Raw genomic sequence first — 144179 nt, 5'->3', positions numbered from 1 at the left:
GACACCGAGAACAACGACACCCAGAAAAACAACACCCAGAACAACGACACCCGGGACAACGACACCCAGAACAACGACACCCGGAACAACGACACCCGGAACAACGACACCCAGAACAACGACACCCAGAAAAACAACACCCAGAACAACGACACCCGGAACAACGACACCGAGTACAACGACACCGAGTACAACGACACCCAGAACAACGACACCCAGAACAACGACACCGAGTACAACGACACCGAGTACAACGACACCCAGAACAACGACACCCAGAACAACGACACCGAGTACAACGACACCGAGTACAACGACACCCAGAACAACGACACCCAGAAAAACAACACCCAGAACAACGACACCCAGAACAACGACACCCGGAACAACGACACCCAGAACAACGACACCCGGAACAACGACACCCAGAACAACGACACCCAGAACAACAACACCCAGAACAACGACACCCAGAACAACGACACCCAGAAAAACGACACCCAGAACAACGACACCCAGAACAACGACACCGAGAACAACGACACCCAGAACAACGACACCCAGAACAACGACACCCAGAACAACGACACCCGGAACAACGACACCCAGAACAACGACACCCAGAACAACGACACCCGGAACAACGACACCCAGAACAACGACACCCAGAACAACGTCACCCAGAACAACGACACCCAGAACAACGACACCCGGAACAACGACACCCAGAACAACGACACCCAGAAAAACAACACCGGGAACAACGACACCCAGATCAACGACACCCAGAAAAACAACACCCGGAACAACTTCACCCAGAAAAACAACACCCAGAACAACGACACCCAGAACAACGACACCCAGAACAACGACACCCAGAACAACGACACACAGAACAACGACACCCAGAACAACAACTCCCGGAACAACGACACCCAAAAAAACGACACCCGGAACAACGACACCCAGAACAACGACACCCAGAACGACACCCAGAACAACGACACCCAGAACAACAACACCCGGAACAACGACACCCAGAACAACGACACCCAGAACAACGACACCCAGAACATCAACACCCGGAACAACGACACCCAGAACAACGACACCCAGAACAACGACACCCAGAACAACGACACCCGGAACAACGACACCCAGAACAACGACACCCGGAACAACGACACCCAAAACAACGACACCCAGAACAACGACACCCAGAACAACGACACCCAGAACAACGACACCCGGAACAACGACACCCAGAACAACGACACCCAGAACAACGACACCCAGAACAACGACACCCGGAACAACGACACCCAGAACAACGACACCCAGAACAACGACACCCAGAACAACGACACCCGGAACAACGACACCCAGAACAACGACACCCGGAACAACGACACCCAAAACAACGACACCCAGAACAACGACACCCAGAACAACGACACCCAGAACAACGACACCCAGAACAACGACACCCAGAACAACGACACCCGGAACAACGACACCCGGAACAACGACACCCGGAACAACGAAACCCGGAACAACGACACCCGGAACAACAACACTCAGATAAACGACACCCGGAACAACGACACCCGGAACAACGACACCCGGAACAACGATACCCAGAACAACGACACCCGGAACTACGACACCCGGAACAACGACACCCGGAACAACGACACCCGGAACTACGACACCCAGAACAACAACACCGAGAACAACGACACCCGGAACAACGACACCCAGAACAACGACACCCGGAACAACGACACCCGGAACAACGACACCCAGAACAGCGACACCGGGAACAACGACACCCAGAAAAACAACACCCAGAACAACGACACCCAGAACAACGACACCCAGAACAACGACACCCAGAAAAACAACACCCAGATCAACGACACCCGGAACAACGACACCCAGAACAACGACACCCAGAACAACAACACCCAGAACAACGACACCCAGAACAACGACACCCAGAACAACGACACCCGGAACAACGACACCCGGAACAACGACACCCAGAACAACGACACCCAGAACAACGACACCCAGAACAACGACACCCAGAACAACGACACCGGGAACAACGACACCCAGAACAACGACACCCAGAACAACGACACCCGGAACAACGACACCCGGAACAACGACACCCTGAACAACGACACCCAGAACAACGACACCCAGAACAACGACACCCGGAACAACGACACCCGGAACAACGACACCCGGAACAACGACACCCGGAACAACGACACCCAGAAAAACGACACCCGGAACAACGACACCCGGAACAACGACGCCCGGAACAACGACACCCAGAACAACAACACCCGGAACAACAACACCCGGAACAACGACACCCGGAACAACGACACCCAGAACAACGACACCGAGAACAACGACACCCAGAAAAACAACACCCAGAACAACGACACCCGGGACAACGACACCCAGAACAACGACACCCGGAACAACGACACCCGGAACAACGACACCCAGAACAACGACACCCAGAAAAACAACACCGAGTACAACGACACCCAGAACAACGACACCCGGAACAACGACACCGAGTACAACGACACCGAGTACAACGACACCCAGAACAACGACACCCAGAACAACGACACCGAGTACAACGACACCGAGTACAACGACACCCAGAACAACGACACCCAGAACAACGACACCGAGTACAACGACACCGAGTACAACGACACCCAGAACAACGACACCCAGAAAAACAACACCCAGAACAACGACACCCAGAACAACGACACCCGGAACAACGACACCCAGAACAACGACACCCGGAACAACGACACCCAGAACAACGACACCGAGTACAACGACACCGAGTACAACGACACCCAGAACAACGACACCCGGAACAACGACACCCAGAACAACAACACCCAGAACAACGACACCCAGAACAACGACACCCAGAAAAACAACACCCAGAACAACGACACCCAGAACAACGACACCGAGAACAACGACACCCGGAACAACGACACCCAGAACAACGACACCCAGAACAACGACACCCAGAACAACGACACCCGGAACAACGACACCCGGAACAACGACACCCAGAACAACGACACCCGGAACAACGACACCCAGAACAACGACACCCAGAACAACGACACCGAGAACAATGACACCCAGAACAACGACACCCAGAACAACGACACCCAGAAAAACAACACCCGGAACAACGACGCCTGGAACAACGACACCCAGAACAACGACACCCAGAACAACGACACCCGGAACAACAACACCTGGAACAACGACACCCAGAACAACGACACCCAGGACAACGACACCCAGAACAACGACACCCGGAACAACGACACCCAGAACAACAACACCCAGAACAACAACACCTGGAACAACGACACCCAGAACAACGACACCCAGAACAACGACACCCGGAACAACGACACCCGGAACAACGACACCCGGAACAACGACACCCGGAACAACGACACCCGGAAAAACGACACCCGGAACAACGACACCCGGAACAACGACGCCCGGAACAACGACACCCAGAACAACAACACCCGGAACAACAACACCCGGAACAACGACACCCGGAACAACGACACCCAGAACAACGACACCGAGAACAACGACACCCAGAAAAACAACACCCAGAACAACGACACCCGGGACAACGACACCCAGAACAACGACACCCGGAACAACGACACCCGGAACAACGACACCCGGAACAACGACACCCAGGACAACGACACCCGGAACAACGACACCCGGAACAACGACACCCGGAACAACGACACCCGGAACAACGACACCCAGAAAAACAACACCCAGAACAACGACACCCGGAACAACGACATCGAGTACAACGACACCGAGTACAACGACACCCAGAACAACGACACCCAGAACAACGACACCGAGTACAACGACACCGAGTACAACGACACCCAGAACAACGACACCCAGAACAACGACACCGAGTACAACGACACCGAGTACAACGACACCCAGAACAACGACACCCAGAAAAACAACACCCAGAACAACGACACCCGGAACAACGACACCCGGAACAACGACACCCAGAACAACGACACCCGGAACAACGACACCCAGAACAACGACACCCAGAACAACAACACCCAGAACAACGACACCCAGAACAACGACACCCAGAAAAACAACACCCAGAACAACGACACCCAGAACAACGACACCGAGAACAATGACACCCAGAACAACGACACCCAGAACAACGACACCCAGAACAACGACACCCGGAACAACGACACCCAGAACAACGACACCCAGAACAACGACACCCGGAACAACGACACCCAGAACAACGACACCCAGAACAACGACACCCAGAACAACGACACCCAGAACAACGACACCCGGAACAACGACACCCAGAACAACGACACCCAGAACAACGACACCGAGAACAATGACACCCGGAACAACGACACCCAGAACAACGACACCCAGAACAACGACACCCAGAACAACGACACCCAGAACAACGACACCCAGAACAACGACACCCGGAACAACGACACCCAGAACAACGACACCCGGAACAACGACACCCAGAACAACGACACCCAGAACAACGACACCGAGAACAATGACACCCAGAACAACGACACCCAGAACAACGACACCCAGAAAAACAACACCCGGAACAACGACGCCTGGAACAACGACACCCAGAACAACGACACCCAGAACAACGACACCCGGAACAACAACACCTGGAACAACGACACCCAGAACAACGACACCCAGGACAACGACACCCAGAACAACGACACCCGGAACAACGACACCCAGAACAACAACACCCGGAACAACGACACCCAGAACAACGACAACCAGAACAACGACACCCAGAACAACGACACCCAGAACAACGACACCCAGAACAACGACACCCAGAACAACGACACCCGGAACAACGACACCCAGAACAACGACACCCAGAACAACGACACCCGGAACAACGACACCCAGAACGACGACACGCAGAACAACGACACCCAGAACAACGACACCCGGAACAACGACACCCAAAACTACGACACCCGGAACAACGACACCCAGAACAACAACACCCAGAACAACAACACCCGGAACGACGACACCCAGAACGACGACACCCGGAACGACGACACCCAGAACGACGACACGCAGAACAACGACACCCAGAACAACGACACCCAGAACAACGACACCCAGAACAACGACACCCGGAACAACGACACCCAGAAAAGCAACACCCGAAAAAACGACACCCAGAACAACGACACCCAGGACAACGACACCCAGAACAACGACACCCAGAACAACGACACCCAGAACGACAACACCCAGAACAACGACACCCAGAACGACAACACCCAGAACAACGACACCCAGAACAACGACACCCAGAACAACGACACCCAGAACAACGACACCCAGAACGACAACACCCAGAACAACGACACCCAGAAAAACGACACCCAGAACAACGACACCCGGAACAACGACACCCAGAACAACGACACCCGGAACAACGACACCCAGAACAACGACACCCGGAACGACGACACCCAGAACGACGACACCCAGAACAACAACAGCCAAAAATAAAACCCGGGGCAAAAAAACATCCAAAGATACAACACCCGGAAAAACAAACTTAAAAAACAACACTCAAAAGGTAACACTCGGAAAAACAACACCCAATAAGCAACTGGAAAAACAACACACAAAAGAAAATCCAGAAAAACAACACCAAATCAACACCCGGAAAAACAACAGCTGGAAAAATAACCAGAAAAGCAACAACCGGAAAAACAATACCCATCAATTACCAAAAGCCAGAATAGAGCCTCAATAAGTGTTGATGGCTGTTGATGCTAAACTGATGAGTGACTCAGCTCAGTTCTATTTAAGAAAGGGACTGTTTGTGTGCGAATCCTACTCATCATGTGCTTTAACCAGCCCCTTTCTGTTGGGAGAGAACTCATTCTGGGTGAGATACAGCCAGAGTGAGTGAGCATATTTGGCAATTTGGAACAAAGTGGAAATTCAGTGCAGGGGGTGGGGGGACGGGGAAGAGGGGCTCTTCTGCTTTCTAACATTTCCATCTTCAGAAAATGGTCTTACCCTGCTGCAGGAGTAGAGGTTCTTAGCATCCTTCCTTTGTATTCCCTCATTTCCTTTTTTATTTGGCCGTTATCACTTAAAAAAAAAAAATTTGGAGCATCCAATTTTTTTTTCCAATTAAGGGCAAATTTAGTGTGGCCAATCCACCTAACCTGCACATCTTTGGGTTGTGGGGGCGAAACCCACGCAGACAGGAGAATGTGCAAACCCCACGCGGACAGTTACCGGGGCCAGGATCGAACCTGGCACCTCAGTGCCGTGAGGCAGCAGTGCTAACCATTGCGCCACCTTTCTGCCCATTTTTGATCAATGGATGATTATGAACATGTATCTTTAAGTCAACAGCAGACAGAATGAGGAATACAGAAGTTATAGGAGAGAACACTCTGCTAGTCTGAACAGGAGTTTCATACTTTTCGGCACCAGACAGAAAGGTAGGTTGGACTCAGTTTCATTGATTAGACGGGGCCCACAACATTGGCCTAAAAGGTCGTACTTTTCCGGTTCCAGGTGCTGATTGGATCCTGTCCCACTGGAATGATTTTCAAAGTTCCAAGGAGTTTCAGTTCCTGGACACAGAAAGACAAGGACCTGTTTTCTCTCCTTCACCGACAAACCAATACACACTCACAGACACATCAACAAACCAATACACACTCACAGACACATCAACAAACCAATACACGCTCAGACACATCAACAAACCAATACACACTCACAGACACATTGACAAACCAATACACACTCACAGACACATCAACAAAACAATACACGCTCACAGACACATCAACAAACCAATACACACTCACAGACACATCAACAAACCAATACACGCTCACAGAGACATCAACAAACCAATACACACTCGCAGACACATCAACAAACCAATACACACTCACAGACACATCAACAAAACAATACACGCTCACAGACACATCAACAAACCAATACACACTCACAGACACATCAACAAACCAATACACACTCGCAGACACATCAACAAACCAATACACGCTCACAGACACATCAACAAACCAATACACACTCACAGACACATCAACAAACCAATACACACTCACAGACACATCAACAAACCAATACACACTCACAGACACATCAACAAACCAATACACACTCACAGACACATCAACAAACCAATACACACTCACAGACACATCAACAAACCAATACACACTCACAGACACATCAACAAACCAATACACACTCACAGACACATCAACAAACCAATACACACTCACAGACACATCAACAAACCAATACACACTCACAGACACATCAACAAACCAATACACACTCACAGACACATCAACAAACCAATACACACTCACAGACACATCAACAAACCAATACACACTCACAGACACATCAACAAACCAATACAGTCATAAACACATCAACAAACCAATTCACACTCACAGACACATCAACAAACCAATTCACACTCACAGACACATCAACAAACCAATACACTCATAAACACATCAACAAACCAATACACACTCACAGACACATCAAAAAACCAATACACTCATAAACACATCAACAAACCAATTCACACTCACAGACATCAACAAACCAATACACTCATAAACACATCAACAAACCAATACACACTCACAGACACATCAACAAACCAATTCACACTCACAGACACATCAACAAACCAATACACTCATAAACACATCAACAAACCAATACACACTCACAGACACATCAACAAACCAATTCACACTCACAGACACATCAACAAACCAATACACTCATAAACACATCAACAAACCAATTCACACTCACAGACACATCAACAAACCAATACACACTCACAGACGCATCAACAAACCAATACACACTCACAGCCACATCAACAAACCAATACACACTCACAGACGCATCAACAAACCAATACACACTCATAAACACATCAACAAACCAATAAAAACTCACAGACACATCAACAAACCAATACACACTCACAGGCGCATCAACAAACCAATACACACTCATAAACACATCAACAAATCAATACACACTCACAGACGCATCAACAAACCAATACACACTCACAGACACATCAACAAACCAATACACGCTCACAGACACATCAACAAACCAATACACTCATAAACACATCAACAAACCAATACACACTCACAGACGCATCAACGAACCAATACACACTCATAAACACATCAACAAACCAATACACACTCACAGACACATCAACAAACCAATACACACTCACAGACACATCAACAAATCAATACACACTCACAGACACATCAACAAACCAATACACGCTCACAGACACACCAACAAACCAATACACACGCACAGACACATCAACAAACCTATACACACTCACAGACACATCAACAAACCAATACACACTCATAAACACATCAACAAACCAATACACACAGACACATCAACAAACCAATACACACTCATAAGCACATCAACAAACCAATACACACTCATAAACACATCAACATAACAATACACACAGACACATCAACAAACCAATACACACTCACAGACACATCAACAAACCAATACACTCATAAACACATCAACAAACCAATACACACTCACAGACACATCAACAAACCAATACACATAAGCACATCAACAAACCAATACACGCTCACAGACACATCAACAAACCAATACACTCATAAACACATCAATAAACCAATACACACTCACAGACACATCAACAAACCAATACACTCATAAACACATCAACAAACCAATACACACTCACAGACACATCAACAAACCAATACACACTCACAGACACATCAACAAACCAATACACTCATAAACACATCAACAAACCAATACACACTCACAGACACATCAACAAACCAATACACTCATAAACACATCAACAAACCAATACACACTCACAGACACATCAACAAACCAATACACACTCATAAGCACATCAACAAACCAATACACACTCACAGACACATCAACATAACAATACACACAGACACATCAACAAACCAATACACACTCACAGACACATCAACAAACCAATACACTCATAAACATATCAACAAACCAATTCACACTCACAGACACATCAACAAACCAATACACACTCACAGACACATCAACAAACCAATACACACTCACAGACACATCAACAAACCAATACACTCATAAACACATCAACAAACCAATTCACACTCACAGACACATCAACAAACCAATTCACACTCACAGACACATCAACAAACCAATACACACTCATAAGCACATCAACAAACCAATACACACTCACAGACACATCAACATAACAATACACACAGACACATCAACAAACCAATACACACTCACAGACACATCAACAAACCAATACACTCATAAACATATCAACAAACCAATTCACACTCACAGACACATCAACAAACCAATTCACACTCACAGACACATCAACAAACCAATACACACTCACAGACACATCAACAAACCAATACACACTCACAGACTCATCAACAAACCAATACACTCATAAACATATCAACAAACCAATTCACACTCACAGACACATCAACAAACCAATACACACTCACAGACACATCTAAACAACCAATACACACTCACAGACACATCAACAAACCAATTCACACTCACAGACACATCAACAAACCAATACACGCTCACAGACACATCAACAAACCAATACACACTCACAGACACATCAACAAACCAAGACACACTCACAGACACATCAACAAACCAATACACACTCACAGACACATCAACAAACCAATACACACTCACAGACACATCAACAAACCAATACACTCATAAACACATCAACAAACCAATACACACTCACAGACACATCAACTAACCAATACACACTCATAAGCACATCAACAAACCAATACACACTCACAGACACATCAACATAACAATACACACAGACACATCAACAAACCAATACACACTCACAGACACATCAACAAACCAATACACACTCACAGACACATCAACAAACCAATACACACTCACAGACACATCAACATAACAATACACACTCACAGACACATCAACAAACCAATACACACTCACAGACACATCAACAAACCAATACACACTCACAGACACATCAACAAACCAATACACACTCACAGACACATCAACAAACCAATACACACTCACAGACACATAAACAAACCAATACACACTCACAGACACATCAACAAACCAATACACACTCACAGACACATCAACAAACCAATACACACTCATAAACACATCAACATAACAATACACACAGACACATCAACAAACCAATACACACTCACAGACGCATCAACAAACCAATACACTCATAAACACATCAACAAACCAATACACACTCACAGACACATCAACAAACCAATACACACTCATAAGCACATCAACAAACCAATACACACTCACAGACACATCAACATAACAATACACACAGACACATCAACAAACCAATACACACTCACAGACTCATCAACAAACCAATACACTCATAAACATATCAACAAACCAATTCACACTCACAGACACATCAACAAACCAATACACACTCACAGACACATCTAAACAACCAATACACACTCACAGACACATCAACAAACCAATTCACACTCACAGACACATCAACAAACCAATACACGCTCACAGGCACATCAACAAACCAATACACACTCACAGACACATCAACAAACCAAGACACACTCACAGACACATCAACAAACCAATACACACTCACAGACACATCAACAAACCAATACACACTCACAGACACATCAACAAACCAATACACTCATAAACACATCAACAAACCAATACACACTCACAGACACATCAACAAACCAATACACACTCATAAGCACATCAACAAACCAATACACACTCACAGACACATCAACATAACAATACACACAGACACATCAACAAACCAATACACACTCACAGACACATCAACAAACCAATACACACTCACAGACACATCAACAAACCAATACACACTCACAGACACATCAACATAACAATACACACTCACAGACACATCAACAAACCAATACACACTCACAGACACATCAACAAACCAATACACACTCACAGACACATCAACAAACCAATACACACTCACAGACACATCAGCAAACCAATACACACTCACAGACACATCAACAAACCAATACACACTCACAGACACATCAACAAACCAATACACACTCACAGACACATCAACAAACCAATACACACTCATAAACACATCAACATAACAATACACACAGACACATCAACAAACCAATACACACTCACAGACACATCAACAAACCAATACACTCATAAACATATCAACAAACCAATTCACACTCACAGACACATCTAAACAACCAATACACACTCACAGACACATCAACAAACCAATTCACACTCACAGACACATCTAAACAACCAATACACACTCACAGACACATCAACAAACCAATACACGCTCACAGACACATCAACAAACCAATACACACTCACAGACACATCAACAAACCAATACACACTCACAGACACATCAACAAACCAATACACACTCACAGACGCATCAACAAACCTATACACACAGACACATCAACAAACCAATACACACAGACACATCAACAAACCAATACACACAGACACATCAACAAACCAATACACACTCATAAACACATCAACACACAAACACATCAACAAACCAATACACACAGACACATCAACAAACCAATACACACTCACAGACATATCAACAAACGAATACACACTCACAGACGCATCAACAAACCAATACACACAGACACATCAACAAACCTATACACACTCACAGACACATCGACAAACCAATACACACTCACAGACACATCAACAAACCAATACAGTCATAAACACATCAACAAACCAATTCACACTCACAGACACATCAACAAACCAATTCACACTCACAGACACATCAACAAACCAATACACTCATAAACACATCAACAAACCAATACACACTCACAGACACATCAAAAAACCAATACACTCATAAACACATCAACAAACCAATTCACACTCACAGACATCAACAAACCAATACACTCATAAACACATCAACAAACCAATACACACTCACAGACACATCAACAAACCAATTCACACTCACAGACACATCAACAAACCAATACACTCATAAACACATCAACAAACCAATACACACTCACAGACACATCAACAAACCAATTCACACTCACAGACACATCAACAAACCAATACACTCATAAACACATCAACAAACCAATTCACACTCACAGACACATCAACAAACCAATACACACTCACAGACGCATCAACAAACCAATACACACTCACAGCCACATCAACAAACCAATACACACTCACAGACGCATCAACAAACCAATACACACTCATAAACACATCAACAAACCAATAAAAACTCACAGACACATCAACAAACCAATACACACTCACAGGCGCATCAACAAACCAATACACACTCATAAACACATCAACAAATCAATACACACTCACAGACGCATCAACAAACCAATACACACTCACAGACACATCAACAAACCAATACACGCTCACAGACACATCAACAAACCAATACACTCATAAACACATCAACAAACCAATACACACTCACAGACGCATCAACGAACCAATACACACTCATAAACACATCAACAAACCAATACACACTCACAGACACATCAACAAACCAATACACACTCACAGACACATCAACAAATCAATACACACTCACAGACACATCAACAAACCAATACACGCTCACAGACACACCAACAAACCAATACACACGCACAGACACATCAACAAACCTATACACACTCACAGACACATCAACAAACCAATACACACTCATAAACACATCAACAAACCAATACACACAGACACATCAACAAACCAATACACACTCATAAGCACATCAACAAACCAATACACACTCATAAACACATCAACATAACAATACACACAGACACATCAACAAACCAATACACACTCACAGACACATCAACAAACCAATACACTCATAAACACATCAACAAACCAATACACACTCACAGACACATCAACAAACCAATACACATAAGCACATCAACAAACCAATACACGCTCACAGACACATCAACAAACCAATACACTCATAAACACATCAATAAACCAATACACACTCACAGACACATCAACAAACCAATACACTCATAAACACATCAACAAACCAATACACACTCACAGACACATCAACAAACCAATACACACTCACAGACACATCAACAAACCAATACACTCATAAACACATCAACAAACCAATACACACTCACAGACACATCAACAAACCAATACACTCATAAACACATCAACAAACCAATACACACTCACAGACACATCAACAAACCAATACACACTCATAAGCACATCAACAAACCAATACACACTCACAGACACATCAACATAACAATACACACAGACACATCAACAAACCAATACACACTCACAGACACATCAACAAACCAATACACTCATAAACATATCAACAAACCAATTCACACTCACAGACACATCAACAAACCAATACACACTCACAGACACATCAACAAACCAATACACACTCACAGACACATCAACAAACCAATACACTCATAAACACATCAACAAACCAATTCACACTCACAGACACATCAACAAACCAATTCACACTCACAGACACATCAACAAACCAATACACACTCATAAGCACATCAACAAACCAATACACACTCACAGACACATCAACATAACAATACACACAGACACATCAACAAACCAATACACACTCACAGACACATCAACAAACCAATACACTCATAAACATATCAACAAACCAATTCACACTCACAGACACATCAACAAACCAATTCACACTCACAGACACATCAACAAACCAATACACACTCACAGACACATCAACAAACCAATTCACACTCACAGACACATCAACAAACCAATACACACTCACAGACACATCTAAACAACCAATACACACTCACAGACACATCAACAAACCAATTCACACTCACAGACACATCAACAAACCAATACACGCTCACAGACACATCAACAAACCAATACACACTCACAGACACATCAACAAACCAAGACACACTCACAGACACATCAACAAACCAATACACACTCACAGACACATCAACAAACCAATACACACTCACAGACACATCAACAAACCAATACACTCATAAACACATCAACAAACCAATACACACTCACAGACACATCAACTAACCAATACACACTCATAAGCACATCAACAAACCAATACACACTCACAGACACATCAACATAACAATACACACAGACACATCAACAAACCAATACACACTCACAGACACATCAACAAACCAATACACACTCACAGACACATCAACAAACCAATACACACTCACAGACACATCAACATAACAATACACACTCACAGACACATCAACAAACCAATACACACTCACAGACACATCAACAAACCAATACACACTCACAGACACATCAACAAACCAATACACACTCACAGACACATCAACAAACCAATACACACTCACAGACACATAAACAAACCAATACACACTCACAGACACATCAACAAACCAATACACACTCACAGACACATCAACAAACCAATACACACTCATAAACACATCAACATAACAATACACACAGACACATCAACAAACCAATACACACTCACAGACGCATCAACAAACCAATACACTCATAAACACATCAACAAACCAATACACACTCACAGACACATCAACAAACCAATACACACTCATAAGCACATCAACAAACCAATACACACTCACAGACACATCAACATAACAATACACACAGACACATCAACAAACCAATACACACTCACAGACTCATCAACAAACCAATACACTCATAAACATATCAACAAACCAATTCACACTCACAGACACATCAACAAACCAATACACACTCACAGACACATCTAAACAACCAATACACACTCACAGACACATCAACAAACCAATTCACACTCACAGACACATCAACAAACCAATACACGCTCACAGGCACATCAACAAACCAATACACACTCACAGACACATCAACAAACCAAGACACACTCACAGACACATCAACAAACCAATACACACTCACAGACACATCAACAAACCAATACACACTCACAGACACATCAACAAACCAATACACTCATAAACACATCAACAAACCAATACACACTCACAGACACATCAACAAACCAATACACACTCATAAGCACATCAACAAACCAATACACACTCACAGACACATCAACATAACAATACACACAGACACATCAACAAACCAATACACACTCACAGACACATCAACAAACCAATACACACTCACAGACACATCAACAAACCAATACACACTCACAGACACATCAACATAACAATACACACTCACAGACACATCAACAAACCAATACACACTCACAGACACATCAACAAACCAATACACACTCACAGACACATCAACAAACCAATACACACTCACAGACACATCAGCAAACCAATACACACTCACAGACACATCAACAAACCAATACACACTCACAGACACATCAACAAACCAATACACACTCACAGACACATCAACAAACCAATACACACTCATAAACACATCAACATAACAATACACACAGACACATCAACAAACCAATACACACTCACAGACACATCAACAAACCAATACACTCATAAACATATCAACAAACCAATTCACACTCACAGACACATCTAAACAACCAATACACACTCACAGACACATCAACAAACCAATTCACACTCACAGACACATCTAAACAACCAATACACACTCACAGACACATCAACAAACCAATACACGCTCACAGACACATCAACAAACCAATACACACTCACAGACACATCAACAAACCAATACACACTCACAGACACATCAACAAACCAATACACACTCACAGACGCATCAACAAACCAATACACACAGACACATCAACAAACCAATACACACAGACACATCAACAAACCAATACACACAGACACATCAACAAACCAATACACACTCATAAACACATCAACACACAAACACATCAACAAACCAATACACACAGACACATCAACAAACCAATACACACTCACAGACATATCAACAAACGAATACACACTCACAGACGCATCAACAAACCAATACACACAGACACATCAACAAACCTATACACACTCACAGACACATCGACAAACCAATACACACTCACAGACACATCAACAAACCAATACACATTCATAAACACATCAACAAACCAATACACACAGACACATCAACAAACCAATACACACTCATAAGCACATCAACAAACCAATACACGCTCACAGACACATCAACAAACCAATACACACTCACAGCCACATCAACAAACCAATACACTCATAAACACATCAACAAACCAATACACACTCACAGACACATCTAAACAACCAATACACACAGACACATCAACAAACCAATACACGCTCACAGACACATCAACAAACCAATACACTCATAAACACATCAACAAACCAATACACACTCACAGACACATCTAAACAACCAATACACACAGACACATCAACAAACCAATACACACAGACACATCAACAAACCAATACACACTCATAAACACATCAACACACTAATACAGACAAACACATCAACAAACCAATACACACTCAGACACATCAATAAACCAATACACACTCACAGACACATCAACAAACCAATACACACAGGCACATCAACAAACCAATACACGCTCACAGACACATCAACAAACCAATACACACAGACACATCAACAAACCAATACACACTCACAGACGCATCAACAAACCAATACACACTCACAGACACATCAACAAACCAATACACACAGACACATCAACAAACCAATACACACTCATAAACACATCAACACCCTAATACACACAAACACATCAACAAACCAATACACACTCACAGGCACATCAACAAACCAATACACACTCACAGACACATCAACAAACCAATACACACTCATAAGCACATCAACAAACCAATACACACTCACAGACACATCAACAAACCAATACACACTCACAGACACATCAACAAACCAATACACACAGACACATCAACAAACCAATACACACTCACAGACACAACGACAAACCAATACACACTCACAGACACATCAACAAACCAATACACATTCATAAACACATCAACACACCAATACACACAGACACATCAACAAAGCAATACACACTCACAGACACATCAACAAAGCAATACACACTCACAGACGCATCAACAAACCAATACACACACACATCAACAAACCAATACACACTCACAGACACGACAACAAACCAATACACACTCACAGACACATCAACAAACCAATACACACTCATAAACACATCAACAAACCAATACACACAGACACATCAACAAACCAATACACACTCATAAGCACATCAATAAACCAATACGCACTGACAGACACATCAACAAACCAATACACACTCACAGACGCATCAACAAACCAATACACACTCATAAACACATCAACAAACCAATACACACTCACACACATCAACAAACCAATACACACTCACACACATCAACAAACCAATACACACTCACAGACATATCAACACACCAATACACACTCATAAACACATCAACAAACCAATACATACAGACACATCAACAAACCAATACACACTCACAGACACATCAACAAACCAATACACACTCACAGACATATCAACAAACCAATACACTCATAAACACATCAACAAACCAATACACACTCACAGACACATCAACAAACGAATACACACTCAGACACATCAACAAACCAATACACATTCATAAACGCATCAACAAACCAATACACACTCACAGACACATCAACAAACCAATACACACTCATAAACACATCAACAAACCAATACACACAGACACATCAACAAACCAATACACACTCACAGACACATCAACAAACCAATTCACACTCACAGACACATCAACCAACCAATACACACTCACAGACACATCAACAAACCAATACACACTCACAGACACATCAACAAACCAATACACACTCACAGACGCATCAACAATCCAATACACACAGACACATCAACAAACCAATACACACAGACACATCAACAAACCAATACACACAGACACATCAACAAACCAATACACTCATAAACACATCAACACACTAATACACACAAACACATCAACAAACCAATACACTCAGACACATCAACAAACCAATACACACTCACAGACACATCAACAAACCGATACAGACTCACAGACGCATCAACAAACCAATACACACAGACACATCAACAAACCAATACACACTCACAGACACATCGACAAACCAATACACACTCACAGACTCATCAACAAACCAATACACATTCATAAACACATCAACAAACCAATACACACAGACACATCAACAAACCAATACACACTCATAAGCACATCAACAAACCAATACACACTCACAGACTCATCAACAAACCAATACACATTCATAAACACATCAACAAACCAATACATTCATAAACACATCAACAAACCAATACACACTCACAGACTCATCAACAAACCAATACACATTCATAAACACATCAACAAACCAATACACACTCACACACACATTAACAAACCAATACACACTCACAGCCACATCAACAAACCAATACACTCATAAACAAATCAACAAACCAATACACACTCACAGACACATCTAAACAACCAATACACACAGACACATCAACAAACCAATACACGCTCACAGACACATCAACAAACCAATACACACTCACAGACACATCTAAACAACCAATACACACAGACACATCAACAAACCAATACACACAGACACATCAACAAACCAATACACACTCATAAACACATCAACACACTAATACACACTCACAGACACATCAACAAACCAATACACACAGACACATCAACAAACCAATACACGCTCACAGACACATCAACAAACCAATACACACAGACACATCAACAAACCAATACACACTCACAGATGCATCAACAAACCAATACACACTCACAGACACATCAACAAACCAATACACACAGACACATCAACAAACCAATACACACTCATAAACACATCAACAAACCAATACACACTCACAGACACATCAACAAACCAATACACACTCATAAACACATCAACAAACCAATACACACTCACAGACACATCAACAAACCAATACACACTCATAAACACATCAATAAACCAATACGCACTCACAGACACATCAACAAACCAATACACACTCACAGACGCATCAAAAAACCAATACACACTCACAGACACATCAACAAACCAATACACACAGACACATCAACAAACCAATACACACTCACAGGCGCATCAACAAACCAATACACACAGACACATCAACAAACCAATACACACTCACAGACACATCGACAAACCAATACACACTCACAGACACATCAACAAACCAATACACATTCATAAACACATCAACAAACCAATACACACAGACACATCAACAAAGCAATACACACTCACAGACACATCAACAAAGCAATACACACTCACAGACCCATCAACAAACCAATACACACACACATCAACAAACCAATACACACTCACAGACACATCAACAAACCAATACACACTCACAGACACATCAACAAACCAATACACACTCATAAACACATCAACAAACCAATACACACAGACACATCAACAAACCAATACACACTCATAAGCACATCAATAAACCAACACGAACTCACAGACACATCAACAAACCAATACACACTCACAGACGCATCAACAAACCAATACACACTCATAAACACATCAACAAACCAATACACACTCACACACATCAACAAACCAATACACACTCACACACATCAACAAACCAATACACACTCACAGACATATCAACAAACCAATACACACTCATAAACACATCAACAAACCAATACATACAGACACATCAACCAACCAATACACACTCACAGACACATCAACAAACCAATACACACAGACACATCAACAAACCAATACACACTCACAGACACATCAACAAACCAATACACATTCATAAACGCATCAACAAACCAATACACACTCACAGACACATCAACAAACCAATACACACTCACAGACACATCGACAAACCAATACACACTCACAGACACATCAACAAACCAATACACATTCATAAACGCATCAACAAACCAATACACACTCACAGACACATCAACAAACCAATACACACTCACAGACACATCAACAAACCAATACACACTCACAGACACATCAACAAACCAATACACACTCACAGACACATCAACAAACCAATACACACTCATAAACACATCAACATAACAATACACACAGACACATCAACAAACCAATACACACTCACAGACGCATCAACAAACCAATACACTCATAAACACATCAACAAACCAATACACACTCACAGACACATCAACAAACCAATACACACTCATAAGCACATCAACAAACCAATACACACTCACAGACACATCAACATAACAATACACACAGACACATCAACAAACCAATACACACTCACAGACTCATCAACAAACCAATACACTCATAAACATATCAACAAACCAATTCACACTCACAGACACATCAACAAACCAATACACACTCACAGACACATCTAAACAACCAATACACACTCACAGACACATCAACAAACCAATTCACACTCACAGACACATCAACAAACCAATACACGCTCACAGACACATCAACAAACCAATACACACTCACAGACACATCAACAAACCAAGACACACTCACAGACACATCAACAAACCAATACACACTCACAGACACATCAACAAACCAATACACACTCACAGACACATCAACAAACCAATACACTCATAAACACATCAACAAACCAATACACACTCACAGACACATCAACAAACCAATACACACTCATAAGCACATCAACAAACCAATACACACTCACAGACACATCAACATAACAATACACACAGACACATCAACAAACCAATACACACTCACAGACACATCAACAAACCAATACACACTCACAGACACATCAACAAACCAATACACACTCACAGACACATCAACATAACAATACACACTCACAGACACATCAACAAACCAATACACACTCACAGACACATCAACAAACCAATACACACTCACAGACACATCAACAAACCAATACACACTCACAGACACATCAACAAACCAATACACACTCACAGACACATCAACAAACCAATACACACTCACAGACACATCAACAAACCAATACACACTCACAGACACATCAACAAACCAATACACACTCATAAACACATCAACATAACAATACACACAGACACATCAACAAACCAATACACACTCACAGACACATCAACAAACCAATACACTCATAAACATATCAACAAACCAATTCACACTCACAGACACATCAACAAACCAATACACACTCACAGACACATCAACAAACCAATTCACACTCACAGACACATCTAAACAACCAATACACACTCACAGACACATCAACAAACCAATACACGCTCACAGACACATCAACAAACCAATACACACTCACAGACACATCAACAAACCAATACACACTCACAGACACATCAACAAACCAATACACACTCACAGACGCATCAACAAACCAATACACACAGACACATCAACAAACCAATACACACAGACACATCAACAAACCAATACACACAGACACATCAACAAACCAATACACACTCATAAACACATCAACACACAAACACATCAACAAACCAATACACACAGACACATCAACAAACCAATACACACTCACAGACACATCAACAAACCAATACACACTCACAGACACATCAACAAACCAATACACACTCACAGACACATCAACAAACCAATACACACTCACAGACGCATCAACAAACCAATACACACAGACACATCAACAAACCAATACACACAGACACATCAACAAACCAATACACACAGACACATCAACAAACCAATACACACTCATAAACACATCAACACACAAACACATCAACAAACCAATACACACAGACACATCAACAAACCAATACACACTCACAGACATATCAACAAACGAATACACACTCACAGACGCATCAACAAACCAATACACACAGACACATCAACAAACCTATACACACTCACAGACACATCGACAAACCAATACACACTCACAGACACATCAACAAACCAATACACATTCATAAACACATCAACAAACCAATACACACAGACACATCAACAAACCAATACACACTCATAAGCACATCAACAAACCAATACACACTCACAGACACATCAACAAACCAATACACACTCACAGCCACATCAACAAACCAATACACTCATAAACACATCAACAAACCAATACACACTCACAGACACATCTAAACAACCAATACACACAGACACATCAACAAACCAATACACGCTCACAGACACATCAACAAACCAATACACTCATAAACACATCAACAAACCAATACACACTCACAGACACATCTAAACAACCAATACACACAGACACATCAACAAACCAATACACACAGACACATCAACAAACCAATACACACTCATAAACACATCAACACACTAATACAGACAAACACATCAACAAACCAATACACACTCAGACACATCAACAAACCAATACACACTCACAGACACATCAACAAACCAATACACACAGGCACATCAACAAACCAATACACGCTCACAGACACATCAACAAACCAATACACACAGACACATCAACAAACCAATACACACTCACAGACGCATCAACAAACCAATACACACTCACAGACACATCAACAAACCAATACACACAGACACATCAACAAACCAATACACACTCATAAACACATCAACACCCTAATACACACAAACACATCAACAAACCAATACACACTCACAGGCACATCAACAAACCAATACACACTCACAGACACATCAACAAACCAATACACACTCATAAGCACATCAACAAACCAATACACACTCACAGACACATCAACAAACCAATACACACTCACAGACACATCAACAAACCAATACACACAGACACATCAACAAACCAATACACACTCACAGACACAACGACAAACCAATACACACTCACAGACACATCAACAAACCAATACACATTCATAAACACATCAACACACCAATACACACAGACACATCAACAAAGCAATACACACTCACAGACACATCAACAAAGCAATACACACTCACAGACGCATCAACAAACCAATACACACACACATCAACAAACCAATACACACTCACAGACACGACAACAAACCAATACACACTCACAGACACATCAACAAACCAATACACACTCATAAACACATCAACAAACCAATACACACAGACACATCAACAAACCAATACACACTCATAAGCACATCAATAAACCAATACGCACTGACAGACACATCAACAAACCAATACACACTCACAGACGCATCAACAAACCAATACACACTCATAAACACATCAACAAACCAATACACACTCACACACATCAACAAACCAATACACACTCACACACATCAACAAACCAATACACACTCACAGACATATCAACACACCAATACACACTCATAAACACATCAACAAACCAATACATACAGACACATCAACAAACCAATACACACTCACAGACACATCAACAAACCAATACACACTCACAGACATATCAACAAACCAATACACTCATAAACACATCAACAAACCAATACACACTCACAGACACATCAACAAACGAATACACACTCAGACACATCAACAAACCAATACACATTCATAAACGCATCAACAAACCAATACACACTCACAGACACATCAACAAACCAATACACACTCATAAACACATCAACAAACCAATACACACAGACACATCAACAAACCAATACACACTCACAGACACATCAACAAACCAATTCACACTCACAGACACATCAACCAACCAATACACACTCACAGACACATCAACAAACCAATACACACTCACAGACACATCAACAAACCAATACACACTCACAGACGCATCAACAATCCAATACACACAGACACATCAACAAACCAATACACACAGACACATCAACAAACCAATACACACAGACACATCAACAAACCAATACACTCATAAACACATCAACACACTAATACACACAAACACATCAACAAACCAATACACTCAGACACATCAACAAACCAATACAGACTCACAGACACATCAACAAACCGATACAGACTCACAGACGCATCAACAAACCAATACACACAGACACATCAACAAACCAATACACACTCACAGACACATCGACAAACCAATACACACTCACAGACTCATCAACAAACCAATACACATTCATAAACACATCAACAAACCAATACACACAGACACATCAACAAACCAATACACACTCATAAGCACATCAACAAACCAATACACACTCACAGACTCATCAACAAACCAATACACATTCATAAACACATCAACAAACCAATACATTCATAAACACATCAACAAACCAATACACACTCACAGACTCATCAACAAACCAATACACATTCATAAACACATCAACAAACCAATACACACTCACACACACATTAACAAACCAATACACACTCACAGCCACATCAACAAACCAATACACTCATAAACAAATCAACAAACCAATACACACTCACAGACACATCTAAACAACCAATACACACAGACACATCAACAAACCAATACACGCTCACAGACACATCAACAAACCAATACACACTCACAGACACATCTAAACAACCAATACACACAGACACATCAACAAACCAATACACACAGACACATCAACAAACCAATACACACTCATAAACACATCAACACACTAATACACACTCACAGACACATCAACAAACCAATACACACAGACACATCAACAAACCAATACACGCTCACAGACACATCAACAAACCAATACACACAGACACATCAACAAACCAATACACACTCACAGATGCATCAACAAACCAATACACACTCACAGACACATCAACAAACCAATACACACAGACACATCAACAAACCAATACACACTCATAAACACATCAACAAACCAATACACACTCACAGACACATCAACAAACCAATACACACTCATAAACACATCAACAAACCAATACACACTCACAGACACATCAACAAACCAATACACACTCATAAACACATCAATAAACCAATACGCACTCACAGACACATCAACAAACCAATACACACTCACAGACGCATCAAAAAACCAATACACACTCACAGACACATCAACAAACCAATACACACAGACACATCAACAAACCAATACACACTCACAGGCGCATCAACAAACCAATACACACAGACACATCAACAAACCAATACACACTCACAGACACATCGACAAACCAATACACACTCACAGACACATCAACAAACCAATACACATTCATAAACACATCAACAAACCAATACACACAGACACATCAACAAAGCAATACACACTCACAGACACATCAACAAACCAATACACACTCACAGACGCATCAACAAACCAATACACACAGACACATCAACAAACCAATACACACTCACAGACACATCGACAAACCAATACACACTCACAGACTCATCAACAAACCAATACACATTCATAAACACATCAACAAACCAATACACACAGACACATCAACAAACCAATACACACTCATAAGCACATCAACAAACCAATACACACTCACAGACTCATCAACAAACCAATACACATTCATAAACACATCAACAAACCAATACATTCATAAACACATCAACAAACCAATACACACTCACAGACTCATCAACAAACCAATACACATTCATAAACACATCAACAAACCAATACACACTCACACACACATTAACAAACCAATACACACTCACAGCCACATCAACAAACCAATACACTCATAAACAAATCAACAAACCAATACACACTCACAGACACATCTAAACAACCAATACACACAGACACATCAACAAACCAATACACGCTCACAGACACATCAACAAACCAATACACACTCACAGACACATCTAAACAACCAATACACACAGACACATCAACAAACCAATACACACAGACACATCAACAAACCAATACACACTCATAAACACATCAACACACTAATACACACTCACAGACACATCAACAAACCAATACACACAGACACATCAACAAACCAATACACGCTCACAGACACATCAACAAACCAATACACACAGACACATCAACAAACCAATACACACTCACAGATGCATCAACAAACCAATACACACTCACAGACACATCAACAAACCAATACACACAGACACATCAACAAACCAATACACACTCATAAACACATCAACAAACCAATACACACTCACAGACACATCAACAAACCAATACACACTCATAAACACATCAACAAACCAATACACACTCACAGACACATCAACAAACCAATACACACTCATAAACACATCAATAAACCAATACGCACTCACAGACACATCAACAAACCAATACACACTCACAGACGCATCAAAAAACCAATACACACTCACAGACACATCAACAAACCAATACACACAGACACATCAACAAACCAATACACACTCACAGGCGCATCAACAAACCAATACACACAGACACATCAACAAACCAATACACACTCACAGACACATCGACAAACCAATACACACTCACAGACACATCAACAAACCAATACACATTCATAAACACATCAACAAACCAATACACACAGACACATCAACAAAGCAATACACACTCACAGACACATCAACAAAGCAATACACACTCACAGACCCATCAACAAACCAATACACACACACATCAACAAACCAATACACACTCACAGACACATCAACAAACCAATACACACTCACAGACACATCAACAAACCAATACACACTCATAAACACATCAACAAACCAATACACACAGACACATCAACAAACCAATACACACTCATAAGCACATCAATAAACCAACACGAACTCACAGACACATCAACAAACCAATACACACTCACAGACGCATCAACAAACCAATACACACTCATAAACACATCAACAAACCAATACACACTCACACACATCAACAAACCAATACACACTCACACACATCAACAAACCAATACACACTCACAGACATATCAACAAACCAATACACACTCATAAACACATCAACAAACCAATACATACAGACACATCAACCAACCAATACACACTCACAGACACATCAACAAACCAATACACACAGACACATCAACAAACCAATACACACTCACAGACACATCAACAAACCAATACACATTCATAAACGCATCAACAAACCAATACACACTCACAGACACATCAACAAACCAATACACACTCACAGACACATCGACAAACCAATACACACTCACAGACACATCAACAAACCAATACACATTCATAAACGCATCAACAAACCAATACACACTCACAGACACATCAACAAACCAATACACACTCACAGACACATCAACAAACCAATACACACTCATAAACACATCAACAAACCAATACACACTCACAGACACATCAACAAACCAATACACACTCATAAACACATCAATAAACCAATACGCACTCACAGACACATCAACAAACCAATACACACTCACAGACGCATCAACAAACCAATACACACTCACAGACACATCAACAAAGCAATACACACTCACAGACACATCAACAAACCAATACACACAGACACATCAACAAACCAATACACACTCACAGACGCATCAACAAACCAATACACACAGACACATCAACAAACCAATACACACTCACACACATCAACAAACCAATACACATTCACAGACACATCAACAAACCAATACACACGCATAAGCACATCAACAAACCAATACACACAGACACATCAACAAACCAATACACACTCACAGGCGCATCAACAAACCAATACACACAGCCACATCAACAAACCAATACACACAGACACATCAACAAACCAATACACACAGACACATCAACAAACCAATACACACTCACAGACACATCAACAAACCAATACACACAGACACATCAACAAACCAATACACACTCACAGACTCATCAACAAACCAATACACACAGACACATCAACAAACCAATACACACTCATAAGCACATCAACAAACCAATACACTCATAAACATATCAACAAACCAATACACACTCACAGACACATCAACAAACCAATACACACTCACAGACACATCAACAAAATCATCGTGAATGACTATGATTTAGTGGCCATTACTGAAACATAGTTAAAGGATGGTCACGACTGGGCGTTAAATATCCGAGGGTATCAAACTATTCGGAAGGACAGAGTGGATGGTATGGGAGGTGGTGTAGCTCTGTTATTTAAGGATGACATCCGGGCATCAGTAAGGGGTGACATCGGTGCTATGGAGGATAAGGGTGGAATTCCATTTGGGTGGAAATCAGGCAAAAAAGTCACTGATAGGAGTAGTCTATAGGCCACCAAATAGTAACATTATGGTGGGGCAGGCATCAAACAAAGAAATAACTGATGCATGTAGAAATGGTACAGCAGTTATCATGGGGGATTTTAGTCTACATGCCGATTGGTTTAACCAGGTCGGTCATGGCAGCCTTGAGGAGGAATTTATAGAATGTATCCGCGATAGTTTCCTAGAACAGTATGTAATGGAACCTACGAGGGAACAAGCGGTCCTAGAACTGGTCCTGTGTAATGAGACAGGATTGATTCAGGATCTCATAGTTAGGGATCCTCTCGGAAGGAGCGATCACAGTATGGTGGAATTTAAAATACAGATTGAGGGTGAGAAGGTAAAATCAAGCACTAGTGTCTTGTGCATAAACAAAGGAGATTACAATGGGATGAGAGAAGAACTAGCTAAGGTAGACTGGGAGCAAAGACTTTATGGTGAAACAGTTGAGGAACAGTAGAGAACCTTCCAAGCGATTTTTCACAGTGCTCAGCAAAGGTTTATACCAACAAAAAGGAAGGACGGTAGAAAGAGGGAAAATCGACCGTGGATATCTAAGGAAATAAGGGAGAGTATCAAATTGAAGGAAAAAACATACAAAGTAGCAAAGATTAGTGGGAGACTAGAGGACTGGGAAATCTTTAGGGGGCAACAGAAAGCTACTAAAAAAGCTATAAAGAAGAGTAAGATAGATTATGAGAGTAAACTTGCTCAGAATATAAAAACAGATAGTAAAAGTTTCTACAAATATATAAAACAAAAAAGAGTGGCTAAGGTAAATATTGGTCCTTTAGAAGATGAGAAGGGAGATTTAATAATGGGAGATGAGGAAATGGCTGAGGAAATGAACAGGTTTTTTGGGTCGGTCTTCACAGTGGAAGACACAAATAACATGCCAGTGACTGATGGAAATGAGGCTATGACAGATGAGGACCTTGAGAGGATTGTTATCACCAAGGAGGTAGTGATGGGCAAGCTAATGGGGCTAAAGGTAGACAAGTCTCCTGGCCCTGATGGAATGCATCCCAGAGTGCTAAAAGAGATGGCTAGGGAAATTGCAAATGCACTAGTGATAATTTACCAAAATTCACTAGACTCTGGGGTGGTCCCGGCGGATTGGAAATTAGCAAACGTGACACCACTGTTTAAAAAAGGAGGTAGGCTGAAAGTGGGTAATTATAGGCCAGTGAGCTTAACTTCGGTAGTAGGGACGATGCTGGAATCTATCATCAAGGAAGAAATAGCGAGGCATCTGGATGGAAATTGTCCCATTGGGCAGACACAGCATGGGTTCATAAAGGGCAGGTCGTGCCTAACTAATTTAGTGGAATTTTTTGAGGACATTACCAGTGGTAGATAACGGGGAGCCAATGGATGTGGTATATCTGGATTTCCAGAAAGCCTTTGACAAGGTGCCACACAAAAAGTTGCTGCATAAGATAAAGATGTATGGCATTAAGGGAAAGTAGTAGCATGGATAGAGGATTGGTTAATTAATAGAAAGCAAACAGTGGGGATTAATGGGTGTTTCTCTGGTTGGCAATCAGTAGCTAGTGGTGTCCCTCAGGGATCAGTGTTGGGCCCACAACTGTTCACAATTTACATAGATGATTTGGAGTTGGGGACCAAGGGTAATGTGTCCAAGTTTGCAGACGACACTAAGATGAGTGGTAAAGCAAAAAGTGCAGAGGATACCGGAAGTCTGCAGAGGGATTTGGATAGGCTAAATGAATGGGCTAGGGTCTGGCAGATGGAATACAATGTTGACAAATGTGAGGTTATCCATTTTGGTAGGAAATACAGCAAAAGAGATTATTATTTAAATGATAAAATATTAAAACATGCTGCTGTGCAGAGAGACCTGGGTATGCTAGTGCATGAGTCGCATAAAGTTGGTTTACAGGTGCAACAGGTGATTAAGAAGGCAAAATTGAATTTTGTCCTTCATTGCTAGAGGGATGGAGTTTAAGACTAGGGAGGTTATGCTGCAATTGTATAAGGTGTTAGTGAGGCCACACCTGGAGTATTGTGTTCAGTTTTGGTCTCCTTATTCGAGAAAGGACGTACTGGCACTGGAGGGTGTGCAGAGGAGATTCACTAGGTTAATCCCAGAGCTGAAGGGGTTGGATTACGAGGAGAGGTTAAGTAGACTGGGGCTGTACTCGTTAGAATTTAGAAGGATATTGTGGAAGGAGGCGAAGCCCCCTAGCCTGGAGGCCTGGATTAACGACATGGTGGGGTTCATAAAATTGGAGAGAATTGAGTTCGCTTTGAGAGAGTCTGCACAGGGGTTTTACAGGCGGTTGCAACCGTTCCTAGAATATTTCGCGGAGCGTTGGAGGAAGGTCGGTCAGCAGCAGCAGCAACCCTGGGGGGGAGGGGAGGGGGGAACGAGAGATTGTATGAGGGGATGGACGAGCGGGAGATGGCATGGAGGGTGGGGGGAAACGGTACGTGCGGCCAAGAGCCAGTGTATAAAGCTATGTAAATATACCATCTTGCCATGTATATATCTTGCTCACGAAGATTTTGTGTTATTTTGTTACGGGGGGGGGGGTTACTGTTTGTAAGGGGAAAAAATTGTGTTGTTAAAAAACCTTAATAAAAAATATTTTTTTAAAAAAAGAATTTAGAAGGATGAGGGGGGATCTTATAGAAACATACAAAATAATGAAGGGAATAGATAGGATAGATGCGGGCAGGTTGTTTCCACTGGTGGGTGAAAGCAGAACTAGGGGGCATCGCCTCAAAATAAGGGGAAGTAGATTTAGGACTGAGTTTAGGAGGAACTTCTTCACCCAAAGGGTTGTGAATCTATGGAATTCCTTGACCAGTGGAGCAGTAGAGGCTCCTTCATTAAATGTTTTTAAGATAAAGATAGATAGTTTTTTGAAGAATAAAGGGATTAAGGGTTATGGTGTTCGGGCCGGAAAGTGGAGCTGAGTCCACAAAAGATCAGCCATGATCTCATTGAATGGTGGAGCAGGCTCAAGGGGCCAGATGGCCTACTCCTGCTCCTAGTTCTTATGTTCTAACAAACCAATACACTCATAAACACATCAACAAACCAATACACACTCATAGGCACATCGACAAACCAATACACACTCACAGACACATCAACAAACCAATACACACTCAGACGCATTATCAAACCAATACACTCATAAACACATCAACAAACCAATACACACTCATAGACACATCGACAAACCAATACACACTCACAGACACATCAACAAACCAATACACACTCAGACGCATTATCAAACCAATACACTCATAAACACATCAACAAACCAATACGCACTCATAGACACATCGACAAACCAATACACACTCACAGACACATCAACAAACCAATACACACTCACAGACACATCAACAAACCAATACACACTCACAGACACATCAACAAACCAATACACACTCACAGACACATCAACAAACCAATACACAGTCATAGACACATCAACAAACCAATACACACTCATAGACACATCGACAAACCAGAGTTGAAGGAAATTAATATAAGTAAGAAGGTTTTATTGGATGAATAATGAGCCTGGAAACTGTGTAGTCCCTGGTACCTGATATTATGCATTTGAGAGTGTTTAAAGAGGTTACTACAGAGAAAGTGGATGCATTGGTGATGATCTGCCAAAGCTGTAAAGATTCTGGCCTGGTTCCTGATGATCAGAAGGTTGAAAATACCACCATACTATTCAAAAATAGAGGGAGAGAGAAAACAGGAACCACTGAACTGTTAACCTCACATCAGCAGTAGGGAAAATTCTAGAATCTATTCGAATGTATGTGATAAACAAATCCTTGGATAATCTCGATCTGCGTTTGGCATAGTCAGCATTGATTTACAAACGGGTAAACATTGTGGGAGGTGTTTTGGGATGTTATAACAAAACTGATAAAGGAGAGTCGATGGACACAATGGATAAATTTTCCCACTAAACGGCAAAAGTGAGATTTTCCATGAACACCCCCCCCCCCCCCGCCATGTTTTGCAGTGGCGCGAGACAGCCACCCATTGGCCAGATCTTTTGGTCCTGCCACTGTCATTGGGAACCACAGATTTCCTGGCGGCAGGGGTTCACTCTCAGTGGGAAAGGAAGATCCCACTGTCGGCCAGAAAATCCTTCTGAGTGAATACTGGAGTGTTCCTCCCTAAAGGAACGGCCAGGTTTTCTCTTCTGACAAAAAAGATCAGGTGGGCGTGGCTCTGATGGGGCAGAGCCTCGTATGTTCTGTGGAGATCGAGGTGCCCTCTCAAAGTGAAAATGAAGGCCCTCCCCCACAACATCGCTGGCATCAGCGCTTCCCTGTCCCCACCCCCACCACCATTACTTTAAAAAAATAAATTTAGAGAACCCAATACTTTTTCCAATCAAGGTGCAATTTAGCATGGCCAATTCAACTATCCTGCGCATCTTTCTTTGGGTTGTGGGGGTGAGACCCACGCAGACATCGGGAGAATGTGCAAACTCCACCCAGACTGTGACCCAGGGCCGGGATCGAACCTGGGACCTCAGCGGCATGAGAATGCAGTGCTAACCACTGCGCCACCGTGCTGCCCTCACCATTACCCCAATATGGTTCCCTGGAGGCCCCACCCCTGTCACTGCCAACCTGGTCCCACCCCTATCACTTTCAACCTGCCTTGTCCATGACCACCCGGGAGTATACTGGCCTCCGCACCGCACCCCCCCCCCCCCCCCCCCGGCAGATGGAATATAAAGTGGAAAAATGTGAGGTGATCCACTTTAGTAGAATATTTCCTAAATGGTAATAGATTAGAAAGTGTAGATAAACACAGGAACCTGGGGTTATTGACCATGAGTCACTGAAGGTTAACATGCTGATGCAGCAAGCTTTAGGAAGACTAATGGAATGTTAGCCTTTATTGCGAGAGGATTTCAGTACAGCAATCGTGAGGTCTTGCTTCAGTTGTATAGAAGCTTGGTTAGATCGCACCTGGGTACTTTGTGCAGTTTAGTTCCCTTACCTCAGAAAGGATATTATTACCATAGAGGGATCACAACTCGGGTTCACCAGACTTGTTCCGGGGATGGTGGGACTGTCTAATGAAGTGAGATTGAAGAAACTGGGCCTGTATTCGCTAGAGTTTCAAAGAGGTAATCTCATTGAAACCTGCAAAATACTTAAAGGAACAGACAGGGTAGGTACAGGTAAGATGTTCTCCTTGGTTGGAGAGTCTAGAACCAGAGGACACAATTTCATAATAAGGGTAATGTCACTTAGGACCGAGATGAGAAGAAATTCCTTTACCCAGATGGTTGTGAATCTTTGCAATTCTCTACCCCAGAGGCGGTAGAAGCTCAGTCACTGAGTATGTTTAAAGCAGAGATTGATAGATTTCTAAATACCAATGAGTGAAAGGGTTAAGGGGATGCTGGGGGTAAAAGGCATTGAATTGACCGATCAGCAATGAGCAGGCTCGATGGGCTGAATGGTCCTATTCCCATTCCTATGTTCCTAACACACTCACCTACAAGCCAGTGCAAACACAGAAATGAATACACACATACTCATCTTGAAACCAATGCATATGCACTCATTTAAAACAAGTACACCAACATATTGACAAACCAATACACACAGGTATATAAATTATCTGTATGTGAATGGCTCGGACAGAAAACTCACCAGCAAGCACAGTAATTCCTTCACCGATCAACAAACACACATCTCAAACATTACCATCCTGGAGTACACACAAACAAGCACACACCCAGAGACTAACTTTGACACAATTGCACAGACGTTAAATCCATCTCTGATGTATCTATTAACATCTTTGTATCACAAGTAAATAATTTTTCATTACTGAACAAAGGTATATGACTCTGAGAAATACATTTTTCATGAGAATACCCCACCCCCGGTTAACTGAGGAAGTTTTCATAGAATTTACAGTGCAGAAGGAGGCCATTTGGCCCATCGAGTCTGCACCGGCTCTTGGAAAGAGCACCCAACCCAAGGTCAACACCTCCGCCCTATCCCTTAACCCAGCAACCCCATCCAACACTAAGGGCAATTTTGGACACAAAGGGCAATTTATCATGGCCAATCCACCTAACCTGCACATCTTTGGACTGTGGGAGGAAACCGGAGCACCCGGAGGAAACCCACGCAGACACGGGGAGAACGTGCAGACTCCGCACAGACAGTGACCCAAGCCGGAATCGAACCTGGGACCCTGGAGCTGTGAAGCAATTGTGCTATCCGCAATGCTACCGTGCTGCCCTAGTTAAAGATGGTATGAAATTTAAAGGTGAGATGTACAGTGCTGCAAGGATTAGTGGAAGGGCAGAGGATTGGAAAATCCTCAGAAACCAGTGAAGGATGACTAGATAAAGAGGGAGTAATTGGATTTTGAGAGAAGGTTTGTAAGAAATATAAAAATGGACTGTCAAATATTCTGCAAGTATAGAAAAAGGAGTAGAGCCGATGAGGGTGAGACTGAGGAACCAATAATGGGAAATAAAGAAACGTCGGAGACTTTGAAGGAGTATTTTGTATCTGTGTTCACAATAGAAGACACAGAAGCAGCCCCAGAATAGCAGAAAAACAAGAGACAAAAGGAAGGAGCTTTAAGTAGCCATGATCATGAGATTAAAAGCTGACAAGTCTCCTGGACCGGATGACCTGTGTCCTGGGATTTTAAAAGGAGTGGCTGCAGAGGTGCATTGGTGGTAATCTTCCAAAATTACATTGATTCTGGAAAGCTCCCAGTGGATCGGAAAACCACAAACATAACACCTCTCTTCAGGAAAGCATGGAGGCCAGTTACCCGAATGTCTGCTGTTTGGAAAATTTGAGGATCCATTGTTAAGAAGGGAGCATTAGTACATTTGGAAAGTCATAATACAATTAGGTAGAGTCAACATGGTTTTGTTAAATGGAAATTATATGTGAAAAAATTATTAAGAGTTATTTGGGGATGTGAAAAGGAGGGTAGATAAAGGGGAACCAGTAGATTTAATCTATTTGAATTTCCAAAAGTCATTCAGTAAGGTGCCACACAACAGGTCACTGCACAGTAGAAGAACTCATGCTTTTAAGATGAGGCAGAAACCCTCAGCTCATTTAAAAGGTACCTGGATCTACCTGCAAGGCTATGGAGCTGGTGCTAGAAGGTCAGATTAGAATGGGTGGCATCATGGACTAAATGGCCTCTTTCTGAGCTTTAGCTTTTCTCTGCTTCTGTATGTTAGCACGGACATGGTAATTAACAGAAAATAGAGGGTCAGGAAAAAGGGTCACGTTCAGGTTGGTAAACTGTATTGAGTGGAATTCAACATGGATCTCAACTATTGACGATCTATATTAATGAGTTGAATGAAGGGATTGAGTGTTCTGGAGCCAACTTTGCTGATGATACAAAGATGGCTAGGAAAGCAAATTGTGAGGAAGATACAATAGAGTCTCCAAAGAGATAGAGGTTCAGAGAGTGGGAAAATGTGTCCACTTGGGCAGAAAGACTAGAGAACAAAGAATAAAGACAGGTCCAGCACAGGAATTGGCCCTTTAGCCCTCCAAGTCTGCACCAACCATGCTGTCCGTCGAACCTAAAACTTTCTACATTTCCGGGTCCGTATCCCTCTATTCCCACCCTATTGGTGTATTTGTCAAGACTCCCCTTAAACATCACACTCCTACCTGCTTCCACCACCTCTTCTGGCAGAGTTCAAGGCACTCACCACCCTTGGTGTAAAAACTTCCCTCACTCATCTCCTCTGAACTTTGCCCCTTGCACCTTAAACCTATGTCCCCTAGTAATTAACTCTTCCATCCTGGGGAAAAAAATTCTGACTATCCACTCTGCCCATGCCCCTCATGCTTTTGTAGACTTCTATCGGGTCACCCTCAACCTCCATTATTCCAATGAGAACAAACCAAGTTTATCCAACCTCTCCTCTTACCTAATACCCTCCAGACCTGGCAACATCCTGGTAAACATCCTGTACCCTCTCCAAAGCCTCCACATCCTTCTGGTAGTGTGGCGACCAGAATTGAACACTATATTCCAAGTGTAGTCCATACAGCTGCAGAATGACGTGCTAATTTTTAAACTTAATGCATCGGCCGATGAAGGCAAGCATGCCCTATGCCTTCTTGACTACTTCCTACACCTTGGTGCCACTTCCAGTGACCTGTGGACCTGTACACCCAGATCCCTTTGCCTGTCAATACTCTTAAGGGTTCTGCCATTTACTTGTATTAGACCTTCCAAAATGCGAGGCGGGCATCCTGCCAATGGCTATGGTCTTCACATATTATTTTTATTCATTATCGGGATGTAGGCATCGCTGGCTAGACCATCACTAATTGCCCTTGAGAAGGTGGTGGTGAGTTGCCTTGTTGAACCATTGCTGTCCCTGAGATGTAGGACACCCATCATGCTGTTAGGGAGTGAATTCCAGGATTTTGATCCAGCGACAGTGAAGGAACGGCGATATATTTCCAAGTCGGGGTGGTGAGTGACTTGGAGGGGAACCTCCAGGTGGTGGCGTTCCCAGATATCTGCTGCTCTTGTCCTTCTAGATGGTAGTGATCATCCCATTCAAAGAATTTGAAAATACCAGGCAAGTATTTGTATAGAAAATCACACGTATGCACACAGTCACATGTAAATATACATCGCGATCACATGAACATATATGGTCTGATCATACAAACACAAACTTATGCAGACATACCCATGTAAAGATCCACTTGCCAACAAAATCATAGTTACATACATGGAGATATACACAGCACGCAAACACACATGTGCACAATCTGATATATCACACGGTGACCAAGTGAACCTGAAATATCATTTTTTAATTTCTGCTCTCATGATAACCACCAATTACAGAGATCCTGAAAGTTGTGACAGAGCAAAAGAAATGAGGCACCCAGGAGCAGAACCGGAACCAGAAGCTGACGAGGACCAGAACTGGGTTCATGATCAGAAGTAATTCCAGAGTTAAAACCAGGACCAGAACTAGGATCACAACCAGAATCAGGAGCAGAATCAAAAGCCAACTGCATCACTCAAATCAAAATTATAGTCCACAAATTACTTTCTGTTGTCTGTCTGGTTTCCCCCTCATCCCTGAAGATGCAGATCCTCATCATGTCCAGAATCAATGGCCTTTTTAACTGCAATCAGTGGCTGGTTTAACCTGCATCACTGGCTAATTTGTCCTGAATTATTGGCTGATTTAACTGGGATCACTGGCTGATTTATCCAAATCACTGGATGATTTAAGTGGAATCACTGGTTGATTTATCTTGAGACCACTGGCTGATTTTACTGGGATCACTGGTCGATGTATCCAGAATCACTGGATGATTTAACTGGAATCACTGGTGGATTCATCCTGGATCACTGACCGACTTACCTGGGAATACTGGCAGATTTAACCTGAATTATTGGGTGATTTACTGGTATCACTGGCTGACCTATCCAGTATCACTGGATGATTTAACTGGAATCACTGGTTGGCTTTTCTGAGATCACTGGTTTATTTAATTGGGATCATTGGCTTGTTTAAGCGGGATCACTGGCTGCTTTATCCACAATCACTGCATGAAAGGGCTGGTTTAGCTCAGTGGGCGAGACAGCTGGTTCGTAATGCAGAACAAGGCCAGCAGCAATTCCCATACCGGCTGAGAATTCTGAATTCTCCCTCAGTGTACCAAACAGGTGCCGGAATGTGGCGACTAGGGGTTTTTCACAGTAACTTCATTGCAGTGTTAATGTAAGCCTACTTGTGACAATAAAATTATTATTATATTATGATTTAACTGGATTCAAAGCTGATTCAACTGGGATCACAGGCTGAATTAACTGAGATTGTGGGATGATTTTCCAGAATCACTGGATGATTTAATGGAATCACTGGCTGATTTAACTGGACCACTCGCTGGTTTTCAGGTCCCTAACACAAGCACCAAGGCCAAGCTGTAACATCAATTTGTCAATCAGGGAGAGAATAAATTCAGCACAATTGCCTTTCCAGTTGTGATTCTAGTGGTCGAATAATTCACTCCTGGTGTGCAAGATGAAGGACCAGATCTGAGAATCCGCAGTCAACATTCTCCGTCATTTTAAAATACCGTACAGATCATGAACGCAACATAACAACAACATCCCATAAACATCTGAAGCTGAATATTAAGTTAGAAATCGAGATCAAGAAATTTGAGGAGGGATAGGGGGAGTCAGGCAGAGAGAAGGAGGCAGGAGGAGCAGGGTGTGGGGGGGAATGTTGGTTAAAGGAGGTGGAGGGAGAGAGTGAGGGCAGGACAGGAACAGCTGCAGGGAGGCACTGGGAGTGGAGAGGGAGGATGAGCAATTGAGAAAGGGGTGGAGTAGGTGAGAGAGGGGAGGACAGGGAGAAGAGGAAAGAGCTGGGGGAGGATGAGGGAGAGGACAGAGGTGGGAGTGAAGAGGAGAGGAGGTTGATAATGGGAGGGAGAGGAGAGAAGAGTGGGTGTGGCGAAGATGCTCAGGGTGGGAGAAAAGGGATGCCGAGGAAGAGGGTGAAGATTCCCTGACACAATGAGGGGCTGACTGTTCCACTCACCGTGTAGGTTGGAGGGAGGAGCTGCAGCCACACTCACAGCATGGGATGCCAGTATTGCCAGCCCCCCGCCCAAAACTGTGAGAGGTGCTGCCCAGGGAGAGATCCCCACTGGCTGAGACATCAGACTGTCACCCACCCCTTCATTCTGTCTCCGCATCACAGTCCTTCTGAAAGGCACCAATTTCACTCGACAGTCCACTGTAGATCAGCTTAAAGAAGACTCGCTGGAGAGCTATGCGTCCAAGTCTCACCCCAGAGATTTCAGCACATCATCCAGGCTGGTGCCTTGGGCTGGAGTCAATGGGAGTGACTGAGTTGCCAGCGAGTGGCTTGATAGCCAGCAGGAGCCCCGTGCCGCCACTTTATTGAGACGGCCACCAAATTAAATCCTATTCAGGCACTTGACAGACCAGTGGCGAGTCCTCCCTGGGATCAGGTATGCCAGGGGTGAACACGCCACCTACCGAGAGCTGCTAGCCAATCAGAGACTGGCTACAACAAGTATCTACCTGAGTCCAGAGATCGAGGGGGAGCACGACTCAGGTAAGTGAGGGTAAGATAGGGATTGGGTGGTGGAAGTCATGGGAGGGTCATCAGAGGGCAGCACGGTGGCACAGTGGATAGCATTGCTAGGACGTGATTAGATACAAATTTAAGCTCTATCTACTCTGTCCCCATCAAACACTTCCAGGCCAGATACAGCACAGAGTTAGATACAGAGTAATGCTCCCTCTACACTGACTCCATCAAACACTCCCAGGGCAGGTACAGGATAGGGTTAGATACAGAGTGAAGCTCCCTCTATGCTAAATATCTGAATGTGAAAGTACAGTGAATGACCCACTGTCCCATAGTATGAAAGGACAGTGTGTGACCCACTGTCCAACAGTGTGAAAGGACAGTGTGTGACCCACTGTCCCAGAGTGTGAAAGGACAGCGTGTGACCCACTGTCCCAGAGTGTGAAAGGACAGTGTCCCAGAGTATGAAAGGACAGTGTGTCCCACTGTTCCACAGTGTGAAAGGACAGTGTATGACCCACTGTCCCAGAGTGTGAAAGGACTGTGTGAGACCCACTATCCCAGAGTGTGAAAGGACAGTGTGTGACCCACTGTCCCAGAGTGTGAAAGGACAGTGTGTGACCCACTGTCCCAGAATGTGAAAGGACAGTGTGTGACCCACTGTCCCAGAGTGTGAAAGGACAGTGTGAGACCCACTGTCCCAGAATGTGAAAGGACAGTGTGAGACCCACTGTCCCAGAGTGTGAAAGGACAGTGTGTGACCCACTGTCCCAGAATGTTAAAGGACAGTGTGAGACCCACTGTCCTAGAATGTTAAAGGACAGTGTGTGACCACTGTTCCAGAGTGTGAAAGGACAGTGTGTGACCCACTGTCCCAGAGTGTGAAAGGACAGTGTGAGACCCACTGTCCCAGAGTGTGAAAGGACCGTGTGTGACCCACTGTCCCAGAGTGTGAAAGGACTGTGTGTGACCCACTATCCCAGCGTGTGAAAGGACAGTGTGAGACCCACTGTCCCAGAGTGTGAAAGGAAAATGTGTGACCCACCGTCCCAGAGTGTGAAAGGACAGTGTACGATCCAGTGTCCCAGAGTGTGAAAGGACAGTGTGCGATCCAGTGTCCCAGAGTGTGAAAGGACAGTGTGTGACCCACTGTCCCAGAGTGTGAAAGGACAGTGTGTGACCCACTTTCCCAGAGTGTGAAAGGACAGTGTGTGACCCACTGTTCCACAGTGTGAAAGGACAGTGTATGACCCACTGTCCCAGAGTGTGAAAGGACAGTGTGTGACCCGCTGTCCCAGAGTGTGAAAGGACAGTGTGTGACCCACTGTCCCAGAGTGTGAAAGGACAGTGTGTGACCCACTGTCCCAGAGTGTGAAAGGACAGTGTGTGACCCACTGTCCCAGAGTGTGAAAGGACAGTGTGACCCACTGTCCAAGACTGTGAAAGGACAGTGTATGACCCACTGTCCCAGAGTGTGAAAGGACAGTGTGTGACCCGCTGTCCCAGAGTGTGAAAGGACAGTGTGTGACCCACTGTCCCAGAGTGTGAAAGGACAGTGTGTGACCCACTGTCCCAGAGTGTGAAAGGACAGTGTGTGACCCACTGTCCCAGAGTGTGAAAGGACAGTGTGACCCACTGTCCAAGACTGTGAAAGGACAGTGAGACCCACTGTCCTAGAGTGTGAAAGGACAGTGCGTGACCCACTTTCCCAGAGTGTGAAAGGACAGTGTGTGACCCACTGTCCCAGAGTGTGAAAGGACAGTGTGTGATCCCTGTACCAGAGTGTGAAAGGACAGTGTGTGACCACTGTTCCAGAGTGTGAAAGGACAGTGTGTGACCCACTGTCCCAGAGTGTGAAAGGACAGTGTGAGACCCACTGTCCCAGAGTGTGAAAGGACAGTGTGTGACCACTGTTCCAGAGTGTGAAAGGACAGTGTGTGACCACTGTTCCAGTGTGTGAAAGGACAGTGTGCGATCCAGTGTCCCAGAGTGTGAAAGGACAGTGTGTGACCCACTGTCCCAGCGTGTGAAAGGACAGTGTGAGACCCACTGTCCCAGAGTGTGAAAGGAAAATGTGTGACCCACTGTCCCAGAGTGTGAAAGGACAGTGTGAGACCCACAGTCCCAGAGTGTGAATGGACAGTGTGTGACCCACTGTCCCAGAGTGTGAAAAGACCGTGTGAGACCCACTGTACCAGAGTGTGAAAGGACAGTGTGTGACCCACTTTCCCAGAGTGTGAAAGGACAGTGTGTGACCCACTGTCCCAGAGTGTGAAAGGACAGTGTACGATCCAGTGTCCCAGAGTGTGAAAGGACAGTGTGCGATCCAGTGTCCCAGAGTGTGAAAGGACAGTGTGTCCCACTGTCCCACAGTGTGAAAGGACAGTGTGTGACCCACTGTCCCAGAGTGTGAAAGGACAGTGTGTGACCCACTGTCCCAGAGTGTGAAAGGACAGTGTGTGACCCACTGTCCCAGAGTGTGAAAGGACAGTGTGTGACCACTGTTCCAGAGTGTGAAAGGACAGTGTGTGACCCACTGTCCCAGAGTGTGAAAGGACAGTGTGAGACCCACTGTCCCAGAGTGTGAAAAGACCGTGTGTGACCCACTGTCCTAGAGTGTGAAAGGACAGTGTGAGACCCACTGTCCCAGAGTGTGAAAGGACTGTGTGTGACCCACTATCCCAGCGTGTGAAAGGACAATGTGAGACCCACTGTCCCAGAGTGTGAAAGGACAGTGTGTGACCCACTGTCCCAGAGTGTGAAAGGACAGTGTGAGACCCACTGTCCCAGAGTGTGAATGGACAGTGTGTGACCCACTGTCCCAGAGTGTGAAAGGACAGTGTGTGACCCACTGTCCCAGAGTGTGAAAAGACCGTGTGAGACCCACTGTACCAGAGTGTGAAAGGACAGTGTGTGACCCACTGTCCTAGAGTGTGAAAGGACAGTGTGAGACCTACTGTCCCACAGTGTGAAAGGACAGTGTGTGACCCACTGTCCCAGAATGTGAAAGGACAGTGTGAGACCCACTGTCCCAGAGTGTGAAAGGACAGTGTGTGACCCACTGTCCCAGAATGTGAAAGGACAGTGTCCCAGAGTGTGAAAGGACAGTGTGTCCCACTGTTCCACAGTGTGAAAGGACAGTGTATGACCCACTGTCCCAGAGTGTGAAAGGACTGTGTGAGACCCACTATCCCAGAGTGTGAAAGGACAGTGTGTGACCCACTGTCCCAGAATGTGAAAGGACAGTGTGAGACCCATTGTCCCAGAGTGTGTAAGGACAGTTTGTGACCCACTGTCCCAGAGTGTGAAAGGACAGTGTGTGACCCACTGTCCCAGAATGTGAAAGGACAGTGTGTGACCCACTGTCCCAGAGTGTGAAAGGACAGTGTGAGACCCACTGTCCCAGAATGTGAAAGGACAGTGTGTGACCCACTGTCCCAGAGTGTGAAAGGACAGTGTGAGACCCACTGTCCCAGAATGTGAAAGGACAGTGTGAGACCCACTGTCCCAGAGTGTGAAAGGACAGTGTGTGACCCACTGTCCTAGAATGTTAAAGGACAGTGTGTGACCACTGTTCCAGAGTGTGAAAGGACAGTGTGTGACCCACTGTCCCAGAGTGTGAAAGGACAGTGTGAGACCCACTGTCCCAGAGTGTGAAAGGACCGTGTGTGACCCACTGTCCCAGAGTGTGAAAGGACTGTGTGTGACCCACTATCCCAGCGTGTGAAAGGACAGTGTGAGACCCACTGTCCCAGAGTGTGAAAGGAAAATGTGTGACCCACCGTCCCAGAGTGTGAAAGGACAGTGTACGATCCAGTGTCCCAGAGTGTGAAAGGACAGTGTGCGATCCAGTGTCCCAGAGTGTGAAAGGACAGTGTGTGACCCACTGTCCCAGAGTGTGAAAGGACAGTGTGTGACCCACTTTCCCAGAGTGTGAAAGGACAGTGTGCGATCCAGTGTCCCAGAGTGTGAAAGGACAGTGTGTGACCCACTGACCCAGAGTGTGAAAGGACAGTGTGTGACCCACTGACCCAGAGTGTGAAAGGACAGTGTATGACCCACTGTCCCAGAGTGTGAAAGGACAGTGTATGACCCACTGTCCCAGAGTGTGAAAGGACAGTGTGTGACCCACTGTCCCAGAGTGTGAAAGGACAGTGTGTGACCCACTGTTCCAGAGTGTGAAAGGACAGTGTATGACCCACTGTCCCAGAGTGTGAAAGGACAGTGTGTGACCCACTGTCCCAGAGTGTGAAAGGACAGTGTGTGACCCACTGTCCCAGAGTGTGAAAGGACAGTGTGTGACCCACTGTCCCAGAGTGTGAAAGGACAGTGTGTGACCCACTGTCCCAGAGTGTGAAAGGACAGTGTGACCCACTGTCCAAGACTGTGAAAGGACAGTGAGACCCACTGTCCTAGAGTGTGAAAGGACAGTGCGTGACCCACTTTCCCAGAGTGTGAAAGGACAGTGTGTGACCCACTGTCCCAGAGTGTGAAAGGACAGTGTGTGATCCCTGTACCAGAGTGTGAAAGGACAGTGTGTGACCACTGTTCCAGAGTGTGAAAGGACAGTGTGTGACCCACTGTCCCAGAGTGTGAAAGGACAGTGTGAGACCCACTGTCCCAGAGTGTGAAAGGACAGTGTGTGACCACTGTTCCAGAGTGTGAAAGGACAGTGTGTGACCACTGTTCCAGTGTGTGAAAGGACAGTGTGCGATCCAGTGTCCCAGAGTGTGAAAGGACAGTGTGTGACCCACTGTCCCAGCGTGTGAAAGGACAGTGGGAGACCCACTGTCCCAGAGTGTGAAAGGAAAATGTGTGACCCACTGTCCCAGAGTGTGAAAGGACAGTGTGAGACCCACAGTCCCAGAGTGTGAATGGACAGTGTGTGACCCACTGTCCCAGAGTGTGAAAAGACCGTGTGAGACCCACTGTACCAGAGTGTGAAAGGACAGTGTGTGACTCACTTTCCCAGAGTGTGAAAGGACAGTGTGTGACCCACTGTCCCAGAGTGTGAAAGGACAGTGTACGATCCAGTGTCCCAGAGTGTGAAAGGACAGTGTGCGATCCAGTGTCCCAGAGTGTGAAAGGACAGTGTGTCCCACTGTCCCACAGTGTGAAAGGACAGTGTGTGACCCACTGTCCCAGAGTGTGAAAGGACAGTGTGTGACCCACTGTCCCAGAGTGTGAAAGGACAGTGTGTGACCACTGTTCCAGAGTGTGAAAGGACAGTGTGTGACCCACTGTCCCAGAGTGTGAAAGGACAGTGTGACCCACTGTCCAAGACTGTGAAAGGACAGTGAGACCCACTGTCCCAGAGTGTGAAAGGACAGTGCGTGACCCACTTTCCCAGAGTGTGAAAGGACAGTGTGTGACCCACTGTCCCAGAGTGTGAAAGGACAGTGTGTGACCACTGTTCCAGAGTGTGAAAGGACAGTGTGTGACCCACTGTCCCAGAGTGTGAAAGGACAGTGTGAGACCCACTGTCCCAGAGTGTGAAAAGACCGTGTGTGACCCACTGTCCTAGAGTGTGAAAGGACAGTGTGAGACCCACTGTCCCAGAGTGTGAAAGGACTGTGTGTGACGCACTATCCCAGCGTGTGAAAGGACAGTGTGAGACCCACTGTCCCAGAGTGTGAAAGGACAGTGTGTGACCCACTGTCCCAGAGTGTGAAAGGACAGTGTGAGACCCACTGTCCCAGAGTGTGAATGGACAGTGTGTGACCCACTGTCCCAGAGTGTGAAAGGACAGTGTGTGACCCACTGTCCCAGAGTGTGAAAAGACCGTGTGAGACCCACTGTACCAGAGTGTGAAAGGACAGTGTGTGACCCACTGTCCTAGAGTGTGAAAGGACAGTGTGAGACCTACTGTCCCACAGTGTGAAAGGACAGTGTGTGACCCACTGTCCCAGAATGTGAAAGGACAGTGTGAGACCCACTGTCCCAGAGTGTGAAAGGACAGTGTGACCCACTGTCCCAGAGTGTGAAAGGACAGTGTGTGACTCACTGTCCCAGAGTGTGAAATGACAGTGTCTCAGAGGCTTAGTTTCAGTGAGTAAATGTGTTCAATCCTGACTTCTACCAAATTCCAAGCACACGTTCACTTTACCAGATGTACTGGCAAATGTGTGGGGCTGAGAATCTTGGCTGAATTTCCCTGTCTTAATCTGCAATGCTGAAGTTCGTAGTAATGTTTCAAATGTTAGGCTCAGTACCAGCTGAATAGGGCTACATTTAAAATATGTGCCCATAGTGCCTAAGAAGTCAGAGATTGCGAAGATCATAACATCTCTTTGAAACACCTCTGGCACGTTACCTCCCCCACTGAGGCCCCTTGCTTTTCTGACTCTCCCAGAATGCTGAGGGATTTTGTGTCTGACTGGCTGTTTCTGTTGTTGCTCTGTCAGCCCATGGGCTGTTCCTCCTGTTGATCGCTGTACTGAGACCTTTAAATGTTTCATATTTTCATACTCGATGGGCTGAATGACCCCCTTTTGCACTATAGGGATTCTAAGTGTGGCAGGGACAGCTGCGGGAAGAATCAGAATCTGCAGAATTATTGCGGTGCAGAAGGTGGCCATTTTGTCTGCACCAGCATCAAGCAATCCTATGGCCCACAAGCCCAGTGCCTTATTGGGACACCATTCGCAATCCCACCATCCCCCCCCCCCCCCCCCCTCCCGCCCCCCGCCCCCCTCACATTGGCTCCAAGCTGGCACTCGTGTTACAGAGAAACAGGAGGAGGCCATTCAACCCCTAGATGGAAGCATGGCAGGTCTTTCTCTCAATATCATTTACCCGCCTTACTGGCAATATCACTTAATTTGCTAACCCAACAAAACAATTGACCAATCTTCCTTTGAAACAAATTTTCTATTTGCCCTCAGTCTCCGCAACATCTTGGAGAGAAGCCAATTCTCACCAGTCTACATCTGGCTTGAGTTGTATTAAACCGTTGCCTCTCCCCCTCCCCTTCCCTAGTCACGGAATCTCATTCATATTCTAAAATCATTAGAAATCATAAAATGTCAGCTCCCCTGCAATCTTCGATTGGGCCCTACGATTGAAGCTAAACCTCACACTTATCCACTGATGCGGAAAAATAAACAGCTATTTTAAAGCTTTTCCACCTATATTATAATTTTGAATCGCTTCAAAAGACTTCTTTATTGTAAAAATACTGGTGGTCTCCCTGTGCTCCTTCTGCTATCCCTGTTGCTATGCGAGCAGTGCAGGCTTCCTGCCAACCCTCCAATAGCTAGGCCCATTTGGGGTTCAGTGGGGGTTGTGGGACATCAATGTGTAAAACCGCTCCTCCATTTCAAATAATACCTACCCAGCAGCGGACTGCAATAGATTCCTCATATCCTTATATAAAATACATTATCTACAAATATATTAAATAAGCTTTAAAACATTCAGTTGCAAGGACAAAAAAATGGTGCGTGTGATCACATCATGTCCTCCAGTAGGTTGGGTTTGCGGACCCACTCGAGTGTCAATGGCTCGGAGGCAGCCATTATCATACACATGAACTGCTTGCCCGTTCTCTTATCAATGGGGTAAATGGTAGTTGGTGTAAATCTCTTATTGCTCTCTACAAACTCGCAGAGGTCTTGGTAGATTTTGGGATACTCGTGGCGCAGGAAGACCCCTCGGATGCGAAGCTCTCGCTGTACGTTGATGAAGCACACCTCACGGGCTTTACGTCCCGACTCGTCCTCTTTAGCGATGTCAGTTGTCCCAGGAGGTGGGGTCAGTATCAAGGTCTCCATCTCTTCATCGCCCTTGAAGATCTTTTTCTCAGGGCTGGTCGAAGCCAGGGCAATCTTTGCAAACCTTCGAACTGTTGGCGTTTGGAGGCGGGGTGAAGGGTTCTCAGGCACTTTCTGCCCCAGAGCTATTGATACATTCAAGAGGAAACATTCCTCGGGGTCATACTGCTTCCCAGCCTCCCTGATCTCCTTCAGGTACTCCCCGAGGTGATCGGCATAGCCTTCCAGCTCTCGGACCGACAGGTAGGTGGGAGTGAGGAGCAGACTCTCTAATCCGTACTGGAGGAAATTCTCGGCAGATCCAGGATTGGGAAAACCCTGGAAGAGAACTCCCTTCCCCCTCGATAAGTAGCCCATCCTGGCGATGCGGGAGAAAGCCTTATGTGCGGCCTGGTTTTCCCGGCAGCTCCTTAGCACACGTTTGCAGGTGCTGCTGACACGGCCATAGACACAGGCCTCTTTGTGCATCTCCCAGTCATCCTTCCGGCAGTTCCTGGAGCAGTAATAGGTGTAGCAGCTGTGGCAGGATTTGAAATAAAGGCGGGCATTGAAGAGTGTCTCCGTGAGGCCACACTTCAGGTTTGAGCACATCATGGTATCCACATCGTCCGAGCTGCGGTTTTGTGGAGGCCCATCACATGGACTTGGGTAGCTGGGGCTTCTCGACATGCCCAAGGCGTGAGGGTCAGTGCCTGGGCCAACAGACAAGGGATGGACCTTCATCTTCTGTGGCTCTGTGGTGTGTACCAACACTGTCCTCACACCATGTTCTCCGGGAAGGTCCTCCCCAGCGATGAGCTTTCTCAGCTGGTCTACTAGAGTTTCCGAGTCACTGGGTTTCTGAGCGGCTGGTGTTTTGCATGTGTCGATGACAAGGTCAGCCAGGGCATCGTCCAGCTGCTGCTTACCCGGCCGGTGCAGACAGCTACCACTCAGGGAGGTGACACCTGTCTCCTTAGCATTGTCCAAATTGCAGGACAGCAAATCATTGAAGGAGGCACTGAGGCCATTGCCCCCGTCGAGAGCCTGCCTGCTTCGAGACCTCCCGCTAGCCTTGCCAGGCCCATTGGCTCTGAGGTCATTATCGGTGATGGTGATCTCAGGCGTGATGTACCATGACCTCCCCTGGGTGCCCCTCCCTCCGTCCCCTTGCAGTTTGTCTGTGATGGAGCTCTCGGAGAGGGAAAGAGCAGCATAACGCTGGGGAGAGCGTGACAGATTAACCACGGTGGGCTGGCGTCTCGTCTCTGTGCACTGGCCATGTCCCTCCTGCAGGGGAAGGGTCTCATAGCTGCGGCAGTTTGAGGAGGGGAATTCTCTGCGTCCACTGGGGGACAGGATATTATCCCAGGACTTGGAGTAGTGCCGTGTGTCTGAGCCAAGCCGCTGCTGGTCAGCGCCGTAATAGAAACCATGAGGGGAGAGAGATCCAACTCTGCCATCCCAGTATGATGGGCATTGAGATATGTAACCTTGGTGACCATGGGCAGCTCGGTAGGTCCCCCACCAGTCATGGTAATGCATTGGCGAAGTGTGTCGGTGCGGTGAAGGCCTTGCCCGGTCCTCCGTGTAGTAGATATTAGGCTGGGCAGCTTGGCGCGAGAGTCTCCTGATGTCAGGGTAAGATTGTTCACTGAAGGGCGGTGTTGTCTGGATGAGCTGAGGAAGGCCCCTCCGGCTCTCATCCCTGTAGTATTGATGGGGCGAGCAGTTGTTGTGAGCTGCAAGTGTCCAGTAATCCCCGCTGTACGACTCACTGGGAGAGTGACTCCTCACTACCCGCCGGTTGGCGGGTACAGTTAGGCTGCGTCCTGGTTGCGACTGCCAGCTTGCCACACTGCTCTGCTTCTGTGGTGTCTTCCAGGTGCGAGAGGAAGACCTCAGTGCTGGGTCCTCAGGCTTCATGTCCACTCGGTACCGCACATGTGCCCCTGGGCCAGGCTTGACACCATGGCACTCGTCATAGCTTTCGTAGCTATCACTGACAAAGAGAGGGGAGTACAGACTGGCATCGCCCCGCTGTGGTTGCAGTTTGATCGGGTGCACCTCGTTCATCCTGGTCCTCACCATGTGAGGCGGGTCCCTCCTGGGCGAGGCCTCTGTCCTCTTGTGTGAGTCCCGGTGCGCACGTGAGGCTTCACGACCCCGGCGGGACAGCTCAGGTGAGCCCACCTCCACGGGGACGGGGCGGTAGGTTGTCTTCACCCTGGGGGCACTCTTAGATCTTCCTTTCTTTTTTGTCTCGGGCCTGGAGGCCTCTCGAGGTTCCCCGGTGTGAGCACACAGTCTGCTGGCAACAAGTTCTGGGGCCGAGGATCGGAGGTAGACTTGCCTCCCCAGAGAATCCCAGGCCAGCTCGGGGCTGGTGGGCCGCCTATCAGCCCGGTGGTGTGAGTACTCCTCCATGGGGGCTCCGGAGTCCCCCTGGCTGTCTAGTGACTGCAGGAAGTCAAAACTTCTACACTGTCTCTTGTTAATGTATTGCTGGGTGTCCTGTTCAGTGCTGGTCCTGGAGGCATCACACTGGTGCTGGGTTTGATAGACTTTGGGCTCGCCTGGCATTGGGCTGACTTTAATCTCTCGATACACGGTTGATACCAGTATGTCCGGTGGGTCTGTCCGTGTCATCTTAAAGGAACTGAATTCTTTGCTGAACTCCCTCAGACCCTTTCACAATGAATCGGCCCTGCAACAACAGAAACACAATTACCCGTTCAATAGTAAATTGCTGGTTCTTATTGTAGTATAATAGCAAATAGCCTAGCCTCCTTCACTGAACTGCCCCTCTCGGAGTTCATCAGGAATGATGGCGTTCATAGGGCCTGTTTTAGTGGTGCCTTTTGCAGGGGTCTGTAGGGGGTTCTTGATGTCCAGGGACCTGATGCAGTGTGGGTGCTGTCAGCAATACCTGGGCCAATTGTAATGTGTGGACCTGTTGCAGTGTGTTGGACCTGCTTTTAGTAAATGGGGCTGTTTGCCATAGGTGGGGGTCTCCCAGGGGATCGGAGACCCCCAGGGTGGTAACCAGGCACTGCTGGTGCCACCTGGGCACTCTGGCATTCCAGCCTGGCACCATGGTAGTGCCACAGGGGTGCCAACCTGGCACTGCCAGTGGGGGGGCGGGGCCTCCCCACTCCTCCCATAGTGCGTTGGGGATTGGAGGGGTGTCGGGGATCGCTTTGGGGGCCTTGGAGTTCGGGATGCTATTTTTAAATGCCGTCCCGATCTCTCGCTGCACTGAGGAGTTCCAGCAAACGGAGCTCCTCGGTGTACAAAATCGGCTGCGTGGTTCCCGCTAAGGCCCCTTCTCAAAGGCAAGTCACTTTTTACACCTGCGGCTTGCACGGGACTAAACGTGCTCGTTATGGGACTTTGTTGCCATTTGGTAAAATTGCACCCATTACTTTTGTTTGCAGAGAGAATAAGACCATAAGACATAGGAGTGGAAGTAAGGCCATTCGGCCCATCGAGTCCACTCCACCATCATGGCTGATTTCAACTCCATTTACCCGCTCTCTCTCCATAGCCCTTAATTCCTCGAGAAATCAAGAATTTATCAACTTCTGTCTTAAAGAATGAATGTATGTCACTCCTAGCAAACATATGCAAGCTCAACTGATCATCTTAAATTGGATAATAAGACCACAAGACATAGGAGCAGAAGTAGAAGTAGGCCATTCATAGATTTCATAGAATTTACAGTGAAGGAGACCATTCGGCCCATCGAGCCTGCGCCGACTCTTAGAAAGAGCACCCTACTCAACCCCACACCTCCCATAACCCAGTAACCCCACCCAACAATAAGGGCAATTTTGGACACTAAGGGAAATTTAGCATGGCCAATCCACCTAACCTGCACATCTTTGGACTGTGGGAGGAAACTGGAGCACCCGGAGGAAACCGACGCACACACAGGGAGAACGTGCAGACTCCGACACAGATAGTGACCCAAGCCAGGAATCGAACCTAGGACTCTGGAGCTATGAAGCAATTGTGCTAACCACTATGCTACCGTGCTGCCCATTGACTCTGCTTCACTATTCAATGAGATCATGACTGACCTGATGTAATAATCGTGTCGCTATTGGCACATTCAGGATTATTCAACAAGTGCTGCTCAATCACAGAATCATATCCAACTGTGGGCATTTTGTTTTGAGTTTTGCAATTATAGGTTGGTTGGCTGCGGTCTGTACTCTGCCTGTTATGAACAGCCAAATGTACATTCTGCTTGATTCAAATAATTGTTGGGACATGATTTACTGAATGCGACATGGCTCTCCAAACAAGAGGGATATATCCCAGCTTCAGCACCATGTTTCTCTTTTTAACAAGACATTCCCCTTTGTTCCCCCGCCTCCGCCTGGCTCATTCTGAACTTCTCTCTGTTCCAATACAATAATTCTGTTTCTCTACACTGAAACTAACGGATCTGCTGAGTACTTCTGGCATTTTCTATTTTTTATTTCAGATTTCAGCGTCTGCAGTATTTTGCTTCAGTGAATTAGAATTCACCAGGAGATGGAGACAGAGCGAACAGCATGAGCACAGACCAGTCACTCCAACTGAGAGAGATAATTCTCCAAATCAACACATCACCAACTCAACCACAATTCAGACAGTTACAGATATCATCAGAAACAAGACTAACTAATATCGCCAGAGAGTAGCTTTCTGAATAGAATCTCAGCCACCACCCCTATTTTCCAGTTGGTATAGTCCCGAGTTCCTGCTGCTTCTGATCATCCCTACCAGAGCAAACCAATCCAATTGGTGGAGGAAGGGGAGAGAGGGATCAAAATCGGCCGAAACCCAAAGTAATCCTACTGCCCGCTCTCTCCCCATAGCCCTGTATCAATCCCAAAATAAATCCACTGCCCCGCGCTCTCCCATAGCCCTGTATCAATCGCAAACTAATCCCACTGCCCCGCTCTCTCCCCATAGCTCTGTATCAATCGCAAACTAAGCCCACTGCCCCGCTCTCCCCATAGCCCTGTATCAATCCCAAACTAATCCCACTGCCCCGCTCTCTCCCCATAGCCCTGTATCAATCGCAAACTAATCCCACTGCCCCGCTCTCTCCCCATAGCCCTGTATCAATCTCAAACTAATCCCACTGCCCCACTCTCTCCCATAGCCCTGTATCAATCCCAAACAAATTCCTCTGCCCCAATCTCTCCCCATAGCCCTGTATCAATGCCAAACTAAATCCACCGACTGCTCTCCCATAGCCCTGTATCAATCGCAAACTAAGCCCACTGCCCCGCTCTCCCCATAGCCTGTATCAATCCCAAACTAATCCCACTGCCCCACTCTCTCCCCATAGCCCTGTATCAATCGCAAACTAAACCCACTACCCCACTCTCTCCCCATAGCCCTGTATCAATCCCAAACTAACCCCACTGCCCCACACTCTCCCCATAGCCCTGTATCAATCCCAAACTAATCCCACTGCCCCACTCTCTCCCCATAGCCCTGTATCAATCCCAAACTAAATCCACTGCCCCACTCTCTCCCAATAGCCCTGTATCAATCCCAAACTAATCCCACTGCCCCACTCACTCCCCATAGCCCTGTATCAATTGCAAACGAATCCCACTGCCCCACTCTCTCCCATAGCCCTGTATCAATCCCAAACTAAATCCACTGCCCCGCTCTCTCCCCATAGCCCTGTATCAATCGCAAACTAATCCCACTGCCCCGCTCTCTCCCCATAGCCCTGTATCAATCTCAAACTAATCCCACTGCCCCACTCTCTCCCATAGTCCTGTATCAATCAACAAAATAAATCCACTGCCCCACTCTCTCCCATAGCCCTGTATCAATCCCAAACAAATTCCTCTGCCCCAATCTCTCCCCATAGCCCTGTATCAATGCCAAACTAAATCCACCGACCGCTCTCCCATAGCCCTGTATCAATCGCAAACTAAGCCCACTGCCCCGCTCTCCCCATAGCCTGTATCAATCCCAAACTGATCCCACTGCCCCACTCTCTCCCCATAGCCCTGTATCAATCGCAAACTAAACCCACTACCCCACTCTCTCCCCATAGCCCTGTATCAATCCCAAACTAACCCCACTGCCCCACTCTCTCCCCATAGCCCTGTATCAATCCCAAACTAATCCCACTGCCCCACTCTCTCCCCATAGCCCTGTATCAATCCCAAACTAATCCCACTGCCCCACTCTCTCCCCTTAGCCCTGTATCAATCCCAAACTAAATCCACTGCCCCACTCTCTCCCAATAGCCCTGTATCAATCCCAAACTAATCCCACTGCCCCACTCACTCCCCATAGCCCTGTATCAATTGCAAACGAATCCCACTGCCCCATTCTCTCCCATAGCCCTGTATCAATCCCAAACTAAATCCACTGCCCCGCTCTCTCCCATAGTCCTGTATCAATGCCAAACTAATCCCACAGCCACACTCTCTCCCCATAGCCCTGTATCAATTGCAAACTAATCCCACTGCCTCACTCTCTCCCATAGTCCTGTATCAATCAACAAAATAAATCCACTGCCCCACTATCTCCCATAGCCCTGTATCAATCCCAAACAAATTCCACTGCCTTGCTCTCTCCTATAGTCCTGTATCAATCCCAAAATAAATCCACTGCCCCGCTCTCTCCCATAGTCCTGCATCAATCCCAAACGAATTCCACTGCCTTGCTCTCTCCTATAGTCCTGTATCAATCCCAAAATAAATCCACTGCCCCACTCTCTCCCATAGCCCTGTATCAATCCCAAACTAAATCCACTGTCTCGCTCTCTCCCATAGTCCTGTATCAATCCCAAACTAATCCCACTGCCCCACTCTCTCCCATAGTCCTGTATCATTCCCAAACTAATCCCAATGCCCCACTCTCTCCCATAGTCCTGTATCAATCCCAAACTAATCCCACTGCCCCTCTCTCCCATAGTCCTGTATCAATCCCAAACTTACCCCAATGCCCCACTCTCTCCCCATAGCCCTGTATCAATCGCAAACTAATCCCACTGCCCCACTTTCTCCCCATAGCCCTGTATCAATCGCAAACTAATCCCACTGCCCCATTCTCTCCCACAGTCCTGGATCAATCCCAAACTAATCCCACTGCCCCACTCTCGCCCCATAGCCCTGCATCAATCCCAAACTAGCCCCACTCTCCCCCATAGCCCTGTATCAATCCCAAACTAATCCCAATGCCCTGCTCTCTCCCCATAGTCCTGTATCAATCTCAAACTAATCCCACTGACCTGTTCTCTCCCCATAGCCCTGAATCAATCACAAACAAATCCTACTGACCTGCTCTCTCCCATTAGCTCTGTATCAATCCCAAACTAGCCCCCTCTCTCCCCATAGCCCTGTATCAATTCCAAACGAATCCCACTGCCCTGCTCTCTCCCCATAGTCCTGTATCAATCCCAACTATCCCCCTCCCCATAGCCCTGTATCAATCCCAAACCCATCCCACTGCCCTGCTCTCTTCCCATAGCCCTATATAGAACATAGAACGATACAGCGCAGTACAGGCCCTTTGGCCTACGATGTTGCACCGAAACAAAAGCCATCTAACCTACACTATGCCATTATCATCCATATGCTTATCCAATAAACTTTTAAATGCCCTCAATGTTGGCGAGTTCATTACTGTTGCAGGTAGGGCATTCCACGGCCTCACCACTCTTTGCGTAAACAACCTACCTCTGACCTCTGTCCTATATCTATTAGCCCTCAGTTTAAAGCTATGTCCCCTCGTGCCAGCCATTTCCATCCGCGGGAGAAGGCTCTCACTGTCCACCCTATCTAACCCCCTGATCATTTTGTATGCCTCTATTAAGTCTCCTCTTAACCTTCTTCTCTCCAACGAAAACAACCTCAAGTCCATCAGCCTTTCCTCATAAGATTTTCCCTCCATACCAGGCAACATCCTGGTAAATCTCCTCTGCACCCGCTCCAAAGCCTCCACGTCCTTCCTATAATGCGGTGACCAGAACTGTACGCAATACTCCAAATGCGGCCGTACCAGAATTTTGTACAGCTGCAACATGACCTCCTGACTCCGGAACTCAATCCCTCTACCAATAAAGGCCAACACTCCATAGGCCTTCTTCACAACCCTATCAACCTGGGTGGCAACTTTCAGGGATCTATGTACATGGACACCTAGATCCCTCTGCTCATCCACACTTCCAAGAACTTTACAATTAGCCAAATATTCCGCATTCCTGTTATTCCTTCCAAAGTGAATCACCTCACACTTCTCTACATTAAACTCCATTTGCCATCTCTCAGCCCAGCTCTGCAGCTTATCTATGTCCCTCTGTAACCTGCTACATCCTTCCACACTGTCGACAACACCACCGACTTTAGTGTCGTCTGCAAATTTACTCACCCACCCTTCTGCGCCTTCCTCTAGGTCATTGATAAAAATGACAAACAGCAACGGCCCCAGAACAGATCCTTGTGGTACGCCACTTGTAACTGAACTCCATTCTGAACATTTCCCATCAACCACCACCCTCTATATCAATCCCAAACTAATCCCATTGTCCTACTCACTCCCCCTAGCCTTGTATCAATCCCCCCTGTATCAATCCCAAACAAATCCGACTGACACACTCTCTCCCCATAGCCCTGTATCAATCCAAGCTAATCTCACTGATCCACACTCTCCCCATAGGAGGGCCAGAAGGGGTCACGAAAAGTCATTGGCAGAGTTAAGGAAAATCCCAAAGGCTTTTTACACGCACATAAAAAGCAAGAGGGTAGCCAGGGGTTGGTCCACTGAAGGATAGGCAAAGGAATCTATGTGTGGAGCCAGAGGAAATGGGCGAGGTACTAAATGAATACTTTGCATCAGTATTCACCAAAGAGAAGGAATTGGTGGATGTTGAGTCTGGAGAAGGGTGTGTAGATAGCCTGGGTCACATTGAGATCCAAAAAGAAGAGGTGTTGGGCGTCTTGAAAAATATTAAGGTAGATAAGTCCCCAGGGCCTGATGGGATCTACCCCAGAATACTGAAGGAGGCTAGAGAGGAAATTGCTGAGGCCTTGACAGAAATCTTTGGATCCTCGCTGTCTTCAGGTGATGTCCCGGAGGACCTGAGTATAGCCAATGTTGTTCCTTTGTTTAAGAAGGGTAGCAAGGATAATCCAGGGAACTACAGGTCAGTGAGCCTTACGTCAGTGGTAGGGAAATTACTGGAGAGAATTCTTCGAGACAGGATCTACTCCCATTTGGAAGCAAATGGACATATTAGTGAGAGGCAGCATGGTTTTGTGAAGGGGAGGTCGTGTCTCACTAACTTGATAAGAGTTTTTCGAAGTGGTCACAAATATGATTGATGCAGGTAGGGCAGTGGATGTTGTCTATATGGACTTCAGTAAGGCCTTTGACAAGGTCCCTCATGGTAGACTAGTACAAAAGGTGAAGTCACACGGGATCAGGGGTGAGCTGGCAAGGTGGATACAGAACTGGCTAGGTCATAGAAGGCAGAGAGTAGCAATGGAAGGATGCTTTTCTAATTGGAGGGCTGTGACTAGTGGTGTTCCGCAGGGATCAGTGCTGGGCCCTTTGCTGTTTGTAGTATATATAAATGATTTGGAGGAAAATGTAACTGGTCTGATTAGTAAGTTTGCAGACGACACATAGGTTGGTGGAATTGCGGATAGCGATGAGGACTGTCAGAGGATACAGCAGGATTTAGATTGTTTGGAGACTTGGGCGGAGAGATGGCAGATGGAGTTTAATCCGGACAAATGTGAGGTAATGCATTTTGGAAGGTCTAATGCAGGTAGGGAATATACAGTGAATGGTAGAACCCTCAAGAGTATTGAAAGTCAGAGAGATCTAGGTGTACAGGTACACAGGTCACTGAAAGGGGCAACATAGGTGGAGAAGGTAGTCAAGAGGGCATACGGCATGCTTGCCTTCATTGGCCGGGGCATTGAGTATAAGAATTGGCAACTCATGTTGCAGCTGTATAGAACCTTAGTTAGGCCACACTTGGAGTATAGTGTTCAATTCTGGTCGCCACACTACCAGAAGGATGTGGAGGCTTTAGAGAGGGTGCAGAAGAGATTTACCAGAATGTTGCCTGGTATGGAGGGGATTAGTTATAAGGAGCGGTTGAATAAACTCAGTTTGTTCTCACTGGAACGACGGAGGTTGAGGGGCGACCTGATAGAGGTCTACAAAATTATGAGGGGCATAGACAGAGTGGATAGTCAGAGGCTTTTCCCCAGGGTAGAGGGGTCAATTACTAGGGGGCATAGGTTTAAGGTGCGAGGGACAAAGTTTAGAGTAGATGTACGAGGCATGTTTTTTACACAGAGGGTAGTGGGTGTCTGGAACTCGCTGCCGGAGGAGGTGGTGGAAGCAGGGACGATAGTGACATTTAAGGGGCATCTTGACAAATACATGAATAGGATGGGAATAGAGGGATACGGACCCAGGAAGTGTAGAAGATTGTAGTTTAGTCAGGCAGCATGGTCGGCACGGGCTTGGAGGGCCGAAGGGCCTGTTCCTGTGCTGTACTTTGTTCTTTGTTCATAGCTCTGTATCAATCCCAAATTAATCCCACTGACCTCTCTCCCATAGCCCTGTATCAATCCCAAACTAATCCCACTGACCTTCTCTCTCCCATAACCCTGTATCAATCCCAAATTAATCCCACTGACCCACTCTCTCCCATAGCCCTGTATCAATCCCAAACTAATCCCACTGACCTTCTCTCTCCCATAACCCTGTATCAATCCCAAATTAATCCCACTGACCCACTCTCTCCCATAGCCCTGTATCAGTCCCAAACTAATGCCACTGACCCACTCTCTCCCATAGCCCTGTATCAATACCAACTAAATCCATTACTCTGCAAGGGGGTGTGGGGAGGGGTTGTGACGAGTGAGCAGGGTTGGGATTAATGGTGTTGAGAGTGGGTTCTGGGTGTGGCTAAATTAAAGATGAGGGTGGGATTAATGGTGACCAGAAGAACCTAAGAAAGAGGAGGATTAGGTTGTTCAGCCACCGAGCCTGCTCCACTGCCACTCAATACAATCATATCTTGACCGGATTGTGGACTCATCTCCACTTTCCTGTGTGACCTCCATAAACCTCTCGTCAGTCAAAAATCTGCCTAACTCAGCCTTGAATATATTCAATGACGCAGCCCCCACTGTTGTCTCAGGAAGGGAATGCCAAACACTGAAATGCCTCTACGTAATTCCTCGTAATTACCATCTTAAATTGGAGATCCCTTATTTTTAAAACTTCCATATTTTCCCATAAGGGGAAACACTCTGGCCGGGTCGGAGAATCGCCGGGGGGAGCGCATGAATCCCGCCACTCCGCTCCGTGCTGCCGATTCTCCAGCGACCAGAGAAGCGGCGACACTTGCGCCGGCGCGGTCATCGCGGTGCCGGTCGGGGGGCATTGAAGGCAGCCCCCACAGCGATTCTCCGCGCTCGACGGGCCGAGTCCCGCCAGCATCGTTCGCGTATGATCCTACCCGGCGGGACCTCGGCATTCAGGCTGCAGGGGCCATCCTGGTGGAGGGGGAAGGAGAGCCAACTCCGGGGGGGGGGGGGGGGGGGGCCAGACCCTCGATCGGTGGGCGCACTCATTCCGGCGCGCTATGTTCGTCGAGGCCAGACCCCTGTAGGGCTTTGCCATGTTGGCCGGGGGTTGGTGCGGAGATGACCTGCGGTGCGCATTAACCGACCCGCGCCGGCCGTGGCGCGCATTAACCGACCCACGCCGGCCGTGGCGCGCATTAACCGACCCGCGCCGGCCGTGGCGCGCATTAACCGACCCGCGCCGGCCGGGGCGCGCATTAACCGACCCACGCCGGCCGTGGCGCGCATTAACCGACCCGCGCCGGCCGTGGCGCGCATTAACCGACCCACGCCGGCCGTGGCGCGCATTAACCGACCCGCGCCGGCCGTGGCGCGCATTAACCGACCCACGCCGGCCGTGGCGCGCATTAACCGACCTGCGCCGGCCATGGCGCGCATTAACCGACCCACGCCGGCCGTGGCGCGCATTAACCGACCCACGCCGGCCGTGGCGCGCATTAGCCGACCCGTGCCGGCCGTGGCACGCATTAACCGACTCGCGCCGGCCGTGGCGCGCATTAACCGACCCGCGCCGGCCGTGGCGCGCATTAACCGACCCGCGCCGGCCGTGGCGCGCATTAACCGACCCGCGCCGGCCGTGGCGCACATTAACCAACCCGCGCCGGCCGTGGCGCGCATTAACCGACCCGCGCCGGCCGTGGCACGCATTAACCGACCCGCGCCGGCCGTGGCGCGCATTAACCGACCCGCGCCGGCCGTGGCGCGCATTAACCGACCCGCGCCGGCCGTGGCGCGCATTAACCGACCCGCGCCGGCCGTGGCGCGCATTAACCGACCCGTGGCGGCCGTGGCGCACATTAACCGACCCGCGCCGGCCGTGGCGCGCATTAACCGACCCGTGCCGGCCGTGGCGCGCATTAACCGACCCGCGCCGGCCGTGGCGCGCATTAACCGACCCGCGCCGGCCGTGGCGCGCATTAACCGACCCGCGCCGGCCGTGGCGCGCATTAACCGACCCGCGCCGGCCGTGGCGCGCATTAACCGACCCGCGCCGGCCGTGGCGCGCATTAACCGACCCGCGCCGGCCGTGGCGCGCATTAACCGACCCGCGCCGGCCGTGGCGCGCATTAACCGACCCGCGCCGGCCGTGGCGCGCATTAACCGACCCACGCCGGCCGTGGCGCGCATTAACCGACCCACGCCGGCCGTGGCGCGCATTAACCGACCCACGCCGGCCGTGGCGCGCATTAACCGACCCGCGCCGGCCGTGGCACGCATTAACCGACCCGCGCCGGCCGTGGCGCGCATTAACCGACCCACGCCGGCCGTGGCGCGCATTAACCGACCCACGCCGGCCGTGGCGCGCATTAACCGACCCGCGCCGGCGGTGGCGCGCATTAACCGACCCACGCCGGCCGTGGCGCGCATTAACCGACCCACGCCGGCCGTGGCGCGCATTAACCGACCCGCGCCGGCCGTGGCGCGCATTAACCGACCCGCGCCAGCCGTGGCGCGCATTAACCGACTCGCGCCGGCCGTGGCGCGCATTAACCGACCCGCGCCAGCCGTGGCGCGCATTAACCGACCCGCGCCGGACGTGGCGCGCATTAACCAACCCGCGCCGGCCATGGCGCGCATTAACCGACTCGCGCCGGCCGTGGCGCGCATTAACCGACCCGTGCCGGCCGTGGCGCGCATTAACCAACCCGCGCCGGCCATGGCGCGCATTAACCGACCCGCACCGGCCATGGCGCGCATTAACCGACCCGCGCCGGACGTGGCGCGCATTAACCGACCCGCGCCAGCCGTGGCGCGCATTAACCAACCCGCGCCGGCCATGGCGCGCATTAACCGACCCGCGCCGGCCATGGCGCGCATTAACCGACCCGCGCCGGCCATGGCGCGCATTAACCGACCCGCGCCGGCCGTGGCGCGCATTAACCAACCCGCGCCGGCCATGGCGCGCATTAACCGACTCGCGCCGGCCATGGCGCGCATTAACCGACCCGCGCCGGCCATGGCGCGCATTAACCGACCCGCGCCGGCCATGGCGCGCATTAACCAACCCGCGCCGGCCATGGCGCGCATTAACCAACCCGCGCCGGCCATGGCGCGCATTAACCGACCCGCGCCGGCCATGGCGCGCATTAACCGACCCGCGCCGGCCGTGGCGCGCATTAACCAACCCGCGCCGGCCATGGCGCGCATTAACCGACTCGCGCCGGCCATGGCGCGCATTAACCGACCCGCGCCGGACGTGGCGCGCATTAACCAACCCGCGCCGGCCATGGCGCGCATTAACCGACCCGCGCCGGCCGTGGCACGCATTAACCGACCCGCACCGGACGTGGCGCGCATTAACCAACCCGCGCCGGCCGTGGCGCGCATTAACCGACCCGCGCCGGCCGTGGCACGCATTAACCGACCCGCACCGGACGTGGCGCGCATTAACCAACCCGCGCCGGACGTGGCGCGCATTAACCAACCCGCGCCGGCCGTGGCACGCATTAACCGACCCGCACCGGCCGTGGCGCGCATTAACCGACCCGCGCCGGCCGTGGCACGCATTAACCGACCCGCACCGGCCGTGGCGCGAATTAACCGACCCGCGCCGGACGTGGCGCGCATTAACCAACCCGCGCCGGCCATGGCGCGCATTAACCGACTCGCGCCGGCCTTGGCGCGCATTAACCGACCCGCGCCGGCCGTGGCGCGCATTAACCGACCCACGCCGGCCGTGGCGCGCATTAACCGACCCACGCCGGCCATGGCGCGCATTAACCGACCCACGCCGGCCGTGGCGCGCATTAACCGACCCACGCCGGCCGTGGCGCGCATTAACCGACCCACGCCGGCCGTGGCGCGCATTAACCGACCCGCGCCGGCCGTGGCGCGCATTAACCGACCCACGCCGGCCGTGGCGCGCATTAACCGACCCACGCCGGCCGTGGCGCGCATTAACCGACCCACGCCGGCCGTGGCGCGCATTAACCGACCCACGCCGGCCGTGGCGCGCATTAACCGACCCACGCCGGCCGTGGCGCGCATTAACCGACCCACGCCGGCCGTGGCGCGCATTAACTGACCCACGCCGGCCGTGGCGCGCATTAACCGACCCACGCCGGCCGTGGCGCGCATTAACCGACCCGCGCCGGCCATGGCGCGCATTAACCGACCCACGCCGGCCGTGGCGCGCATTAACCGACCCGCGCCGGCCATGGCGCGCATTAACCGACCCACGCCGGCCGTGGCGCGCATTAACCGACCCACGCCGGCCGTGGCGCGCATTAACCGACCCACGCCGGCCATGGCGCGCATTAACCGACCCACGCCGGCCGTGGCGCGCATTAACCGACCCACGCCGGCCATGGCGCGCATTAACCGACCCACGCCGGCCATGGCGCGCATTAACCGACCCGCGCCGGCCGTGGCGCGCATTAACCGACCCACGCCGGCCGTGGCGCGCATTAACCGACCCACGCCGGCCATGGCGCGCATTAACCGACCCGCACCGGCCGTGGCGCGCATTAACCGACCCACGCCGGCCGTGGCGCGCATTAACCGACCCACGCCGGCCATGGCGCGCATTAACCGACCCGCACCGGCCGTGGCGCGCATTAACCGACCCACGCCGGCCGTGGCGCGCATTAACCGACCCACGCCGGCCGTGGGGCGCATTAACCGACCCACGCCGGCCATGGCGCGCATTAACCGACCCACGCCGGCCGTGGCGCGCATTAACCGACCCGCGCCGGCCATGGCGCGCATTAACCGACCCACGCCGGCCATGGCGCGCATTAACCGACCCGCGCCGGCCGTGGCGCGCATTAACCGACCCACGCCGGCCATGGCGCGCATTAACCGACCCGCGCCGGCCATGGCGCGCATTAACCGACCCACGCCGGCCATGGCGCGCATTAACCGAACCACGCCGGCCGTGGCGCGCATTAACCGACCCACGCCGGCCGTGGCGCGCATTAACCGACCCACGCCGGCCATGGCGCGCATTAACCGACCCACGCCGGCCGTGGCGCGCATTAACCGACCCACGCCGGCCATGGCGCGCATTAACCGACCCACGCCGGCCGTGGCGCGCATTAACCGACCCGCGCCGGCCATGGCGCGCATTAACCGACCCACGCCGGCCGTGGCGCGCATTAACCGACCCACGCCGGCCATGGCGCGCATTAACCGACCCGCGCCGGCCATGGCGCGCATTAACCGACCCACGCCGGCCGTGGCGCGCATTAACCGACCCACGCCGGCCGTGGCGCGCATTAACCGACCTGCGCCAGCCGTGGCGCGCATTAACCGACCCGCGCCGGCCGTGGCGCGCATTAACCAACCCGCGCCGGCCGTGTCGCGCATTAACCGACCCACGCCGGCCGTGGCGCGCATTAACCGACCCGCGCCGGCCGTGGCACGCATTAACCGACCCGCGCCGGCCGTGGCACGCATTAACCGACCCGCGCCGGCCGTGGCGCGCATTAACCAACCCGCGCCGGCCGTGTCGCGCATTAACCAACCCGCGCCGGCCGTGGCGCGCATTAACCGACCCGCGCCGGCCGTGGCACGCATTAACCGACCCGCGCCGGCCGTGGCGCGCATTAACCGACCCGCGCCGGCCGTGGCACGCATTAACCGACCCGCGCCGGCCGTGGCGCGCATTAACCGACTCGTGCCGGCCGTGGCGCGCATTAACCGACCCGCGCCGGCCGTGGTGGGCATTAACCAACCCGCGCCGGCCGTGGCACGCATTAACTGACCCGCGCCGGCCGTGGCGCGCATTAACCGACCCGCGCCGGCCGTGGCGCGCATTAACCGACCCGCGCCGGCCGTGGTGGGCATTAACCGACCCGCGCCGGCCGTGGCGCGCATTAACCGACCCGTGCCGGCCGTGGCACGCATTAACCGACCCGTGCCAGCCGTGGCACGCATTAACCGACCCGCGCCGGCCGTGGTGGGCATTAACCGACCCGTGCCGGCCGTGGCGCGCATTAACCGACCCGCGCCGGCCGTGGCGCGCATTAACCGACCCGCGCCGGCCGTGGCGCGCATTAACCGACCCGCGCCAGCCGTGGCGCGCATTAACCGACCCACGCCGGCCGTGGCGCGCATTAACCGACCCGTGCCGGCCGTGGCACGCATTAACCGACCCGCGCCGGCCGTGGCACGCATTAACCGACCCGCGCCGGCCGTGGCGCGCATTAACCGACCCACGCCGGCCGTGGCGCGCAGTAACCGACCCGTGCCGGCCGTGGCACGCATTAACCGACCCGCGCCGGCCGTGGCACGCATTAACCGACCCGCGCCGGCCGTGGCACGCATTAACCGACCCGCACCGGCCGTGGTGTGCATTAACCGACCCGCGCCGGCCGTGGCGCGCATTAACCGACCCGCGCCGGCCGTGGTGGGCATTAACCGACCCGCGCCGGCCGTGGCGCGCATTAACCGACCCGCGCCGGCCGTGGTGGGCATTAACCGACCCGTGCCGGCCGTGGCGCGCATTAACCGACCCGCGCCGGTCGTGGCGCGCATTAACCGACCCGCGCCGGCCGTGTAGGGCCGGCTTTCGGCGCTGGAGCAGTGCACAGCACTCCGGCGCCATGCTAGCCCCCGAGAAAAGGGCGAATGACTGGGCCTGGAGGCCCGTTGTCGCCGACTTCGCTCGCACCTGTTTTGACGCCAGCGTCAACACTTGGCCGGGATTTCAGAGAATCCCGGCCTCTGTATTTGTCCTGTCAAATATCCTCAGAATCTCACGCGTTTCAACCAGATCACCTCATTTTTCTAAACTCCTATGAGGACAGGGACAACCTGCTGAACCGTTCCTCTTACGTCAACCCTTTCACCCTAAGAATCAATCTAGTGACCTTTCTGTAAACTGCTTCCAACACGAGGACGTCCCGACTTAAGTAAGACCAGAATTGTACACAGCCTCCAGATGTGGTCTCACCAATGTACACTTGTAGCAAGACTTCTCTTCTTGTATACTCCATCCCCTTGCAATAAATACAACACTCCATTTCCCTTGCTAATTACTTGCTGTATCTGCATGCTGTTTGTGTTTCATGTGCAAGGACACCCAGATCCCTCTATGCAGCAACATTCTGCACTCTCTCTGCATTTAAATAACACTCTGAAATTCCATTCTTTCTCCCAAAGTGGGCAACCTTAAATATTCCCCAGTATATTCCATCTGCCAATTTCCCCCCACACAATGAACCTGTCTACATCTTTTTGCAGACTCTTTGTATCCCCCTCACAGCTTACTCTCCTACCTATCTATCTAAAGATGTGCGGGTTAGGCGGATTGGCCATGCTAAATTGCCCCTTAGTTTCAATAAGGTTTGTGGGGTTACTGGGATAGGGTGGAGGTGATGCCTTAAATAGGGTGCACTTTCCAAGGGCTGGTGCAGATGGGCCAAATGGTATCCTTATGCATTGTAGGGATTATATTATTCTATATTTGTATCACCAGCCAATCTGGCGACAATACACTCAGCTCCTTCATCCAAGTCATTAATGTAGATTGGAAATAGTTGAAGCCCCAGCACCGATTCTTATGGCACTGCGTTCCTTACAGTTTGTCTACCTGAAAATGACCGATTGCGACTCTGTTTCCTGTTAGCCAATCCTCTGACCACGCTAATATATCATTCCCAACACCATAAGCTCTTACCTTGTAAACATGGCCCTTATCAAATGCCTTTCTGAAATTCATCTACAGGTTCCCCTTTATCCACAGTTTGTTACGTCCGCCAGGCATGCTGATACCTGATTTAGGACAAACGCAAGACAGGCAGGAGCCAACCATTCGGCCCATCGAACCTGCTCCGTCATTCAAACAGATCATCATCGATTTGTTTCCCTTTCGCAAACCCAGGTTGACCTTTGAGGATTACACGAGGATTTTACAAATGCCCTGCTGCTACCTCCTGACTCTCGCTTTTTCCCAATGACAGGTTTAAGGCTAACAGGCCTATAATTTCCTGTCTGTTTCTCCTCTGCAGTCATTTCCTCGGAGACCCCAGGATGCAGGCTGTCAGCTCCAGGGGGTTTGTCAGTCTTTTGTCTCATTACTTTACCCAGTATGTTTCCTCCAGTTCATCTGCTGGTTTTAATTCCCTCCCTCACTTCGCTGCTTGATTTTTTTCCACCATTCTTGGGAAGGTTTTTGAGTCCCCTGTGATGACAGAAATACAATACTTGTTCAAAATCTCTGCCATTTCTTTGTTTCTTCTGATTAATTCCACTGTTACACCTTCTTAAAGGACGAATGCTCAGTTTTAACCACTCTTTTCCCTTTTTCTATACTTGTCGAAGCTTTCACTTTTTTAAAACAATTTTTGCTAGTTTTCTCTCAGACTCCAATTTTTCTCTCTTTATTCTTTTAGTCATTCTTTGCTGGTTTTTAAAAATTTTACTAGCATAGAACATAGAACATTACAGCGCAGTACAGGCCCTTCGGCCCTCGATGTTGTGCCGACCTGTGAAACCACTCTAAAGTCCATCTACACTTTTCCCTTATCATCCATATGTCTATCCAATGACCATTTGAATGCCCTTAGTGTTGGCGAGTCCACTACTGTTGCAGGCAGGGCATTCCACTCCCTTACTACTCTCTGAGTAAAGAACCTACCTCTGACATCTGTCTTATATCTATCTCCCCTCAATTTAAAGCTATGTCCCCTCGTGCTAGACATCACCATCCGAGGAAAAAGGCTCTCACTTTCCACCCTATCCAATCCTCTGATCATCTTGTATGCCTCAATTAAGTCACCTCTTAACCTTCTCTCTAACGAAAACAGCCTCAAGTCCCTCAGCCTTTCCTCATAAGATCTTCCCTCCATACCAGGCAACATTCTGGTAAATCTCCTCATCAGCTTTGCAGCATTGTACATCTAGAACGCGATTCTCCAGCCACATTGCACCCGCCGCGGATCCCGCTACGTCGGGGAATTCCGGGAGAGGCCCTAATTTGCACCTGGCTCCAAACTGTTTCCGATGCTCCCGGCCCACTCCAGCTGATGTGATCTGGATCCCGCCCTCGCTGGGCAGATTAGCATATTTGAACCCTCATTTATCTGTTTATAACTGGAATTGTCCCACCCGGCACAAAAAACTATTGGGGAGGGGGTTCCCTGGCTGCATCCTCCCGGTGACCGGTGAATCTGCCTCTCGCCCGCGGCATTCTTGCGGCGGGCGGGGCGGAAGAATCCAGCCCCTGGTCTCCACAAACGGAGACCAGATGAGAAGGCCGGGGGAGGGGGGGAGCAGGTTGGCACTGCCAAGGGGCAAGGCCTGAAGGAGGACTTTGGTGACCTCTCGGGGGACCGGTGATTGGTGAGGCCTAATGCCAGCGATGGGGAGGTGTGGGCAGATGGTTAGTCTGAGATCAGGATGTCCTCAATATGTTATTCTCTAAGTCTGAATAAAGAATGTAGACTTCCAGTTAACACAAATACTTTATTCAGTGGGTGTGTTCTGTTTCCAGAGCTTAACTAGATATAATACAGTCAAGACCAGTGAAGCTAAGGTAAGCTGCCTATGCTGAGCTGTCTCTGTCTGCTGCTGCTCACTAGCCCTGTGCTTCTGAAAGAGGCAGATCCTCCCTTGGGCTGGACCCTTTATAGCCGCCTCTGATGCTGCCCTCTAGTGATGCTGTGGCTGTAGTCCCCGGTGCATGTGCAGATGTACGTACAGATGTGCAGGTCACTACACTCAAAGAATGGCGCCTGGATCTCTGAAAGACGGAATGAAGAATAAGAGGTGACTGGCGGTGTCTTCAGGTTCTGCACACTTGATTCTCAGTGCGGTTCACCCCAATCTCCAATCAATATTTCTAAGCCTGGGTGGATTGCGATCGGAATCTCGCTGAACCATCCGGTGGGAATTGCACTTCGTTTCCCACCAAAGACCATGGGCTGGGTTCCCCGGTCCACCAGCCATGTGCTTCTCGGCGGCGCGCCGTTCCCTGGCAGCGGGATTCTCTATTCCCACCGCTTGTCAATGGGATTTCCCATTGAAACCACCCCCCCCCCCCACACCGCTGGGAAACCCGTGGGCAGGGGTGCGCTGCCGGCGGGAAAAGAGAATCTCAACGGCCAGAGGATTCCGGTCCACACTTAGAAACCTATTGGGAGAATTGCGCCGCTAATCATTCAATTTAATACCCCAGGATGGAGGTGAGGGTAGGAATTGAGAGCTGATGGTGCTGGTGGGGTGGGAAATGAGGAGTGAGGGTGGGGAAATGAGGAGTGAGGGTGGGAAATGAGGGGTGAGGGTGGTGAAATGAGGGGTGAAGGTGGAGTTGAGGGTGGGGGTAGGGTTGAGAATGAAGAATAAGAGGTGACGGTGGAATTGGGGGTGAAGAATGAGGGGTGAGAAATTAGAGGTGACTGGGATTGAGGGTGGAGAATGAGGGTGATGTTTGGAATGAGGGTCTGGTTGCGGGTGGGGGTAGTGATGAGGGTGGGGAATGAGGGTAGTGGGGAATGAGGGTGGGGGTGACGGTGAGGAATAGAGGTGGGGAGTGAGGGTGGGGTGGGGGTGATTGTGGGAAATGAGGGTGAGGTAGGGAATGTGGGTGAGGTGGGGAATGAGGGTGGGGTGGGGAATGAGGGTGGGGTGGAGAATGAGGGTGGGGTGGGGAATGAGCGTGGTGCTGGGAATGAGGGTAGGGTGGGGTGGGAGTGGGGAATGAGGGTGGGGTGGGAGTGCGGAATGAGGGTGGGGTGGGGAATGAGAGGGGAGTGGGAGTGGGGGGTGGGAGTGGAGAATGAGGGTGGGGTGGGGAATGAGAGTGAGGGTGGGTGGGAGTGGGAATGAGGGTGGGGTGGAAGTGATTGTGGGGAATGAGGGTGAGATAGGGAATGTGGGTGAGGTGGGTGTCCATCACGGTGACAATGGTGGGTGTGGGAGGTGGGCATTGGGCAGTGTCACGCTGCACTGACGCTGTGATCTCATTAACCTGAAGCCTTCCCCGCTCAGAGTTATTTATAAAACTGTACCCGTGAGGACTGGTGGTTGCTATAACAACAGCTGCTCCTCTACAGGAGTGATGTCATCATGTGCGCTGCTCAGCATTATCCCGGAATTCCCAAATAAACATCGGCCTCAGCTCAGGGAGCTGGGTATAAACTGAAGTCAGCGTGTGCCATGACCGTGGCAGTTCAACCTGTTCAACTCACTGTCGGATCAGAGCAGCTCACTGAGTTCAGAGGTCAGGCCGTATAGGCCGAGCATCCCCTGGTGACATGGAACTCCTAGACTCTGGGTTTCCAATGCAGTACCAAACACACGAGTGGACAGAGATCCTTCACTGTGATATCAGATATCTCTCTGTGCTGACAGTCTGCCTGCTCACAGGGAAAATCACACATCTCATTTCCCAATGTGCGACAAGGAAGCGAATATGGGCCCGAGAAATGGAAGATGGTGCATTTGTGTAGCACCCCTTTATATTCCCAAGATGCCTCACAGTATTTCATGGCCAATTTGCACACAGCCAGATCCTTTTGACACAGAGTCATCCAGACTCGAAACATTAGCTCCGTTCTCCCTCCGACTTGCTGAGATTGTCCAATATTTTCTCCTTTTGTTTCAGATTCCAGTATCCGCAGTAATTTGGTTTTATCTTTTTTATATTATTTCATGGGATGTGGCCATCATCGGCTGAGCCAGCATTTGTTACCCATCCTGAGTTGCCCATGAACTGGCGAGACCATTTCCAATAGACTTGCAATTCCAGATCTTTTAGTGAATTCAGAATCATAGAATTATCATAGAATTTACAGTGCAGAAGGAGGCCATTCGGCCCAGCGAGTCTGCACCGGCTCTTGGAAAGAGCACCCTACCCAAGGTCAACACCTCCACCCTATCCCCATAACCCAGTAACCCCACCCAACACTAAGGGCAATTTATCTTGGCTGATCCACCTAACCTGCACATCTTTGGACTGTGGGAGGAAACCGGAGCACCCGGAGGAAACCCACGCACACACGGGGAGGATATGCAGACTCCGCAGAGACAGTGACCCAAGCCGGAATCGAACCTGGGACCCTAGCCACCTGTTGTGGGATTCGAACCCGGGTCCCCAGAGGATCAGCCACGGTCACTGGACTACTAGTCCAGTGACAGTACCACAATGTTACCCTCTCTCCAAAAGCCAATGAGATGGACGAGCAATTCATCCGTTTTGGTTCATGTATTTTGAGCAATAAACATCGGCCAGGACACCCAGGAGAATTCACCAGCTCTGGGAACAAAGCCTTGAGGAACACAGCCTCGCTGGTGATACCTTCTCTGATCCCATTAAGTCACACACTCAGCATCTTGTGTTTGGTATGATGGACTTGTACTATCCATTCTGGCTCTCTAAAAATGTAACTCTGCTTGTTCCACTCTCAAAGAACAAACAAAGAACAAAGAAATGTACAGCACAGGAACAGGCCCTTCGGCCCTCCAAGCCCGTGCCGACCATGCTGCCCGACTAAACTACAATCTTCTACACTTCCTGGGTCCGTATCCCTCTATTCCCATCCGATTCATGTATTTGTCAAGATGCCCCTTAAATGTCACTATCGTCCCTGCTTCCACCACCTCCTCCGGTAGCGTGTTCCAGGCACCCACTACCCTCTGCGTAAAAAACTTGCCTCGTACATCTACTCTAAACCTTGCCCCTCTCACCTTAAACCTATGCCCCATAGTAATTGACCCCTCTACCCCGGGGAAAAGCCTCTGACTATCCACTCTGTCTATGCCCCTCATAATTTTGTAGACCTCTATCAGGTCGCCCCTCAACCTCCTTCGTTCCAGTGAGAACAAACCGAGTTTATTCAACCGCTCCTCTTAGCTAATGCCCTCCATACCAGGCAACATTCTGGTAAATCTCTTCTGCACCCTCTCTAAAGCCTCCACATCCTTCTGGTAGTGTGGCGACCAGAATTGAACACTATACTCCAAGTGTGGCCTAACTAAGGTTCTATACAGCTGCAACATGACTTGCCAATTCTTATACTCAATGCCCCGGCCAATGAAGGCAAGCATGCCGTATGCCTTCTTGACTACCTTCTCCACCTGTGTTGCCCCTTTCAGTGACCTGTGGACCTGTACTCCTAGATCTCTTTGACTTTCAATACTCTTGAGGGTTCTACCATTCATTGTATATGCTCTACCTGCATTAGACCTTCCAAAATGCATTACCTCACATTTGTCCGGATTAAACTCCATCTGCCATCTCTCCGCCCAAGTCTCCAAACAATCTAAATCCTGCTGTATCCTCCGACAGTCCTCATCGCTATCCGCAATTCCACCAACCTTTGTGTCGTCTGCAAACTTACTAATCAGACCAGTTACATTTTCCTCCAAATCATTTATATATACTACAAACAGCAAAGGCCCCAGCACTGATCCCTGTGGAACACCACTGGTCACAGCCCTCCAATTAGAAAATCACCTCTCCATTGCTACTCTCTGCCTTCTATGACCTAGCCAGTTCTGTATCCACCTTGCCAGCTCACCCCTGATCCCGTGTGACTTCACTTTTTGTACTAGTCTACCATGAGGGACCTTGTCAAAGGCCTTACTGAAGTCCATATAGACAACATCCACTGCCCTACCTGCATCAATCATCTTAGTGACCTCCTCGAAAAACTCTATCAAGTTAGTGAGACACGACCTCCCCTTCACAAAACCGTGCTGCCTCTCACTAATACTACACTCTCCTACACTTTCCCTGTAGTTCCTCCATTTTGTTTCTTATCAGGCACTTGTTCAATTCCTTTTTAAAAGTCACCATTGACCCCTGCTCCCCCCATGTCCATATAGGGTGGCATGGTGGCACAGTGGTTAGCACTGTTGCCTCACAGCGCCAAGGACTTGGCTTCAATTCCGGCCTTGGGTGACTGTGTGGAGTTTGCACATTCTCCCCCCTGCCTACGTGGGTATCCTCCGGGTGTTCTGGTTTCCTCCCACAGTCCGAAAGTGTACAGGTTCGGTGGATTGGCCATGATAAATTGCCCCTTGGTGTCCAAACGATGGGTTGGGTGGCATTACAGGGATGGGGTGCTCCTTCGGAGGGTCTGTGCAGACTTGATGGCCTCCTTCTGCACTGTAGGGATTCTATGATTCAACCAACCTGTCTCCATCTTCTGGAAGTACATCTCCTCATGGTTCACCACGTTCCCAAGTTGATGACATCTACAAATTCTCCAGCCATTGGGATTCACTTTTCCTGACGGCAGCAACCCTCCCCCCCTCCCCCGCCCACAGGTTTCCGGCGGCGTGAGGGTGGCTTCAATGGGAAATCCCACTGCCAAGCGGCGGGAGCAGAGACTCCCGCTGCCACAGAATGGTGCACCGCCGAAAAACACGTGGCTGGGGGATCAGAGAATGCAGCCCTTTGTTCCCAAGTTGAGGTCATTAATATAGATCAAGAAATGATGTGGAGATGCCGGCGTTGGACTGGGGTGAGCACAGTAAGAAGTCTTACAACACCAGGTTAAAGTCCAACAGGTTTGTTTCAAATCACTAGCTTTTGGAGCACTGCTCCTTCCTCAGGTGAATGAAGAGATGGGTTCCAGAAACACATATATAGACAAAGTCAAAGATGCAAGACGACACTTTGAATGCGAGTCTTTGCAGGTAATTAAGTCTTTACAGGTCCAGACTGAGCAACTGGAGAGAGGGATAACCACAGGTTAAAGAGGCGTGAATTGTCTCAAGCCAGGACAGTTGGTAGGATTTCACAAGCCCAGGTGGGGGGTGAATGTAATGCGACATGAATCCAAGGTCCCGGTTGAGGCCGTATTCATGTGTGCAGAACTTGGCTATAAGTTTCTGCTTGGCGATTCCGTGTTGTCGCGCGCCCTGAAGGCCGCAGATGTTTCTGGAACCCACCTCTTCATTCTTGTTGTAAGACTTCTCACTAGATCAAGAAATGCAGTGGTCTGAAAACCAACTCGCTCTCTACTACTCACAGTCCTTAAGCCAATTTCATATCCATGTTCCATTTTATTTCAAGAGCTCTCAGATTGCTCACAGTCTGTTGTGTGGCACTGTATCAAATGCCTTTTGAAAGTCCATGTACACCACATCAACAGCATTACCCTCATCAACCCCCTCTGTCACCTCTTCAAAAAAAAACTACAGCAAGTTAGTTGAACAAGAATTGCCGTTAACAAATCCATACTGGATTTCCTTAATTAACCCACACTCATCCAGGAGACTTAGTTTTGACCCAAATCATTGCGTCTAGACATTTCCCCACCACTGGGGTTAAACTGACTGGGCTAATTTTACACCTTTTTTTGAACAACAATTTAATATTTGCAATTCTCCTGAGTCTAAGGCTGAAAAATTATAGACAACCCCCTGTGATTTTCATTCTCACTTCCTTCCGTATCCTTGGATGCATCTTTTCCGGTCCTGGTGCCTTTTCAACTTTACGTCCAGCCAGCCTATCTAATATTTGCTCTTCATCCATTTTTAGACCATCTCAACTACCTCCTCATTCACTCTGAGTGAGCAGTGCCCTCTTCCTGGGCGAACACAGATGTAGCGTATTCATTTTGTACCTCATACCTTCTGCAGCCATGTGTAGATTTCCTTTTTAATCCCTAATCTGACATTCCTCCTTTTACCATCTTTTTACTATTTAAATGCCAATATTGGATTCACTTTTATGTTAGCTGCCAGCCTCTTCTCGTACCCTCTCTTTGTCTCTCAGATTTCTTTTTTCACTTCCCCTTAGACCTGACATCGGTCATGTTCATCTATTTTTCTGCTTCACCAGGGAGAGTTTGTCCTACCTTCCCCTTCCTGGGAATGTATGTGGTTATCCTGCCTGCCCCTTCCTGGGAATGTATGTGGTTATCCTGCCTTCCCCTTCCTGGGAATGTATGTGGTTATCCTGCCTGCCCCTTCCTGGGAATGTATGTGGTTATCCTGCCTTCCCCTTCCTGGGAATGTATGTGGTTATCCTGCCTGCCCCTTCCTGGGAATGTATGTGGTTATCCTGCCTGCCCCTTCCTGGGAATGTATGTGGTTATCCTGCCTGCCCCTTCCTGGGAATGTATGTGGTTATCCTGCCTGCCCCTTCCTGGGAATGTATGTGGTTATCCTGCCTGCCCCTTCCTGGGAATGTATGTGGTCTGCACCTGGACTATTTTCCTTTTCAAGGCAGCCTTTCATTCACAGGATTTCCTGCGAGTTTTTCATTCCAATTTACCTGGGATAGATCTTTATTATCACCATGACATCATATTCCCATGTGACTAAGTGCACCTGTACCTTACCCACCTTATTGATCACACCTCACGCACTCACACGTCTGCAATGTAAACACCCATTGCATCTGATTGTGTTTCCATTTGGTCTGGCACCACCTAATGCTTCATTTGATTAGTAAGTTTGCAGACGACACAAAGGTTGGTGGAATTGCGGATAGCGATGAGGACTGTCTGAGGATACAGCAGGATTTAGATTGTCTGGAGACTTGGGCGGAGAGATGGCAGATGGAGTTTAATCCGGACAAATGTGAGGTTTTGGAAGGGCTAATAGGGAATATACAGTGAATGGTAGAACCCTCAAGAGTATTGAAAGTCAAAGAGATCTAGGAGTACAGGTCCACAGGTCACTGAAAGGGGCAACACAGGTGGAGAAGGTAGTCAAGAAGGCATACGGCATGCTTGCCTTCATTGGCCGGGGCATTGAGTATAAGAATTGGCAAGTCATGTTGCAACTGTATAGAACCTTAGTTAGGCCACACTTGGATTAGTGTCCAATTCTGGTCGCCACACTACCAGAAGGATGTGGAGGCTTTAGAGAGGGTGCAGAAGAGAATTACCAGGATGTTGCCTGGTATGGAGGGCGTTAGCTATGAGGAGCGATTGAATAAACTCGGTTTGTTCTCACTGGAACGAAGGAGGTTGAGGGGCGACCTGATAGAGGTCTACAAAATTATGAGGGGCATAGACCGAGTGGATAGTCAGAGGCTTTTCCCCAGGGTAGAGGGGTCAATTACTAGGGGGCATAGGTTTAAGGTGAGAGGGGCAAGGTTTAGAGTAGATGTACGAGGCAAGTTTTTTACGCAGAGGGTAGTGGGTGCCTGGAACTCACTACCGGAGGAGGTAGTGGAAGCAGGGACGATAGGGACATTTAAGGGGCATCTTGACAAATATATGAATAGGATGGGAATAGAAGGATACGGACCCAGGAAGTGTAGAAGATTGTAGTTTAGTCGGGCAGTATGGTCGGCACGGGCTTGGAGGGCCGAAGGGCCTGTTCCTGTGCTGTACATTTCTTTGTTCTTTGTTCTTTGTATTATTTCTGAGTCTCTTTGCTTCTGTCTCTTCAAGAGTCTTTCTCATTTCTAATGCTACCTCCTCCTTCACAGCCCCTGCCAAGTTAGTTTAGTCACTCCCTCCATCCCTCACCATCACTGCCGAACCACCGTGAGACCATCAGTGCTAGTTCTGTACTTGTGTAAGCTGCCCTGGGCACAATTTAATGGCCATTAAATCGCGGGAAAGGCCACGGCACCGATCCATTTGCGATCTAACCGGGCTGCTCCCCTTGGCAAGCGTGCGCACCAATAATCACTACTTAAGCCCAATCTCCATACAATTAACGGGAGCGACCTCCTAGCTAACGGCTTCCTGTGATCGAACCGCCTCCCCAGCAAGTCAGGTGGCCGTCAATTAGTATTCCTTTTTAAAAACGTGAAGCTGGTGGAAGGGCTGCTGTGGGGACCTGAGGAGGTGAGTAGCCATCTTTGCTCACAGGCAAAGAGCCCGGGGGCACAGGGGTTGCTGCCCCGGTGCTCGGAGGCGGGGTGGGGGAGCCCCCTGGGGCTGAGCCTTGGCCGGGGTTGGCCGCCATCGGAGGGAGGAGGGTTTGTGGGTCATGGGTGGTGGCCACCCATGGCCTGGGCTTGGCTCGGTGGGAAGATGGGTGTTTCATTGCCCGCAGGACCGCCATGCCAACCTGGACTGTGTGGTCTCATTCGGGAGGCAACACCAGCCCACTTGCTCCACTGACCACACATAACTCCCACTGACTGAGGTGACCTCTGGCTGTGCAGCTGAAGGCTATTACTAATAGGGAATTGGCAATCGGAGTTAAGTGAGTACTTCACGCCTCCCAAGTGGATCCCTGTGGGTAGATATGCCATGTCGCATGTGGATATTATTGCCTAGCATCCCAATTATACCGTGATGCCTGGACACTGTGCCCGAACACTGCGGGAGGCAGCATCATGGACGCAGCGACCAACATCCGAACACCCAGGGGCTGATTCCCAGCACCAGGGACATTACTGCGGCCGGGTGAGTGCACCGGGGAGGGGACCTGCACCGGTCCAGGTAACGTAATGTTCAGGTGTCTAGGGTACAGGGTCTGGGGTCCGGCGAGCAGCACCCCCCCCCCCACTGCAGCCAGGGGTGCGGGTGCAGAGTGGGTTGGATGGCAGAGTATGTGGGCAGGTGGAGGGTGGGGGTAGCAATGGGATAATGGAGGGTCCCAAGGTGGAAGACACCATTGGTTGTCAGTCTCACCCTCTCCCAATTCCTGACACATATTACATGGGATGGACTGTGTTGGCACTGTCAGCGGGTCATGGTCACGGGCAGAGGGGTTGTCCGGGAAATGGGGCAAGTGATTGGTGTCTGCCAGCATTTCTGAACAAAGTGCCAGAGGATTCATATTCCTCGATGCCAACAGACTTCAATGATGAGCAAAAGCGTCCCCAACTGCCCCAAGCTCCCAATGGTGTTGCCCTACTCACCCACCCCTCCCAGATCCTCCCATCCCCCCTGCACCTCCTTACCCCCTGTACTCCGTGCTGCTGACCCCCACCCCCATGTGCCATCTCAGTGATCCTCAATGTCATTAGCCTTTCTTGCTCTACGCTGTGCCTAAGTGTGACCCCAGGATGCACATCAGGAGTGGAGGCAGCCTTCTGTCTACCGTGTCCCATGGTCTTCGATGCCCCTGGCGGGCATCCTCTGGGGCACTGGGACCGGAGGGCCCCGGCGCATTTGCCAGCACAACATGCCCCGCCATGCCACACTGTACTCGGTGCTGACCATGTGACGCACTGTTGTCAGGGGGGGTGGAACTCAGGGGAGATGGCGGCCACTGTCACCACTCCATAGGATGGCTCTGGGGTGACACGGAGTGGCACGGTAGCACAGTGGTTAGCACTGTTGCCACACAGTGCCAGGGACTCAGGTTCGATTCCCTGCTTGGGTCACTGTCTGTGCGGAAACTCCCCGTGTCTGTGTGGGTTTCCTCCGGGTGCTCCGGTTTCCTTCCACAAGTCCTGAAAGACATACTGCTAGGTGAATTGGACTTTCTCCCTCTGTGTACCCGAACAGGCACCGGAATGTGGCGACTAGGGGGTTTTCACAGTAACTTCATTGCAGAAAGCCCACTTGTGACACTAATAAAGATTATTATTATTAAATCCACCCGGTCGGTGCGCATAGGGGTTCACCTTGGGAGGGAGGGGCAGCTGGATCGAGCCCCGGCTGCCCCTGCATCATTTGGCTTTGCCAGCCTTGGTGGCTCCCCAATGTCTGCAGCCTGGTGCGGACGCCCTCGACAATGCCCGAGTGACTGGAACACATCCCCAGCGACCTGCAGCACCATCTCCTGAGCCCTTAGTCACTGGGAGTCCTCGAATTGGCCATGGATCTGCTGGGGGTCGCTGAATCCCCCTCTGAATCTCCCAGCTACTCCCAGCATCTGCATCAGCTCCAGATAAACCTGGTCCAGAAGCTCAGCATCTGACTGGGACCCAGCTGGGTCCTGGGATCCAGCAGCCCTCTGACTGCTGTCTCGCCTGGGGGTTCCTGCCTCCACCTGATGTGCAACAGCAACTGTGTGGTGCTCACCAGAATGTGCCCCAGAAGCTTCTCCACTACTGTCGCCCACCGTGGTGTCTGTCCCTGCGCTGATGGAGGGTGGGGATGACAGCTGTGATGCCTCTATTATAGTCGCACCCTCGGAGCTCTCCAAAACCATCAGTAGGTCCAAATAAACCACATCCATGGCTCCCCCTCGTCAACTCTACCGGTTACATCCTCAAAGAATTCCAGTAGATTAGTCAAGCAGAGACATAGTCATACAGCACAGAAACAGGCCCTTCAGCCCACCATCTCTTTGCAGACCATCAAACACCAATCTATACTAATCCTATTTACGAGCACTTGGTCCATAGCCGACTCTGCCTTGGCGATTTTAGTGCTGGTGCAGATGCTTCTTAAAACGTTGCAAGAGTACCCGCCTCCATCACCCTCTCAGACAGCACGTTCCAGATTTTCACCACCCTCTCAGACAGCACGTTCCTGATTTCCCCACCCTCTCAGACAGCACGTTCCAGATTTTCACCACCCTCTCAGACAGTACATTCCAGATTTCCACCACCCTCAGACAGCACGTTCCTGATTTCCCCACCCTCTCAGACAGCACGTTCCAGATTTTCACCACCCTCTCAGACAGCACGTTCCTGATTTCCCCACCCTCTCAGACAGCACGTTCCAGATTTCCACCACCCTCAGACAGCACTTTCCTGAATTCCACCACCCCCAGACAGCTCGTTCCTGATTTCCCCACCCTCTCAGACAGTACGTTCCTGATTTCCACCACCCTCTCAGACAGTACGTTCCTGATTTCCACCACCCTCTCAGACAGTACGTTCCTGATTTCCACCACCCTCAGACAGCACGTTCCTGATTTCCACCACCCTCTCAGACAGCACGTTCCTGATTTCCACCACCCTCTCAGACAGCACTTTCCTGAATTCCACCACCCTCAGACAGCTCGTTCCTGATTTCCCCACCCTCTCAGACAGTACGTTCCTGATTTCCACCACCCTCTCAGACAGTACGTTCCTGATTTCCACCACCCTCAGACAGCACGTTCCTGATTTCCACCACCCTCTCAGACAGCACGTTCCTGATTTCCACCACCCTCTCAGACAGCACTTTCCTGATTTCCACCACCCTCTCAGACAGCACTTTCCTGAATTCCACCACCCTCAGACAGCTCGTTCCTGATTTCCCCACCCTCTCAGACAGTACGTTCCTGATTTCCACCACCCTCTCAGACAGCACGTTCCATATTTCCACCACCCTCAGACAGCATGTTCCTGATTTCCCCACCCTCTCAGACAGCACGTTCCTGATTTCCACCACCCTCTCAGACAGCACTTTCCTGAATTCCACCACCCTCAGACAGCTCGTTCCTGATTTCCCCACCCTCTCAGACAGTACGTTCCTGATTTCCACCACCCTCTCAGACAGCTCGTTCCTGATTTCCACCACCCTCTCACACAGCACGTTCCTGATTTCCCCACCCTATCAGACAGCACGTTCCTGATTTCCACCACCTTCTCAGACAGCACGTTCCTGATTTCCACCACCCTCTCAGACTGCACGTTCCTGATTTCCACCACCCTCTCAGACAGCACGTTCCATATTTCCACCACCCTCAGACAGCACGTTCCTGATTTCCCCACCCTCTCAGACAGCTCGTTCCTGATTTCCCCACCCTCTCAGACAGCATGTTCCTGATTTCCCCACCCTCTCAGACAGCACGTTCCTGATTTCCCCACCCTCTCAGACAGCATGTTCCTGATTTCCCCACCCTCTCAGACAGCACGTTCCTGATTTCCCCACCCTCTCAGACAGCACGTTCCAGATTTCCCCACCCTCTCAGACAGCACGTTCCTGATTTCCACCACCCTCTCAGATAGCACATTCCAGATTTCCACCACCCTCTCAGACAGCACGTTCCTGATTTCCCCACCCTCTCAGACAGCATGTTCCTGATTTCCCCACCCTCTCAGACAGCACGTTCCTGATTTCCCCACCCTCTCAGACAGCACGTTCCAGATTTCCCCACCCTCTCAGACAGCACGTTCCTGATTTCCACCACCCTCTCAGATAGCACATTCCAGATTTCCCCACCCTCTCAGACAGCACGTTCCTGATTTCCACCACCCTCTCAGACAGCACGTTCCTGATTTCCACCACCCTCTCAGACAGCACGTTCCAGATTTCCCCACCCTCTCAGACAGCACGTTCCTGATTTCCCCACCCTCTCAGACAGCACGTTCCAGATTTCCCCACCCTCTCAGACAGTACGTTCCAGATTTCCCCACCCTCTCAGACAGCACGTTCCTGATTTCCCCATCCTCTCAGACAGCACGTTCCAGATTTCCACCACTCTCTCAAACTGCACGTTCCTGATTTCCCCACCCTCTCAGACAGCACATTCCAGATTTCCACCACCCGCTCAGAGAGCACGTTCCTGATTTCCACCACCCTCTCAGACAGCACGTTCCAGATTTCCACCACCCTCTCAGACAGCACGTTCCAGATTTCCCCACCCTCTCAGACAGCACGTTCCAGATTTCCCCACCCTCTCAGACTGCACGTTCCTGATTTCCCCACCCTCTCAGTCAGCACGTTCCAGATTTCCACCACCCTCTCAGACAGCACGTTCCTGATTTCCTCACCCTTTCAGACAGCACGTTCCAGATTTCCACCACCCTCAGACAGCACGTTCCAGATTTCCCCACCCTCTCAGACAGCACGTTCCTGATTTCCACCACCCTCTCAGACAGCACGTTCCTGATTTACCCACCCTCTCAGACAGCACTTTCCAGATTTCCACCACCCTCTCAGACTGCACGTTCCAGATTTCCCCACCCTCTCAGTCAACACGTTCCAGATTTCCACCACCCTCTCAGACAGCACGTTCCAGATTTCCACCACCCTTTCAGACTGCACGTTCCTGATTTCCACCACCTTCTCAGACAGCACGTTAATGATTTCCATCACCTCTCAGACAGCACGTTCCAGATTTCCACCACCCTCTCAGACAGCATGTTCCTGATTTCCCCACCCTCTCAGACAGCACGTTCCTGATTTCCCCACCCTCTCAGACAGCACGTTCCTGATTTCCACAACCCTCAGACAGCACGTTCCAGATTTCCCCACCCTCTCAGACAGTACGTTCCTGATTTCCACCACCCTCTCAGACAGCACGTTCCTGATTTCCCCACCCTCTCAGACAGCAAGTTCCTGATTTCCCCACCCTCTCAGACAGCACGTTCCTGATTTCCACAACCCTCAGACAGCACGTTCCAGATTTCCCCACCCTCTCAGACAGTACGTTCCTGATTTCCCCACCCTCTCAGACAGCACGTTCTTGATTTCCCCACCCTCTCAGACAGCACGTTCCTGATTTCCACCACCCTCTCAGACAGCACGTTCCTGATTTCCCCACTCTCTCAGACAGCACGTTCCTGATTTCCACCACCCTCTCAGACAGCACGTTCCTGATTTCCCCACCCTCTCAGACAGCACGTTCCAGATTTCCACCACCCTCTCAGAGAGCACGTTCCTGATTTCCACCACCCTCTCAGACAGCACGTTCCAGATTTCCACCACCCTCTCAGCCAGCACGTTCCAGATTTCCCCACCCTCTCAGACAGCACGTTCCAGATTTCCCCACCCTCTCAGACTGCACGTTCCTGATTTCCCCACCCTCTCAGTCAGCACGTTCCTGATTTCCACCACCCTCTCAGACAGTACGTTCCTGATTTCCACCACCCTCTCAGACAGTACGTTCCTGATTTCCACCACCCTCAGACAGCACGTTCCTGATTTCCACCACCCTCTCAGACAGCACGTTCCTGATTTCCCCACCCTCTCAGACAGCACTTTCCTGATTTCCACCACCCTCTCAGACAGCACTTTCCTGAATTCCACCACCCTCAGACAGCTCGTTCCTGATTTCCCCACCCTCTCAGACAGTACGTTCCTGATTTCCACCACCCTCTCAGTCAGCACGTTCCTGATTTCCACCACCCTCTCAGACAGTACGTTCCTGATTTCCACCACCCTCTCAGACAGTACGTTCCAGATTTCCACCACCCTCAGACAGCACGTTCCTGATTTCCACCACCCTCTCAGACAGCACGTTCCTGATATCCCCACCCTCTCAGACAGCACTTTCCTGATTTCCACCACCCTCTCAGACAGCACTTTCCTGAATTCCACCACCCTCAGACAGCTCGTTCCTGATTTCCCCACCCTCTCAGACAGTACGTTCCTGATTTCCACCACCCTCTCAGACAGCACGTTCCTGATTTCCACCACCCTCTCAGACAGTACGTTCCTGATTTCCACCACCCTCTCAGACTGCACGTTCCTGATTTCCACCACCCTCTCAGACAGCACTTTCCTGATTTCCACCACCCTCTCAGACAGCACTTTCCTGAATTCCACCACCCTCAGACAGCTCGTTCCTGATTTCCCCACCCTCTCAGACAGTACGTTCCTGATTTCCCCACCCTCTCAGACAGTACGTTCCTGATTTCCACCACCCTCAGACAGCATGTTCCTGATTTCCCCACCCTCTCAGACAGCTCGTTCCTGATTTCCCCACCCTCTCACACAGCACGTTCCTGATTTCCCCACCCTCTCAGACAGCACGTTCCTGATTTCCACCACCCTCTCAGACAGCACTTTCCTGAATTCCACCACCCTCAGACAGCTCGTTCCTGATTTCCCCACCCTCTCAGACAGTACGTTCCTGATTTCCACCACCCTCTCAGACAGCTCGTTCCTGATTTCCACCACCCTCTCAGACAGCACATTCCTGATTACCACCACCCTCTCAGACAGCACGTTCCAGATTTCCACCACCCTCTCACACAGCACGTTCCTGATTTCCCCACACTCTCAGACAGCACGTTCCTGATTTCCACCACCTTCTCAGACAGCACGTTCCTGATTTCCACCACCCTCTCAGACAGCACGTTCCATATTTCCACCACCCTCAGACAGCCCGTTCCTGATTTCCACCACCCTCTCAGACAGCTCGTTCCTGATTTCCCCACCCTCTCAGACAGCATGTTCCTGATTTCCCCACCCTCTCAGACAGCACGTTCCTGATTTCCCCACCCTCTCAGACAGCATGTTCCTGATTTCCCCACCCTCTCAGACAGCACGTTCCTGATTTCCCCACCCTCTCAGACAGCACGTTCCAGATTTCCCCACCCTCTCAGACAGCACGTTCCTGATTTCCACCACCCTCTCAGATAGCACATTCCAGATTTCCCCACCCTCTCAGACAGCACGTTCCTGATTTCCACCACCCTCTCAGACAGCACGTTCCTGATTTCCACCACCCTCTCAGACAGCACGTTCCAGATTTCCCCAACCTCTCAGACAGTACGTTCCTGATTTCCACCACCCTCTCAGACAGCACGTTCCTGATTTCCCCACCCTCTCAGACAGCACGTTCCTGATTTCCACAACCCTCAGACAGCACGTTCCAGATTTCCCCACCCTCTCAGACAGTACGTTCCTGATTTCCACCACCCTCTCAGACAGCACGTTCCTGATTTCCCCACCCTCTCAGACAGCAAGTTCCTGATTTCCCCACCCTCTCAGACAGCACGTTCCTGATTTCCACAACCCTCAGACAGCACGTTCCAGATTTCCCCACCCTCTCAGACAGTACGTTCCTGATTTCCCCACCCTCTCAGACAGCACGTTCCTGATTTCCCCACCCTCTCAGACAGCACGTTCCTGATTTCCACCACCCTCTCAGACAGCACGTTCCTGATTTCCCCACCCTCTCAGACAGCACGTTCCTGATTTCCACCACCCTCTCAGACAGCACGTTCCTGATTTCCCCACCCTCTCAGACAGCACGTTCCAGATTTCCACCACCCTCTCAGAGAGCACGTTCCTGATTTCCACCACCCTCTCAGACAGCACGTTCCAGATTTCCACCACCCTCTCAGCCAGCACGTTCCAGATTTCCCCACCCTCTCAGACAGCACGTTCCAGATTTCCCCACCCTCTCAGACTGCACGTTCCTGATTTCCCCACCCTCTCAGTCAGCACGTTCCTGATTTCCACCACCCTCTCAGACAGTACGTTCCTGATTTCCACCACCCTCTCAGACAGTACGTTCCTGATTTCCACCACCCTCAGACAGCACGTTCCTGATTTCCACCACCCTCTCAGACAGCACGTTCCTGATTTCCCCACCCTCTCAGACAGCACTTTCCTGATTTCCACCACCCTCTCAGACAGCACTTTCCTGAATTCCACCACCCTCAGACAGCTCGTTCCTGATTTCCCCACCCTCTCAGACAGTACGTTCCTGATTTCCACCACCCTCTCAGTCAGCACGTTCCTGATTTCCACCACCCTCTCAGACAGTACGTTCCTGATTTCCACCACCCTCTCAGACAGTACGTTCCAGATTTCCACCACCCTCAGACAGCACGTTCCTGATTTCCACCACCCTCTCAGACAGCACGTTCCTGATTTCCCCACCCTCTCAGACAGCACTTTCCTGATTTCCACCACCCTCTCAGACAGCACTTTCCTGAATTCCACCACCCTCAGACAGCTCGTTCCTGATTTCCCCACCCTCTCAGACAGTACGTTCCTGATTTCCACCACCCTCTCAGACAGCACGTTCCTGATTTCCACCACCCTCTCAGACAGTACGTTCCTGATTTCCACCACCCTCTCAGACTGCACGTTCCTGATTTCCACCACCCTCTCAGACAGCACTTTCCTGATTTCCACCACCCTCTCAGAAAGCACTTTCCTGAATTCCACCACCCTCAGACAGCTCGTTCCTGATTTCCCCACCCTCTCAGACAGTACGTTCCTGATTTCCCCACCCTCTCAGACAGTACGTTCCTGATTTCCACCACCCTCAGACAGCATGTTCCTGATTTCCTCACCCTCTCAGACAGCTCGTTCCTGATTTCCCCACCCTCTCACACAGCACGTTCCTGATTTCCCCACCCTCTCAGACAGCACGTTCCTGATTTCCACCACCCTCTCAGACAGCACTTTCCTGAATTCCACCACCCTCAGACAGCTCGTTCCTGATTTCCCCACCCTCTCAGACAGTACGTTCCTGATTTCCACCACCCTCTCAGACAGCTCGTTCCTGATTTCCACCACCCTCTCAGACAGCACGTTCCTGATTACCACCACCCTCTCAGGCAGCACGTTCCAGATTTCCACCACCCTCTCACACAGCACGTTCCTGATTTCCCCACCCTCTCAGACAGCACGTTCCTGATTTCCACCACCTTCTCAGACAGCACGTTCCTGATTTCCACCACCCTCTCAGACAGCACGTTCCATATTTCCACCACCCTCAGACAGCCCGTTCCTGATTTCCACCACCCTCTCAGACAGCTCGTTCCTGATTTCCCCACCCTCTCAGACAGCATGTTCCTGATTTCCCCACCCTCTCAGACAGCACGTTCCTGATTTCCCCACCCTCTCAGACAGCATGTTCCTGATTTCCCCACCCTCTCAGACAGCACGTTCCTGATTTCCCCACCCTCTCAGACAGCACGTTCCAGATTTCCCCACCCTCTCAGACAGCACGTTCCTGATTTCCACCACCCTCTCAGATAGCACATTCCAGATTTCCCCACCCTCTCAGACAGCACGTTCCTGATTTCCACCACCCTCTCAGACAGCACGTTCCTGATTTCCACCACCCTCTCAGACAGCACGTTCCAGATTTCCCCAACCTCTCAGACAGTACGTTCCTGATTTCCACCACCCTCTCAGACAGCACGTTCCTGATTTCCCCACCCTCTCAGACAGCACGTACCTGATTTCCACCACCCTCTCAGACAGCACGTTCCTGATTTCCCCACCCTCTCAGACAGCACGTTCCTGATTTCCACCACCCTCTCAGACAGCACGTTCCTGATTTCCCCACCCTCTCAGACAGCACGTTCCAGATTTCCACCACCCTCTCAGAGAGCACGTTCCTGATTTCCCCACCCTCTCAGACAGCACGTTCCAGATTTCCTCCACCCTCTCAGACAGCACGTTCCAGATTTCCCCACCCTCTCAGACAGCACGTTCCTGATTTCCCCACCCTCTCAGACAGCACGTTCCAGATTTCCCCACCCTCTCAGACAGTACGTTCCAGATTTCCCCACCCTCTCAGACAGCACGTTCCTGATTTCCCCATCCTCTCAGACAGCACGTTCCAGATTTCCACCACTCTCTCAAACTGCACGTTCCTGATTTCCCCACCCTCTCAGACAGCACATTCCAGATTTCCACCACCCTCTCAGAGAGCACGTTCCTGATTTCCACCACCCTCTCAGACAGCACGTTCCAGATTTCCACCACCCTCTCAGACAGCACGTTCCAGATTTCCCCACCCTCTCAGACAGCACGTTCCAGATTTCCCCACCCTCTCAGACTGCACGTTCCTGATTTCCCCACCCTCTCAGTCAGCACGTTCCAGATTTCCACCACCCTCTCAGACAGCACGTTCCTGATTTCCTCACCCTTTCAGACAGCACGTTCCAGATTTCCACCACCCTCAGACAGCACGTTCCAGATTTCCCCACCCTCTCAGACAGCACGTTCCTGATTTCCCCACCCGCTCAGACAGCACATTCCAGATTTCCACCACCCTCTCAGAGAGCACGTTCCTGATTTCCACCACCCTCTCAGACAGCACGTTCCAGATTTCCACCACCCTCTCAGACAGCACGTTCCAGATTTCCCCACCCTCTCAGACAGCACGTTCCAGATTTCCCCACCCTCTCAGACTGCACGTTCCTGATTTCCCCACCCTCTCAGTCAGCACGTTCCAGATTTCCACCACCCTCTCAGACAGCACGTTCCTGATTTCCTCACCCTTTCAGACAGCACGTTCCAGATTTCCACCACCCTCAGACAGCACGTTCCAGATTTCCACCACCCTCTCAGACAGCACGTTCCTGATTTACCCACCCTCTCAGACAGCACTTTCCAGATTTCCACCACCCTCTCAGACTGCACGTTCCAGATTTCCCCAGCCTCTCAGTCAACACGTTCCAGATTTCCACCACCCTCTCAGACAGCACGTTCCAGATTTCCACCACCCTTTCAGACTGCACGTTCCTGATTTCCACCACCTTCTCAGACAGCACGTTAATGATTTCCACCACCCTCTCAGACAGCATGTTCCTGATTTCCCCACCCTCTCAGACAGCACGTTCCTGATTTCCCCACCCTCTCAGACAGCACGTTCCTGATTTCCACAACCCTCAGACAGCACGTTCCAGATTTCCCCACCCTCTCAGACAGTACGTTCCTGATTTCCACCACCCTCTCAGACAGCACGTTCCTGATTTCCCCACCCTCTCAGACAGCAAGTTCCTGATTTCCCCACCCTCTCAGACAGCACGTTCCTGATTTCCACAACCCTCAGACAGCACGTTCCAGATTTCCCCACCCTCTCAGACAGTACGTTCCTGATTTCCCCACCCTCTCAGACAGCACGTTCCTGATTTCCCCACCCTCTCAGACAGCACGTTCCTGATTTCCACCACCCTCTCAGACAGCACGTTCCTGATTTCCCCACCCTCTCAGACAGCACGTTCCTGATTTCCACCACCCTCTCAGACAGCACGTTCCTGATTTCCCCACCCTCTCAGACAGCACGTTCCAGATTTCCACCACCCTCTCAGAGAGCACGTTCCTGATTTCCACCACCCTCTCAGACAGCACGTTCCAGATTTCCACCACCCTCTCAGCCAGCACGTTCCAGATTTCCCCACCCTCTCAGACAGCACGTTCCAGATTTCCCCACCCTCTCAGACTGCACATTCCTGATTTCCCCACCCTCTCAGTCAGCACGTTCCTGATTTCCACCACCCTCTCAGACAGCACGTTCCTGATTTCCCCACCATCTCAGACAGCACGTTCCTGATTTCCACCACCCTCTCAGACAGCACGTTCCTGATTTCCCCACCCTCTCAGACAGCACGTTCCAGATTTCCACCACCCTCTCAGAGAGCACGTTCCTGATTTCCCCACCATCTCAGACAGCACGTTCCAGATTTCCTCCACCCTCTCAGACAGCACGTTCCAGATTTCCCCACCCTCTCAGACAGCACGTTCCTGATTTCCCCACCCTCTCAGACAGCACGATCCAGATTTCCACCACTCTCTCAAACTGCACGTTCCTGATTTCCCCACCCTCTCAGACAGCACATTCCAGATTTCCACCACCCTCTCAGAGAGCACGTTCCTGATTTCCACCACCCTCTCAGACAGCACGTTCCAGATTTCCACCACCCTCTCAGACTGCACGTTCCTGATTTCCCCACCCTCTCAGTCAGCACGTTCCAGATTTCCACCACCCTCTCAGACAGCACGTTCCTGATTTCCTCACCCTTTCAGACAGCACGTTCCAGATTTCCACCACCCTCAGACAGCACGTTCCAGATTTCCCCACCCTCTCAGACAGCACGTTCCTGATTTCCACCACCCTCTCAGACAGCACGTTCCTGATTTCCCCACCCTCTCAGACAGCACGTTCCAGATTTCCCCACCCTCTCAGACAGCACGTTCCAGATTTCCACCACCCTTTCAGACTGCACGTTCCTGATTTCCACCACCTTCTCAGACAGCACGTTCCTGATTTCCATCATCCTCTCAGACAGCACGTTCCAGATTTCTACCACCCTCTCAGACAGCACGTTCCTGATTTCCCCGCCCTCTCAGACAGCACGTTCCTGATTTCCACCACCCTCTCAGACAGCACTTTCCAGATTTCCACCACCCTCTCAGACTGCACGTTGCTGATTTCCCCACCCTCTCAGACAGCACGTTCCAGATTTCCACCACCCTCTCAGACAGCACTTTCCAGATTTCCACCACCCTCTCAGACTGCACGTTCCTGATTTCCCCACCCTCTCAGACAGCACGTTCCAGATTTCCACCACCCTCTCAGGCAGCACGTTCCTGATTTCCACCCCCCTCTCAGACAGCACGTTCCTGATTTCCACCACCCTCTCAGACAGCACGTTCCTGATTTCCGCACCCTCTCAGACAGCACGTTCCAGATTTCCACCACCCTCTCAGACAGCACGTTCCAGATTTCCACCACCCTCTCAGACAGCACGTTCCAGATTTCCACCACCCTCTCAGACTGCACGTTCCTGATTTCCCCACCCTCTCAGACAGCACGTTCCAGATTTCCCCACCCTCTCAGACAGCACGTTCCAGATTTCCCCACCCTCTCAGACAGCACGTTCCAGATTTCCCCAGCCTCTCAGACAGCACGTTCCAGATTTCCCCATCCTCTCACCAGCACGTTCCTGATTTCCACCACCCTCTCAGACTGCACGTTCCTGATTTCCACCACCCTCTCAGACAGCACGTTCCTGATTTCCACCACCCTCTCAGACAGCACGTTCCTGATTTCCACCACCTTCTCAGACAGCATGTTCCTGATTTCGACCACCCTCTCAGACAGCACGTTCCTGATTTCCCCACCCTCTCAGACAGCACGTTCCAGATTTCCACCACCCTCTCAAACTGCATGTTCCTGATTTCCCCACCCTCTCAGACAGCACATTCCAGATTTCCACCACCCTCTGGGTGAAAAACTCTTTCCCCAGGTCCCCTCTAAACCACTTACTCCTCACCTTAAACCCATGCCATCTGGTATTACCCATGCCATCTGGTATTAGACACCTCTGCCGCGGGGAGATGATTCTTACGATCTACCCCCTCTATGCCTCTCACAATGTTGTAAACCTCTATCAGACCCCCCCTCAGCCCCCCTCTGCTGATGGGAACACAAACCCAATCTATCCAGTCTCCCCTCATAGCTGAAACTTTCCATCCCAGGCAACATCCTGGTGAATCTCCTCTGCACCTCCTCCTCCAGTGCAATCACATCCTTCCGATGGTGTGACAACCAGAACTGCACACAATATTCCATCTGGCGTCGAAACAAGGTTTGATAAAGTTGTACCAAGACCTCCCTGCTCCTGTATTCAATGTCCTGGCTAATGGAGGCAAGGATTCCATATGTCTTCTTCACCACGCTATCCAATTCTGCTGCCACCTTCAGGGATCCATGGACTTGTACACCAAGGTCCCTTTGTTCCTCAATATTCCCGAGGGACCTGCCATTCATCGTGTATATCCTACCCTTATTACACCTCCCAAAATGCATCACCTCACACTTATCAGGATTAAATTCCATCTGACATTGCTCTGCCCAATTTACCAGCCGATCAATATCAGTCTGGATCCTAAAACTGTCCTCCTCACTGTCAACAACATCACCAACCTTCATGTCATCTGCAAACTTACAAAATACATCTTCTACATTCACATCCAAGTCGTTAATCATAGAATCCCTCTATGGAGGCCATTTGACCCATCTACACCAGCTCTTGGAAGCCCACATAATCCCACGCCTCCACCCTATCCCGAAAACCCAGTAACCCCGCCTGACATTTTGTAATGTATCATGGCCGATCCATCCAACCAGCACATCTTTGGACTGTGGGAGGAAACCGGAGCACCCAGAGGAAACCCACGCAGACACGGGAGAAAGTGCAAACTCCACAGTCACCCGAGGCTGGAATTGATCCCGCAACACTGGAGCTGTGAGGTAGTGGTGCTAACCACTGTGCCGCCCATTTTACATTAATCCAATAGAAATCTACCAATCTCGGGCTTGAAAGCTCGAACATATTTGCATGTGTTCTGCTATTAAATCTTTTATAATGGATTTTAAAATTTTCCCCGACTACCAGCATCAGGCTGACTGGCCAATAATCCCCTGTTTTCCCTCGGCCTCCATTTTTAAATAGTAACGGTAAAGTCGCCAGATGATCATCGGAGCTCTTCCCTTTGAGGGGGAGAGCTGATTGGTGTTAAATTAATCTCTCCTTCCGTCCCATTCCCGCTCCCACTACCTACCCTTGACTCACACTCCCTCTCCTTCACTCACACTCCCTCTCCTTCACTCACACTCCCTCTCCTTCACTCACACTCCCTCTCCTTCACTCACACTCCCTCTCCTTCACTCACACTCCCTCTCCTTCACTCACACTCCCTCACTCCCACTCCCTCTCCTTCACTCCCACTCCCTCTCCTTCACTCCCACTCCCTCTCCTTCACTCCCACTCCCTCTCCTTCACTCACACTCCCTCTCCTTCACTCCCACTCCCTCTCCTTCACTCACACTCCCTCTCCTTCACTCACACTCCCTCTCCTTCACTCACACTCCCTCTCCTTCACTCCAACTCCTTCACTCCCACTCCCTCTCCTTCACTCACACTCCCCCTCCTTCACTCACACTCCTTCACTCCCACTCCCCCTCCTTCACTCACACTCCTTCACTCCCACTCCCTCTCCTTCACTCACACTCCCTCTCCTTCACTCCCACACACTCTCCTTCACTCCCACTCCCTCTCCTTCACTCACACTCCCTACCCGACTCACACTACCTCTCCTTCACTCCCACTCCCTCTCCTTCACTTACACTCCCTCTCCTTCACTCCCTCTCCCTATCCTTCACCCAACCCTCCCTCTCCTTCACTCACACTCCCTCTCCGTCACTCCCTCACCCTCTCCTTCACTCACACTCCCTACCCTTGACTCACACTCCCTCTCCTTCACTCACACTCCCTCTCCTTCACTCACGCTCACTCTCCTTCACTCACACTCCCTCTCCTTCACTCACACTCCCTCTCCTTCACTCACGCTCCCTCTCCTTCACTCACACTCCCTCTCCTTCACTCACACTCCCTCTCCTTCACTCACACTCCTTCACTCACACTCCCTCTCCTTCACTCCCTCTCCCTCTCCTTCACTCCCACTCCCTCTCCTTCACTCACACTCCCTCTCCTTCACTCCCACTCCCTCTCCTTCACTCACACTCCCTCTCCTTCACTCCCACTCCCTCTCCTTCACTCACACTCCCTCTCCTTCACTCCCTCTCCCTCTCCTTCACTCCCACTCCCTCTCCTTCACTCCCACTCCCTCTCCTTCACTCCCTCTCCCTCTCCTTCACTCCCACTCCCTCTCCTTCACTCCCACTCCCTCTCCTTCACTCACTCTCACTCTCCTTCACTCACGCTCCCTCTCCTTCACGCACACTCCCTCTCCTTCACTCCCACTCCCTCTCCTTCACTCACTCTCCCTCTCCTTCACTCCCGCTCCCTCTCCTTCACTCACACTCCCTCGCCTTCACTCCCACTCCCTCTCCTTCACTCACTCTCCCTCTCCTTCACTCACTCTCCCTCTCCTTCACTCCCACTCCCTCTCCTTCACTCCCACTCCCTCTCCTTCACTCACTCTCCCTCTCCTTCACTCACACTCCCTCTCCTTCACTCCCACTCCCTCTCCTTCACTCCCACTCCCTCTCCTTCACTCACACTCCCTCGCCTTCACTCCCACTCCCTCTCCTTCACTCACACTCCCTCTCCTTCACTCCCACTCCCTCTCCTTCACTCACACTCCTTCACTCACTCTCCCTCTCCTTCACTCCCACTCCCTCTCCTTCACTCACACTCCTTCACTCCCACTCCCTCTCCTTCACTCCCACTCCCTCTCCTTCACTCCCACTCCCTCTCCTTCACTCCCACTCCCTCTCCTTCACTCACACTCCCTCTCCTTCACTCACACTCCCTCTCCTTCACTCCCACTCCCTCTCCTTCACTCACTCTCCCTCTCCTTCACTCACTCTCCCTCTCCTTCACTCCCACTCCCTCTCCTTCACTCACACTCCTTCACTCACGCTCCCTCTCCTTCACTCACACTCCCTCTCCTTCACTCCCACTCCCTCTCCTTCACTCACACTCCCTCTCCTTCACTCACACTCCCTCTCCTTCACTCCCACTCCCTCTCCTTCACTCACTCTCCCTCTCCTTCACTCACACTCCCTCTCCTTCACTCCCACTCCCTCTCCTTCACTCACTCTCCCTCTCCTTCACTCACTCTCCCTCTCCTTCACTCACACTCCCTCTCCTTCACTCCCACTCCCTCGCCTTCACTCACACTCCCTCTCCTTCACTCACTCTCACTCTCCTTCACTCACGCTCCCTCTCCTTCACTCACACTCCCTCTCCTTCACTCCCACTCCCTCTCCTTCACTCACACTCCCTCTCCTTCACTCACTCTCCCTCTCCTTCACTCCCACTCCCTCTCCTTCACTCACTCTCCCTCTCCTTCACTCACTCTCCCTCTCCTTCACTCCCACTCCCTCTCCTTCACTCACTCTCACTCTCCTTCACTCACACTCCCTCTCCTTCACTCACTCTCCCTCTCCTTCACTCACACTCCCTCTCCTTCACTCACACTCCCTCTCCTTCACTCACACTCCCTCTCCTTCACTCACTCTCCCTCTCCTTCACTCCCACTCCCTCTCCTTCACTCACTCTCCCTCTCCTTCACTCCCACTCCCTCTCCTTCACTCACTCTCCCTCTCCTTCACTCACTCTCCCTCTCCTTCACTCACTCTCCCTCTCCTTCACTCACTCTCCCTCTCCTTCACTCCCACTCCCTCTCCTTCACTCCCACTCCCTCTCCTTCACTCACTCTCACTCTCCTTCACTCCCACTCCCTCTCCTTCACTCCCACTCCCTCTCCTTCACTCACTCTCCCTCTCCTTCACTCACGCTCCCTCTCCTTCACTCACACTCCCTCTCCTTCACTCACTCTCCCTCTCCTTCACTCCCACTCCCTCTCCTTCACTCCCACTCCCTCTCCTTCACTCACACTCCCTCTCCTTCACTCACACTCCCTCTCCTTCACTCACTCTCCCTCTCCTTCACTCCCACTCCCTCTCCTTCACTCCCACTCCCTCTCCTTCACTCCCACTCCCTCTCCTTCACTCACACTCCTTCACTCACACTCCCTCTCCTTCACTCACACTCCCTCTCCTTCACTCCCACTCCCTCTCCTTCACTCACTCTCCCTCTCCTTCACTCACTCTCCCTCTCCTTCACTCCCACTCCCTCTCCTTCACTCACTCTCACTCTCCTTCACTCACTCTCCCTCTCCTTCACTCCCGCTCCCTCTCCTTCACTCACGCTCCCTCTCCTTCACTCACTCTCCCTCTCCTTCACTCCCACTCCCTCTCCTTCACTCACTCTCACTCTCCTTCACTCACTCTCCCTCTCCTTCACTCCCGCTCCCTCTCCTTCACTCACTCTCCCTCTCCTTCACTCCCACTCCCTCTCCTTCACTCACTCTCCCTCTCCTTCACTCCCACTCCCTCTCCTTCACTCACTCTCCCTCTCCTTCACTCCCGCTCCCTCTCCTTCACTCACACTCCCTCTCCTTCACTCACACTCCCTCTCCTTCACTCACTCTCCCTCTCCTTCACTCCCACTCCCTCTCCTTCACTCACACTCCCTCTCCTTCACTCACACTCCCTCTCCTTCACTCACACTCCCTCTCCTTCACTCACACTCCCTCTCCTTCACTCACACTCCCTCTCCTTCACTCACACTCCCTCTCCTTCACTCCCACTCCCTCTCCTTCACTCCCACTCCCTCTCCTTCACTCACACTCCCTCGCCTTCACTCCCACTCCCTCTCCTTCACTCACTCTCCCTCTCCTTCACTCACTCTCCCTCTCCTTCACTCCCACTCCCTCTCCTTCACTCACTCTCACTCTCCTTCACTCACTCTCCCTCTCCTTCACTCCCACTCCCTCTCCTTCACTCACTCTCACTCTCCTTCACTCCCACTCCCTCTCCTTCACTCACACTCCCTCTCCTTCACTCCCACTCCCTCTCCTTCACTCACTCTCCCTCTCCTTCACTCACGCTCCCTCTCCTTCACTCACGCTCCCTCTCCTTCACTCCCACTCCCTCTCCTTCACTCCCACTCCCTCTCCTTCACTCACACTCCCTCTCCTTCACTCACTCTCCCTCTCCTTCACTCCCACTCCCTCTCCTTCACTCACTCTCCCTCTCCTTCACTCACACTCCCTCTCCTTCACTCCCACTCCCTCTCCTTCACTCACTCTCACTCTCCTTCACTCACTCTCCCTCTCCTTCACTCCCGCTCCCTCTCCTTCACTCACACTCCCTCTCCTTCACTCACGCTCCCTCTCCTTCACTCCCACTCCCTCTCCTTCACTCACTCTCCCTCTCCTTCACTCCCACTCCCTCTCCTTCACTCACGCTCCCTCTCCTTCACTCACTATCCCTCTCCTTCACTCCCACTCCCTCTCCTTCACTCACTCTCACTCTCCTTCACTCACTCTCCCTCTCCTTCACTCCCACTCCCTCTCCTTCACTCACACTCCCTCTCCTTCACTCACTCTCCCTCTCCTTCACTCCCACTCCCTCTCCTTCACTCACTCTCCCTCTCCTTCACTCACACTCCCTCTCCTTCACTCACTCTCACTCTCCTTCACTCACTCTCCCTCTCCTTCACTCCCACTCCCTCTCCTTCACTCACACTCCTTCACTCACTCTCCCTCTCCTTCACTCACTCTCCCTCTCCTTCACTCCCACTCCCTCTCCTTCACTCCCACTCCCTCTCCTTCACTCACACTCCCTCTCCTTCACTCCCACTCCCTCTCCTTCACTCACACTCCCTCTCCTTCACTCCCACTCCCTCTCCTTCACTCACACTCCCTCTCCTTCACTCACACTCCCTCTCCTTCACTCACACTCCCTCTCCTTCACTCACTCTCCCTCTCCTTCACTCCCACTCCCACTCCTTCACTCACACTCCCTCTCCTTCACTCACTCTCCCTCTCCTTCACTCACTCTCCCTCTCCTTCACTCCCACTCCCTCTCCTTCACTCACTCTCCCTCTTTCACTCCCACTCCCACTCCTTCACTCACACTCCCTCTCCTTCACTCACTCTCCCTCTCCTTCACTCACTCTCCCTCTCCTTCACTCACACTCCCTCTCCTTCACTCCCACTCCCTCTCCTTCACTCACTCTCCCTCTCCTTCACTCCCACTCCCACTCCTTCACTCACACTCCCTCTCCTTCACTCACTCTCCCTCTCCTTCACTCACTCTCCCTCTCCTTCACTCCCACTCCCTCTCCTTCACTCACTCTCCCTCTTTCACTCCCACTCCCACTCCTTCACTCACACTCCCTCTCCTTCACTCACACTCCCTCTCCTTCACTCCCACTCCCTCTCCTTCACTCACTCTCCCTCTCCTTCACTCCCACTCCCACTCCTTCACTCACTCTCCCTCTCCTTCACTCCCACTCCCTCTCCTTCACTCACTCTCCCTCTTTCACTCCCACTCCCACTCCTTCACTCACACTCCCTCTCCTTCACTCACTCTCCCTCTCCTTCACTCACTCTCCCTCTCCTTCACTCACACTCCCTCTCCTTCACTCCCACTCCCTCTCCTTCACTCACACTCCCCCTCCTTCACTCACACTCCCTCTCCTTCACTCACTCTCCCTCTCCTTCACTCCCACTCCCACTCCTTCACTCACACTCCCTCTCCTTCACTCACTCTCCCTCTCCTTCACTCCCACTCCCTCTCCTTCACTCACTCTCCCTCTCCTTCACTCCCACTCCCTCTCCTTCACTCCCACTCCCTCTCCTTCACTCACACTCCCTCTCCTTCACTCCCACTCCCTCTCCTTCACTCACTCTCCCTCTCCTTCACTCACACTCCCTCTCCTTCACTCCCACTCCCTCTCCTTCACTCACTCTCACTCTCCTTCACTCACTCTCCCTCTCCTTCACTCACACTCCCTCTCCCTCCTCTTCATTTTATGTTGAACTATTTTTGTTGTGGTTTTGATTCATTGTGGTTGTTTGAGACGCTGCCGTGGCCACGGGTCAGAGCAGCAGCAGGTGACCCTCCCTCGGTCTGCTCGGCGAGAGGTGAGCTTGGGTCCGAGCTGTGCTCAACCCTCCGTCAGGCACACCCGCGGCCTTGGGGGAGTGAACCCCGGGAGACAGTGGAGTCCGCGACACACTCGCCCTGACTCATCACCGGCCGCCTGCGATCACAGATGCTTCCCAGCGCGACACTGAGCACATGCCACCAACCCCGTCATTGCCTCCCCAAATTCTAGCCTGTCAACAGGTAAAAATACCCTGGTGTCTGAAGCGAGTGTGTGTGTAGGACAGGACAATGTCACACAGACGCCGAGGGTTTTATGGAGCTGTCAGAGGCAATCTTGGAATAAGGAGCCAGCGTTGAAACATTCTTCATTGTCTGTCTGTCTCCTTCTCCCACTCTCACTCTCACTATCTCCCCCACAATCTCTCTCACTGTCACTCTATTTCTCACTGCTTTTTTCTGCCAATCTCTTGCATGCTCTCCCTCTCTATCTCTCTCTCACACAATATTTCTCACTCTTGCCGCCTCCCTTTGGCTCTGTATCTCTCACTGCTGCTCTCTCTCTCTCTGTCCCTCCCTCTCTCTCACACAGTCTTCCCGTTTCAGACAGTTTGGGCCTCAGTGAGACGGAGACGGCGCAGGTCAGTAGCTTAAAGATCCGGACGGTGAGCGGTCAATATTGGTTTGGGGCCCGCCCGCAGCTCCATCCTCTTCTCCTGAATGTGCCAGCTGTTGCCAAGGATTCCACATCTCAGGTGCCACCTTGCTCGCCAAACTAGTCTCAATGGGTAATCCCAGATAATGAAAACACTGCACAGACTATTAGACTGCAAAAGCCATCACAACCAAATCCAATAATTCTGCTCACCAACACAAGAATAAGAAATAGAAGCAGGAGGAGACCATTCAGCCCCTCGAGCCTGTTCCAACATTCGATATGACCGGAGTTGATCCTTGACTTCATCTCCATCATGACAGCCCGTACCAGCCTCCCCGAGCAGGCGCCGGAATGTGGCGACTAGGGGCTTTTCCCAGTAACTTCATTTGAAGCCTACTTGTGACAGTAAGCGATTTTCATTTCACAAGGGAGAGAAGTATCTCAACGATCGCTATTCCAGTCACACGGAGGCTAGAGTAAAACGGTCAAAATAATCCCCTCGTTGAGAAGCCCCCTCATCCCGACTGAGCTACATGAAAGCAGCTGGGATTTCTCACCCCCCCCCCCCCCCGGCCTCTCTCAGGGAATGGAGGCATACTCACCTGCTGCAGAGTAATTCATCAAGCCCTGCTTGTTCACTGTAACCTCACAATGCCTGAATTTTCATCAGAATCAAATTCAGATATCTGTCCGATTCCTATTTGAATCACCACACTCTCACTCCTGAAAAAACATCGCTCCTCACGTCTCCATTACTGCTTTTTCCCAATTACATTCAATCTGTGCCCTCTTGTTCCTGATCCTTTTACAAAGAGAAACACTTTCTCTCTGACTACTCCGTCCGATGATTTTGAACATCTCTATTAAATCTCCTCTCAGCCGCCTTCTCTCCCAGGAGAACAGTCCCAACCTCTCCACTCTATCCTGATAACTGAAGTTTCCCATCCCTGAAACCATTCTTGTGAAATTCTCTCTGACGCCTTCAATTTCCTAAAGTGCGGAACGCAGAAATGGATGTAATATTCCAATTGAGGCTGAACTCGTGTTTTATACAACATTAACATAACCTCCTTGCTCTCATATTCACTGCCTCTATTAATAAAGCCCAAAAGATTGTCTACTCTCTCCCTGTCCTGCCCCCTTCTCCATACACAGGTACACCCAGGTCCCTCTGCTCCTGCACCACTTCAGAATTATCTCTCCATCTTCTTCCTACCAAAATGCACCTTGGAATGGTGTCCTCAAACCACAGACCCAATTGTGTCTCTAACTAACGGAAATGCCAATTGTCCTCGAGGATTATTCCATTATCGCACTCTCTGGCCAGAATTCTCCACCGTCGGAATTCTCTGTTCCCGCCAACAGCACATCCCCGCCCACGGGTCTCCCGGCAGTGTGCTGTGGCTACAATGGGAAATCCCGTTGACAAGCGGTGGGAAGAGATAATCCCATCGTCAGTGAACGGAGTGCCACTGAGAAATACTCGGCTGGGGAATCAGGGAATCCCGCCCATTACATCTGCCCAATCCAGCAGCCTCGCCTCCTCTGGTAGTCTTTCACTATCTGTACACCCAAGTGTAAGCATGAATATATATCCTGTTAAGTCATATTTGATCAGCCTTTCCTCTTTCTCAAACCAATACTGTTATTGAAGGATATCAAAGAGTCATCGATGTTTACAGCATTGAAACAGGCCCTTCGGCCCAGCTTGTCCATGCTGCCCAGTTTCTATCACTATGCTAGTCCCACTTGCCCGCATTTGGCCCATATCCCTCTATACCCACCCTGCCCATGTAACTGTCTAACTGCTTTTTAAAAGACAAAATTGTACCCGCCTCTACCACTGCCTCTGGCAGCTCGTTCCAGATGCTCACCACGCTCTGTGTGAAGAAATTTCCCTCTGGTCTCTTTTCTATTTCTCCTGTAGCCATGTAAAATGGCTATCTGCAAAGGACCATGGGAATTGTGGTCCATTTGGGACACAGACAGGTACACAGCCTCTGTGTATTGTGCAAAGAAACCAGACTTGGCTGAAACTTGCATCCATTGAGAATCAATTACCATTTCCCCAAGATAATAGCATTCGCACTGAGGACCATTAACATAAGAAGAACATAAGAACTAGGAGCAGGAGTAGGCCATCTGGCCCCTCAAGCCTGCTCCGCCATTCAATGAGATCATGGCTGATCTTTTGTGGACTCAGCTCCACTTGCCGGCCCGAACACCTTAATCCCTTTATTCTTCAAAAAACTATCTATCTTTATCTTAAAAGATAGCAGACTAACCGGCGCCACCTCCCCTTATTTGGAAATGCCTACGTGCCTGGGACAATGATAGCTAGGACCAGCCCAGTCATCGAGGTATCCACCCCCTAATTAGCTAAGATCGATGAGGGTGATCGAAACATTGGACCTGGAGTAAGGACTGCCCAAAAGGGCGCGAAAGAGAAGAAGGATAAGAAGCCCTGCGCACTAGAGATCAGCCTCTTTTGGACTGGCCTGTGTGCGACCAATTGCAGCATATCAACCGGCCAGGTTCAAGGACCCGCGATCGCTACCTGAAGGATGAGCCCAGCCGAGACGAACCTGACGATTTCCAACCGACCCAGGTGGACCCGGATAAAGGCCTTATCTCGCACAGTGCCGGTCACGCAAAGTTCAGTAAAGGTCATCTTAGTTGTTGGGTGCAGTTTAGTATGGAGCCGCGTGTATTATTGCGTAGAGATACAAGTCTTGTGTTTTTAATAAACTGTGCTTTGAGCTAACATACTGGTTGTGTGGCCATTTGGTCAATATAAGAAACAACTTGTGGTTCACATAAAGGGTAAAAAGGCAACATTTATTGGCTACTCTGACGGGATCTCGATTAGAAGTCTGAGAGATCCCACATCTTTGAATTAAATTGGAGGAAAGAAAAACAAACCACAAGAGTAAGTTTCATATCGAACAAGTAAACAAAATTCGGAAGTGTACACTAACCGCATGCGTAACTAATAGGGAAGGGGAAGGTAAACTCATCAGACTTGCATGCAAATCTAGAGGGATTGTGAACCAGATTTTAGCCGTAAGCCGTACCCGTTGTTCGATCGACTTCTTATTCCCCCTGTTCCAAATTATAAGTTTGTTTTTAAAAAAAATATTTTTATTCTCCTTTTTCACATTTTCTCCCGCAATTACACCCATCAACAATAAACAATAATCAGCAAGATATGTCAATCCCCATAATAACAACGATCCCATCCGCCCACCAACCCCCAAACCTCTCGGATCCTCTCGGAAGGAGCGATCACAATATGGTGGAATTAAAAATACAGATGGAGGGTGAGAAGGTAAAATCAAGCACTAGTGTTTTGTGCTTAAACAAAGGAGATTACAATGGGATGAGAGAAGAACTAGCTAAGGTAGACTGGGAGCAAAGACTTTATAGTGAAACAGTTGAGGAACAGTGGAGAACCTTCCAAGTGATTTTTCACAGTGCTCAGCAAAGGTTTATATCAACAAAAAGGAAGGACGGTAAAAAGAGGGAAAATCGACCGTGGATATCTAAGGAAATAAGGGAGAGTATCAAATTGAAGGAAAAAACATACAAAGTAGCAAAGATCAGTGGGAGACTAGAGGACTGGGAAATCTTTAGGGGGCAACAGAAAGCTACTAAAAAAGCTATAAAGAGTAAGATAGATTATGAGAGTAAACTTGCTCAGAATATAAAAACAGATAGTAAAAGTTTCTACAAATACATAAAACAAAAAAGAGTGGCTAAGGTAAATATTGGTCCTTTAGAGGATGAGAAGGGAGATTTAATAATGGGAGATGAAAATGGCTGAGGAACTGAACAGGTTTTTTGGGTCGGTCTTCACAGTGGAAGACACAAATAACATGCCAGTGACTGATAGAAATGAGGCTATGACAGGTGAGGACCTTGAGAGGATTGTTATCACCAAGGAGGTAGTGATGGGCAAGCTAATGGGGCTAAAGGTAGACAAGTCTCCTGGCCCTGATGGAATGCATCCCAGAGTGCGAAAAGAGATGGCTAGGGAAATTACAAATGCACTAGGGTTAATTTACCAAAATTCACTAGACTCTGGGGTGGTCCCGGCAGATTGGAAATTAGCAAACGTGACACCACTGTTTAAAAAAGGAGGTAGGCAGAAAGCGGGTAATTATAGGCCAGTGAGCTTAACTTCGGTAGCAGGGAAGATGCTGGAATCTATCATCAAGGAAGAAATAGCGAGGCATCTGGATGGAAATTGTCCCATTGGGCAGACGCAGCATGTGTTCATAAAGGGCAGGTCGTGCCTAACTAATTTAGTGGAATTTTTTGAGGACATTAACAGTGCGGTAGATAACGGGGAGCCAATGGATGTGGTATATCTGGATTTCCAGAAAGCCTTTGACACGGTGCCACACAAAAGATTGTTGCATAAGATAAAGATGCATGGCATTAAGGGGAAAGTAGTAGCATGGATAGAGGATTGGTTAATTAATAGAAAGCAAAGAGTGGGGATTAATGGGTGTTTCTCTGGTTGGCAATCAGTAGCTAGTGGTGTCCCTCAGGGATCAGTGTTGGGCCCACATCTGTTCACAATTTACATAGATGATTTGGAGTTGGGGACCAAGGGCAATGTGTCCAAGTTTGCAGACGGCACTAAGATAAGTGGTAAAGCAAAAAGTGCAGAGGATACTGGAAGTCTGCAGAGGGATTTGGATAGGCTAAGTGAATGGGCTAGGGTCTGGCAGATGGAATACAATGTTGACAAATGTGAGGTTATCCATTTTGGTAGGAATAACAGCAAAAGGGATTATTATTTAAATGGTAAAATATTAAAACATGCTGCTGTGCAGAGAGACCTGGGTTTGCTAGTGCATGAGTCGCAGAAAGTTGGTTTTCAGGTGCAACAGGTGATTAAGAAGGCAAATGGAATTTTGTCCTTCATTGCTAGAGGGATGGAGTTTAAGACTAGGGAGGTTATGCTGCAATTGTATAAGGTGTTAGTGAGGCCACACCTGGAGTATTGTGTTCAGTTTTGGTCTCCTTACTTGAGAAAGGACGTACTGGCACTGGAGGGAGTGCAGAGGAGATTCTCTAGGTTAATCCCAGAGCTGAAGGGGTTGGATTACGAGGAGAGGTTGAGTAGACTGGGACTGTACTCGTTGGAATTTAGAAGGATGAGGGGGGATCTTATAGAAACATATAAGATTATGAAGGGAATAGATAGGATAGATGCGGGCAGGTTGTTTCCACTGGCGGGTGAAAGCAGAACTAGGGGGCATAGCCTCAAAATAAGGGGAAGTAGATTTAGGACTGAGTTTAGGAGGAACCTCTTCACCCAAAGGGTTGTGAATCTATGGAATTCCTTGCCCAGTGAAGCAGTAGAGGCTCCTTCATTAAATGTTTTTAATATAAAGATAGATAGTTTTTTGAAGAATAAAGGGATTAAGGGTTATGGTGTTCGGGCCGGAAAGTGGAGCTGAGTCCACAAAAGATCAGCCATGATCTCATTGAATGGTGGAGCAGGCTCAAGGGGCCAGATGGCCTACTCCTGCTCCTAGTTCTTATGTTCGGAAACCGGAGCACCCAGAGGAATCCCACTCAGACACAGACGGTGACCCAAGCCGGGGATCGAACCCGGGACCCTGGCACTGTGAAGCAACAGTGCTACCGTGCCACCCTGGGCCTTAAATGCAATCACTTTCCCCACCACCCCCACCAGACCACCGCCTTCAGTGTCTCCCAGAACGTGGCAGGAGACACCTCCCCATTTTGATTGAATTCTACATCGCCAATTGCACTTTATCACAAAACGTTTTATCTGCTAATGACCCCGAATTGAATCGCCCGATCTCTGTGCCCACCCCCACTCCAGCCTCACATCAACATAATGCGGTGCATGGTCCGAGATGACTATACCTGCATACTCGCCACCACCACTCCCACCACAAAGAAATCAATTCCCAAGCATACCCGGTGGACCTGGGAGAAGAAGGAATATTCTCTCACACCCGGGTGCCTAAACTGCAATGGATCCACCCTTCCCATCTGCTCCATAAACAGCCCTCTCGCCATTACTGTCCTCACCACCAACTTGGGCTTCGACCAGCCCACCCTCGGATCCAGGACACAATTAAAATCACCCTCACTATTGTGGAAACCAGGGGCGACATTCTCCGACCCCCCGCCGGGTCGGAGAATCACGGGGGCTGGCGTGAATCCCGCCCCCGCCGGTTGCCAAATTCTCCGGCACTGGATATTCGGCGGGGGCGGGAATCGCGCCACGCCGGTTGGCGGGCCCCCCCCCCCACGATTCTCTGGCCCGAATGGGCCGAAGTCCCGCCGCTAAAATGCCTGTCCCGCCGGCGTAGATTAAACCACCTACCTTACCGGCGGTACAAGGCGGCGCCGGCGGGCTCCGGGGTCCTGGGGGGGGCGCGGGGCGATCTGGCCCCGGGGGGTGCCCCCACGGTGGCCTGGCCCGCAATCGGGGCCCACCGATCCGCGGGCGGGCCTGTGCCGAGGGGGCCCTCTTTCCCTTCCTCCTTAGCCACGGTCTCCACCATGGCGGAGGCGGAAGAGACTCCCTCCACGGCGCATGTGCGGGAATGCCGTCAGCGGCCGCTAACACTCCCGCGCATGCGCCGCCCGGAGATGTCATTTCCGCGCCACCTGGCGGGGCACCAAAGGCCTTTTCCGCCAGCAGGCGGGGCGAAAATTCGTCCGGCGCGGGCCTAGCCCCTTAAGGTTGGGGCTCGGCCCCCAAGATGCGGAGCATTCCGCACCTTTGGGGCGGCGCGATGCCCGACTGATTTGCGCCGTTTTGGGCGCCAGTCGGCGGACATCGTGCCGATACCGGAGAATTTCGCCCCAGATCCGGAATGCTCGCTAACAGCTTTTTCATGAAGTTCCCATCACCCCAATGGGGTGTATATACATTGACTCAGCACCACCGACGTCCCCACCAACCTCCCACACCGGCGAGAATCCACCACCCTCTCTCCTCACGATTCATCACCAAAAACCAACCATCAAATGGGCAGAAAGTTCCAAAACCAACACCGCCACACAGGAGCCTCCCTGTGTGCGACCGGTCACACCGCGACACGCAAACCTGAAACACAGACACACATCACGCAAACCCGAGGCACACACATACGTCACGCAAACCTGAAACACACAGACACACATACGTCACGTAAACCCGAGGCACACTCATACGTCACGTAAACCCGAGGCACACACATACGTCACGTAAACCCGAGGCACACACATACGTCACGTAAACCCGAGGCACACACATACGTCACGTAAACCTGAGGCACACTCATACGTCACGTAAACCTGAGGCACACTCATACGTCACGTAAACCCGAGGCACACACATACGTCACGTAAACCCGAGGCACACACATACGTCACGTAAACCCGAGGCACACACATACGTCACGTAAACCCGAGGCACACACATACGTCACGTAAACCTGAGGCACACTCATACGTCACGTAAACCTGAGGCACACTCATACGTCACGTAAACCCGAGGCACACTCATACGTCACGTAAACCCGAGGCACACTCATACGTCACGTAAACCTGAGGCACACTCATACGTCACGTAAACCCGAGGCACACTCATACGTCACGTAAACCTGAGGCACACACATACGTCACGTAAACCCGAGGCACACTCATACGTCACGTAAACCCGAGGCACACACATACGTCACGTAAACCCGAGGCACACACATACGTCACGCAATCCTGAAACACACACACACGTCACGCAAACCCGATGCACACACACATCACACAAACCCAAGACACACGCATGTCACAAAAACCCAAGGTACTCACACATCACGTTATCAGCCCTGATTGAATGGCAGAGCAGACTCGATGGGTCGAGTGGCCTAATTCTGCTCCTATGTCTTATGGTCTAAACCTGAGGCGACACACACGTAAGACAAACCCAGGCACACGCATGTCACACAAACACGAGGCACACACACATGTCACGCAGACACGAGGCATACATGTGCACTTCACGCTCTCACACACATAGAGACATAGAAAACAAGAGCAGGAACAGACCATTCTGACCTTCGACTCTGCTCCGCCATTATGGTTGATCCTCTGTCTCAACACCACACTCCCGCGCGTGGCCCATTGCCTTGCTGCCTGTCGAGTCGAGAAATCTATCCATTTGCTTCTTAAGTATATTCAGTGTCTTGACCTCCACAGCCTCCTGTGGTAGAGAATCCACAGGTTCACCACCTTCTGAGTGAAGAGATTTCTCCTTATCTTAGTCCTTTTAGGAGGCATGGTTAGTAAGTTTGCAGATGACACCAAGATTGGTGGCACAGTGGATAGTGAAGAAGGTTATCTAGGATTGCAACGGGATCTTGATCAATTAGGCCAGTGGGCCGACGAATGGCAGATGGAGTTTAATTTAGATAAATGTGAGGTGATGCATTTTGGCAGATCGAATCAGGCCAGGACCTACTCAGTTAATGGTATGGCGTTGGGGAGAGTTATAGAACAAAGAGATCTAGGAGTACAGGTTCATAGCTCCTTGAAGGTGGAGTCGCAGGTGGACAGGGTGGTGAAGAAGGCATTCGGCATGCTTGGTTTCATTGGTCAGAACATTGAATATAGGAGTTGGGACGTCTTGTTGAAGTTGTACAAGACATTGGTACGGCCACACTTGGAATACTGTGTGCAGTTCTGGTCACCCTATTATAGAAAGGATATTATTAAACTAGAAAGAGTGCAGAAAAGATTTACTAGGATGTTGCCGGGACTTGATGGTTTGAGTTATAAGGAGAGGCTGGATAGACTGGGACTTTTTTCCCTGGAGCGTAGGAGGCTTAGGGGTGATCTTATAGAGGTCTATAAAATAATGAGGGGCATAGATAAGGTAGATAGTCAACATCTTTTCCCAAAGGTAGGGGAGTCTAAAACTAGAGGGCATAGGTTTAAGGTGAGAGGGGAGAGATTCAGAAGGGCCCAGAGGGGCAATTTCTTCACTCAGAGGGTAGTGAGTGTCTGGAATGGGCTGCCAGAGGTAGTAGTAGAAGCGGGTACAATTGTGTCTTTCAAAAAGCATTTAGATGGTTACATGGGTAAGATGGGTATAGAGGGTTATGGGCCAAGTGCGGGCAACTGGGACTAGCTTAATGGTAAAAAACTGGGCAGCATGGACTGGTTGGGCCGAAGGGCCTGTTTCCATGCTGTAAACTTCTATGATTCTATGATTCTAGTCCTAAATCATAAAATCATAGAATTTACAGTGCAGAAGGAGGCCATTCGGCCCAACGAGTCTGCACTGCCCTTGGAAAGAGCACCCTACTTAAGCCCACGCCTCCACCCTACCTCCATAACCCAGCAACCCCACCCAACCTTTTTTGGACACTAAGGGCAATTTATCATGGCCAATCCACCGAACCTGCACATCTTTGGACTGTGGGAGGAAACCGGAGCACCCGGAGGAAACACACGCAGATAGCGACCCAGTCGGGACTCGAACCTGGGAACCTGGAATTGTGAAGCAACTGTGCTAACCACTGTGCTGCCCATGACCTACCCCCTTTTTCTGACACTGTGAACCCCTGTTCTAGACTCCCCAGGGAGTGAACGGGCTGCTGTGAGTGAACGGGCCGCTGGGAGTGAACGGGCTGCTGGGAGTGAACGGGGAGTGAATGGGCTGCTGGGAGTGAACGGGTAGTGAACGGGCTGCTGGGGGTGAACGGGGAGTGAACGGGCTACTGGGAGTGAACGGGCCGCTTGGAGTGAACGGGGAGTGAACGGGCTGCTGGGAGTGAACGGGGAGTGAACGGGGCGCTGGGAGTGAACGGGGAGTGAACGGGGCGCTGGGAGAGACTGGGGAGTGAACGGGCTACTGGGAGTGAACGGGCTACTGGGAGTGAACGGGCCGCTTAGAGTGAACGGGGAGTGAACGGGCTGCTGGGAGTGAACGGGGAGTGAACGGGCTGCTGGTAGTGAACGGGCTGCTGGGAGTGAATGGGGAGTGAACGGGCTGCTGGGAGTGAACGGGCTGCTGGGAGTGAACGAGGAATGAACGGGCTGCTGGTAGTGAACGGGCTGCTGGGAGTGAACAGGCTGCTGGGAGTGAACGGGGAATGAATGGGCTGCTGGTAGTGAACGGGCTGCTGGGAGTGAACGGGGAGTGAACGGGCTGCTGGGAGTGAACGGGCTGCTGGGAGTGAACGGGGAGTGAACGGGCTGCTGGTAGTGAACGGGCTGCTGGGAGTGAACGGGGAGTGAACGGGCTGCTGGGAGTGAACGGGGAGTGAATGGGCTGCTGGGAGTGAACGGGGAGTGAACGGGCTGCTGGGAGTGAACGGGCTGCTGGTAGTGAACGGAGAGTGAACGGGCTGCTGGTAGTGAATGGGCTGCTGGGAGTGAACGGACCGCTGGGAGTGAATGTGCTGCTGGGAGTGAACGGGCTGCTGGGAACGAACGGGGTGTGAATGGGCTGCTGGGAGTGAATGGGGAGTGAATGGGCTGCTGGGAGTGAACGGGCTGCTGGTAGTGAACGGGGAGTGAACGGGCTGCTGGGAGTGAACGGGCTGCTGGTAGTGAACGGGGAGTGAACGGACTGCTGGGAGTGAATGGGCTGCTGGGAGTGAACGGACCGCTGGGAGTGAATGTGCTGCTGGGAGTGAATGGGCTGCTGGGAACGAACGGGGTGTGAATGGGCTGCTGGGAGTGAATGGGGAGTGAACGGGCTGCTGGGGTGAACGGGGAGTGAACGGGCCGCTTGGAGTGAACGGGCTGCTGGGAGTGAACGGGGAGTGAACGGACTGCTGGGAGTGAACGGGGAGTGAACGGGGCGCTGGGAGAGACTGGGGAGTGAACGGGCTGCTGGTAGTGAACGGGCTGCTGGGAGTGAACGGGGAGTGAACGGGGAGTGAACGGGCTGCTGGGAGTGAACGGGGAGTGAACGGGGCGCTGGGAGAGACTGGGGAGTGAACGGGCTGCTGGTAGTGAACGGGCTGCTGGGAGTGAACGGGCTGCTGGGAGTGAACGGGGAGTGAACGGGGCGCTGGGAGAGACTGGGGAGTGAACGGGCTGCTGGTAGTGAACGGGCTGCTGGGAGTGAACGGGGAGTGAACGGGGAGTGAACGGGCTGCTGGGAGTGAACGGGGAGTGAACGGGGAGTGATCGGGCTGCTGGGAGTGAACGGGGAATGAACGGGCTGCTGGTAGTGAACGGGGAATGAACGGGTTGCTGGGAGTGAACGGGGCGCTTGGAGTGAACGGGGAGTGAACGGGCCGCTGGGAGAGACTGGGGAGTGAACGGGCTGCTGGGAGTGAACGGGGAATGAACGGGCTGCTGGTAGTGAACGGGCTGCTGGGAGTGAACGGGCTGCTGGTAGTGAACGGGCTGCTGGGAGTGAATGGGCTGCTGGGAATGAACGGGCAGTGAACGGGCTGCTGGGAGTGAACAGGCCGCTGGGAGTGAACGGGGAGTGAACGGGCTGCTGGGAGTGAACGGGTTGCTGGGAGTGAACGGGCCGCTGGGAGTGAACGGGGACTGAACGGGCTGCTGGGATTGAACGGGCCGCTGGTAGTGAACGGGCCGCTGGTAGTGAACGGGCTGCTGGGAGTGAACGGGCCGCTGGGAGTGAATGGGGAGTGAACGGGCTGCTGGGATTGAACAGGCTGCTGGGAGCGAATGGCTGCTGGGAGTGAACGGGCTGCTGGGAGCGAATGTGCTGCTGGGAGTGAACGGGCTGCTGGGAGTGAATGGGCTGCTGGGAGTGAACGGGGAGTGAGCGGGCTGCTGGGAGTGAATGGGCTGCTGGGAGTGTATGGGCTGCTGGGAGTTAACGGGGAGTGAACGGGCTGCTGGGAGTGAACGGGGACTGAATGGGCCGCTGGGAGTGAACGGGCTGCTGGGAGTGAACGGGCCGCTGGGAGTGAACGGGGAGTGAACGGGCTGCTGGGAGTGAACGGGCTGCTGGGAGTGAATGGGCTGCAGGGAGTTAACGGGGAGTGAGCGGGCTGCTGGGAGTGAATGGGCTGCTGGGAGTGAATGGGCTGCAGGGAGTTAACGGGGAGTGAACGGGGAGTGAACTGGCCGCTGGGAGTGAACGGGGAGTGAACGGGCTGCTGGGAGTGAACAGGGAGTGAACGGGCTGCTGGGAGTGAACGGACTGCTGGGAGTGAACGGGGAGTGAACGGGCTGCTGGGAGTGAACGGGGAGTGAACGGGCTGCTGGGAGTGAACGGGCAGCTGGGAGTGAACGGGGAGTGAACGGGCTACTGGGAGTGAACGGGCTGCTGGGAGTGAACGGGGAGTGAACGGGCTGCTGGGAGTGAACGGGGAGTGAACGGGCCGCTGGGAGTGAACGGGGAGTGAACGGGCTACTGGGAGTGAACGGGGAGCGAACGGGCTGCTGGGAGTGAACGGGGCGGCGGGAGTGAACGGGGAGTGAACGGGGCGCTGGGAGAGACTGGGGAGTGAACGGGCTACTGGGAGTGAACGGGCTACTGGGAGTGAACGGGCTACTGGGAGTGAACGGGGAGTGAACGGGCTGCTCGTAGTGAACGGGCTGCTGGGAGTGAACGGGCTGCTGGGAGTGAACGGGGAGTGAACGGGCTGCTGGTAGTGAACGGGCTGCTGGGAGTGAATGGGGAGTGAACGGGCTGCTGGGAGTGAACGGGCCGCTTGGAGTGAACGGGGAGTGAACGGGCTGCTGGGAGTGAACGAGGAATGAACGGGCTACTGGTAGTGAACGGGCTGCTGGGAGTGAACAGGCTGCTGGGAGTGAACGGGGAATGAACGGGCTGCTGGTAGTGAACGGGCTGCTGGGAGTGAACGGGGAGTGAACGGGCTGCTGGGAGTGAACGGGCTGCTGGGAGTGAACGGGGAGTGAACGGGCTGCTGGTAGTGAACGGGCTGCTGGGAGTGAACGGGGAGTGAACGGGCTGCTGGGAGTAAACGGGGAGTGAATGGGCTGCTGGGAGTGAACGGGGAGTGAACGGGCTGCTGGGAGTGAACGGGCTGCTGGTAGTGAACGGGGAGTGAGCGGGCTGCTGGGAGTGAACGGACCGCTGGGAGTGAATGTGCTGCTGGGAGTGAACGGGCTGCTGGGAACGAACGGGGTGTGAATGGGCTGCTGGGAGTGAATGGGGAGTGAATGGGCTGCTGGGAGTGAACGGGCTGCTGGTAGTGAACGGGGAGTGAACGGGCTGCTGGGAGTGAACGGGCTGCTGGTAGTGAACGGGGAGTGAACGGACTGCTGGGAGTGAATGGGCTGCTGGGAGTGAACGGACCGCTGGGAGTGAATGTGCTGCTGGGAGTGAACGGGCTGCTGGGAACGAACGGGGTGTGAATGGGCTGCTGGGAGTGAATGAGGAGTGAACGGGCTGCTGGGGCGAACGGGGAGTGAACGGGCCGCTTGGAGTGAACGGGCTGCTGGGAGTGAACGGGGAGTGAACGGGCTGCTGGGAGTGAACGGGGAGTGAACGGGCTGCTGGGAGTGAACGGACTGCTGGGAGTGAACGGGCTGCTGGGAGTGAACGGGGAGTGAACGGGCTACTGGGAGTGAACGGGCAGCTGGGAGTGAACGGGGAGTGAACGGGCTACTGGGAGTGAACGGGCTGCTGGGAGTGAACGGGGAGTGAACGGGCTGCTGGGAGTGAACGGGGAGTGAACGGGCCGCTGGGAGTGAACGGGGAGTGAACGGGCTACTGGGAGTGAACGGGGAGCGAACGGGCTGCTGGGAGTGAACGGGGAGTGAACGGGCTGCTGGGAGTGAACGGGGAGTGAACGGGCCGCTGGGAGTGAACGGGCTGCTGGGAATGAATGGGCCACTGGGAGTGAACGGGGAGTGAACGGGCCGCTGGGAGTGAACGGGCCGCTGGGAGTGAACGGGCTTCTGGGAGTGAGCGGGGAGTGAACGGGCTGCTGGGAGTGAATGGGGAGTGAACGGGCTGCTGGGAGAGAACGGGGAGTGAATGGGCTGCTGGGATTGAACGGGCTGCTGGGATTGAACGGGCTGCTGGGAGCGAATGGGCTGCTGGGAGTGAATGGGCTGCTGGGAGTGAATGGGCTGCTGGGAGTGAATGGCTGCTGGGAGTGAACGGGGAGTGAGCGGGCTGCTGGGAGTGAATGGGCTGCTGGGAGTGAACGGGGACTGAACGGGCCGCTGGGAGTACCAATTCTGGCCGCTCCGTCCTCCCATCCCGACGCGAACTGTGTGCCGCGGGATCCGCGCATGCACTGTGGCGCCGGCATCCAGAAGGACCTGCGCAGTGGCGCCAGTGCCAACACGCGCATGTGCGGTGGCCTCCCTCAACGTACCTGCCCCGATGCAACGTGGCGCAGGAGTTCAGGGGCCGGCAGGTAAGAAAATAGGCCCGGAGACCAGGAGGCCAGCCCGCCGATCGGTGGGCCATAATCCCGGACCTGGCCCCATCAGAAACCCCGCCAGTGTCGGGAGTGAATGGGCTGCTGGGAGTGAATGGCTGCTGGGAGTGAACGGGGAGTGAGCGGGCTGCTGGGAGTGAATGGGCTTCTAGGAGTGAATGGGCTGCTGGGAGTTAACGGGGAGTGAACGGGCTGCTGGGAGTGAACGGGCTGCTGGGAGTGAACGGGGAGTGAACGGGCTGCTGGGAGTGAATGGGCTGCTGGGAGTTAACGGGGAGTGAACGGGCTGCTGGGAGTGAATGGGCTGCTGGGAGTGAATGGGCCGCTGGGAGTGAACGGGCCGCTGGGAGTGAACGGGCTGCTGGGAGTGAACGGGGAGTGAATGGGCTGCTGGGAGTGAATGGGCTGCTGGGAGTTAATGGGCTGCAGGGATTTAACGGGGATGAGCGGGCTGCTGGGAGTGAATGGGCTGCTGGGAGTGAATGGGCTGAAGGGAGTTAACGGGGAGTGAACGGGGAGCGAACAGGCCGCTGGGAGTGAACGGGGAGTGAACGGGCTGCTGGGAGTGAACGGGGAGTGAACGGGCTGCTGGGAGTGAACGGACTGCTGGGAGTGAACGGGGAATGAATGGGCTGCTGGGAGTGAACGGGGAGTGAACGGGCTACTGGGAGTGAACGGGGAGTGAACGGGCAGCTGGGAGTGAACGGGGAGTGAACGGGCTACTGGGAGTGAACGGGGAGCGAACGGGCTGCTGGGAGTGAACGGGCTGCTGGGAGTGAACGGGGAGTGAACGGGCCGCTGGGAGTGAACGGGGAGTGAACCGGCTACTGGGAGTGAACGGGGAGCCAACGGGCTGCTGGAAGTGAACGGGGAGTGAACGGGCAGCTGGGAGTGAACGGGGAGTGAACGGGCCGCTGGGAGTGAACGGGGAGTGAACGGGCTGCTGGGAATGAATGTGGAGTGAACGGGCCGCTGGGAATGAACGGGCCACTGGGAGTGAACGGGGAGTGAACGGGCTGCTGGGAGTGAACGGGGAGTGAACGGGCCGCTGGGAGTGAACGGGGAGTGAACCGGCTACTGGGAGTGAACGGGGAGCCAACGGGCTGCTGGAAGTGAACGGGGAGTGAACGGGCAGCTGGGAGTGAACGGGGAGTGAACGGGCCGCTGGGAGTGAACGGGGAGTGAACGGGCTGCTGGGAATGAATGTGGAGTGAACGGGCCGCTGGGAATGAACGGGCCACTGGGAGTGAACGGGGAGTGAACGGGCCGCTGGGAGTGAACGGGCCGCTGGGAGTGAACGGGCCGCTGGGAGTGAACGGGCTGCTGGGAATGAACGGGCCGCTGGGAGTGAACGGGCTGCTGGGAATGAACGGGCCACTGGGAGTGAACGGGGAGTGAATGGGCCGCTGGGAGTGAACGGGCCGCTGGGAGTGAACGGGCTGCTGGGAGTGAGCGGGGAGTGAACGGGCTGCTGGGAGTGAATGGGGAGGGAATGGGCTGCTGGGAGAGAATGGGGAGTGAATGGGCTGCAGGGATTGAACGGGCTGCTGGGATTGAACGGGCTGCTGGGAGCGAATGGGCTGCTGGGAGTGAACGGGCTGCTGGGAGTGAATGGCTGCTGGGAGTGAACGGGGAGTGAGCGGGCTGTGGGAGTGAACGGGGACTGAACGGGCCGCTGGGAGTACCAATTCTGGCCGCTCCATCCTCCCATCCCGACGCGAACTGTGTGCCGCGGGATCCGCGCATGCACAGTGGCGCCGGCATCAACAAGGACCTGCGCAGTGGCGCCAGTGCCAACACGCGCATGTGCGGTGGCCTCTCTCAACGTACCTGCCCCGATGCAACGTGGCGCAGGAGTTCAGGGGCCGGCAGGTAAGAAAATAGGCCCGGAGACCAGGAGGCCAACCCGCCGATCGGTGGGCCGTAATCCCGGACCTGGCCCCATCAGAACCCCCGCCAGTGTCGGGAGTGAATGGGCTGCTGGGAGTGAATGGCTGCTGGGAGTGAACGGGGAGTGAGCGGGCTGCTGGGAGTGAATGGGCTGCTGGGAGTGAATGGGCTGCTGGGAGTTAACGGGGAGTGAACGGGCTGCTGGGAGTGAACGGGCTGCTGGGAGTGAACGGGGAGTGAACGGGCTGCTGGGAGTGAACGGGCCGCTGGGAGTGAACGGGGAGTGAACGGGCTGCTGGGAGTGAACGGGCCGCTGGGAGTGAACGGGGAGTGAACGGGCTGCTGGGAGTGAATGGGCTGCTGGGAGTGAATGGGCTGCAGGGAGTTAGCGGGGAGTGAGCGGGCTGCTGGGAGTGAATGGGCTGCTGGGAGTGAATGGGCTGAAGGGTGTTAACGGGGAGTGAACGGGGAGTGAACTGGCCGCTGGGAGTTAACGGGGAGTGAACAGGCTGCTGGGAGTGAACGGGGAGTGAACGGGCTGCTGGGAGTGAACGGACTGCTGGGAGTGAACGGGGAGTGAACGGGCTGCTGGGAGTGAACGGGGAGTGAACGGGCTACTGGGAGTGAACGGGGAGCGAACGGGCTGCTGGGAGTGAACGGGGAGTGAACGGGCCGCTGGGAGTGAACGGGGAGTGAACGGGCTACTGGGAGTGAACGGGGAGCGAACGGGCTGCTGGGAGTGAACGGGGAGTGAACGGGCTGCTGGGAGTGAACGGGGAGTGAACGGGCCGCTGGGAGTGAATGGGCTGCTGGGAATGAACGGGCCGCTGGGAGTGAACGGGCTGCTGGGAGTGAACGGGGAGTGAACGGGCCGCTGGGAGTGAACGGGGAGTGAACGGGCCGCTGGGAGTGAACGGGCCGCTGGGAGTGAACGGGCTGCTGGGAGTGAGCGGGGAGTGAACGGGCTACTGGGAGTGAACGGGGAGTGAACGGGCTGCTGGGAATGAACGGGCCGCTGGGAGTGAACGGGGAGTGAACGGGCTGCTGGGAGTGAATGGGCTGCTGGGAGTGAATGGGCTGCAGGGAGTTAGCGGGGAGTGAGCCGGCTGCTGGGAGTGAATGGGGAGTGAACGGGCTGCTGGGAGTGAACGGGGAGTGAACGGGCCGCTGGGAGTGAACGGGCAGCTGGGAGCGAATGGGCTGCTGGGAGTGAACGGGCTGCTGCGAGTGAACGGGGAGTGAACGGGCCGCTGGGAGTGAACGGGCTGCTGGGAGTGAGCGGGGAGTGAACGGGCTGCTGGGAGTGAATGGGGAGTGAACGGGCTGCTGGGAGAGAATGGGGAGTGAATGGGCTGCTGGATTGAACGGGCTGCTGGGATTGAACGGGCAGCTGGGAGCGAATGGGCTGCTGGGAGTGAACGGGCTGCTGGGATTGAACGGGCAGCTGGGAGCGAATGGGCTGCTGGGAGTGAACGGGCTGCTGCGAGTGAACGGGGAGTGAACGGGCCGCTGGGAGTGAACGGGCTGCTGGGAGTGAGCGGGGAGAGAACGGGCTGCTGCGAGTGAATGGGGAGTGAACGGGCTGCTGGGAGAGGATGGGGATTGAATGGGCTGCTGGGATTGAACGGGCTGCTGGGATTGAACGGGCAGCTGGGAGCGAATGGGCTGCTGGGAGTGAACAGGCTGCTGAGAGTAAATGGGCTGCTGGGAGTGAATGGCTGCTGGGAGTGAACGGGGAGTGAGCGGGCTGCTGGGAGTGAATGGGCTGTTGGGTGTTAACGGGGAGTGAACGGGCTGTGGGAGTGAACGGGGACTGAACGGGCCGCTGGGAGTACCAATTCTGGCCGCTCCATCCTCCCATCCCGACGCGAACTGTGTGCCGCGGGATCCGCGCATGCACTGTGGCGCCGGCATCAACAAGGACCTGCGCAGTGGCGCCAGTGCCAACACGCGCATGCGCGGTGGCCTCCCTCAACGTACCTGCCCCGATGCAACGTGGCGCAGGTGTCCAGGGGCCGGCAGGTAAGAAAATAGGCCCGGAGACCAGGAGGCCAACCCGCCGATCGGTGGGCCGTAATCCCGGACCTGGCCCCATCAGAACCCCCGCCGGTGTCGGAGCCCCCCCTGGGTCGGACCCCCCACCGGGTCGGAACCCCTCCCCGAGGTCGGAGCCCCCCCCCCCCAGGGTCAGAGCCCCCCCTCCCCGAGGTCGGAGCCCCACCCGGGGTCGGACCCCCCCCCCCGGGATCGGAGCCCCCCCCCCCCGGGATCGGAGCCCCCCCCCCGGGGTCGGAGCCCCACCCGGGGTCGGAACCCCCCCGGGTCGGAACCCCCCCCCAGGGTCAGAGCCCCCCCTCCCCGAGGTCGGAGCCCCCCCCCCCCCGGGGTCAGAGCCCCCCCCCCGGGGTCGGAGCCCCACCCGGGGTCGGACCCCCCCCCCCGGGGTCGGACCCCCCCCCCCCCGGGATCGGAGCCCCCCCCCGGGGTCGGAGCCCCACCCGGGGTCGGACCCCCCCCCCCGGGGTTGGACCCCCCCTCCCCGGGGTCGGACCCCCCCCCGGGGTTGGACCCCCCTCCCCGGGGTCGGAGCCCCCCTCACCCCCCCACAGGCCGCCCCCCGACCCGACCCGAGTTCCCGCCGGCTGTGACCAGGTGTGGATGGCGCCGGCGAGACTCTGCCTTTTTAGAGCGGCGGAGAATCGCGTTCCAGCGTCGGGGCGCGTGTCCCGGTTGTGGGGCTTCCCTCCGATTCTCCGGCCCGGATGGGCCGAGCGGCCGGTGCCATCCACACCTGGTCACAGGGGGGCCGGGTATAGGTAGGGAAGGAGGGGGGGTGGGGAGGGAGGATTGTGGTAAACCACTGTTGCATCTCTATTAGGTGATGTTTGGTCTGGCCTGTACTACAGGTACGTTGGTAGTCCCTGCCTGCTGGCTCCGCCCAGTAGGCAGAGTATAAATATGTGTGTCCTCCATGCTGCAGCCATTTCGCCAGCTGCTGTGGGAGGCCACACATCTTAGAGCAATAAAGCCTCAGTTGTACCCAACTCAAGTCTTTGTGCAATAGACCGTGGATCAATTTATTGCTCTAAGATTTTCAAAAGATGGACCTCAGTATCAAACCGGATCGCCTGCCTCTGGATCCACATTCCAGCGATGCCGAAAAGGACTTTCAACACTGGCTAGCTTGTTTTGAGGCGTACATCAACTCGGCGCCCAGCCCTGTCTCGGAGGCTCAGGAGATACAGATCCTGTACTCAAGGTTGAGCTCCAACGAGTTTCCGCTGATCCAGGACGCGCCGAACTACGCCGAAGCCATGACGCGTCTCAAGGAGAATTACGCTCAGAAGACGAACACGCTCTTCGCCAGGCACGTACTCGCCAGGCACGTACTCGCCAGGCACGTACTCGCCAGGCACGTACTCGCCACTCGCTCTCAACTCCCTGGTGAGTCCATAGAAGACTTCTGGCGGGCCCTAATCTCACTCGTCCGGGACTGTGACTGTCAGGCCGTTACGGCCACTGAACATTCAAACCTCCTTATGCGGGACGCGTTTGTTACGGGGATTTGGTCGGACCTCATACGCCAGCGACTGTTAGAGGGGGCCACGCTCGACCTAGCGGAGACAAAGAAACTAGCGCTCTCCATGATGGTCGCCTCGCGCAACATTCAGGCCTACACCCCGAGCCACGCGGCCCACCCCTCCTCGCATCGTGGACCCCATAGACGGCCGCCCCACCGGGGGCCTCATCCAGTCAATACGCCTGCGCCACGCGCCAGACAGCAAACCCCGGGGGTCCCCGATGTTATTACTGCGGCCAGCAGAAACACCCCCGCCAACGCTGCCAGCCCGCGCTGCCCTTTGCAAGAAGGGGCACTTCGCCGCGGTGTGCCAGGCCCATACAGTCGCCGCTATCACCCCCACCCCCCTCGTTTACGGACAATGGGCGCCGCCATCTTCACCTCCCCAGACCACGCACAGCCAGTGGGCGCCACCATCTTCCCCCCCGAGCAACAGGTGCAGCCCATGGGCACCGCCATCTTGTCCAACCCCCGCCACGTGCGGCCCATGGGCCCATTTTGTACTCCTCTAAATCTTCAGCCGCCATTTTGTACTCCTCAAGAACTTCAGGCGCTGCCATCTTGTCTCCCCCACGGCACATGGGCACCGCCAGCGTTCCAGGACCAGGTCCCCCCCCGGGCTCCCCGTCATCCTACACCAGCGACGACCGGCCACGACTCGCCTCAGTGACCATCGACCACTCTCGTCCGCACAACCTGGCCACCGCATCGACCAGCGTTAAAATCGACGGACACGGGACCTCTTGCCTGCTGGACTCCAGGAGCACCGAAAGCTTCATCCACCCGGATACGGTAAGGCGCTGCTCCCTCGCGGTACACCCCGCCAATCAAAGAATCTCCCTGGCTTCCGGATCCCATTCCGTGGCGATCCAGGGGTACTGTACAGTCACACACACTCACGTCCTCCCTAACCTCTGCGCTGCCTTGCTACTCGGCCTGGATTCCAGTGCAACATCCAGAGCATAACCCTGAAATTTGGCGGGCCCCTACCACCCCTTACTGTGTGCGGCCTCGCGACCCTAAAAGTCGATCCGCCTTCTCTGTTTGCAAACCTAACCCCGGATTGCAAACCCGTCGCCACCAGGAGCAGACGGTACAGCGCCAAGGACAGGACCTTCATCAGGTCCGAGATCCAGCGGCTGCTTCGGGAAGGCATCATCGAGGCCAGCAACAGCCCCTGGAGAGCCCAAGTGGTAGGAGTCAAAACTGGGGAGAAACACCGAATGGTCGTACACTACAGCCAGACCATCAATAGGTACACGCAGCTCGACGCGTAACCCCTCCCACGCATATCTGACATGGTCAATCAGATTGCGCAGTACCGGGGGCGGGATTCTCCACTCCCACGCCGAAGTGGCTGCGCCGTTGTGAACGCCGTCGAGATTCACGATGGCGCGGAACGGCCCCGGTCCCAACCGATTCAGGCCCTGACAATGGGCCAGTATCGGGACCGCGTCATCTACCCGCGCGAGGCCTTGTCGCCCGCGTAAAAGCGGCGCCGCATAGATGACGCGGCCGGCGCCGCATAACGGGCATCATCTGCGCATGTGTGGTTGCCGCCCTCTCTAAATCCGCCCCGCAAGAAGATGGGGGACGGATCTTGTGGGGCCGCGGAAGGAAGGAGGTCCTCCTTCAGAGAGGACGTCCCGACAATCGGTGGGCACCGATCGCGGGCCACCCCAGGATCCCCCCTCACCCCCCCGCAGGCCGCCCCCCCCAGCGTTCACGCACCGCTCACGACTGCAGCGACCAGGTGTGGACGGCGCCGGGGGGAACCCGCCGTTTTGGCCTGGCCGCTCGGCCCATCCGGGCCTCGGAATAGCGGGGGTGCCGGAGAATCGCCATTTTGGGTGTCTCGGGCGATTCTCCGGCCTGCGGCCCACGAAACCCGACCGGGCCTTCCCGCCGCTTGGGAGAATCGCGGGAGGGCGTCGGACCGGCGTCCCCGGAAATTTTGGCGGCCCAGGCGATTCTCCCAACCGGCGTGGGAGTGGAGAATCGCGCCCCAGGTCTTCTCAACTGTAGACCTCAAATTCGCACACCACCAGCTCCCCATCCACACCTGGCCGCAGGGGGGCAGGGTATAAGGTATACCTATACCCCGCCTCAAGGATGCCTCAAGGATAGAGAGGGGTAATTGGGAACGAGGGTGGGCTGATCGGGAGTGAGGCATGGAGGGCTGAGAGTGGGAGGTTGGAAGGGGGAGTGGGAGGAGGAGAGGGAGGGGGAGTTGGGAAGGCAGAAGGGAAGGGGGTTAGGGAGGGAGGACAGAAGGGAGGAAGTGAGGGGGACAGGGTGGCAGGAGGGGAGGGGGACAGGGAAGGAGGGGGCTAGTGAGGAAAAGAGGGAGGAGGAGAGAGAGCGACAGACAGGGTGGTGGGAGGGGGAGAGGGTGGGAGTGTGGAATAGGAGGGAGAGAGGAGGGATAGGGAGGGATGGAAGGAGAGAGAGGGTGTGTGATGGGGGGTTGGAAGGGGAGGAGGGGATAGGAGATACGGAGGGAATGAGGGGTGGAGGGAGGAACAGGGGAAGGGAGGGAGGGAGGGGATTGGGGAGAGGGCATATGGACGGAGGGGTGATTTGGAGGAAGGGGGATATGGAGAGAGGGAAGGGGAGCTGGAGGGAGGGGGATAGACAGTGAGGGAACTGGAGGGATGGAGGAAGAGTGATAGGGAGGGAGGGAGTGAGGGGGACATGGAGGGAGGGAGGAAGATATTGTGGGAGGGGGATATGGAGTGAGGATGGGAGGGGTGACATGGAGGGAGGGAGGAAGGTTTCTGGATGGTGGTTGGTGGATATGGAGGGAGGGAGGGAGGGTGGATCTTCAGTGAGGGAGGGGGATATGGAGGGAGGGCGATAAGGACAGAAAGTGATGCAGAGGGAATGAGGGATGGGGATAGGGAGGGAGGGGCAGCGGGAGGGGGGACAGGGAGGGTGATAAGGAGAGCGGGAGGGGGATGAGGATGGAGGATAGGGAGGGAGGCGAGGGATGGGATCAGGGGCGGGATTCTCCGACCCCCCCGCCGGGGCGGAGAATCGCCAGGGGGTGGCGTGAATCCCGTCCCGCTGCTCCGGCGCCAGCTGCCGAATTATCCGGTGCCGGTTTTCGGGCGGGGTCAGGAATCAGGCCGCGACGGTCGGGGGCCGTTGGCAGCGGCCCCCCCGGCAATTCTCCGGGCCCCGATGGGCCGAGCGACCGCCCGTTTTCGCCCAGTCCCGCCGGTGTGAAAGAGACATGGTCCATCCCGGCGGGACCTGGCTTGGAGGGCGGCTAGCGGGGTCCTCGGGGGGGGGGGGGGGCCCACACAGTGGCCTGGCCCGCGATCGGGACCCACCGATCTGCGGGCAGGCCTGTGCCGTGGGGGCACGCTTTCCCTCTGCGCAGGCCTCTGTGAGGCTCCGCCATGGCCAGAAACCTCCTGCGCCTGCGCCAACTCGCGAAGATCCCGCAACTTCCGGGCAGCCCGACACCAGAGTGGTTCACACCGGAGTGGTTCACACCAGAGTGGTTCACACCGGAGTGGTTCACACCGGAGTGGTTCACACCGGAGTGGTTCACACCGCTCTCGCGTCGGTACCGGCCGCGACGCCAATTGCAGGAGAATCCCGCCCCAGGTTTGCGGGTGGGGTGATCGGAAACGAGGGAGGGGTGATTGGGTGGGAGAGAGGGAGGAGTGAGAGGGGGAGAGGGCTGGGGGGAGGGAGGGGAGAGGCGGGTAGACAGGATGGGGAAGGGAAGTGGATATGGAGAGAGGAGGGGAGGGGGGAATGGGGTGATAGGAAGGTAGGGGCAATAGGGACGGAGGAAGGAAGGGAGGGGGGATAAGGGTGGGATGGAGGGAGTGAGGGGAAATAGGGAGGGAGGGAGGGGGAATGGGGAGGGAGAGTGTGAAGGGGAATAGGGAGGGAGGGAGGGAGGGAGGTGGAATAGATACATAGATACTTAGAAGATAGGAGCAGGAGGAGGCCTTTTGGCCCTTCGCCCTTGCTCCGCCATTCATCACAATCATGGCTGATCATCCAACTCAATAGCCTAATCCTGCTTTCTCCCCATAGCCTTTAATCCCATTCTCCCCAAGTGCTATATCCGTCCGCCTCTTGAATATATTCAAAGTTTTAGCATCAACTACTTCCTGTGGTAATGAATTCCACAGGCTCACCACTCTTTGTGTGAAGAAATGTCTTCTCATCTTTGTCCGAAATGGTTTACCCTGAATCCTCAGGCTGTGAGCCCTGGTTCTGGACACACCCATCATTGGTAACATCTTCCCTGCATCTACCCTGTCTAGTCCTGTAAGAATTTTATAAGTCTCTATGAGATCCCCCCTCATTCTTCTGAACTCCAGCGAGAACATAGACACAGACATAGAACATGGAACAGTACAGCACAACAGGCCCTTCAGCCTCGATGTTGTGCCAAGCATTGTCCGAAACCAAGATCAAGCTATCCCACTCCCGGTCATTCTGGTGTGCTCCGTGTGCCTATCCAATAACCGCTTGAAAGTTCCTAAAGTGTCCCGACTATCACAGCAGGCAGTCCATTCCACACCCTAACCACTCTCCGAGTAAAGAACCTACCTCGGACATCCCTCCTATATCTCCAACCTTGAACCTTATAGTTATGCCGCCTTGTAACAGCTACATCCACCCGAGGAAATAGTCTCTGAACGTCCACTCTATCTATCCCCCTCATCATGAAATTAAAATGAAAATGAAAATCGGTTATTGTCACAAGTAGGCTTCAAATGAAGTTACTGTGAAAAGCTCCTAGTCGCCACATTCCGGCGCCTGTTCGGGGAGGCTGTTACGGGAATTGAACCGTGCTGCTGGCCTGCCTTGGTCTGCTTTCAAAGCCAGCGATTTAGCCCTGTGCTAAACAGCCCTTATAAACCTCTATTAAGTCGCCTCTCATCCTCCTCCGCTCCAAAGAGAAAAGCCCTAGCTCCCTCAACCTTTCCTCATAAGACCTACCCTCCAAACCAGGCAGCATCCTGGTAAATCTCCTTTGCACCCTTTCCAATGCTTCCATATCCTTCCGATAATGAGGTGACCAGAACTGCACACAATACTCCAAATGTGGTCTCACCAGGGTCATTCATAGATTATCGTAGAATTTACAGTGCAGAAGGAGGCCATTCGGCCCATCGAGTCCGCACCGTCTCTTGGAAAGAGCACCCTACCCAAGGTCAACACTTCCACCCTATCTCCATAACCCAGTAACCATACCCAACACTAAGGGCAATTTTGGACACTAAGGGCAATTTATCATGGCCAATCCACCTAACCTGCACATCTTTGGACTGTGGGAGGAAACCGGACCACCCGGAGGAAACCCACACACACACGGGGAGGATGTGCAGACTCCGCACAGACAGTGACCCAAGCCAGAATCGAACCTGGGACCCTGGAGCTGTGAAGCAATTGTGCTATCCCCAATGCTACCGTGCTGCCCATTCCTAATCATGTATAGTTGCAACATAACCCCGTGGCTCTTAAACTCAAGCCCCCCTTAATAAACGCTAACACATCTGTGGACATGAACCCCAAGATCTCTCTGTTCCTCCACATTCCTCAGAACCCTGTCGTTGACCCTGTAATCCGCATTCAAATTTGAATCACCTCGCACTTATCAGGGTTAAACACCATCTGCCATTTTTCGGCCCAGCTCTGCATCCTATCAATGTCTCTTTGCAGCCTACAACAGCCGTCCACCTCATCCACTACTCCACCAATCTTGGTGTCATCAGCAAATTTACTGACCCACCCTTCAGCCCCCTCCTCCAAGTCATTGATAAAAATCACAAATAGCAGAGGACCCAGCACTGATCCCTGTGGTACACCGCTGGTAACTGGTTTCCAGTCTGAAAATTTTGCGTCCACCACCACCCTCTGCCTTCTATGTGATAGCCAGTTACTTATCCAATTGGCCAAATTTCCCTCTATCCCACACCTCCTTACTTTCTTCATGAGCCGACCATGGGGAACCTTATCAAACGCCTTACTAAAATCCATGTGTACGACATCAACTGCTCTACCTTCATCTACACACTTAGTTACCTCCTCAAAGAATTCAATCAAATTTGTGAGGCAAGACCTACCCTTCACAAATCCATGTTGACTCTCCCGGATTAAGCTGCATCTTTCCAAATGGTCATAAATCCTATCCTTCAGGACCTTTTCCATTAACTTACCGACCACCGAAGTAAGACTAAGTGGCCTATAATTACCAGGGTCATTCCTATTCCTAGTCCTAGCCCAGTCAATCTCTCCTCATATCATAGTCCCACCATCCCTGGAATCAGTCTGGTAAACCTTCGCTGCACTCCCTCGAGAGCAAGAACATCCTTCCTCAGAGAAGGAGACCAAAACTGCACACAATACTCCAAGTGTGGCCTCACCAAGGCCCTGTACAATTGCAGCAACATATCCCTGCTTCTATACTCGAAACCTCTCGCAATGAAGGCCAACATACCATTAACCTTCTTTACCGCCTGCTGCACCTGCATGCTTACCTTCAGCGAATGGTGCACAAGGACACCCAGGTCCCGCTGCACACTCCCCTCTCCCAATTTACAACCATTCAGGTAGTAATCTGCCTTCCTGTTTTTGCTTCCAAAATGAATAACCTCACACTTATCCAAATTATACTGCATATGCCATTGATTTGCCCACTCACAGGGCAGCATGGTGGCACAGGGGGGTGGGGGGGACAGGGAGGGAGGGAGGGGGTAGGGGAGGGAGGGAGGGGGAGGGGGAGGGAGGGGGAGGAATAGGGGAGGGGGGAGGGAGGGGGAGGTTGGGAGGGAGGGGGAGGTGAGGAAGGAGGGGGAGGGGAGGTGGGAAGGAGGGGGAGGGGAGCTGGGGAAGGTGGAGGAGGGGGAGGGAGGGAGGGGGATGGGAGAGGGAGGGGGAGGCAGGGAGGGGGGGTGGGAAGAGGGAGGGGGGAGGGAAGGGAGGGGAGAGGGGGAGGGAAGGGAGGGGAGGGGGAGGGAGGGGAGGGGAGAGAGGGAGGGGGAGGCAAGGTGGAGGGAGGGGAGGAAGGGAGTGGAGGAGGGAGGGGGAGAGGGAGGGGGAGAGGGAGGGAGGGAGGGGAAGCGGAGGGAGGGGCGAGGGAGGGGGAGAAGGGAGGGGAGGAGGGAGGGAGAGGAGGGGAGGAGGGAGGGAGAGGAGGGGAGGTGGGAGGGGGAGGAGGGTGGAGCAAGGAGAAGGGGTGGGAGGGGGAAGGGGTGGGTGGGAGGAGGAAGGGGGAGGGAGGGGAGGTGGGAGGGGGAGGGAGGGGGAGGTGGGAGGGGGAGGGAGGGGGTGGTGGGAGGGGGAGGGAGGGGGAGGTGGGAGGGGGAGGGAGGTGTAGGTGGGAGGGAGTGGGGGGAGGGGGGAGGGAGTGGGGGGAGAGGGAGGGGGGGAGGGGGGAGAGGGAGGGGGGAGGGAGGGGGAGGGGGAGGGGGGGAGGGAGGGGGGAGGGGGAGGGGGGGAGGGAGGGGGGAGGGGGAGGGGGGGAGGGAGGGGGGAGGGGGAGGGGGGGAGGGAGGGGGGAGGGGGGGAGGGAGGGGGAGGGAGGGGGAGGCAGAGGGAGGGGAGGGAGGGGGGAGGCAGAGGGAGGGGAGGGAGGGGGAAGGAGGGGGAGGGGAGGTGGGGAAGGAGGGGGAGGGGAGGTGGGGAAGGAGGGGTAGGGGAGGAAGGGGAGGGGAGTGGGGAAGGAGGGTAGGGTAGGGGAGGGGGAGGGAGAGGGAAGGGAGTGGGAGGGGGAGGGGGGTGGGAGGCGGAGGGAGGGGGATGGGAGAGGGGGAATGGAGGGGGACGGTGGGGGGAGGGGGACGGGGAGGGAGTGGGGGAGGGAGAGGGAGGGGGAGAGAGGGGAGGGAGGGGAGGGGGAGGGAGAGGGAGGAGGAGGGAGGGGGAGGAGGAGGGAGGTGGGAGGAGGAGGGGGAGGGGAAGGGGGAGGGGGAGGTGGGAGGGGGAGGGAGGGTGAGGTGGGAGGGGAGGGAGGGTGAGGTGGGAGGGGGAGGGGGAGGTGGGAGGGGGAGGGAGTTGGAGGTGGGAGGGAGTGGGGGGAGGGGGAGGGAGGGGGAAGGAGGGGAAGGGGAGGGGGAGGGGAGGGGGAGGGAGGGGGAAGGGGAGGGAGAGGGAAGGGAGGGAAGGGGGAGGGGAGGGGGAGGGGGAGGGGGAGGGGGAGGGGAGGGGGAAGGGAGGGAGGGGAAGGGGAGGGGGAAGGGAGGGGGAGGGGAAGGGAGGGGGAAGGGAGGGGGAGAGGAGGGGAAGGGATGGGGAGGGGGAGGGGAGGTAGGGGGTCGGTGGGGGAGGGGGGCGGTGGGGGGGAGGGGGACGGGGAGGGAGTGGGGGAGGGGGAGGGAGTGGGGGAGGTGGAGGGAGAGGGGAGGGAGGGGGACGGTGGGGGAGGGGGAAGGGAGTGGGAGAGAGGGAGAGGAGAAGGAATAGGGAGGGAGGGGAAGAGGGTGGAATGGATCTGGGGCTCGGGAGAGATTAGGCGATCGGGATGGATGAGGATAGGGAGGGAGGGATGAGGTGATATGGAGGGATAACGGGATAGGGAGGGATGAGGGGATAGGCGGGAGGGATGAGGGGATAGGTGGGAGGGATGAGGGGATAGGGAGGGAGGGATGTGTGGATAGTGAGGGATGGGATAGGGAGGGTTGAGGGGATAGGGAGGGAGGGGATTAGGTGGGTGGGACGAGGGGACAGGAATGAGGGAATAGGGGATAGGGTGGGTTGAAGGGATAGGGAAGGATGGATGAGGGGACAGTGAGGGATGGATGAGGGGATAGGGAAGGAGGGATGTAGGGATATGGAGGGAGGGATGAGGGGATAGGGAGGGAGGGAGGGGATGGGGAGGGAAGAGCGGATAGGGATGGAGGGCGGGGATAAGGAGGGGTGAGGGATATGGAGGGAGGGATGAGAGATAGGGAGGAAGGGTTGAGGTATAGGGAGGGAGGGATGAGGGATATGGAGTGAGGAATGAAGGGATAGGGCTGATGAGGGATAGGAAGGGATGAGGGGATTAGTAAGGAAGGGATGAGGGGATAGGGAGGGAGGGATAAGGGATAGGGAGGGTGGGATGAGGGATAGGGAGGGTGGGATGAGGGATAGGGAGGGATGAGGGATATTGACGGATGAAGGGATAGGGAGGGAGGGATGAGGGGATAGGGAGTGATGAGGGATAGTGAGGGATGAGGGATATTGAGGGATGAGGGGCTAGGGAGGGAGAGATGTGGGATAGGGAGGGAGGGAAGAGGGAATAGGGGGGAATGAGGGGATAGGGAGGGAGGGTTCAGGGGATGGGGAGTGATGACAGATAGTGAGGGATGAGGGATAGTGATGGATGAGGGGATAAGGAGGTAGGGAGGGCTGAGGGATAGGGAGGGAGGGATAGGGAGGAGTGATGAGGGTAGAGGGAGGATGTGGGGATAGGGAGGATGAGGAATAGGGAGGGATAGGGAGGGAGTGATGAGGGATGCAGAGGGAGGGATGAGCGAAAGGTAGGGATGAGTGGATAGGGAGGGAGGGATGAGGACGGAGGGAGGGAGGGATGAGGGATAGGGAGGATGAGGGATATGGAGAGCTGAGTGGATAGGGAGGAAGGGGATAGGGACTGATGGGATAGGATGGGAGGGAGGGATAAGGGGATAGGGATGATGAGGGATAGGGATGGATGAGGGGATTGTGAGGGATGAGGGAGTAATGAGGGAAAGTGAGGGATAGGGAGGGATGAGGGATAGGGAGGGAAGGAGGGATGAGGGTTAAGGAGGGGAGGGTTAGGGAGGGAGGAAGGAATATAGAGGGGTGAGGGATAGGGAGGGCGGGATGAGGGATAGGAAGGTTGAGAGATAGGGAAGGATGAGGGATCCTGAGGGAGGGATGAGGAATAGGGAGGGATGAGGGGATAGTGAGGGATGAGGGATAGGGACAGGTGAGGGATAGGGAGGGAAGAGGGGATAGGGAGGGGTGAGGGATAGGGAGGGAAAGATGAGGAATAGGGAGGGATGAGGGGATTGTGAGGGATGAGGGATATGGAGGAACAACAGGATTGTGAGGGATAAGGCAGGGCTGAGGGATAGGGAGGGATGAGGGGATATGGAGGGATGAGGGATAGGAAGGGATGAGGGAGGGATGGATGAAGAGGATGCGGGTTAGGGAGGAATGAGGGATAAGGAGGGATGAGGGATAGAGAGGGAGGAGGGAATAGCGAGGGAAGAGGGGATTGTGAGGGATGAGTGATAGGGAGGGATAGGGAGGGATGAGAGGATAGGGAGGGACGAGAGGATAGGGAGGGACGAGAGGATAGGGAGGATGAGGGATAGGGAGGGATGAGGGGATAGGGAGGGATGAGGGCTAGGGAGCGATAGTGAGGGAGCGATGAGGTATAGGGAGGGATGAGAGGATTGTGAGGGATGAGGAATAGGGAGGGATGAGGGGATAGGGAGGGGATGAGGGGTAATGAGGGATGAGGGGCGGGGAGGGATGAGGGTTAGGGAGGGATAGGGAGGGATGGGGATAGGGAGGGGTTGAGGGATAGGGAGGGATGAGGGATAGGGAGGGATGAGGGGATAGGGAGGGGATGAGGGGTAATGAGGGACAGGGCGGGATGAGGGATAGGGAGGGATGAGGGAGAGTGAGGGATAGAGAGGGATGAGGGATAGGGAGGGATGAGGGATAGGGAGGGATGAGGGATAGTGAGGGATGAGGAATAGTGAGGGATAGGGAGGGATGAGGGATAGTGAGGGATGAGGGATAGGGAGGGATGAGGGGTAGTCAGGGATATTGAGGGATGAGGGATAGGGAGGGATGAGGGACAGGGAGGGATGAGGGATAGGGAGGGATGAGGGATAGTGAGGGATAGGGAGCGATTAGGGACAGGGAGGGATGAGGTATAGTGAGGGAAAGGGAGGGATGAGGGACAGGGAGGAATGAGGGACAGGGAGGGATGAGGGATAGTGAGGGACAGGGAGGGATGAGGGATAGTGAGGGATATGGAGGGATGAGGGACAGAGAGGGATGAGGGACAGGGAGGGATGAGGGTTAGTGAGGGACAGGGAGGGATGAGGGACAGGGAGGGATGAGGGATAGTGAGGGCCAGGGAGGGATGAGGGATAGTGAGGGACAGGGAGGGATGAGGGACAGGGAGTATGAGGGATAGTGAGGGACAGGGAGGGATGAGGGACAGGGAGGGATGAGGGATAGTGAGAGACAGGGAGGGATGAGAGATAGTGAGGGACATGGAGGGATGAGGGATAGTGAGGGACAGGGAGGGATGAGGGATAGTGAGGGACAGGGAGGGATGAGGGATAGTGAGGGACAGGGAGGGATGAGGGACAGGGAGGGATGAGGGATAGTGAGGGACAGGGAGGGATGAGGGACAGAGAGGGAGGCTGCCTCTCTATTCCACAGGTTTGATCTCCGGGTGTGTGTCAGTCCCCCGGCCCGGGGCTGAGTCGGGATTCCCCGCGATCCGGTCCGGGATTCTCACCTCCTTCCTCCTTCATCCGTCCCGATTTCCATCAATGCCGGCGCTGCCGCTCCGCCTGTTCCCATCGCCCGTCCTCTGCCTCTGGCTGCTCTCCGCCTCCGCCTCCTCCTCCTGCGGATCCGCCGCTCCCTCTCCCCGCTCCGGGGCAGAATCAGGAGCAGTCCCACATCTCCTGCAAGGTGCAGCTTCCCAATCCGATCAGTACTGCCCCTGCCGGTCCCAGGCTGGCGGAGAGAGGGAGGGAGAGAGACAGAGAGAGGGAGAGAGAGAAACAGAGAGAGGGAGGGAGAGAGAGAGAGAGGGAGAGAGAGATACAGAGCGAGGGAGGGAGAGAGACAGAGAGGGAGAGATACAGAGAGAGAGAGGGAGAGATACAGAGAGAGGGAGGGAGAGAGACAGAGAGAGGGAGAGATACAGAGAGAGGGAGGGAGAGAGACAGAGAGAGGGAGAGAGAGATACAGAGAGAGGGAGGGAGAGAGGGAGAGAGAGATACAGAGCGAGGGAGGGAGAGAGACAGAGAGGGAGAGATACAGAGAGAGAGAGGGAGAGATACAGAGAGAGGGAGGGAGAGAGACAGAGAGAGGGAGAGATACAGAGAGAGGGAGGGAGAGAGACAGAGAGAGAGAGGGAGAGAGACAGAGAGAGAGAGGGAGAGATACAGAGAGAGGGAGGGAGAGAGACAGAGAGAGGGAGGGAGAGAGACAGAGAGAGGGAGAGATACAGAGAGAGGGAGGGAGAGAGACAGAGAGAGGGAGAGAGAGATACAGAGAGAGGGAGGGAGAGAGAGAGAGAGGGAGAGAGAGATACAGAGCGAGGGAGGGAGGGAGACAGAGAGGGAGAGATACAGAGAGAGAGAGGGAGAGATACAGAGAGAGGGAGGGAGAGAGACAGAGAGAGGGAGAGATACAGAGAGAGGGAGGGAGAGAGACAGAGAGAGAGAGGGAGAGAGACAGAGAGAGAGAGGGAGAGATACAGAGAGAGGGAGGGAGAGAGACAGAGAGAGGGAGGGAGAGAGACAGAGAGAGGGAGAGATACAGAGAGAGGGAGGGAGAGAGACAGAGAGAGAGAGGGAGAGATACAGAGCGAGGGAGGGAGAGAGACAGAGAGGGAGAGATACAGAGAGAGAGAGGGAGAGATAGAGAGGGAGGGAGAGAGACAGAGAGGGGGAGGGAGAGAGACAGAGAGGGTGAAATACAGAGAGAGAGAGGGAGAGATACAGAGAGAGGGAGGGAGAGATACAGAGAGAGAGAGGGAGAGATACAGAGAGAGGGTGGGAGAGAGACAGAGAGGGAGAGATACAGAGAGAGGGAGGGAGGGAGGGAGAGAGACAGAGAGCGAGAGGGAGAGATACAGAGAGAGGGAGGGCGAGAGAGTGAGGGAGGGAAGGAGAGGGAGTGATACAAAGAGGCAGAGGGAGAGATACAGAGAGAGGGAGGGAGGGAGAGAGACAGAGAGCAAGGGAGAGATACAGAGAGGGAGAGATACAGAGAGAGGGAGGGAGAGAGACAGAGAGAGAGGGAGAGATACAGAGAGAGGGGAGGGAGGGAGAGAGGGAGGGAGGGAGAGGGACAGAGAGAGAGAGGGAGAGATACAGAGAGGGAGGGAGAGAGAGGGAGAGATACAGAGAGAGGGAGGGAAAGAGAGAGAGAGGGAGAGATACTGAGGGAGGGAGAGAGAGGGAGGGAGGGAGAGAGAGAGGGAGGGAGGGAGAGGGAGCAGAGAGGGAGAGGGAGAGATACAGAGAGAGGGAGGGAGAGGGAGCGAGGGAGAGAGACAGAGAGAGAGGGAGAGATACAGAGAGAGGGAGAGATAGAGAGAGAGGGAGGGAGAGAGACAGAGAGGGAGAGATAGAGAGGGAGAGATACAGAGAGAGGGAGGGAGAGAGAGGGAGGGAGGGAGAGAGGGAGGGAGGGAGAGGGAGTGATACAGAGAGGGAGAGGGAGAGTTACAGAGAGAGGGAGGGAGAGAGAGGGCGGGAGAGATAAAGAGAGAGGGAGGGAGGGAGAGATACAGAGAGAGGGAGGGAGGGAGAGATACGGAGAGAGATAGGGAGGGAGAGATACAGAGAGAGGGAGGGAGAGAGAAAGGGAGAGGGAGGCAGAGAGAGAGGGTGGGAGAGAGACAGAGGGAGAGAGGGAGGGTGAGTGACTGAGAGAGAGGGAGAGAGAGAGACAGAGAGAGAGGGAGGGAGAGAGAAAGGGAGGGAAGGAGGAAGAGGGGGGGAGACAGAGCGAGTGAGAGGGAGGGAGAGAGGGTCAGAGAGAGAGGGAGAGAGAGGGAGGGAGGGCGAGAGAGAATTAGAGACAGAAGGAGAGAGAGACAGAGGGTAGAGAGACAGAGAGAGAGACAGGGGAGCAGAGAGAGGCAGAGAGAGGGAGTAGGGAGAGAGAGTCAGAGAGGGTTAGAGGGAAAGGGAGACACATTGAGAAAAAGGTAGAGAGAGAGAAGAGGTAGGCAATCAGAAGGAGAAAGGGAATCAGAGAGAGAGAGTGAGTGAGAGATAGAGAGGTAGACAGTCAGAGAGAGAGTGTGTGAGAGAGAGACACAGAGACAGTCACAGGAAGACCGAGAGGATAGAGAGAATGGCAGGGAGAGAGAAATAGAGTAAAACAAAGAGAGATAAAGAAAAAAGAGATAGAGAAAATGGATCAAATCCTCAGAAACGACTTTTAGCTCACATTGACATTGATCCAAATGAAGACTAATTATTGACCTGGTTCAGACACTGATCAGTTTGAGACCAGAGTGGGGATAATGGAAACTTCTGCCGAAACGTTAACTCTCTCTCTCTCTCTCTCTCCCCCTCCGCAGCTGCTGCCTGACCTGCTGAGTTTTTCCAGCGTTTTCCATTTTATTTCAGATATTCCGAACCTTTCCAGACCAGGGGCTGGATTCTTTGATTTGCGAACGGCATGGGAATGGTGGTGTTTTACGTCTCGGCTTCACCTGCGGATACAGTTGGAGAATTGCCGGGTCTGTGGCCGCGCACGTGCACGCCGGAGCCTGCCGCGGCCGGGTCGTGCAACATAGCACTGGCCATGCTTGGACCCTTCGGCGCAAACGGGGATTCTCCGGCCAATCACTGAATGTGATTTCGGTCCCACATCTGGAATTACTGTGGACATTACAACCTTAGCAAGGGTATAGTGCCTTTAAAGGGAGCACAGTGTAATCGACGAGAATAATACAAATGAGGATTTTATTTTCAGAATTGAGGTGGTTAAGGAGTGATTTGACAGAAGTTTCAGATATTCTGGGAATCAGAACAGGAGGAATGCGCGAGAGCATCTATTCCGCTTGGCGGAGGAACTAACAGGCAAAATTCTAAAAATTAGACTTTGTCAGTAGATATTCATGGTTGGGGCAAATGGTGGCCATCAACCAAGTCCGTGTTGAATCATAGAATCGTAAAATTCCTACAGTGCAGAAGGAGGCCATTCGGCCCACTGAATCTGTACTGACCCTTTGAAAGACCACCCTACCTAGGCCCAATCCCCTGCCCTATTCCTGCAACCCCACCCTAAGGGGCTATTTATCACGGCCAATCCACCTAACCTGCACATCTTTGGACTGTGGGACGAAACCAGATCACCCGGAGGAAACCCACGCAGACACGGGGAGAATGTGCTCCCTTGTACTGTGAGGCAGCAGTGCTAACCTGGATCCTTGGTGCTGTGATAACGGACGCACAGGCAGGAACAGAGGACTGAACCAGATTCACAGTTAGAGAAGTCAGCCTTTAATGGGATGTGTACTTGAGGTCAAGAATATAAGTCAATAGACACCTGGCACTGCCCACTAGCACTGACAACCTGGCACTAGCAGATTGGCACTGCCAGGACACCGCACGGGTCTTTCCAGGAATGACTTCAGAACAGTGGAAACCCCAGTGATAGAAACACCTGATCAAAAGAGGTAGCACTTCAGAGTTAATGAACAGTGAAGGGCGATGAAAACAAACAAAGCTAAATAAGGGCAGCACAGTAGCATAGTGGTTAGCGCAATTGCTTCACAGCTCCAGGGTCCCAGGTTCAATTCCCGGCTGGGTCACTGTCTGTGCGGAGTCTGCACATCCTCCCCGTGTGTGCGTGGGTTTCCTCCGGGTGCTCCGGTTTCCTCCCACAGTCCAAAGATGTGCAGGTTAGGTGGATCGGCCATGATAAATTGCCCTTAGTGTCCAAAATTGCCCTTAGTGTTGGTTGAGTGGGGTTATTGGGTTATGGGGATAGGGTGGTGTGGGCTTGGGTAGGGTGCTCTTTCCAAGAGCCGGTGCAGACTCGATGGGCCGAATGGCCTCCTTCTGCACTGTAAATTCTATGACATCAAACCCTCCTTTGAAATAGCCTGGATTTGTCAATCAAGAGGCTTGTAAAAGGAAATGGACTGTAAAATTGAATGCAAACAATGCAGCTCAAAGCTTTTAGGCTTCTCAGCAAGCCCAGAGGCTTGAAATGGTTGAAGGGGAATAAAATTGAACGTGAAAAAAGAATTTCAAAGGTTTCTAACACATCAAAGGCAAGATTTTTACCTTCATCTGACAGATCTTTGAATTTGACATGCAGGGAGAGACATCAAAGGTTTGTAGGCTACAGAGGAAAGATGTCCTCCTTAATTTGACAATGATATTCTGGAACAGAGTTTAAAGGTTTTCATGGCGACTGAGGGAAGACCTGCCACTGTTGCCTCTTTATTATCAAACCACAAGCTGCGAGTATGTTTCTTGTACTGACCAAATGATCAGACGACCAAATGACCAGACAACCAGTCGGTTATTTCAAAGGACAGTTTATTATTGAACACAAGACTTATCTCTCTGTGCAATGATACACGCGACTACGTATTAAAGTACACCTATCAACTAAAATGACCTTTACTTAACATCTGAATGACCGGCTCTGTGCAGGTAGATAAGGCCTTTATCTGAGTCCCCACATGTGTCGGCTGGAAATTTTCAGGTTTGTCTCGGCTGCGGCACGTCTCTCTCTCTCAGGTAGCCATCGCGGATCTTGAACTTGGCTGGTCGTTATGCTGCTGTTGGCATGGACACAGACCGATCCCAAAAGAGACTGATCCCTAGTGCACAGAGCTTCTTATCCTTCTTCTCTTTCGCGCCCTTTTGGACGGGTTAACCCAGGGTCCAATGGATCGATAGAGTCTCAATCACTCTGATTGATACTGGCCAATTAGGGGCGGGTACCTTGATGGCTGGGCGGGTCCTAGTCATTATTGTTCCAAGTGCGTATGCCTTTCCAAATAAGGGGAGGTGGCGCCGGGGAGTCTGCTACTGTTGCTATTCCTTGATTTGAGTCTATTGTCCTGGGGAAATCGGTCATTGATCTTTAACAGGTGCAGGTTTCAGTTAGGGCTGGTTTTTCCTTTGCACAATACACTGGGGCTGTGCACTGTCTGTGTCTCAGCTTGACCACAACTCCCATTACCCTTTGCAGGTGGCCATTTTAGATGGCCACACCACACGATCCCCATCCCGGGTGTCATGATATTCAGATAAACATCATGGTGCAAACACACATACACACTGGTGGACAGATCGACGGACCAATCAACACACACGCAACATCACAGCCAATCACAAGCAAGAGCACACGCACTATAAAACGGGGAACACCGCAGTTCCCGCTCATTCCAGCAGGAGACAGCTCAGGGCATAGAGCTCACAGCGTGCCACTCAGACATACACCATGTGCTGAGTGCCTCTCTAAGATAGTGTGAGGGCTGGGTCCACAGGTTAAAGGGTAAAGAACGAACCACAGTCATGAGTTTACAGATGTTGTTATTGATAATAATAAAACAGAGTTGTACCATCTGCAACCATGTTGGTTCGTCTGTATAGCGGAACACCCAACACGACATAGTACCAGGATTGGAACCCAGCAACTGTGAGACCTACCTGCACATCTTCAGAGATCCACCATCCTGCGCCATGGACACCATCAGCCCGCCGCAGCCGCTCCAAATCGCTGGAAACCTCAGCGTCAACTGGAAGTTGTTCAAACAGCGCTTCCAGTTCTTCCTGGAAGCCACAGAAAGGGAGAATGCTTCGGACACCAGAAAAATCGCCCTCAACCTCTCAACGGCAGGGCAACACGCCATCCACATCTATAACTCCCTGGTGTTCGCGGAAGGTGAGGACAAGACGAAGTACAAGACGGTCCTTCTTAAACTCGAGCAGCACTTCAACGTCGAGGTGAATGAGCGCTTCGAGAGGTATCTCTTCCAGCAGCGCCTGCAGGGTAAGGATGAGCCTTTTCAATCTTTCCTGACACACCTCCGTATCCTCGCGCAGTCCTGCGGCTATGAGGCCACCTCCAATTCCATAATTCGGGACCAGATAGTTTTTGGGGTCACCTCGGACGCCCTACACCAGCAGCTCCTCAAAATGAAGAGCCTCACCTTAGCCACCACAATCGAAGCCTGCGTCCTCCATGAAAACGCGACCAGCCGGTACTCCCAATTCCAGGCGGCTGAATCGGCACGGCAGGGGTCCTACGAGGCCGAGCGGGTCCAGTCGATCGAGTTCCTCCCGGCCCGCGGCCCGGACGAGGGCGGCCATTTTGCACGCTTTCCGCGGCCTCCCGTGCTTGTACGTGCCAAAAGAGACGTCGACGCAGAGGGACGCAGGACCGAACTGCGCATGCGCGTTGGCACAACGAACGCCATGACGTCACGACGTGCGGCAACTGGTTATCCGCACATTTAAAGCGGCAATGTCCAGCAAAGAATCGACAATGCCTCCGCTGTGGCAAGATGGGCCACTACGCTGCCTGCTGTCGAGCCGCTCAACCTGCCAACGCTCCCCAATTCCGCCAGCCTCGCAGGGATGTGCGGGCCATTCAGCCTCCATACACCGAGTCATACCCTGACGATGTACAGACGGCAATACCGACGACCGGGAAGCCTTCTGCGTCGCGGTCATTGACAGGAACCGGATGTCTCCAAACAGGACCCACCAGCTGATGCCAGTGAACAGCGTTAATCCGGGTGATGAATGGTGTGCCACCCTAACGGTCAACCGATCACCAATCACATTCCGTTTAGACACTGGTGCCTCCGCCAACCTTATAGCACGGTCAGCCTTCTACACCTTGAAGGTCAGACCACCGATTCGGCCATCCCACTGTCAGATGGTCGATTACAGCGGAAATGTTATCCCGGCCATGGGATCCTGCCAGCTCGAGGTCACACACAATACATATACGGCCACACTGTCCTTTGAGGTAGTTGGATTATCGAAGGACTCCCTGCTAGGTGCACAGGCGTGCAAGGTTCTCCACCTCGTTCAGCGGGTATACACTCTGTCTCCAGAAGGCACGTCCGACTTCCCGGATGCAGAATTGAGGGCACAGCTCCACTCGCTCCTCGCCCACAACCAGGAGGCTTTCGAGGGCATGGGCACACTGCCCTACACTTACAGAATGCGGCTCAAACCGATGCCACCCCGGTCATTCACGCACCTCGTAGAGTCTCAGCACCATTCAAAGACCGCCTCAAGCAGCAGCTGCAGGATCTCCAGGACCAAGGGGTGCTTTCCCGGGTCACGGAGCCCACACCATGGGTCAGCTCCATGGTGTGCGTTAAAAAGCCCTCTGGCAAACTCAGGATCTGCATCGACCCGAAAGACCTGAACAACAACATCATGAGGGAACACTACCCCATACCCAAATGGGAAGAGATCACGAGCGAAATGGCCCGGGCTAAAATTTTTACAAAGCTTGATGCCTCAAAGGGTTTTTGGCAGATTCAACTGGATCAGTCCAGCCGAAAGCTGTGCACCTGCAACACTCCCTTTGGCAGGTTCTGCTACAACAGAATGCCATTTGGCATCATCTCGGCATCCGAGATATTTCATCGAATCATGGAACAGATGATGGAGGGCATCGAAGGGGTGCGCGTCTATGTTGACGACATCATCATCTGGTCCACCACACCACAGGAGCACATCAGTTGTCTCCAGCGTGTCTTTGCTCAGATACGAGAACACGGCCTGCGCCTCAACCGAGCCAAGTGTTCTTTTGGCCAAACCGAGCTGAAGTTTCTGGGGGACCACATATCCCGGTCAGGGGTCTGTCCGGATTCAGACAAGGTGAGCGCCATTACAGCCATGCCGCAGCCGGCAGACAAGAAGGCTGTCCTATGCTTCCTTGGCATGGTCAACTTCCTGGGGAAGTTCATTCCCAACCTTGCCTCCCACACGACGGCTCTTCGCCACCTAGTCAAGAAGTCCACGGAGTTCCAGTGGCTGCCCGCACACCAGAAGGAATGGGAGGAGCTCAAGATTAAGCTCACCACAGCCCCGGTATTGGCGTTCTTCGACACCTCTCAAGATACGAAGATCTCAACTGATGCCAGCCAGTCCGGCATTGGGGCGGTACTCCTGCAATGGGACGACACTGCATCATGGCCCCGGTCGCCTATGCCTCGCGGGCCATGACCCCCACAGAATAGCGCTATGCGCAGATCGAGAAGGAGTGCCTGGGTTTGTTAACCGGCATAGATAAGTTCCACGACTACGTGTATGGTCTCCCTCAGTTCACCGTGGAAACCGACCATCGCCCCCTGGTCAGCATCATACAAAAGGACCTGAATGAGATGACCCCTCGCCTCCAGCGCATTCTGCTCATGCTCCAGAGGTATGACTTCCAACTGGTCTATACCCCGGGAAAGGACCTCATCATCGCGGATGCCCTATCTAGAGCAGTGAGCACACCGCCCGATTCGGAGGGGTTCGTCTGTCAGGTCGAAGCGCAGGTGGCCTTCACATCGCCCAATCTGCCAGCTGACGACTCCAGTCTGGCCCATATTCGCCGGGAGACTGTGGCTGCCCCCTTCTACAACGTGTGATGCGCCACATGACGGGAGGGTGGCTCAAAGGACAGTGCCCACAATTCTACAATGTCCGGGACGACTTGGCCGTCATTGACGGTGTCCTCCTAAAGTTGGACCGGATTGTGATCCCACACAGCATGCACAGGCTGGTCCTCGAACAATTACACGAAGGCCATCTCGGGGTTGAGAAGTGCAGGCGGAGGGCCCGAGAGGCGGTATACTGACCGGGCATCAGTGATGACATTGCCAGTATGGTGCTCAACTGCCCCACCTGCCAAAGGTTTCAGCCGGTGCAACCCCTGAGACGCTTCAACCCCATGAGCTGGTGACGTCCCCTGGGCGAAGGTGGGTGTGGACCTTTTTAATGCGCTTGGCAGGGACTACGTCATCATTGTAGATTACTTTTCGAATTATCCAGAGGTCATACGCCTGCACAATTTGACATCGTCCGCTGTCATAAGGGCCTGCAAAGACACCTTCGCTCGCCATGGCATTCCGCTTACTGTCATGTCGGACAATGGGCCCTGTTTTGCCAGCCAGGAATGGTCTTCTTTTGCTGCTTCGTATGGCTTCACACACGTGACGTCCAGCCCTCTGCACCCCCAGTCCAATGGCAAGGTGGAGAAGGGTGTCCATATCGTCAAGTGGCTCCTCTGCAAGGCTGCTGATGCCGGATCGGATTTCTGCTTAGCCCTGCTGGCCTATCGCTCGGCCCCACTATCCACTGGCCTCTCACCAGCCCAGCTGTTGATGGGTCGCACCCTCAGGACCACTGTGCCATCCATTCTTGTTCCTACACCCGACCATGCTCCAGTACTGCAAAGGATGCGACAGCAGCGTGCTCAGCAGAAGGTGGCACATGACACTCGGGCAACTGATCTTCCTGCCTTGGCGCCTGGAGACAACGTCCGCATCCACCTACCAGAGGGTGGCTGGTCGGCAACTGCCGAAGTTCTCCGTCGCGTGGCTCCCCGCTCGTTCCTGGTTCGCATGCCTGATGGCTCCATTCGCAGGCGTAATCGCCGGGCTCTTCGCCTGATTCCGCGCTCGCTACGTGATCATACACTGGTGCTACGTTTTTTTGTTGTTCCTGATGTCGACTTCGTGGAGCTTCCTGCCACCATGCCCATTCCTCTGCTGCTTGTGGCCAGGCCCATTCCTCAGCCGGTGGATCCTGACCCACCCTTGAGGCGATCAACCCAAATTCGTTCCCCACCTACTAGGCTGGACTTATGAGCCTGTTTGAACATTGGACTCGCTGTTATGCCACAATGTTAATGTATTTCTCTTTTTGTCGTTACATGAGTTCGTTTTTGATGTTTGATGATTACACTTGTTTTGTTTATGGTACAACCTCGTTGCTATGTTGCACCTGACACCTTCCTATATATAGTTTAGCCTCATGTACATGTTGTAGATATTGCACACACACATTTAGCTGCACTCAGTAGACATCTATATTTATTAGCACATAGGCACATATTCTTGTAAAAAAAAGGGGGGATGTCATGATATTCAGATAAACATCATGGTGCAAACACACATACACACTGATGGACAGATCAACGAACCAATCAACAGACACGCAACATCACAGCCAATCACAAGCAAGAGCACACGCACTATAAAACGGGGAACACCACAGTTCCCGCTCATTCCGGCAGGAGACAGCTCAGGGCACAGAGCTCACAGCAAGCCACTCAGACATACAACATGTGCTGAGTGCCTCTCTAAGATAGTGTTAGGGCTGGGTCCACAGGTTAAAGGGTAAAGAACGAACCACAGTCATGAGTTCACAGATGTTGTTATTGATAATAATAAAGCAGAGTTGTACCATCTGCAACCGTGTTGGTTCGTCTGTATGGCGGAACACCCAACACGACACCGGGAAAGATCCCCTACTTCCAGTCAATTCTGGGCAGTGAGGTTAGGACTGCTGTGTAATGCTGTGGATGTGTAAATAGGTGTTTGTGGTGGTGCTTAGGATTTGCAGGTTTGTAACAAGATTCAATATTGGTGGAAGCAAAGAGTTGATCTGTCTCTAGTTCCCTGATAGAGATGAAATGAAAATCGCTTATTGTCACAAGTAGGCTTCCAATGAAGTTATTGTGAAAAGCCCCTAGTCGCCACATTCCAGCGCCTGTTCGGGGAGGCTGTTACAGGAATTGAACCGTGCTGCTGGCCTGCCTTGGTTTGCTTTCAAAGCCAGCGATTTAGCCCTGTGCTAAACAGCCTCTTAGATAAATACAGAGAGATGGAGAGAGAGAGATAGAGAGAGGGAAAGAAAAAGACACACAAACCCATGCATCACACCCTTCTCTGTCCCTAACTCGAGTCTTCTTGTTATTGTAGCAATATTATAACATGAACTGGAGCGCCAGGAACATTCTTAATCCAAGCTATCTCTCTGTGGAATCCAATTGAATTTCCCAAAGGACTGTGCTGGATGAGTTAGGATTTTAATGCCGAGAGCTGAGGCTTTTTCAAAGGAATATTTGTAGTAAAGGACTATTCCAGGGAGAGAGAGTGAACAGTAATATTAGTTTTGGATTCACCTGATTCATCAAGCCAAACTTTAACTCCGTTTCCCTCCCCCTCCACTTCTGCTGGAGCTGTGCACCAGGTTCCAGTCCTCTCTCTCTCTCTCTCTCTCTCTCCCACCCCCCCTCCCCCTCCACCCCTTACTCCCGGAGATTGTGTCATCCATGAGACCCACCTCCTTCAACCTCAATCTTAATCCAGTAAACTGGCGATCGCCCGACTGGCTTTACCTGTCTCCAGGCCATAGAAATATAGAAAATAGGAGCAGGAGGAGACCATTTGGCCCTACTAGCCTGCTCTGCCGTTCATTATGACCATGGCTGATTATTCGACTCAATAGGCTGTTCCCGCCTTCCCCATACCCTTTGATAAGGGGATCAGGGGTTGTGGGAGAAGGCAGGAGAATGGGGATGAGAAACATATCTGCCATGATTGAATGGCGGAGCAGACTCGATGGGTCGAATCCAGGATTTTGACCAGTGACAGTGAAGGAACAACGATATAGTTCCCAGTCAGGATGATGTGTGAGTTGCAAATGTACCTGCAGGTGATGGTGATCCTGTGTATCTGCTATTCTTGTTCTTCGAGGAGTTAGAAATCACAGGTTCAGGAGGTGCTGTCGAAAGAGTCTTGGCAAGTTGCTGGAGTACCTCTCGTAGATGGTACACTCTGCAACCACTGTGCACTGATGCTGGAGGAAGTGAATGTTTGAGGTGGCGATCGGGATGCCAATCAAGCAGACTGCTTTATCCTGGATGGTACTGAGATTCTTGAGTGTTGTTGGAGCTGCAATCATCCAGTGGAGCATATTCCATCACACTCCTGACTTGGGCCTTATAGATGGTGGGCAGGCTTTGGGTGAGACAGAAGATCAGTTACCCAGCACAAAATTCCCAGCCTTGACATGCTCTTGTAATCCCTATATAAGGGCTGTTCCAGTGAATCTTCTGGTCAGCGGAAACTCCCAGGATGACAATGGTGAGAGACTCAGCGATGGTAATGTGGTTGAATGTCAAGATTAGACTCTCACTTACATAGAACATAGAACATACAGTGCAGAAGGAGGCCATTCAGCCCATCGAGTCTGCACCGACCCACTTAAGCCCTCAATTCCACCCTATCCCCGTAACCTAATAACCCCTTCTAACCTTTGTTTTTGGTCACTAAGGGCAATTTATCATGGCCAATCCACCTAACCTGCACATCTTTGGACTGTGGGGGGAAACCGGAGCACCCGGAGGAAACCCAAGCAGACACGGGGAGAACGTGCAGACTCCACACAGACAGTGACCCAAGCCGGGAATCGAACCTGGGACCCTGGTGCTGTGAAGCCACAGTGCTATCCACTTGTGCTACCGTGCTGCCCTTGTTGGAGCTAATCATTGTCTGGCGTGTGAGGCACAAATATTACTTGTCACTTAACAAGTCAAGTTGTATGTGGAGACAGACACAAAGAACAAAGAAAAGTACAGCACAGGAACAGGTCCGTCGGCCCGCCAAGCCTGTGCCGATCGTGATGCCCTAACTAAGAATATAGAACATAGAAAAATACAGCACAGAACAGGCCCTTCGGCCCACGATGTTGTGCCGAACCTTTGTCCTAGATTAATCATAGATTATCATTGAATTTACAGTGCAGAAGGAGGCCATTCGGCCCATTGAGTCTGCACCGGCTCTTGGAAAGGGCACCCTACCCAAAGTCAACACCTCCACCCAAAACTAAGGGCAATTTTGGACACTAAGGCCAATTTATCATGGCCAATCTACCTAACCTGCACATCTTTGGACTGTGGGAGAAAACCAGAGCACCCGGTGGAAACGTACACGGGGAGGACGTGCAGACTCCGCACAGACAGTGACCCAAGCCGGAATCAAACCTGGGACCCTGGAGCTGTGAAGCAATTGTGCTACCCACAATGCTACCGTGCTGCCCTTAAGAATAAATAAATCTACACTATATCATTTTACCGTAATCCATGTACCTATCCAATAGCTGCTTGAAGGTCCCTAATGTTTCCGACTCAACTACTTCCACAGGCAGTGCATTCCATGCCCCCACTACTCTCTGGGTAAAGAACCTACCTCTGACATCTCCCCTATATCTTCCACCATTCACCTTAAATTTATGTCCCCTTGTAATGGTTTGTTCCACCCGGGGGGGAAAGTCTCTGACTGTCTACTCTTTCTATTCCCCTGATCATCTTATAAACCTCTATCAAGTCGCCCCTCATCCTTCTCCGTTCTAATGAGAAAAGGCCTAGCACCCTCAACCTTTCCTCGTAAGACCTACTCTCCATTCCAGGCAACATCCTGGTAAAGCTCCTTTGCACCTTTTCCAAAGCTTCCACATCCTTCCTAAAATGAGGCGACCAGAACTGTACACAGTACTCCAAATGTGGCCTTACCAAAGTTTTGTACAGCTGCATCATCACCTCACGGCTCTTAAATTCAGAGAGTCGTGAACACCGCCCAGTCCATCACACAAACCTGCCTCCCATCCATTGACTCCATCTACACCTCCCGCTGCCTGGGGAAAGCAGGCAGCATAATCAAAGACCCCTCCCACCCGGCTTACTCACTCTTCCAACTTCTTCCATCGGGCAGGAGATACAGAAGTCTGAGAACACGCACGAACAGACTCAAAAACAGCTTCTTCCCCACTGTCGCCAGACTCCTAAATGACCCTCTTATGGACTGATTTCATTAACACTACACCCTGTAAGCTTCATCCGATGCCAGTTCTTATGTAGTTATATTGTATATGTTGTGTTGCCCTATTATGTATTTTCTTTTATTCCCTTTTCTTCTCATGTACTTAATGATCTGTTGAGCAGCTCGCAGAAAAATACTTTTCACTGTACCTCGGTACACGTGACAATAAACAAATCCAATCCAATCCAATCCAATCCAATCCAAATTCAATCCCTCTGTTAATGAACGCTAGCACACCATAGGCCTTCTTCACAGCTCTATCCACTTGAATGGCAACTTTCAAAGATGTATGAACATAGACCCCAAGATCTCTCTGCTCCTCCACATTGCCAAGAACTCTACCGTTAACCCTGTATTGCGCATTCATATTTGTCCTTCCAAAATGGACAACCTCACACTTTTCAGGGTTAAACTCCATCTGCCACTTCTCAGTCCAGCTCTGCATCCTATCTATGTCTCTTTGCAGCCGACAACAGCCCTCCTCACTATCCACAACTCCACCAATCTTCGTATCGTCTGCAAATTTACTGACCCACCCTTCAACTCCCTCATCCAAGTCATTAATGAAAATCACAAACAGCAGAGGACCCAGAACTGATCCCTGCGATATGCCACTGGTAACTGGGGTCCAGGCTGAATATTTGCCATCCACCACCACTCTCTGACTTCTATCGGTTAGCCAGTTCGTTATCCAACTGGCCAAATTTCCCACTATCCCATGCCTCCTTACTTTCTGCAGAAGCCTACCATGGGGAACCTTATCAAATGCCTTACTAAAATCCATGTACACTACATCCACTGCTTTACCTTCATCCACATGCTTGGTCACCTCCTCAAAGAATTCAATAAGACTTGTCAGGCAAGACCTAC

At 51.5% G+C, this 144179-nt stretch overlaps 1 protein-coding gene across 1 annotated transcript; it reads right to left on the bottom strand.

Annotated features, from left to right (window-relative positions):
• Positions 1–46916: 46916 nt before the first annotated feature.
• Positions 46917–129630, bottom strand: ajm1 (apical junction component 1 homolog). Its single transcript, XM_072488075.1, has 2 exons — positions 129213–129630; positions 46917–50678 (listed from the first exon to the last, which is right to left on the bottom strand). Exon 2 carries the CDS (start codon positions 50618–50620, stop codon positions 47669–47671), a length of 2952 nt encoding a protein of 983 aa, XP_072344176.1. The 5' UTR covers positions 50621–50678; positions 129213–129630; the 3' UTR covers positions 46917–47668.
• Between the last annotated feature and the right edge of the window lie 14549 nt (positions 129631–144179).

This window comes from Scyliorhinus torazame, chromosome 22 (assembly GCF_047496885.1).
Source record: "Scyliorhinus torazame isolate Kashiwa2021f chromosome 22, sScyTor2.1, whole genome shotgun sequence".
In the NCBI taxonomy this organism is placed as follows: Eukaryota; Metazoa; Chordata; class Chondrichthyes; order Carcharhiniformes; family Scyliorhinidae; genus Scyliorhinus; species Scyliorhinus torazame.
Note: the sequence above shows the minus strand (reverse complement) of the source record. Positions and strands in the feature narration are given on the sequence as shown.

Coding starts and splice junctions, on each gene's coding strand:
- ajm1 (XM_072488075.1), bottom strand. CDS start 50,620: ATGACACGGACAGACCCACCGGACATACTGGTATCAACCGTGTATCGA.